Source organism: Ursus americanus, chromosome 8 (genome assembly GCF_024610735.1).
Source record: "Ursus americanus isolate L20-20 chromosome 8, mUrsAme1.1.p, whole genome shotgun sequence".
NCBI lineage: Eukaryota > Metazoa > Chordata > Mammalia > Carnivora > Ursidae > Ursus > Ursus americanus.
Window position 1 is genome coordinate 51,682,225 of NC_142134.1, and position 143,587 is coordinate 51,825,811.

General features: G+C 36.6%; 1 protein-coding gene across 17 annotated transcripts; it reads right to left on the reverse strand.

The window, feature by feature from the left end:
* Positions 1–24,288: 24,288 nt before the first annotated feature.
* N4BP2 (NEDD4 binding protein 2) lies at positions 24,289–110,613 on the reverse strand. Of its 17 annotated transcripts, none has more exons than XM_087864185.1 (19): positions 110,459–110,612; positions 97,350–97,446; positions 95,569–95,667; positions 81,743–82,085; positions 76,932–78,081; positions 76,227–76,351; positions 71,203–71,291; positions 65,812–65,888; positions 61,355–61,510; positions 57,034–59,414; positions 56,347–56,432; positions 55,796–55,841; positions 54,330–54,526; positions 51,295–51,413; positions 47,217–47,355; positions 40,991–41,179; positions 39,853–40,021; positions 32,797–32,920; positions 24,289–27,301 (listed from the first exon to the last, which is right to left on the reverse strand). In XM_087864185.1, the coding sequence occupies exons 4-19, from the start codon at positions 81,969–81,971 to the stop codon at positions 26,914–26,916; spliced, it is 5,664 nt and encodes a 1,887-aa protein (XP_087720311.1). In that variant the 5' UTR covers positions 81,972–82,085; positions 95,569–95,667; positions 97,350–97,446; positions 110,459–110,612; the 3' UTR covers positions 24,289–26,913. The 17 variants fall into 17 exon arrangements, 15 of the variants coding, with proteins under 15 accessions (XP_087720311.1, XP_087720310.1, XP_045671792.2 ...); XM_087864186.1 differs by lacking the exon at positions 95,569–95,667 and having other exon boundaries at positions 24,291–24,567; positions 27,179–27,301; XM_087864191.1 differs by lacking the exon at positions 95,569–95,667 and adding an exon at positions 31,488–31,563 and having other exon boundaries at positions 24,291–24,567.
* Between the last annotated feature and the right edge of the window lie 32,974 nt (positions 110,614–143,587).

The following is a 143,587-nucleotide window of genomic DNA, read 5'->3' on the forward strand; positions in this document are numbered from 1 at the left end:
TCTCATCCAAAAAACCAGAAATATTTTCCTCTGCCCTCTCCCTATTCCTTAGGTTTTTAAAGAATGGTTCTTTGCTGCTTTTGTCTTTTTCTAAGATGCCTCTCATTTCCTGCTTCTATGGATAGTCATGAATTTTAGACACATCCATTTTTAGATACTGGTTTTATTAGCTATTGCCACTATACAAATAGGCCAGAGGAATTTCAGCCACTACTGAATAGTGGCTCTGACAATGTGAAGGATGAGTGTAAAAATGGCTTCACATGCACTCCTCAATAAAGTTCTGGAAGCTGTTACAGATACACACTGATTTATAGAAGGGGCATGGTACTGTCTTCTGAAAATCACACAAACTAGAATTGATATGGTTTGTCAGTTCATAATTTGAACAGGTGGTTCTCTTAAATGAATAAAATGCATCTTAAAGGAACAAATAAAGAACACAAGGAAGTCAGGATATGTTATAGGTTGAAAATAAAATGACCACTGGTGTTTTAATTACATATAGCAGTTAAAAAATTTTTTTGCACAAATACCCAGTTTGTATGTAGATTTTTGGCTTTGGATGAATGTAGTTTCATGTTTTTGTTTTTGTTTTAAGATTCCATTCTCTCATTAAAAATGGTTGAGGGGCGCATGGGTGGCTCAGTCGGTTAAGTGTCTGCCTTTGGCTCAGGTCATGATCCGGGGTCCTGGGACGGAGCCCCACGTAGGGCTCCCTGCTCAGCGGGGAGTCTGCTTCCCCCTCTCCTCGGAACTTCCCCCTGCTTGTGCTCTTTCTCTCAAATGAATAAAGAATCTTAAAAAAAAAAAAGTTGAAAAAATCAGTTGGGACCTCTTTAACCTCATCAGACAGTAGCATGTCCCTCGAGCTGGTGTTTACTTCAATAAAAAATTTTATACTTGATCTTTTAGCAAATATGGAATAATTTCGCCAGAGCTTTGGGAAGCCAAATTCAGATTAACATATTCCTAGATTAACATATTCCTTCTTCCTTACCAATTAACTTCTTGTCTTAGAAATAGCCACTGCTCAAATGATAAATGTTGAGTCAACTAAGCAAAAACATGAATTCCATTCACTTTATTACTGATGCAACATTCAGGGAGAGAACTAGCTTGAAACATCTGTGTGAAAGTTTATACTCATTTATAAAGCACAATTAGGTCCATAGATTACAAAAAAAAAAAAAAGGAGAAGAAGAAGGAGGAGGAGGAGGAGAAGGAGAAGGAGAAGAAGAAGGAGAAGAAGGAGAAGAAGAAGAAATCATGTCATCCAGCCAAGACTTGACGCCAGCTGGCATTGCTTATCAGGAAAAACAGTCGTGGGCAGAATATGAGAGTCAGGTGTGGGCAGTAGAGGCAATAACTTTCTTCTGGAAGGTACTGATTTCATTTCTTTGCTACTAGTGGCTCAGTCTGAAGGAGCAGGCAATTTCAGGTCATTATAAATCAAAAAGTATTTAATCACATGGGAAGGTGCTCACAATATGCGGATCAATGAAAGAAACACAATACAAAACTTGAATTTGAATTCAACTTATTATATGCACATATGCAAGTGTTAATTAGAGGTAACCTCTGGGTGACAAGACACAAGTGATTTTTATGTTTTCCTTTTTCCTTTTCTGTATATCCCAAATTTTCTATAATAAGCATTTATCATTAATGTAAACCAGATAGAAAAATCATTGTCGATTTTATCTGCTTTGAGCAAGTCTACCTAAGTTTTCTCCATAAACCCTTCTCACTGCTTCAGCCACAATGTATTTTGCATAATAACCAGTGATTTTATAGCAGTTGATTCTCAGAGGACAACTACCCCCGAACCACAGCGGAACCTTGCAAAGTCATCTTCCTCATCACTCCGACTTTACAGGGTTATTTTCAGATGATTCCAACCAGATGCAAATTCCACTCCCATGCAGCCTCCAAAAACAAGTGATTCCAGAGGTTTCTGCACTAAACCTCTCAGAAGTCCTGTCTTAAACTTCCTTTAAAATGCAAATTATGGCTGGGAAGGATATCCTAAGCTACCTAGGAGCTTTATCTTCTCATGGGAAAGATAAAGGACTACTCAGAAATAAAAGAGTGAGGTTTCCGGGAAACTTCTGCAGTGTCTGAGCTCAAAAAGAAAGAGGTAGTGGGAAATGCTTGATGCTTTATTAGAGGAAAACATGTTTGTGACAAGTGCAGTCAACGATTGCAACATTTGGTTTCAAACTAAACCTACTACTTTCTTCTTATTAGTAGTATTATGACCTAAATTATTATAGCTGTGCAGTGTTTTAATCATTTAGGAGAAAAGGAAGTATTTTTGTAAATTCTCCTTAATGAGCACTTCTGTTTAAATGATATCGAAAATTATACATAAAATTTCAAAATTAATCATAAATATCTGTTCTTTTTGCTTTAACCACAGAAAGCTTTTAAAAAGCAAAACTTCTATTAAAACATTTTCAAAGTAAAAATTTATTAAAACATTTTCAAAGTAAAAATTTTAAGTTTTCGTATGTTCATCAAAAACAAAAAAAATTTTTTTTAAAAGATTTATTTATTTATTTTAGAGAGAGGGAGTGCATGGCGGGGGGGGGGGGATGGGCAGAGTGAGAGGGAGGGAAGCAGACTCCCCACCAAACAGGCGCCCAACTCTGGGCTCAGTCTCACGACCCTGAGACCAGGACCTGAGCCAAAATCAAGAGTTGGTCGCCCTATCGACTAAGCCACCCAGGTGCCCCCAAAACAAAATGGTTGATGCTAAAATGTTAACGTAATTTCTTCTGGATGATTAGATTATAAGGGATTTTCTTCTCTCCTTTTTTACTTACCTATCTACGTATTTTTAAAATTTTATCATAAGAATACTTATTGATTTTATTATAAGAAGATTCAAATAATATTATAAAAGTAAAAAAAACGGCAACTGGGTGACTCAGTCAGTCATGACCTCAGGGTCCTAGGATGGAGTCTGGCATGGGACTCTGCACTCAGTGGAGTCTGGTCTCCCTCTCCCTGTGCCCCTCCCCTTGCTAGTGTACACGTGCTCTCTCTCTCTTTCATATAAATAAATAAAATCTTTTTTTAAAAAGATTAAAAATGGTTTTTATAATTGTGAGCAAACCTATCTCTATGGTATTTATATTTTTCCTATGGTGTTTATTATTCGATATATAAAATAAGATTGTTTTTGTTCTCTGTATTTCCTTTCTTTTAAATTAATCTTCTAAATATAAAATATGAGTTTTTTAATGCTTTGGAAGGAAAACATTAAGTTACTAAGTTCTCTTTTAACTTTGAATTTTTGTCCTTCAGATTAATTTACAAAATACTTTATGTATATTATATTTGATCCTCGCAAGAATACTGTAAAATAGCAAAAACCAGTATTATTATTATTCTCAGCCACCTCATTTTATAAATAAGAAAACTGAAGTTCAGAAAGGTTAAGCAACTTACATAAGACCACACAGCCAGTGAATGAGAGAACTCTTTAGATCAATTAAATTTAGAGCATTTCCCTACAAGAAAACATACATTTCCCAACTGATTCATAAACACAGAAAAAGGTACATATTGGAGAGAGACAAAAAATCAAGAAAATCTGTTATTTTAAAAGGACCATAGATTTATTAATATAAAAAAATACAAAACTAAAGTATCTGTACAATAAAATCCTAATTTTATATGAAAAGATGTATTTATATGTCTAAGAGGATCAAAAATAATTAGATCAAATAATAATAGTGATTGTCTCTGAATGGTGAAATTAAAGATAATTTTTTCACTTATTTTTCTTTAATCTTTTGTACTCTGTAAATTTTTAACAGGATTAATTCTTTAATCAGAAAAATAAACATTACAAGCTGTTGTTGATAAAATACTATAAACATACAGTTTATTCTCTTTAGTGATTCTATACTGTAATTGGTTTCACTTCCGTTTCTTGGTTTGCTGCAAATTTTTTATTTAAAAAAAAGGCAGATGTGGTTTCAATGTGAAAAAAAAAAAGTAATGAGAAATCACAGCCCTATATTTTGAGGACTTGGCTCTCTATCATAGCCTGTTTAGCAATACAGAGCTAGTTTTGAGAATATGACCAAAAAATCGTTTCTGTGGTTTAAAGAAATAAGTCCCAATGTTAACTGTTAATTTGGATGACTACCTGACCCATAGCCATTTCCTCTTCCTTGCTAAAAGAACCTGTATTTCGGGATGGGCAGAGAATCCCAAATCAGGGTGAACCATGATGTCCAGTCTAGGACAGTGAAAGAGAATCTTCTGGTTCCTGGCAGCTCTGGGTAGCCAAGTGACTCAGTCTACTTAATAAAACATTTGGAAAACTCTTCTTGAGTGTTCCTTCCTTTCATGCTTTGTGTGTTGTCACAGGGGAATGCTATGCTCTGAGAGCTACGGCAGCCATCTTAGGACAAGTGGGAAAGCCAAGAAAACTACAGAGACACACAACCAGAACATCGTTGACTCACTCACCACCTCTTAATTATTATTATGTGAGAAAATATCTGCCTGCATTATCTAATGCTTGCAACTGAATGTCCTCTAACAATGTAGTAACAAATAACAAGAACTTGAGGTTGAAGCTATCAACATGTTACAAAATGAAAAAAAAAATATAGCCAATACCCAATCTAAATGGCCAACAGTGTGGAGTGTCATATAGAAATGGTTAGGTATACACAATATTATATGTCAAACATATCTCAATAAAGCTGGAAAATATAAAGAAATGGTTAGATTACTTAACTGGGGTGTTATACAGCCATTTTTAAATAATATTTAGGACCACATGAGGAGATGCTCATAGTATAAGATTATGTGAAAATAAAAGGAACAAGAAAAACAACTTGGGATTATAAATGCACTATGATTACAACAACGTTTTCAAAGACTGTGAGGAACAAACCCAAATCGTTAAGAGGAATTGTCTTAGGGGGGATAGGATTGACAATAAATTGTGTTTATCCATTCCTCTATTTTGTAAATATTGGACTTCACAGGTTACAATTTTTACATTAGGAAATATTAAATAAAGTAACTCGTATAGACAGGCAATAAAAATCCCTGGAAGAATTAATATCAAATATAAGACTACGGTTTGCTCCCTACGGGCAGACTCAAACTCCCCAGTTTGATTGTCAAAGCCCTCTTAACACCGCTCCTGCCTATCCTTCTAGCCCTGCCTCCCACCACACGTCCCGTTCCGGCCACAGCGAACACTCCTGAGTCCTCTGTGTGTGTTCTTGCCTCTGCCTGAAAAGCCTTTCCTTGTGTGCAAGACAAGCATCACTAGTCGTGCCAAGACTGATGGTTACTCTCCAAAATCCCTTTCCTCGGTAATAGAAAATAATTTGAAAATAATTTTCAACTGAGCCCACTGCAGCCCAGGATTAAGGCTATATAGCCCAGCCTTTCTTTCGGCCGGATGTGCTCATATGGGTTTGTTCTGGGGACCACGGTGTGAACGACGTTCAGGCAATCTCCAGGAATGTCCTTAGTCCTTTCCTTCTCTTTGTCCTTTCCTTCTCAGATGCTCAAGTTTGAAGAGCCAACTTGGACCATGAGATGAAGGCCATGAGTTGAGCTTGGAGGAACGAGATAGAAGGAGGCTGGGTCCCTGGTGATTGCATTGCTGCCACACCAGCCCTGGAACACCTATCTCTGGGTTTCGTCCGCACAGAACAGAGAGATGGATAACTATCTTGGCCACCCCGCTATTGTTTTGGGGGTTTTCTGTCATACACAATTAAACCGAATGCAAACTAACGTATTAATTTATGAGCCAAGCTAATAGCAAAAATAGCTTTTAGAAAACGAATGACCACAGTATTACTGAATTGCTATCCAGAAGAAATGGACAGAAAGTTGGCAGTTTGGGGCTGACATGCAAAGGGAAACAGAAAGGCTGAAGAAGAGAAAGGGCTAGCAATGTGGTGAGAGGCCAGGGCCACCAATGACTATTTGGGGAGGAGATGGGAGCTAAGATTTGACCAAAGAAGTTTTAAGAATAAAGATGACTAGTGTGAAATATTAAATCACCTATTATACTCTGCTACAATGTAGTCCCCCGATGTTACCAAATTCTCGGTAAAAATCTAATAGACACAACAGCCTGTCATGAGCAGGTTTTTTTGGAAAATCAAGAAAAAAGAGTCAAGACAGAGTAAAACAACAGCATAAGTGAAACATCAAACGGGTGTACATTCAGGGGAAGCTGAACACAGAGCTTATAATAAGCAAAAGCTTCCCCCAATCCCCAGAAAAGTGGATGGAAATGCAGTACCTCCAAAATGCAACAATTTTTAGAACCAATATTGTACATATATTAGCATGTTTTAATGCTATTTACATATATATGTATGTTTTACATATCATTGTTCTTTATACCAGAAACAGACTCATGTTAGACATATTCTTTTGCAACTTACTTTTGTTTTGTTTTAACCGATCAATATGCCCAAGACATCTTTCCAAATAAATTAACCTCATTCGTTAAGAACAGTATAGTATTCCATCATATGGAACCAGAGTAATTAATTTGATGTAAATTATTGATGTAAATTTGCTTTTTTTGCTATTGCAAACAGTTCATGTGCAAATAGTGTAACACCTGAATGCAACTGGGCATTAACAACGATTGAATATGCCTGGAATAAATGACAGGAAGAGACTTTCCAAGATTTCAGAGCAGGTATATTTTTTACTGTAGTAGCTATTACCAACTTATACTCCAGAGAAGTCTACCAGCGGTGTACTAGAATGCCTGTTCACCTGCGCTTTCACCACTCTAGATGCTATAAACCTTTCACTTTTGTCAGCTGTAAAGTGGTCTCATGCTAATTAATTAGTGCAGTTTAACATCTTTTCACATATTTACTGGTCATTCACATTTTTTCTCTCAAATGCATATTTATATCTTGTGCCTGATTTTTTTCTATTAAATTGTTTCTTTTTGGGGGACCCCTGGGTGGCTTAGTCAGTTAAGCATCTGCCTTCAGCTCAGGCCATGATCCCAGGGTTCTGGGATCGAGTCCTGCATCGGGCTCCTTGCTCAGCGAGGAGCCTGCTTCTCCTTCTGCCTGCTACTCCCCCTGCTTGTGCTCTCTCTCTCTCTGACAAATAAATAAATAAATAGATAAATATTTTTTTTCATACTGATACAGAAAAAATGTATCTAAAAGATATTAATAATTGGTCTATATATATTTAACAAAAATATCTCTTGGGCTCTCATTTGTCTCTTAATTTTGTCTATGGTGTCTTTTGCCATGCCCAAGATCTTAATTTTAGAAATGACTTAGAAAGATTTTGCCACTCCAAAATGTAAACAAGATTTTCCTTTATTTTATGATGTATGATTCTACCAAAATTACATGGCAATGACGTAATAATTAAGAGTACAGTCTCTAGCCCCAAACTGCCCGAGTTCACATCTTAATGATGCTGTCTATCCTCAGGAAAGTGATATAACTTCTCATGGCCTTGGTTTCCCCATAAGGCACTTGTGAGCATTAAATGAGTCAGTACCTATTAGGTGCTCAGAACACGCTTGGCAACACGGGAAGTTTCAGGAAACATCAGCTACTATTATTTTGCCCTGTCTTAATGACAGTAGTTTTCCTACAGGTTTTAATATCTGAAATGGCCCACAAATAAACACTCCAGAAATGCATCCAATCCTTATAATGGTCTTAACCTTCCTGCCACCTGCCTCCATCAGAAAAATGAAACTCCGCTACTGCAGACGGACAGAAAACTAAAGACAGCAAAAAGGAAGGGCAAGGCGCCACACAGCAAACCAAAGAGAAGCACGAGCGACAACACTCAACCAGCTCTAAGGAGATAGGAGGACGTGAGGCGGGAATTGTTTCAACTGTGAGTCTTGCCCTGACGGGTCTCTCAAGCAGCGGCGCAAACCGGTCTCATCCTATCTGGGGCAAATGTGCCCTTCACATTCAAGGGAAGCCCATTTCCTACACATTTTTTTTTTTTAAGATTTTATTTATTTATGTGACAGAGAGACAGCCAGCGAGAGAGGGAACACAAGCAGGGGGAGTGGGAGAGGAAGAAGCAGGCTCATAATGGAGGAGCCTGATGTGGGGCTCGATCCCAGAACGCCGGGATCACGCCCTGAGCCGAAGGCAGACTGCGTCCCCCAGGCACTCCCCATTTCCTACATATTTAGCAAGTCTCCGGGACTACCTTGTATTCAAACATTTCCAAAGCTTTATTTAGTCCCGGGCAACCTTAGGTTGTTTATTTAAGAGACCCTGATCACTGTGGCTGGAAGACCAAGACGCGTCATCGTTTTTACGATGACAAAGTGTGCCCGTGTCTTGTTAATAATCCCGGAATCGCCACAAAGTCACATGCTGCCCACATACCGCTAGTTCATCTTTTGATTCTTGAATCTCTTCCGTCCCTGTGAGTACCTTTTTTGTGCCTAAAGCTGAACGGTTTTTTTCTTTTCTTTTTCTTAATAAGTCAGCAAGAATCTTCTCTATAACATTTATGTATCATGAGGAACAGATTTGGTTTTATTCACCAACTCTGGTTATATTTTTATTTTCTAATTGATTTCTGATTTTATCTGTTTCATTTGTATTGACACGGACAGGCAACAAAAAGGCAAAGACTGCTTTTTTTTTTTTTTTTTTTGAGAGAGAGAGAGAGAGTGCATGCGCGGGTCAAGGGCAGTGGGGAGGGGCAGAGGGAGAGGGAGAGAGAGAATCTCAAGCTGACTTCATGCCCAGCACAGAGCCCCGCATGGGGCTGCATCTCACAGCCCTGAGATCATGACTTGAGCCTAAATCAAAAGTCGGTCACCTAACCAACTGAGCCACCCAGGCGCCCCAAGACTGCTTTTGAATTGTGCGCATTTCTGAGCAAGCAATTCATCCCCCTGTTACTTTCTTTGATTTATTCTGTTGTTTGTTTTCTGGTTGCTCAAGTGAAACGTTTGGTCTTTTTCTTTTCAGTCACTCTCGTTTCCTAATAAAAGCATTTGGTTGTGGCAATTTTATTTGAATTTCGAAGGACAGAGTGACCCCAGCAGACATCTAGGCTACAAATGATTTATAAAAATAGGGTTGTTCTCTCAAAAAAAAAAGCCTGTGCACCAGGTGAGTAAGGAGAAAATGGTAGGACGTTAGAACTGGGAGCAGCCTCCAGAAGCGCTAAAGTCCTATGCCCTACAAATGGGGGCTCTGATCACACGCAATGAGATAATTTGTCTGATATTTCAAAAGTTGGATATTCTCACACTGAATCTGTGGTCTCCTTGAGCAAGAAGTCTTAAAAATCAAAGCACAGCAACCTCTTTCCCTCCCTTCTTTCCTTCTGCATGACACCAGATCACTTTTTATCCCACAAAGAACCTAGTTAACTCTTTCCTTTCATAATCAACCCATGTCCAAAATACTGTGCAGATGCTGTTTTCAACGTTGAGCTTCAGCCAGGCACTGCCCCAGGCTTCTCCTCCCCTCCAGATTGCAAACTGAAAGAGAATTCTGGAAGGCAGAAGAATAAGTCTGGTTCTCCGTGACACCTGCTTTGACCGTGAGTTTTAGAAGCAAGCACTGGGAGCTTAAATAATTAAAAGTTAACTCAGTGAAAAAAGATGTGTCACAATTATTTGGGCCTTTATTATGGTTCCTGTCCTCATATTTTCTTCCAGTCACCAGATCGACTTCATTGCCTTAATCCTGCAGTTCTTAACCAAAGTTGGGGGATACAGGGGGTATGTCTATCGGAATCATCTTGGGAGCTTTTTTGTTAAAATTATACACTCTCCGCTCCTAGAATCATAAACAATGATCTAATCAAAGAAGAGAGGAGATAACAAAAGATTAAAAGGAATCTAAGAATCCAGTTTGGAAGTAATTAGAGATGAGGACAGACGTTCATCACGTTATTAGTGATGAAAACTGATCAGCATGAATGTCCAACAACAGGAAAATAAATTACATTACAGTAATTCACATTATGGAGTATATCTACAACTAATACTTTTAATAGCACGAGAAAGGTGCATGGTTTAACTTTCATTACAAAATGCAAGATACAAAAATATATATAAAATATAATCTCAACTATTTAAATGTTTCATGTACATACGCAGCAAAAAGGTTAGGACAATCACCAAAATGCTAGCAGATTTTTGTTTTGCATGGGATTAATGGAGAGTTTTAAAATTCTTTTCTCTATACAGTTTTTGTGTTTTCAGTGTTTTTCACACCAACATTATTGCTTTAATATTCAGAAATAAATCATGAGATGTTTATAGGTAAAAACTTCCAATCTCTACTTTCTATTTCTTATAATCCGTTCTGGAGAGAGAAAATAAATAAGAAAAAGAAGATGCTGAGGGGAGGAGAAAGTTATAACTCAGAGAAAAGGAAGTATTGGTTTACCAGTCCTGCTAATACTCAACATACTTAATGAGAGTTGCCCTGGCTCCACACAATGAGAACACAGGATGGCTAACTGGTCCACCCACACCGCTGTATTCTCACTGAATGTCAGCCAGTTTTCAGGCTCACTTTATAAGGGAAGGTGTTGGGAATATCCTGACCACCACTTTGAGCCTTTAAATACATTGTCTCCTTGCACAGAACATGTTTCCCTCCAGCTCCCTCTGTCAAAACCCTGCATAGGTACTTCTCTTCCATGAAGCCTTTCCTGGCTGTCCCAGTCAAAATAAAGCTCCTTTATCTGTCTTCTGATAGCCTTTTCCCCATACCTCTAATGTAGTATTTATCATAAATGTCGCTCGTAGTAGAGCAATCATGTGTCCTATTGTCTTCCTGCTGTTCCACAAATGCTTGAGGGCAGGGGCCATTTCCCCAGAGTACCTAACATGGTAAAAGTCACGTTTGAGTCCTCATACGACTATATAAAAAGCAAAGCTCCTTGTCATTGTGCGGTACCTTACAGAAAGTCCATGGGATTAGGGCAGCCAGTAGCCTTTTGCAACTTTGGGCGCAGATTTGCTCATATCCGGGATCTGAGCTATTCACTGAGGTGGGAAAACAGACAGGTTTCCAAAACCAGCCCCTGGGAGATGAGGGGAGTTGGCCGGATTATAAGAGAAGCCTCTACTGATGGTGAAAGTAGAACGAGATATATAGGTCAAGTCCTTCCTTTGTTCTGGCGGGGGGGGGGAGGGGATTAGGGGAGCAAATGGGCAGTATCAGAGAGGTGTCACAGGACATACTCTCAGAGATACCCACAGGGAATACTGGGTGGTGCTTTTGCAAAAGGGCAAAACGTTCTTAGCTTTGGAACATCATGGAGTCAATATAATCATTCACTCATTTAGTCAACAAACATTAGTAGTACTGTGGTTGGGTCACGTGCTGCATATTGGGAGGTTATAACAGATGATAAATACATGCTGTTGGGAAGGGTACATGAAATGACACTCACATACTTAAATACACACAGCTGAGTTGAACCGATTCAAACCCACTGTACTGGTTTGCTAGGGCGGCCATAACGAAATACCACAGACTGGGTGGTTTAAACAACAGAAATGTATCGTCTCAGTTCTGGAGACTGGAAGCCTTGAGATCAAGGTGCTACGGGGTTGGTTCCTTCCGCAGCCTGTGAGGGAGGGATCTGTTCCGGGCCCCTCTCTTCTTAGCTTGTGGATGGCCATCTTCGTCCTGTGTCTCTTCATATTGTTTCCCTCTATGCATATCCCTGTGTCCAAATTCCCCTTTTTTGATGAGGACACCAGTGTATTGGGTCAGAGCCCACCCCTATGATCCCATTTTAACCTAATTACCTCTGCAAAGACTGTATCTCCAAATAAGATCACGTTCTGAGGTACTGGGGATTAGGTCTTCAACATATGAATGAATTTTGAGGTGATACAACCCAACCCATAATACCCACCCACATCTAACAGATAATCCAAAGCTAAACCTAAATGTCATCAGACAGCCTTGAACTGCCTCTCTGGCCTCGCTGCATGGGGACTATCATCCAGCATTACCCTGGGAGCAAGGGAGCAGAGACACCAATCACAGCAGCAATAGGTAAAGTACAAGATGGCACTCTCATCCTTCTAAGGGGGTTGGCAGCCTTCTCCTGGAGCTGGGCTCCTGTTTTCCTGTCTGGTTCCTGGCAGCAGGGAAAGGCCCACAGCAAACAATGTTCATGATAGCACGTCCTGGCACTTCACTTTGGAGGGCTTTGCCAAGGGCAGAAGACAGGCTGAGAGAAGTTGAAGCCCAGTGCTTTCAATATGCAACCCAGCCAGATAGGCTAAACATATATAAATGCCTCTCCCCCACCCCAACCTGATAAAGTCATTAAGCTGGACGCCACTAATAAAGTACGCCAATCTGCTTTATTAAAACGTTAAAACTGAATTCTCAAATTCCAAAAAACATTTGAATCTCTCAATTGTAAACATGTAAAAAACATATTTTATATCACTTATTCCCTAGTTTCAATAACTTTCCAGTCCACCAAGGAGGAACTAAAGTAGAAAAGACATCATTGAACAACATGAGGATACTTTAAATACAGTTGCACTGTCTTCAATGGCTGATGACACCTTAACTCAATCATTTAAGTCAATGCATTACTTGACATAGCTATTGAACAGGAAATTATCTCATTTGGTAGCATCTGGCCAAAATATACAGCTGAAAAAATATATAGAATCAACAATTTCCAATAGAACACAAAAACAGATAAGGTCTGCTGAGCTCATGCATGTATCCTTACTAGAAGTCTACCATGTTAATTTTCCATTTTATTTGTAACCTTTACATCTATTACCACAATGAACACTTAACGTTGGTGTGGTGTGTGCGTTCAGTGACTACGTAGGCAAAAAAATAAAAATAAAAATAAAAATTTAAGGTTAATGATTGAGGGTGTATTAAAGACTCCAAGTAATCCAGTTATTATAATTTGGTGTAAAAAAGATACAGGAGCTCCCTTTAATCCTCAAAGGTATCTGGTTAGTATTCTGAACCTCATCAGAAGTAGGAACCAAATGAAAAATACATAAAGCATTAACTACCAGCACTCCCTTGATGAAGTTATAAAGGATTCGCGGGCTAATTTCTGACCTCTAGTGGTAAAGTTGTAATAAGGTCCTCAAATATATTCTCCATCCTGAATTACTGCTACCATTCGAGAGAGAATCCATCTACAAAGAATTAAAAGGAAGACAGTCAACCACACTTTCAGAGGGCACCGATCTCTCTGGCCCTGGGAGGCTCTAGGGTATTAATGAACTCCTTGGCTGACTTCCATTTAAACGCTGATTTCAAGCAAGCCTATCCGTGAACACCAGACACAGCAATAGTTCTTCAGCTTGTGTTCAGACTCTTTTCTCTTCCTCTTCCCAACCTCTTCAGAGTACTAGTGATTAGGAAAACTCCCAAAAAAGCAAGCATGGAGAGAAAATAAAGATGTGGGTAACTGGCACCCAGATGAGTGCTAGTAAGTGCAGATACAGGACTAAATCATATACAATAAAGTGTTCTCAGAAACATAAAGTAATACTGATACACCAAGAGGAATATAAATTTAGACGTTAGAAAACATTCCTTCCACTATCATTTATAACTAGTAAGACTTAAAATTTTGAACCATAAAGTGATTGTAACCATTCAGACATCGACCAGACTTTATACCCCTAAAGAGAAAGATCGCCAACGTGATACTCTTTTTGAAATAATAGCAGAACAAATATCAAACTTGGACGGAAAACATCTTTGTCAAGAAAAACAAAACTACTTTCCCTGATGATAATAGGGTCATCATTTTGACTCAAGTCTATTTCTGCTAATATAGCTGTTGAAACTGGAAATTCCCCAATATCACTTACAAAAGCTCTATAGAAATGCTGCGGCTTTCTAGATCGACCCCGAATCACAGCCCTTCCCGTTGTTCCACATTTTGTCCTTCAGAATCTACATACACATGCAACATTGCCACACACACTCCCCATTTTTTTATCCCTACTATTAGCACTTTCTTGTATTTGTACATAGGTAGGTAGGTAGGTAGGTAGGTAGGTAGGTAGGTAGGTATGTGTGTACTTTCATCTTCTTGTTCACCTCCGCCCTCCATCTAGGCCCTCAACCAAAGTTAACCACCTGCTGTTTATCTCTACATGGCTTCCCTCCACTCATATAATCATAATATACACATATATCAGAGTTGCCATTAACTGTTACAAAAATAGAATTATAGATAGATAGATGATAGATTATCTCTCTCTCTCTCTATATATATATATATGTATATATATATATATATATATAGATTTTATTATCTGTTTAACAATAACAAATCATGGAATACCCTCAGGTTAACTGGTATACATCTATGGCAAATTCTATTTTCCAAAAATAGCCACAACAATATATCCTGTCCCACACGTTGTTCCAGAAACTGCCCACTCACCTATAAAAAATGTGGAGTCAAAAAACCAAATAAAAATAAAATAAAAACTTGGAGTCTATTTCCCTCCTCTTGAACCTTGGTGGGCCTGAGACTGTTGACAATCTATTGACAAATAGATTGTGGCGGAGTGATGCTGTGTGATAGAATTCTAAGACTAGGTTAGAAAAGATGATAGAGCCTCAACCTGTTTCTATCTCTTTCTTCTTCTCCTCCCTCTCCCCTTCCCCCTCCCCTTTCTTTTTCCTCTTTCTCTCTTCCTCCTCCTCCTCCTTCTTGCCCACTCCCTCCCCCTCTGCCTCCTCCCTCTCTCGGCTACCGTGTTGTGCAGAAGTCCAGGCTCCTCTGGGAGCCCATGTGTAGAACTTCTAGTAGACAGCTCTAGTTAAGGTTTCAGCCAACAAGCCAGACGGCCAGACATGGAAGTGAAGGAGCCTTCGGATAATTCCAGATCCCTTTCGTGACGCCCCTGTCTGCTTTCCACATGAGGCCTCAGACACCACAGAGAAGAGACAAACCATCTCCGCTGTGCTTGGAGACTCTATGTGCCTCCTCCAAATCCCCGACGCACAGAATCCATGAGCGTAATAAAATTGTGGTTTTAGGTCAGTAAATTTTGAGGGAACTTTGTTACAATATATTGCGGGAAGAGAACTGACTTGTCCATTCTAGTGGCTGTGTAGTGTTTCACAGCTTGCTATAATATGGCTGCTTTAATAATTACATTTGCAAAGGTGTTCACTTTGTTTCCAGTTTTTGTCACTACAAATATCCTTGCAATAAATATCCTTGAATATATATCTTGAGATTTACGTTTTTATTTCCGTGACAATTGTAGAGTAGAATTGCTGTGTATTTTGATTTTTACTAGTTCTTTTCTTACCCTCTGGTTCATAACGGGTTTATGGGGGGGGACACTTTTGATTTATTTATCTTTCTTTTCTAATGTCTTTTATGGTTCTTTTTCTAATTTATTAAGATGAACACTGAATTCCTGTATTTTTAATCTTTGCGTACAACTTTTTTTTTTTTTTTAAAGTAGGCTCCACACCCAGTGCGGAGCCCAACGCAGGGCTTGAAGTCACGACCCTGAGATCAAGACCTGAGCTGAGATCAAGAGTCAGATGCTTACTCGAAGAGCCATCCAGGTGCCCCCGCATAACGCTTTCTTTGGGTCTTGAAGGTTTGGTTATGCTGGGTTTTCCTTTTTTACTTTAGAGTTTACAATTTCAATTTTAGTTTCTAATTTGATCTAAGAAATTATTTACAAGGGTAGTCTTAAGTTTCAAATAACTGGTTAAACTGTCTTTTTAAAATTTATTTCTGATTTCATTAATTTTCTTCTAATTTCATAGGAATGTGACCTGTAAAATCTCTACTTTTAAATTTCTTTCTTTTTTTTTTTTTTTGTGGAAAAGTTTATGATCAGTTTTGTAAGTAGTGAATGGCTATTTGGAAATATATATGTAATCTTTATTTAAAGAATGTAAGATTCTGAAAAAAATAAATAATGTAAGATTCTATATATATTTATTAAAGTATATGTGTTGATTATATGCCTTGGTATGATGTTACTTTTTTTCTTTTTGTCTACTAGGTCCATCTATTTCTGAAAACAGTATAGTACAAATCCACTCTAAGTTCATGTTTATGAAATTATCTTTACATTACTAATAATATTTTTGTTTACATATATTTAGCTGTTATGTTGTTTGGTGCATATCTTCACTATGTTATGCCCTTCATAGGAAATGTTCTTCTTCCTGTTCATTAATAGTTCCACCTGGCTGGTGTTAATACTGCCTCTCCTAGTTTTGTTTGTTTGTTTGTTTGTTTGTGTGGTATTGCTTTTCCAATCTCTATATTTTAGAATATTTCTTTATTATGGTAAGTGTTTCCTATGGACAACGTATAGCTGGGGCTTGCTTTTAATCTAATGTGACATATCTTTGGATAGGAAAACTGAGTTCATTTACATTTAATATAATCTCTGTTTTTCTTGATTTTATTTCTTCTCTCTTGTTTTTGCTTACTATTGAACATACTTTATGTATTCCCCTATTTCCTTTCATTTATATTTACTAGTATGATCAAGTTATAATTTATTCCCTTTTTCCCCTTATTAATTTCAAAATTATATACCTTCCCATTCCATTAGTGGTTATCTTCCTTTTTATTTTCTGAAAAGATATGATTTCCCTACCATGTTATTCTATTTCCTGGTACTTTCCCTCCACCTCAGCAAGATAATACTTCTAGAATGCTTTTACTTTCCACTCCCTTCTCCCAACCCCACTTTTTGGGTTTTGCTGAGAAATTGTGCAACTTTTACTTCCAGGCTGTCATTAGTAGAATCACATTTATCTTAAGAGTCTTTATTTAACACATATAGTACATATTCCCAGTCATTCCATTATTATCCACATATATTACAAGGCTCACTATTCACTCACCACTTTTTCCTTTCTACATCATGTTCTCCTTTCTTGAGATCTCTATTCTTATTAATTTGTTGTTTAGTTACAGCCCTCTTTTCATAGTTTTCTTGGACGGTGTATGAGTGATATATTCTTGGAATCCTTACATTTCTGCATTCCTTCCCCCCCGGCAGGTGAATGATGCTAGGCTGGAAAGAGACCTACCTCTTTGGTTACATTCCTTTTCTCTTAATAGGGATAGACATTATTCCACTGTCTGATGCCAGTCTGATTCTTCTCCCTGTGTAAATTATTTCTTCTTTCATTCTAGAAGCTTACAAGGTTTTGCTCTTCAACCTTGGGGTTCAGGAATTCTGTCAGTGTATGTTTAAAGTGTGTGTCTTTTCTCATCAACTCTGCCTGAAACTTACAGACACTTTCAACTGCAAATACAAGTTTTCATTCAGCTTAGGAAATTTTTCATCTATTACATTTGGTTTTTCCCTTGTAATTCACTCTGGAACTCCTCTGACCCACACATTAGATCTCTGGATTTGTCCTCTTTCTTCCAGCAGTTAGAGTATTCATTTAAGAATTTGAAAAGGGGGACACCTGGGTGGCTCAGTCGGTTAGGCATCTCCCTTTGGCTCCCATCATAATCCCAGCGTCCTGGGATCAAGCCCCGCATCGGGCTCCTTGCTCAGCGAGGAGCCTGCTTCTCCCTCTGCCTGCCCCTCCCCCTGCTTGTGCTCTCTCTCTCTCTCTGACAATAAAAATCTTTAAAATTTTTTTAAAAATGAAATAAAATAAAAAAGAATTTGAGAAGGTATATTAATGCTTTCCTGATAATACTGGATCATCACCAACATAAGCTAAATTATCTGATTATAACATTTGGTACTACACTGTAGCCTAAAGTGAAATATAATAATATGCATATCATTTGCATACTAGATAACTCACTCTATCAAGGTTGGCTTTTTTCACTCTATTTTAAAATATGCATCTATTAATTTAGTTATGTCTATTTTTTTAAAAATATTTTTGAAGCACTATACACACAGTCTTTTTAAGAATCTGTTCAGATAATAGAAGTAAAGTCTCCCTCTCCTACCTCTGACACCACAGGCCCACCCCTAAGGCAACCTGCTCCTCACAGTTTCTTACAAAACCTTTCAGAAATTCTTCATGTATAACAGGGACAACAATTATTACTATAGAAAAATCCATATCTTCTTTCCATTCTCCTACCTACTAACAAAACATTTTGACGTTTGCACCCTGATCCCTTCCCACTTCCTACGTTCATACCTCCCACTGCCTTATTATGCAGATGGGACAAACAGGAGTGGGGGACTTACAAATGAAGAAGCAAAGAAGTTGAGGTAGGAGATTTATATCCAACAAGCCCAAGCCTACTCACTGCAGGGAGAAGAAAAAAAAGGAAGAAAGAAAAGAAATGGAAAGAAGGGTAGAGGGGTGATAGACGAGGACTAGCACTGGTAGAAATATCAGGGGGGCTTTTGGCAAAAGGGGGGAGACAGAGGCTTTGGGGTGTGTGCGTATAGGATTACGAGAGAGTGGGAGACAGACTAGATGGATATGCAGACTTAAAGAGGTGTTCATGCAAGTTATGTTTTATATACCTTGTGTTGTATAAAATACAAGTGTTTCATATAAACTTTTCGAGGAATACGAAGATTAGAATTACTTTCACTGTCTTATAAGTAAGCATAAGACCCTCTGAGGTTGTCATTTGAGGTCTCAAATCTATTCTGTTCATTTTATGTGTGAGTTTGCATTCATGTATGTGTGTGTATACGTATGTGTGTGTTTAGAAAGAGACGTATAGTATATAGATTTATCTATATGTATCTTTTTTAAAAAAATTTTATCACTACTTTTTAAGGAAGCTCTACATCCAATGTGGGTCTTGAACTCACAACTCCGAGATCAAGAGTCACATGCTTCACTGATGGAGCCAGCCAGCCGCCCCTACATATACGCTTAAAAAAAAAAAAAAAACACAAAAGTGTAAATACCTTGCTTCTTTTCCCTTTAAATATATAGATTGATTGATTTCTATCCTGCCTATGTCCTAAAAAGATTTGAGTTAGTTTACAATAAAATCATAGGCAAATTTTTAACACGACTCCAAGGACAAGAAGCAAAAAGTAAAACGGCGAAGGGAGAAAATATATTCAGAAATTCTAGCGAATAGTTTCGTTTCGTGAATGTAGTAAAAAATTAATAAGGTACTTTAAAAATAGATTCCTAAGTAACCAAATCCAAATATTATTTTTGAAGAGAAGAAATTAATTTTACCTAAGAAAGAACAATGAGAAGAAAAATTCAGCCCAGAGCTTAAAAAGACACTGAGAGCTTCTTACTCTGCAGTTTCGTCCACATCCGAATCTTAGCAAAGAGATTCAGGAGACTGCCATCGATTCTCAGTTGTTTATACAAGCAGAGAAACTAAGATCAACCAAACTAGTGGGTAATTTTTAAAGTATATTTTATTGGGGTTTTTTTGTTGTTGTTTTTTGTTTTTATCCTGAGGGATAAATGATCAGGAAAGAAGTGTGCAAACAAAACAATGAAGTCCTGCTGCAAAGAACTGTTTCGGAAAGGCCTGGGAAATTGTTCATTTCCCACAATCCTCTCAGCTCCTCCCGATGACCCCATCCATCTCAACCCTCCAGTGTGTGCAAAACAGTAGATTAAAGCAGAATAATCCTTATAAATCTTTCCTCAAAGCGGAGTTGTGTTGAGTCAGATCCTATCAGTGTGAAGGATGGGGACCATGCAAATAAAGAAAACATGCTTTAATCCATCCATACTTTAGGCGGATGGCTTTCAATCTTCCCCTCCACTTCATTGCCTGTCACCTTCCTGTGCGGTACGTACCTTAAATGGATGATCCAGAAATTTGATATCACTTCCATGACCTTCTCCACTCTGATAACCATCAACTCCATGCTCAGCCACAAATCAAACTATGTTGGGAACAAATATCCGCAGTCCTAATATCTTGAATTCTGATATTCTCTCCCTTCCTACAACCTCCTGCCACCTTCCCTCTCCCCAGTCTGTTCTTCACCTCCACAGCACCTTCACTATTCACCTCCACCTCCCCCACTCCATCGGCCCCTCTAGATTCCACTTGACTCCTTACCCAGTCTGTACCTCACAATCAACCATTTCACTTTATACATACAGCATCCTGAATTCCTTCTCCCTTCCTTTCCACACTGACTCCCTGCCATACCTGTTTGGCAATCACTAACCTTGCTTAACCCAAATGATGTCTATTTCTCCTCCCTTCTGAAAATCGGAGAAAAACCACTTAATTGATATAAAAAGCAAGTACCAGGTGTTGAGGATATACAGCTCTCAATCCAAAACCTGGTTCTGCTATTTATTAGCTGGGAAAGTTTGGGCAAGCAACATCATCTCTCTGAACATCTGTTTCCTTACCTGTAAAATGGGGTATTATCTGTTAGGACACTTGCAGCCGTAACAGAAAATCCAAGCAAAAGGAGCTTATTGTCTTCCGTAATAAAGTGGTTAAAAATCAGTCCCAGGGTTAATTCAGTGGCTCTGTGATGTCATCAAGAACAAAGATTCCTTCCTCTTCTGCTCCACCGTCCTCAGCACATTGACTTGGGCCTTAGGCCTATCTCTTTATGTCATTAAATTGGTGACTGCAATTCCAGGCATTACATACAGACACAGTCTTGCTGAAGAAGAGTGCACTTCCTCCCATGTGCCTCTCTGTATTAGTGAAGGAAACCTTTCCTAGAACCCTCCTAGAATTCTCCTTGGGTCCCTTGGGCTTCGTCAAATATCCACCCTTTAGCCAATCACTGGCAAAAGGAAATGGGATCACGATTTTCTTCTCAACCAATCAGAATGCACTTTCTGGGGCTAGAGAGGGGTGGAGCTTTTCTAAGCATATTGCCATCAGATACCTAAACAAAAAAAGCTGTGATAATAAGAATATCTGTGTGTAGGCCAACAACCTCTGCCATTTGGGCAATAATACCTGTTCCACAGGATGGTTATAAAGATTATACTGGAAACATTTGCGAAGTACTAGGGATACCTGGCACATGGTAGACATGATGGTTTTTAAAGACGTTCACAAATTCTTTCACATTCTTTCCTTCAAAAAGTAGAGCTAATTCCCCTATCCTTGAATGTGGACTATACCTAGTGACTGGGTTCTAACAAATAGAATCTGGCAAAAGCAACAGTGTAAGATTGCCAACACTAGGTCATAAAAGGCACTGCAGCTTCTGTTTTGCTCTCCTGGGTTGCCCACTCTGGAAAAAGCTGCCCTGTTGTAAGGACACTCAAGCAGCCTGTGGAGAAGCCCACACAGGGAGAAATTAAAGATTACCACCAACAACCAGCACCAATTTACAAGCCATGTGAAAAGCCATCACCACGGAAGTGAATTTCTCAGCCCCAGTCAAGCCTTCAATGGACAGATGCACCAAGGCACAGCTTGGCTGCAACCTCATGAAAGCCTCCAACCCAGAACGACCCCAGCTAGGCCACTCCAAGAATCCTGGGAAACTGAGAATCATAATTTTCGTTGTTTTAAGCCACTAAGTTTGAGAAGAGTCATTTTTGTTGTTCTAAGCCACTAAGTTTTGAAATGATTTTTTTACACAGCAATATATAACTAATACAGATTCTGGTAGCAAACAGGGGTTCTGCTATAATGAAAACTTTAAAATGCAAGAGTAGCTTTGTAACTTGGCAGTGGACAGAAGCTGGAAGAACTTGGACGAGAGAATTAGTGAAGACTTAAAGGGCCCTGAAGAGACAGCCAGTGAGGGTGGTAAGGTTCATGAGTTTACTATGACAGACCAGGTAAAATGTATCTTGATTTTCTCCATAAATTTTAAGTCTGACCATTGCTGAGAGGTAATATGAATCCTGGTTAAATGCACAGGCTTTGAAGACTGACTGCCTTGATTTGAATCCTGGTTCCATCACCTCTTCTCTATATTAGGCAAGTTGCTTAACCACTTTATGCCTCAATTTCCCCCAGTAGATTTTTATGAGGATTAAATAAGTTGCTGCATGTAAACTATAAATGAATGAATGAATGAAAGATACAGGGTTTCTTTCTGTGTCCCATGGCAGAGTTGATTATGGTTGAGGACCTGCAAACCAGGATTGGGGTAGAAGCCAAGGAACATTACCTTGAGTAGCCAAAAAAAGAAAAAAGTCTTTGTGATCGGCTATCCCACTACAGTAGCATTTCTTTAGGTGTGGCCCACCTGCATTAGAATCATTGGGGTATTTATTTAAAATTTGGGGCCCTACCTTCAGAGATTGATTCAGGAAATCTAAAGGAGGGCAGAAACCTGTATTTTAACTGAGCCTTTTGTGGATGATTCTTGTGTTCACTGAAGTTTGAAAACCACTGTCCTGGGGAAAGGGAGTCCAGGTAAATAGCCCAAAGATTAATCTCTTTGAACCCTACTGTTTTATCTTTAAAATGAAGGCAAAATTGCCCATTCTTCTCCACAATTTATCCATTTGTGTTTTACTATACAAATAAGGTACATTAAATAATAATGTGCATTATTTGCCATTGAGTGAAATTAATGCTCCTGAAAGATCCGCTATGTTTATCCTGGACTCGTGGCAGCCCCTGGCATACAATTTACATACCCCAGTTGACATACAAGCTTTTGTGATAACTATATCAACCCATTTTTAGTGTCTGATTTGACAAGTACCATCAGTATTGTAAATATGGACATTTAATTCATCCTCTGCTCCGCTTTCTTCTAATGAGCCTTTTTGTACTATAGAGACGGAGAAATTTAAAACTACATTTCCCAGACCCCTCTGGCAGGTAAAAACCTGGATATAAAATAGTGTCCACCCGTTAGATGTACTCTTATGAATAAACGTGGGTGGCAGAAGTTGAAGGCCCTCTATATACTGCTATGTCTCAATTCTGATAAAACATCGAGTCATGGAGAGGTGACGGTTTTCAGCAACGGTTTTCTGGTGTCTGGTCACCAATTCTGGGAACCCTGAGAGCCACGTGAAGCAACGGTGCCATGGCGGACTTTTAGTTAGGGCAGAGGAACAGGAGGTTAATTCTGCAGTGTTCTGGAAGCCATTCTGTGAGCCAAGTCTAGGGTTTACTTCTCTAGCTCTTCTACTGACTTTAAAAAAACTTATTATAGTTTTGAATACATTCAGAAGTAGAACCAGAGACTAATAAAACCCCAGTTTCAACATTTACCAACTTAGGTCAATCTTATAAGAATCCCCCACACCCACTTCATCTTATTTTCAAGTATACTACCCCAGACATTGTATCATTTTAGGTATTTCACCATGAGTCTCTTTTTCAAAAAGTTAAGACTCTAAAAAATATATCACTCTGAGATGACAGAACATATTGGTTTCTGCCCCCAATTCCTGGCACAGCGCTCCTGAAACCCTTGTAGTAATTTCCTAAGTGATAAAAATAGTAGGAGCATCTCTTCACTCTGTCTTTGACCCCATCCCTGACACAGGGCTCCTAAAACCCCTGAGTTTTCTAAGTGATAAAAGCACTAGGAGCATCTTTTCTTCTATTGAGGTGACTCTGGGGTGGGCTCCTGGTTGGAGACTGGTCCCCAGAAAGACCAAACCATGATCAGAAGCTTGGAATTTTCAGTCCCAGCCCTCATCCTGAGATGGGAAAGGGGCTGGAAATGGGAGTTAATAATTGATCTTGCCTATGTGAGGAAGTCTCCATAAATTCCAATACTATGGGGTTTGGAGAGCTTTCCAGATGGATGAACACATCCAAATAGGAAGGGAGACACACCCCAACTCCATAGAGACAGAAGCCCCTGCACTCGGGACCCTCCCAGACCTCACCCAGTATCTCTTCATCTGGCTGTTCATCTGTGTCCTTTATCACATCCTTTAATAATCTGGTATGCATAAGGAAGTGTTACCCTGAGTTCTGTGAGCAACTCTAGCAAATGTATCAAACCATGAGAAGGGGGTTGTGGGAACCCCCCATTTATAGCCAAGTTGGACAGAAGTTGTGGGTCACCTGGGGACCTACTACTCGCAACTGGCGTCTGAGGTGGCAGGACAGTCTTGTGGGACTGAACCCTTAACTTGGGGATGTCATCTCCAGGTAGACAGTGTAAGAACTGAGCTGAATTGTAGACACCCAACTTAGATCAAGAGAATTGCTTGGTGTGGGGGAAAAACCCCACAAATTTGGTGACCTGAGGAAGGTGATTTGTGTGAGTAGTAAAAAGACACAGAAAAGAAACACACAGGGGGAAGAACTGGGTTTTCCCTATACAAGAAAGAGATGGGGGGGGAAATGTATTTTTACCCTAAAATGACTACAATATCATCATCCCTAAAATAAATAAAGAGATAAATGGATAAAGAAATAGATCTTTAATATAATTAAGTGTCCAGTCAATGTTCACATTGCCAATCGTCTTGCTATTGTCATTAAAAAAATTTTTTGCTGAACAAATGAAGTCCACAAATTGCAACTGGTTGATATGCCTCTTCCATCTTAATGTATAGGTTCCCTTTCCATCTGTGTGGGTTTTTTCCTTTGTAACTTATTCGAAGAAACTGTGCTGTTACAGCATCCCACAGTCTGTATTTTGGTGGTTACATCCATGGTGTTGACATACTCCTCTGTCCTCTGTAATTCATATAAATTGGCTGTTAGATCTACAGGCTTGATCAGATTTAGGTTCAATTTGGTTTTGTTTCCACTGATTTTTGAGTCCCCAATTCTATATATTAGATACCTTTTTGGGAGAGTAGAAGCTACCAAACAAAACAAAACAAAAAGCATAATATTGTGTATTCGATCAGATGGACAACTACAAGGCCTACCTCACATCATTGCTTTTGCTTTACTGCCCTTCACAGATCCTGCGATTTTACAAAATGAAGGTTTGTGGCAACCCTCCATCAAGCAAGTCTATTGGTGCCATTTTTCCAACAGCATTTGCTCATTTTTATCTGTCATATTTTGGTAATTCTCACAATATTTCAAGCTTTTTCATTATTATTATATTTGTTATGGTGATCTGTGATCAGTATCTTTATGTTACTACTGTAATTGTTGGGGGGGCACGAACCGTGTTCACAGAAGATGGCAAGCTTAACTGGTAAATGTTGTATGTGTTCTGACTGTCCCCATTGGCTGCTCCCCCATCTGTCTCCCTCTCCTTAGGCCTCCCTATTCCCTGAGACACAGTAATAATGAAACTAGGCCAATTAATAACCCTACAATTGCCTCTAAGTGTTCAAGTGAAAGGACGAGTCACACGTCACTCCTTTTAAATCAAAAACTAAAAATGATTCAGCTTAGTGAGGAAGACCTGTCGAAAGCCAAGACAGGCCAAAAGCGAGACCTCTTGTCCCAGTTAGCCAAGCTGCAAATGCAAAGGGAAAGTTCTTGAAAGGAAATGAGAAGTGCTACTTCAGTGAACACATGAATAGGAGAGTGAAACAGCCTTACTGCTGATACGGAGAAAGTCTGAGTGGTCTGGAGAGAAGATCAAACCAGCCACATAATTCCCTTAGGCCAAAGCCCAATCCAGAGCAAGATCCTAACTCTCTTCAATTCTGTGAAAGCTGAGAGGGGAGGAAGCTGCAAGAAAAGCAGCAGAGGGTGGTTCATGAGGTCTGGGGAAAGAAGCTGCCTCCAAAACATCGAAGTGCCGGTAAAGCAGCAAGTGCTGATGTAGCAGCTGCAGCAAGTTACCCGGAGGATCCAGTTAAGACCACGAACAAGGTGGTTACACTGAACAACAGGGTTTTGATGTAGACAAAACAGCCTTCCAACAGCTACTGCAGCTGGTGTCTTCAAGTTGAGGCTTTCTTTCATTTACCATTCCAAAAACCTAGGGCCCTTAACAATTACGCGAAGTCTACTCTCCCTATGCTCTACCAATAGGACAACAAAGCCTGGATGACAGCACATCTGTTATAACATGGTTTACTGAATATTTTACGCCCACAGTTGAGACCCACTGCTCAGAAAAAAAAAAAAGATTCCTTTCAAAATATGACTACTCATCAACAATGCACCTGGTCACCCAAGAGCTCTGATGGAGATGCACGAGATTATTGTTGTGTTCATGCCTGCTAACACAGTATCCATTCTGCAGCCCATGGATCAAGGAGTCATTCTGACCTTCAGGTCTTATTATTTTTAAGAAATGTATTTCATAAGGCTATAGCTGCCATAGACAGTAATTGCTCTGATGGCCCCGAAGAGAAAGGATTGGAGAAAGGATTCACCATTCTCAATGCCATTAAGAACACTCCTGATTCATGGGAAGAGGTCAAAATATCAACATCAACGGGAGTTTGGGAGAAGCTGATTCCAACTCACATGGATGTAGAGGGATTCAAGACCTCAGTGGAAAAAACAACTGTAGGTACAGTGCAAACAGCAAAAGAACTAGAATGAGAAGTGGAGCCTGCAGATGGGACTATAATCTCATAAAACCTGAAGAGATGAGAAGTTGCTTCTTATGGATGAGCAAAGAAAGTGGTTTCTTGAAATGGAATCTACTCCTGGTGAAGAAGCTATGAAGATTGCTGAAATGACAATAAAGGATTTACACTATCAAAAAAACTTTGTTGATAAAGCAGTGGCAGGGTTTGAGAGGACTGACTCCAATTCTGAAAGGTCAGCAGGGGGTAAAATGCTATCCAACACCACATGACACAAGGAATTCATCATAAAAGGAAGAGTCAATCAATGCAGCAAACTTTTTGTCTTATTTTAAGAAATTGCTACAACCACCTCAAACCTTCAGGAACCACCACCCTAATCAGCCATGTTTGGTTAGTGATATCTTTTGAATATTTAAGTTAAAATACATAGAACTGTGATTTCCTTTTTATTATCCCTAGCACAGGGTAATCATCAACAAAGATATGTTGAAGGAAAGCATCAAGAACTGATTTTCACATTATTTGCATCCAACGATCAAAAATGATGTGGCAGAAACTGCTACGAATTTCCCTAATACACATTCTCTTTCCTCCAACAGAATGCCCTAATTTTAGCTGAACATATAGACTGAAATAAAGACAATTTCTCAGCCTCTCTTACAGCTAGATGTGACCACATGACTAAGTTCCAGCCAGTAAGATGTAAATGGAAGTGTTGTATGGCAACTTCCAAAAATCTTCTACAAAAGATCCCTGGCATTTGCCCATTGCTCCTTTCTTCTTTGTCCTTCCTCGAACAGAATGCAGATGTGATTATTAAAGCTCTCGCTACCCACCCTGGTTTAGGAATCGAGGACCACACGCTGGGTATGATGAGTGGTGAGCTAAAATAAAAGGATCCTCGATCTCCAAAAACTTCATGGAAAAGAGTACAGCCATCGGTCCTGCAGTCTCTATCTCTGGAATTTTATACGAAGAGAGAAATAAGCTTTTAGCTTTGTCATTGGGGAAAACCCCATGATACCACCGTTTCCTTTGTATAAAGGAGAAAGGCAGATTTATAAATGGCAGTTTTTCAAAGACATATACTGTGGAGCCACATCTCTCTTAGTTGGGGATAATAGGATATTATTTCATTTCACGTAACTATTCTTATTTTTATGAAAAATATAATTGCTCTATAGTGGGAGTCAGAGAACCCAGGTTCAAGTCTTACCTCTGCCCTTAATGAGCAAATGAGTCAACTTCTCTAAGGCTTTGTACACTGGGTAATAGGATTCTCTTGAGCCTTAAAATATAACATATATGGAAATGTTTCATCATATAAACTACACACAGATAGTTGATGAGAATTATAAGATACCTGTGGATATAAACTCTGTCTCAGATTGTATCCCCAGTAACAAGTGTTCAATAAGTACTTGTTGAATAGATACTTTGAAGTCCTTGCTAAATGAGCGAATTGTTCTGCTTTGGAGTGAAAGTTCAACGGTCTTTAATATTAATTAAAGTATTAACTTGAGTTTCTTGGAGCCACAATTCTTAATTTTGCCATCAATCAAAAGATACAAAGGTATGAAAAAAATAAACCTAGCTAATCCATTTATCTAGTTCAAAACTGGACCCCGGTTTGCTATAGCAAAATAACTTAAGAATACAAGTTGTGGTACAGAAATAAAATTCTTATGACGAAATTACGATGTTACTCATAAAGACATATTTTAACATTTAAACCACTAGCCCTACCACATCAAATGAAGGACTTCCTCACACTGGACTGTGGCTAAAGTATTTTATTAAATTAAGTATGTAATTTGCAAATGGTTTCATAAGAAATTTTTAAAGCAAAGTTATAAAACATTTTCAATAAAAAAGTACAGAGTTAACAGCAAAATTACATATTCTTTATAGTACAAATAAAAACATTTCATTTCTGATATACTGTCTGAAAATCTTGTAATAGACTCTCCAACTGATAGCTGCAATATTACATTTTAATGAGAAGTTTCACGGTTAATTCAATCATTTGTTAATAACAGGTTCATCATTTGGACCGTAAAAGTCAACTGCTCAACTCTAAAGAAAATAATAAAATTTGTCATTATATAATGTTACAAAAGGCTCTTCGGGATTCCAGCCTCATTTCTCTACTAAATTCCATAGAGGCATTAAGTAATATGTAAACTTGAATTACATTTTAAAAATAAGCACCATTGACATACATTCTACATAAATTTACTTTACCTTTTAAATGACACTTTTCTGGCCACACAAACATTTAAATCTGTTTTCTTTACCATGTAAATAAAAATAAGCAATAACCACTACACAGAAAATTACCAAACTTCACCTCATTGCACAATGGAAAAGCACTTAGAAAAAGCACTTGGAATAAACAGCACACATTTTTGTGTCTTTTTTATACATTTTGTCATTTTCTTAAATTGAGAGCAGTTAAAACATTGTCAGAGCAATTTCCTGAGTCTCAAAGTTTCCAATTTCCAGCTCAGAAATAACCAATCTTTCTATTATACATGTCCTTTTTCTAAGCACACAAAACACTTGAATTTAAAAAGAGAAAGACCAAAATAAGGACTGGGAGCAATCTAACAGAAGAACTGCTTAGCTTTTCTTCTCAACATGTGTTACAATATACAAGACACTTTAAAGTATAAGTCAGAATTTCTACTATATAATAAGTCCTATATCTAAAGGCCATAGAACTGCAAATAGTATGGAAACACTAATAAATTGATAAAACCTCAACTTGAAAATAATATAGAGATATATGAAGAGCCAATAAATCCAAGACAACATGCTTCCAAGTCTCATGTTGAAGTAACGAAGTGGATGAATTGAAAATACTGTTAAAGTGTCTCAAGTCCAACCCACTTCCCCTGTGGTTTCCACATTAGTTCTCTTTTTTCTCCTAGTCGATACAGGTGAGACTACTGAAAAGATCTAACTGGTACTAAAACCTTCCAAACTACAGAAGTGTTGCACTTTTAGAAGATCGATACACTTGCAAAGAGCCATTCTAATGAGTCACAAACATACCAATACCTGAAAACTTCAAAAATCCCCACGCTGTCTTTACTTTTGACACACAGGTTTGGAAAGGAGCAAGAAAAGAATTTGATAATCCCCGAACCTTTGGCATATAGGATTTAGAAATGGACAAAACAAGAAAGGAGCAACTATACAATTTTCTTTCATAATTATGTGTTGTTTAAACTATGCTAGACAGTGGGGTGGGAGGCAGTTTAGAATTAAACAACTTCATAAAAACACGAGATGCTCAAAATTTGCCTACTTATAAATGATGATTTATAAAAATACCCTAGATTTACAAAAAAAAAAAAGCCTAAAATTAAGGTTGGTACAGCAGAAAACAGCTTCTTTCATTTGTTTCTGCCCACAAAATACCTCACTTCTTGTTCTTTTTGATTGCTCCCACGTTAATCATAACAACACTGAAATAAATCTAGCTGAAGTGCACAAAAGCGACACTTTTTTAAACAGGGTAAAGAAATAGAAAAACATGGAAAGTAAGGATGCAGCTGCACACACTCAAATAACTACAGGTTTTAGCATTGCTATTCACATTTCTTAAATCATATTAATTTATACGTAGAAATATTTTACTTCAATAACAACTTTAGTTTTATAATAAGTTCTTGAATTGCTTTATTTTTAATGTATACAACTCTTCTAGACATTGCAAAAAACATATGCTAAACTGTTGGCACTTTTTTTAACAAATTATTATCAAATATAAGAATAATATTTCAATACCACTCACTAAATAATAACCATATTTTTATTTTTGTGGAAATAAATTTAATGATACAGCTCTTTTAAAAGCATGCTTTCATGATATATAAAAACGAGTTTTTGAGTTTTATTTTCATAAAAATGTCTGTTCTTTCGGGAAACCATTCTGTAATTCAGGATTCTTTCAGTAACAACTCAACCCTGTAATTTCTGATCCAAATGATTTTTAAGCTTATCAAAAAGCAACACAACCATTTGTTAAATTACATGTGTTGGAAGTATTCTCCATATCCAAAGTCAAATTTATTTAAGCCATTGTTTCATGTTGGAAAATTATACTTTACCACACTAAACTTGTGTAAACGAAATTAAAATTTACATACTAACAGGACTTTTTAGCTCGCACACAAAAAAGGAAGTCAATGAAAGTTTCCCTTCAGAAAGTTGGTTCATTTTAAAAACAAAGGTAAAAAATTTGTAAATTGTAAAGATTCCTTTTAAGATTATATCAAAAATGTCTTATTTGCTTTAAATTAATAGAGGGCTCTGACCTACTGCAGTTTAGAAATCATATGCTTCAAATATAAAATATAGCTTTTCAGTACCGTCTTAAATACCATTTACACAGACAGCTCTAGAAGCAGTTCTATATGACACCAATACTTGGTAGATTATCAAACCATTTCTCCTTCTCTAAAAACTTTTCTGCCTACAGAAGGTATAAAACTGTAATATAATCTCAGGCTCCAACTTTCCTCCTAGAAAATGCACACACACAGAACAAAAGGTAAGAGATCAAGATCATATACAAAATAGAAGAAAGTGCAAACGGCATGTCTTCCTTCCTGTAGGATATGGCAAAGTGAAACGATTTTTTGTATTTAGTTTTGAAATCAAAAAGTATCCAAGTGTTTTTGTTAAATTTCTTTTCTTTTATTACTACTACTACTACTACTACTACTACTACTTCTACTACTTCTCCTTCTTTTAATACAAGGCTTTGATGCGTATGAACCAGGTCTCAAAGCACTTTAAAATACCTTTCAAAAATGCCTTTAGGATTTTACTAAATGTTAAACAACAATTAATACAAAGGTAACATTTTCTCTCTGAGAAAGAATCAGAGTACTTCAAACTTTAAAACTGCAGCTGATACTTTTCTTAGACAATTTATAATCAATAAAAATTCTCATTAATATTTTTAACAGACAACATATTTGCCATTTGATTCAGTAAAAAATTAAATTTCTCTTGAATTCTGAAAAACATCATCATAATGTTTTTATTATAACTGGACATTTCTAATAAACACATGTTTACAGTAAAATTGACTAAATTTACCACAAATAAAACTAACTTTAACCTACAAACCTTCACACTTCTAAGTCAAAGACGTTTATTTTACTTTAGCATGACTTTCAAGCACCCTGGTTTAATTTCAGAGAACCTACAGAAATGAGAAAAGAGTTATTTTAGGTAAAATTTCAAACTGGTTAAGGAATATATCATGCATGTAATCAATTCCAAGTGTCTACGCTAAATATTTACTATCAAAGTATTCTCCTTTATTAAGACAATCACCCAGGACCAATATCTATGCTTATGTACCTTTTAATCCATTGTAAAAATAAACAATCCTAAGGCTAGGGGTTACTACTCCTAACTTAGTAGTTATTTAAGATTTTTCAAAACTCTCCAGCCTGAATTTGACCTTCATGAAGAAGAGCACGCTGTATGAAGGATAAGATGATGTCTGCATTACATTGTTTCTATGCATTGAGTACTAAAAAGAAATCTCTAACATAATCCGTAAGTCTGATTCATCAGGCCATGAAATGCTTCCCAAGTCCTTCGGTGTGAAATTTAAAAAACACTAGCCTCTACAATAGACCATTAATCCCAACATGATAATGTTCTAGTCCAACTACTCCTTTTGTAACAGAAACTCTAAAATGTCATCTGTTTTCATGGTCAGAATTAATGCTACCATTTTCTATAATGTAGCCAAACAACATTTTATTACATGGCATAAAATATGCTACGCTAACTAAAAGTAGAAGTAGGGGGAGGTTGGTACCTAATGATAAACATCCTCAGGGAATCTATCCATCAACAGATCTTTATTCTTGGACTTTTCTTGTCATTTCCTGTTATTGAATAATAATCACTTAATGAAAAAGGGCATTTCATGTTTGTCAGTTAAGATCATTAACGGCACTTGACTTATGAAGATGTATAAATTCATATTGACTGGAGTGCTTCTGCTCAAGTTTAAAAAATCCAAATTATAATCATATTTTAGCAGAAACCCCCAATTCCTTCCAAAATCCACAAATAAATAAATAGTAACTTTATGATACATATAATCTAATTATCTTAGATAATACATTATCAAAGAAACACAAATTATACTACTTTCTGTTAGATTTTAAATTTATAATGGAAATAGTTTTGTCAGGTGATTACTTCAACAAGAAACATATTTGTCTTTCCTTTCAGGTTTTCTGAACATCATAAATCCAGCAGGGAATGTTGTATCATAATTTAAGCATGAATTTGTGGCTAATATCAGATGGTTAAATTTAGTTAACTATTTTAATAAATCATCTGAGCATACTATTAGTGTTTACTATCTGTATATGGGCAACTGCCATTATCAATAACAGAAGCCTATACTCACCTGAAGCTATGGCTTGTGAGGTATTTAATGACGGCTGGTTTAATGCGAGCAACTCCTCCTTGGCTGTGGTTTCCTCTCCCCGTTATCACAGAGAGATAGGACTTACCACCATTCTGCTTAAATTCTGTTACAACAGGAATTGGAACAGTTAAAATTCATTTATCTTATATTCTCAATAGAAAACAAACCTGAACTACTCAAACACACACGAAATTACTTTGATGGGGATTTAGAGATTTATAAATTCAAAAAGCCCCCAAATTAAGGTTTTTAAATCTATGTTTCATCTCTACTGTTTCAGTATGGACGCCTCAAAGCAACTCATCCACCTAAAACAAGTGAGACTTCCTCCCCGTGGGAAACTGTGGGAAAGGAGATTTCGTGTGCGCCCGAGTTTCTCTCTGAAATAATGGTAATGACAACAATATTAATGGTATCCAACAGTTATTACATACTTGGAGTCAGGCATTGCTTTAAGCAACTTAATTTACTAAGAATCTTCACAATGACCCTTGTAATTTAATACTCTGAAGCCAGCCAGCTTTGGTCTGATTAGCAGCTCTGCTAATGAGCGTGGACAAGTTACTTAGCCTATGGGATACAGTCTTACTGTTAAAGATAATTGCTAAGAAACTCTTCCAAGAGCACCCAGCTGGCTGAGTCAGAAGAGCACGAGACTCTTGATCTCAGGGTTGTGAGTTCAAGCCCTATGTTGGGTATAGAGATCACTAAAAAAATAAAAAAAAAGAAAAAGAAAAGAAAAAAAAAAAAAAAACACTTCCAGAGAGATGATTTTTAAATATTAAATGAGCCTAGGCCTCTTATAAGAATACAACTCCTGCTCTGGATATGACTGTGTGAAAATCAAGTGTAGAAACCCAAAAAGTTAGTAACAGCGGCAATAAAATAACAAAAACAGTGTTAAATAGGAGTTGATTTAATGAATTTAATAAATATTCGTTCCTCAGTCATAAATAGCACAAATTTTGCATAATATACATATACACATAATATATTCTATATTCTGCTCATTAAGTTGCCCTGAGACTCCAGTAGATCCACAAAGTTTTTCAAGTCTCCTATCTCCAAAGCAATCTTTAGCCTCAAATTTAAAGAGGATATGTTGCTCTTGCATTTCTAATTTCTTCTTTGCTTAAGATCTCCATTTCTTTCTTTCTTTTTTTCAAGATTTTATTTATTTATATGAGAGACTATGAACAAGGCAGGGAGGGAGGGGCAGAGGGAGACAGAGAGGGAGAAGCCGACTCCCCGCTAAGCAGGGAGTCCAACACAGGGCTTGATCCCAGGACCCTGGGATCATGACCTGAGCCAAAGGCAGATGCTTAACCAACTGAGCCACCCAGGCACTCCAAGATCTCCATTTCTACTCTAGTCCATACCCATTACTTCAAGCAATATTTTGTTCAAAATTCAACTTTTCCTGGGTGCTGCCTACACAGGGTATTCACTTAGTAAAAAGTTTTTATGCTATACAATTATTACTTGTACACTGTTCTTCATGGATGTGCTATTACAGAGTTTACTTTTTAAAAAGAAATCACATCTCTCAACTATCCATAATTCACTCTCATCACTCCTTCACTGCTGCTCCCCTTATCAGTTAGGGCAGCCATTTATACCACCTCATTTCTAAATTCACTGCTCTGAAAATGTTCCACAGTTGAACTGCATGCCTCAGATAAAAATAGGCATTCAAAGGATGTTTGTCGAATGAATTAGTGTGTATGTTTAAAGATTCCCAAATTTCAGGCTGTTCCTAACATTTTATCACCTTTAAAAAAATATTTAACTCATTTTTAAGCATAACTCAGATTTCTTATCATTTATAAATATTTCAGTGCATATTTCAAAAAGGACTAAAAAAAATCACAATATCACCATCATATCTTAAAAATAGTTCCTTAATATCATGTTTCTAAAAATGGCTAAAAGTTTCCCTCAAAAAAATGTTTTTACAGTGGTTGCTTAAATCACAGTTGAAACAGGTCCACACATTGCATTTGGTTGGTATATTTCTGAAGTAACTTTTAATCTAAATGTTCTCCCTCCTCCTTTTTCTTTACAATTTGTTGAAAAACTTGGATCATTTATCCTAGATTTTCACAGTCTGAATATTGTTGATTGCATCCCCATGGTACCATTTAACCTGTTCCTCTGTTCCCTATAAAACCCTACAAAGTAGTAAAAACTTCGTAGGTGCTGGTGATGCATACTCCAATCAGAAGGCACATAAAGGCCAAATATCTTTTTTGTTGTTCACTCCCAAGTTTGACAATCATCTTTTACAACTAAAAGCAATGGAGGGCAGAGCCACAGATTGTCTCCTGGATGTATTTCTATTCACAATACTACCATCTGGTGGTGACTGACAGCGACTACAGACTACCACAGGTGGCAATACTCACAAGGATGAGCCTGGTTTCACAAAGGGTTTGTATCTTGGGTCTGACCAAGTATCACCTTACACAAGTTATTTAACTCTTAAAAAAAAGATTTTTTAAATTGAGATACAATTATTATAACATAAAGTTCAGGATTTTAAAATGTACAATTCAGTGGTTTTTAGTATAGTACCATATCATGCAACCATAAACACTAAAGCCAGAACATTCAATCATCTCAGAAAGAAATTCTGTACGTGTTAGCAGTCACTCCCCAGTCTATACTTTCTAGCCCCAGCAACCACTAATGTACTTTCTGTTTTATTGGTTTGTCTATTCTGAACATTTTATATGAATGGTAATCATATAAAAAGTGGCCCTTTTGTACCTGACTTCTTTCACAAAGCATGTTTACAAGGGTCATCCATGTTGCAGCATGTATCGCTACTTGGTTTCTTTTTGTGGCTGAATAATATTCCATTGTTTAGACACACCAAATTTTGTTTGTCCTCTCATCAGTTGATGGACATTTGGTTGTTTCCACTTTCTGGCTATTGTGAACATTCATGCACAAGTTTGTGTGTGGATGAATTGTGTTTTCAATTTTCTTGTGCACATAACTAAAAGTAGAACTGCTGGGTTATACGGTAACTCTATGTTTAACCTTTTGAGGAATGCCAACCTTTTCCACCATGGCTGCACCATTTAACATTCCCACTAGTAACATAAAGGGTTCAGGGACACCTGGGTGGCTCAGTTGGTTAAGTGTCTGCCTTCGGCTCAGGTCATGATTCCAGTGTCCTGGGATTAAGTCCCATATCGGGCTCCTTGCTCAGCAGGGAGCCTGCTTCTCCCTCTGCCTGCTGCTCCCTCCTGCTTGTGCTCTCTGGCAAATAATAAATAAAATTTAAAAAAAGGGGGAGGTGGGGTTCCAATTCTCCACATCCTTACCAACACTTAACCATTTCCATTTTATTAAACTTTTTAAATCATCAGTTTCCTCATCTATAAAATGAAAGGAATACCTATGCTTTATTCAGTCATTTATTTAAAAGTTTTTCTGGGATTTTGAATGAAATTCAACAATGATAGTTCAATAATCATTACTGACTCAATTCCTGGCCATGAAGACAGAGTTTAATAATCAACTATACAATAAGCTTTTTATATAAATACTGTGATGCAAGAGTCCTGCAAGAGGCTTTTAATAGGGAGCCTGGACGTCAAGAAATGACAGTGTAGATAAACAGAAAAGGAGGAAGAGCAAACGCAATATGAGAATGGGGATGCAGGCAAAGAACAGATTACACAGGGTTTGGGGAGTTTATGCTAAATGTAACACGGCTACTTGTACTTTTGTATCACGATGCTAATTATTATGTAACTATCTGCTCACTGTCACCCACCCTACTAGACAGCAAACTCCATAAAAATAGGGACCATGTGTCTAACTGCTCTATCCTTGATGCCTAGAATATGTAAGATAATCAAAATTTTTGTTGAGTAAATTATTTATTCATCCTTTACAGAATATTCTAACACTTCTCTAACAGTTTTTCTTTTCTCCATGTTAAATAATGTATTTAAATTTCTCTTAAATTTTTTCTTTTCTAATCTTTATTATTACTGTTTTCTAGATTTTCTCAAAGATTTCCAAAATTCTATTTAAAAAAACAACTGGGGGAGGGGGATCCTTTGCTTTATCAAAAAATATCTGCTAATAGGGGTGCCTGGTTGGCTCAGTCAGTTAAGCGTCTGTCTTTGGCTCAGGTCATGATCTCCGGGTCCTGGGATCAAGCCCCGAGCTGGGCTCTCTGCTCAGCAGGGTGTTTGCTTCTCTCTCTCTCTCTCGCTCTGCCCCAGCTTCCTGCTCATTCTTTCTCTCTTTCTCAAAATTTTAAAAACCTTTAAAAAAATGTCTGCTGATAAACACAGAATGAACACAAATTATAAAACACAGAATGAACACAAATTATAAAACACCATTATGCAACTACCAATATAATAATTGATTCAGTCAGTCAAGGATCGTCAATGGATGCTGAAATTACTAGGTGAAATACTACAAGAGAACAGTTAGTTATTCACACAGTTGCAAAGTTATCAATTGCCAAAAACTACTAGTTAATTACAAAGAAAAGGTACATTTACATAGAGAAATCTAACAGAGTCCCACCTTAGCTAAGAAATCAAATTTAACATCACCAATAATGGGGCAAACTGACCATATTATGTCTTTTGATGTGTTCATCAAGGACGACTCAACATCACCTATGTAGTATTTTTGCCAAAAAAATTAACTGAATCTAATCATGAGGAAAGAATCAGACAAAACTGTAGGTCAATCTACCAAAAGCTGGGAGTCTTCAAAATGTCAACAACATAGAAGACAAAATATAGGCAGAGAACTATTACTATTTTTTCTTAAGTAATAATCTCTACACCCAATGTGGAACTTGAACTCACGACCCTGAGATAAGAGTCATATGCTCCACTGACTGAGCCAGCCAGGTGCCCCAAACTATTTCTATATTACTGGAGGCTACAGACATGGGGCAACCAACTGGAACATATATATGATGTTTGACTGGATCCTCGCTTGAGGGGGGAAAAATGGCACAGTCATTTCCATACAGCTGGAGAAATGTGAATGTGCCCCGTATGTTAGACAATATTATTATAACAATGTTAAATACCTTAAAAGTAACAATGGTACTGTGATTATGTAGAAGAATGGATTTGTTCTCAAGAGATAAACATGCTGAGGTATTTAGAGGTAAGTACCACGATATTTAACAACTTATTTTCAAATGGTTCAGCAAAAAGCAATTTTAAACAGATTAAGCAAATGAGGCCAAAGGTTAACAACTGGTCAATCTAGGTAAAAGATATAGGGATGTTTATTATATGATTATTTCAACTTCTCTACGGGTTCTTAATTTTTCAATATAAAAAGCCAGGAAAAAAGATAGCAATAAGAGTATACATGTTGATATGCAAAGTAAAGCTCACTGTGACATTAGAACTAAACGTCTCTGAGTAGAGGAATGGATACATTATGATGCACTCACAGAATACCGTACAGCAGTCACAATAAAAACACAATACCATCAACATGAGTATATCTTGAAAACTATATTGGGTGAAAATAAACAGTTTGGTTGAAGGTATATTGTGAAACCTTGTACATTCATTTTTTAAAATTCACAAAAGAAATACTACAGACTGATAATTGATGAATGTACATATAGTAAAGGTATTTTAAAAACTAGACAGGAACCAAAGTGAAAGATGTTGATTTCCACTAGAAAAAGAAGGAAGAAAGAGAAAATGATTGGGAAGAATAGGGGCACCTGGCTGGCTCAGTCAGTAGAGCATGCCGACTCTTGACCTCAGAGCTGTGGGTTTAAGCCTCACACTGGATGTAAAGATTACTTAAAAAAAAAAAATCTCAAAAATAACTTGAAAGACTACAAAGGGAAGAGTAAAAATAAAATATAAAGCATACATGGTAAGATGTTATCACTTGTTACTTGGATTCATGAGTACACAGGTATTTTATTAGATTACTGTGAGCTTTTCAACATGGTTTTTAAGGTAAACAGATGAATTTCCAACCTTTAATTAATCATATTTAATCAAATATTTAATTGATTGCAAATGATACATGTTGAATTGGTAAACCTGTATAAAGTATAGTACAAAGCCTCCCTACACACATATTACATATATAATTTATATATGTATAAATTAACCAGAACACTATAGCTATCAGTGACAGGGCAGGGTTATGGAACTACGAGGTCACAGCTGAGGCATGGGACTCCATGTCTCCACAATAAAATGGCAGATAAAGAAAAAGCCAAATTGAGAATTCAAAAATACTCTAGTAGTGGTAAAAGAAGATGACTTCTAGTATTGGAGTCTGAAGTAACTAAAACAGATCGAATTTTTCTAAATGCTAACATCTGATAATGAAAAAGAAACAAGATACTTTAATGCATATGAAGTACATGATATTGGATGGGAAAAGATCCTCATCCAAAGCCCCTGGAAGAGGTAGAACTTAGAGAAGAGACAGGTAGTGGCCCTTCCTTGACCTGCAAAGACAAAATACAAGCAGAAAGGGAGAAAAGGAGCACCGCCATAATGCAAACACTCAGAAAGCCTGCCTTCTGTGATAATTCTGTAAAAATCCTATCACCTTATTTACTTCTGCATTTTATTGAACACCTATTGAACGGACATCCAATAAACATCTATTAGCTTTAATAAATGTCTACTGAACAAAGAAGTGTGATATTCCTGAAAGGAGCCATTTATAAGTCACAGAGGATTCACAGATTATACCATGCCCTCCCTTTAACAAATATGGCAAAGGAATACAAATATAACTGAAATAGGGAGTCACCTAACGAGAATTTAAATAAAAACTTGAAACAAACAAATACGAAATAGGGAAATAAGAAGAAAATGTTAATGACCATGCCAGTGAGAACTGTTTTCCCTTGAAGAATGAACCTAATACAAACATCTATAAATGTGACATAGATATCCTCAGCCTGCAAATTCAGATTCTCCTGAATTGGCACGTTTACCAATATAAGCAAGAACTTATTTTCTATTAAAAATCTGTCATTACCACAAGTCCTACCTTCAGTTTTCTGCTGTAAAACTGTCATCAAATGTTCTATAGCTTCATCCACATGCAGCCCATGGAGATCTAAAACATTCTGTGGCAGCAGGGAGGCATTGACTTTCTCAAAAATCTCCACGGCAGCAAGGTGATTGGCTTCTTTCATCTTCTGCTCATGGAGACTACCCTTTTATTATAAACAGATCACCAGTAAACACTTTTGCAATTTGCTACTTAGAAGGCAAATGAGGAAACAAACAGTGCCCCAAATAAAAGGTAGAACAAAAAAAGGAACAACAAATCAAAAATTTTAAATAATGCAACGTACTAATATGCAAGAATGCACCAAAATTTAGGTGAATTTTGGTGAATTAATAACATAGTTCTTAAAACACTAAATCATCATTTCTAACATATTTCCTGATCCAAAAATCATAGAAGAGGAAGACTTAAATAAACATCACCTATTTCAAGAAGGAATCCATTAGTTCATCCTTCGATAATCCTGATCTCATTCAACACCTTGTGGTTACCCCTAAAGCCATCCCTCAAGGTATGTTATTGGGGCTCACAGGGTTATAACAGTTTGGGACCTTTCTCCACTCAATTACAAAAAGCAAGCCATATGGAACCACAAAGCTAAAAAGGAAATCAGACAGGTTTCTTGTCATACCATGTCCAATAAGCCCGAGTCAAAATTTTACTTCCCTGAAAGATATTAATGCAACTTTCTTTTTCTGACCATAAAAGTGATACAGTACTAAAAATTCAAACATGATAGAAAGCACGAGTCCCCTGTAATTCCACCCTGAGATGGTCAATATTAACATTCTGTTGTCTTTCCTTCAGAAAACCTGTATCTGTTTACAAGTAGTACTAAATAACAGAATTTATCCTAAAAGAAAATATGGACTGTCAGAATAAACTGTAATTCATGTAAGCCATAAATGCAAAAGCAACCATAGAAAAAGAGCATTTCAAAGAAGAGGTAATTCTCAGAACCACACATTTCTTATATATTAGATAGCTTATGTCATTTATATAATCTACATTCTCCAGAATAACTTAATCTAGTCACAATAAGGGTATTACCTGCTTTAAGATTATTCGGACATCGTAAGTGACAAAGAAAGATATAATCAGTTTTCCTCTTTACCTGTTGGGCATAAAACGTGGCAACGTGTTTTTTCCCCATCCGATAAGCTTCTTTTGCTTTGCTGTAGCATTCCATCCTCTTCTGTTGGTGCAGGAAAGCCTCTGCCCTGTAGTCATTATACTCTGGGTACTCAAAATCCTGGAAAGATGGTTCGCTTGGTATATCTTCAGTCTCTTTTGATTTCTTTGCCTGTAAGATATTATACAATAAATAAAATACAAAAAGAGTAGAAAAATATGGGCTTTTCCTTCAGAAGATGTATATGAAAATTGGGCTGCACTATTTTTGACTTTTTTTTTCTTTTTTTTTTGAGATTTTATTTGACAGAGAGAGAAAGCAAGAGAGCACAAGCAGGGGGAGTGGCAGAGGGAGAGGGAGAAGCAGGCTCCCCACTGAGCAGAGAGCCCAATGTGGGGCTAAATCCCGGGACCGTGGGATCATGACCTGAGCCAAAGACAGACACTTAACCCACTGAGCCACCCAGGCGTCCCTATTTTTTACCTTTCTTCTCAGGAAAGAAGACTCTCCCCAGAGTCTACATAGTAAGTCATGCATTTAGCGACTACATTAACTTTTTCATGGTACGAGGTACCTCTTCTTTAACCACTCTTATCTTAAAAGATGTTGAAAGTTTCTCTAAAATTATCAAAATATAACTAGGTCACAAAATCAAACCAAAAAAGAAAACACAAGATATTCAAAGAATAAAACTCATTTAACTAATGCAAAATTTTCCAAATTTTAGTTTGTAAACCCAAAGAGTCCAGTCATTGAAGGTTAATAATGGCATATTTCAATTTATATGTTTTAAAAAACAATCAGTAAAATAATTAAATAATATTACTTTTAAAACAGAAAGGCAGGGACGCCTGGGTGGCTCAGTCAGTTACACATCTGCCTTCGGCTCAGGTCACAATCCCAGGGTCCTGAGATAGAGTCCCACGTCAGGCTCCTTGCTCAATGGCGAGCCTGCTTCTCCCTCTACCTGCCATTCCCCCTGCTTGTGCATGCACGCACACTCTCTCTGACCAATAAATAAAATCTTTTAAGAAATAAAAAAATAATAAAATAGAAGGGCATATGCAATGTCCATAGCTCATAGTAAAAAATCATAAGTAGGTTTATGGGGCAGTTTTCAATCAGCTGACTACTACCAACTAGCCACTATGGAAGTGTTGACTTTTGAGCTTTTTGAAAAATCATCAATCAAGTAACTGCTATCCAAAATGGACCCTTAAAGAAGCAAAAGTAACTCTAAAACACAAAGTAAGGAAAATAATTATGCCTCAATACTCCCCACCAAATAGAAAATTGCACGTTTCTGAAGATGTCTCTAAAATATCAAAAGTTGGTGTTTTAAAAACAGCAAAATATAGTGACTTCTATATCCAATTTGTTTTTTCATTTATCCCACTCCTAAAGTGCCATTTGCAGAAAACTGCTTGCAAACAGCAGTCTGATATATTTCTTAGCATGTCACTGGGGGGTGGGAGTGGGGATTAATCATTAGGATTTAAGTGGATTTTCTTAAAAGTTCAAAAGAATTCCAAATATCAGGTGCCATACCAAGTAACTTAATGAACGTTTTATGAAACCTCAATCTCAAAATTCCTCCAAAAATAAAATCTTCAATTTCTTAAACAAATCATGCTTTTCTGATAAAATTAATTGAAAGTAAATTAAATAGTGTAGGCTGTTAAATTCCTAAAAGCTGAAAATTGTCATTAACTTAGAAATATTACCAAAGATTATAATTATAATGTACTCTAACAATACAATCTTTAATAAAATGCCACTTTAATTTTTTTAAGGTAATATCATTTGATATATATTAAATATTACATTAGAATTATACTTATGTATTATATAACACATATATCACTAATTGGCCATTTCTTCAAATTTCCTGCCTGTGAGTTGAGTCCCGAAGTCACATAAGGCTGGGGGAAAAAACTGGTCTAATATATGATAGTTGATTGTATAATCTTTCTACTCATTACATTTGTTTATTCAACCCCTAGAATTCTAGAAGTTTAAAACGAGTTAAAGAATAAAATAAAGGTATCACCATACTCCTAACTCATTACCAAAGTCAAAAATTTGTAAATAGGAGCACCTGGGTGGCTCAGTCAGTTAAGTGGCTGACTTCGGCTCTGGTCATAATCTCACAGTTCTGGAATTGAGCCCCAAGTTGGGCTCTGCACTCAGTGGGGAGTCTGCTTCTCCCTCCCCCTCTGCCCCTCCACCTGCTCATGATCTCTCTCAAATAAATAAATCTTTAAAAAAAGAATCTGTAAATATATACAGTTGATTTACTTTTGCAACAAATACCCAACCTATTTTATGAAAGAATACAAGCCTCTTTCACGTAAGAATATTCATAGACCTACATCCTTCTGTCACTCTCACCAGTACTTAATCACAAGCTTGTTTCATATTAATGTTTAAATATTCTATGAGTATACGGTTTGTATCTCATAAAAATCAAATATTTTGCAAGGAGGGGATAATAAAAATGCTTTCTATGACTTTTGAAAAGCCACAGTGCTTAACAGTATGAACATAAATATTTCATAGCATTAGAGTCTCTGTTGATGCTCATACTAAAAAATGCAAATCACATTTGGTTCTCTGGGAAGAGACCCTTCATTACTGATTCTTAAAAAAGAAAAAAACAGTATATAATGAGAAATGCTTTCTCAAATAGCTACTCTCTTTCAAAATAAAACCATGATTTATTTTTATATCCATTTCATAGTGATGTGGTTTATTATTATAACCCCATTAATGAGGGCCAAGTGAAATATATGCTTCCTAAGAATTCACCTAATTAGTGTCACTTATTCTCTTGAAAGTATGATGTACTATAATACCAAAGCTATTCCCATGGTAACAAACTTGTAAATTTTATTAAAGGCTAAAGGAAAAAATAGTAGTAACTAACAAAACACAGTTTTAAAATGCAAGTTTCTCAAAAATAGGTAAATCAAAATATTACTGGTACCATGATACCCCCCTTTAATATCTGTGTTCCCTTAGGGTCAATATCAAAGACAGAATATTCGACTCACAAATCTTAAAATATTTTTTTACCAGTGTTATGATATCTGCCTATGTTTTGTGAAAAAGGCTAAGAATAATTTCCAGAATAACTTAAGTCTACATTTTGGCCAAGGTTTACATAACTCATAAAAATCTCCTTTTCTTATCTGAACATGTTCCAATCATCTCCCATTTTGAGCAAGCACACCTTCTCCCCATTACCTCCTCTATCACCATAATGATCCCATTGCCTTGCTCTATTATCAGGAGATAATAGGCCTGTACAGCACTAACAGATCATACGAATACAAGAATTAACTGAGTCCTATATGTGAACAAAGTGATGGTGAAATAGTCAAAGAAAAAAGGGAGGATACAAGTTATCCCTGGTGGTCTTAATTAATAAGCAAGAAGAGCAGGATAATGAAGGTTTGTAAAAAAAAAAGCCTAAAGTTAATACAAAATTGATATATAAAATCAATTGTATTTCTATGCATTTGCAATGTTCAATCCAAAAATAAAACAATTTCATTTATAATAGCATCAAAAAGAATAAAGTAACTCAGAAACAAATTTAACAAAAGACATGCTTAACACTCAAAACTACAAAGTACTCTTGAAGAAATTAAGACCTAACTAAATTGACATTCATGAACTGGAAGGCAATACTGTTAAGATGCCAATACATCTCAAGTTGGTCTACAGACTCAATACACTCCACATAAAAATTCCAGCTGGCTTTGAGGCACTTGGCTGGCTCAGTCAGAAGAGCATGTGACTCTTGATCCTGGAGTTGTGGCTGTGAGTTCGAGTACCAGGTTAGTTGTAGAGATTATTAAAATAAATAAATAAATAAACTTAAAAAAAATTTCCAGTGAGCTTCTCTACAGAAATTGGCAAGCTGATCCCAAATTCACATGGAACTGCAAAGGGACCAGAAGAAGCAAAACAATCATAGTTGGAAACTCACACTTCCCAATTTCAAAACTTACTACAAAGCTACAATAATCAAGGCAGTGTGGTACTGGTATAATGACAGACATATAGATCAATGGAACAGAACTGACAGTCTAGCAATAAACTTACAGTCAACTCATTTTCGACAAGGGTGCTAAGAAAATTCAGTGGGGCAAGAACAGTCTTTCCAATAAGTGGTTCTGTGACAACTGGATATGACCTTGGACCCCTATCTCATACCATATACATGAATTAACTCAAAATGGATCAAAGATCTAAATGTAAGCACTAAAATTATAAAATTTTAGAAGAAAACATAAAAACAAAAACCAAAAAAATAACAAAATATAGAACATAAAAAACAAAAAAACCTCATGACCTTGGATTAAGCAACAGTTTCTTAAATAGGACACCAAAAGTACAAGCCACCAAAGAGAAAAGATAAATTGTACATCAGCAAAATTAAAACTTCTGTGCTTCAAATGAAAGGCACCATCAAAAAAAAATAAAAAGACAACTCTCAGAATGGGAGAAAATTTTGCAAATCACATGTCTGATAAGTGACATGTATCTAGAATATAAAAAGAACCCCTATAACTCAAGAACAAACATTTTTAAGGGGCATCTGAGTGGCTCAGTCAGTTGAACACCAGACTCTTGATTTAGGCTTGCGTCATGATCTCAAGGTCATGAGATGGAGCCCATGTAGGACTCCCCACTCAGCAGGGAGTACTTTCCCTCTGCCCCTCCCTTGCTCCCCGCTCACACACATGCATACTCTCTTTCAAATAAATAAATAAATCCTTAAAAAAAAAAAAGAATAAAGAAAACATTTTTAATGGGCAAAGAATGCAAATAGACATTTCTTCAAAGAAGATATACAAATGACCAATAAGCACATGAAAAAGTGCTCAACATCACCACTCATCAGGGAAATGCAGATCAAAATAACAATGAGATAACCACGTCTTTATTAACCATTTATTTCCTGTCTCCTGATGCTTTGACATCTGGGTCTTTGTTAACCCTTGGGGAGACAGTACCCCCAACCCTGGGGCTGGCTAATTCCTAGAGAGAGCAAACAACTCATCTGCTACCATACCTTACAGATGTAAACCAATCTCAAGCCCTATTCTCAACCACTTTCTTCATGGGGTTCTCCCCTCAGGGCCACCATCCACATTGCCTAATCACCCACACCAGACAGCAGAAAACCAGGGATAGTTCCTAGGCTCCAGAGCCTGCTGCAACTGTTCGAACTAGCCAATCCTAAACCTGCTTGCCCTGCCTTACCCATTCCCCTCTCCACAGAAACCGCAAAAAAGGCTCTTGCCCACATTCCCCTCTGCTCTGTCTCCTGACTGACTCTGGTGCCTCTCCATGTGGCCCTGGGTGGCAAGGCATGCCTCCCGGTTCTAGAGATCTGTTGAGTATAATAAATTTCTTCCTTCATGACATTTCCATGTCTCAGTATCTTACCATACCTGATTAAAACAAATCTCGGCTACCCTTAAGACAACTTCACACCCACTAGGATGGCTATAATCAAAAAGGCAGATACTGGGGCGCCTGGGTGGCACAGCGGTTGAGCGTCTGCCTTCGGCTCAGGGCGTGATCCCGGCGTTCTGGGATCGAGCCCCACATCAGGCTCTTCCGTTATGAGCCTGCTTCTTCCTCTCCCACTCCCCCTGCTTGTGTTCCCTCTCTCGCTGGCTGTCTCTATCTCTGTCGAATAAATAAATAAAATCTTTATAAAAAAAAAAAGGCAGATACTAACAAGTGTCAGAAACGATGTGGATAAATTATAATCCTCATACATAGTGGTGGGAACATAAAGTGGTACAGCCACTTTGGCAAAAAAGTTTGGCAGTTTCTCAAATGGAAAAATTTCTGCCCACATATTTAACATATTTACACCTAAACCCCACCATATTACCACCCCACTGCTATTCGATTAAGCCTCATACTCTACTGTAAAGAGCCTATACAGAAAAAGTTACAGAAATTCAAATGCTTGCCATATACAATGACATTGAAGAAAAAAACATAATCAGCTATAAATTCATTATTTTGAGCAAACAGATATCCTAAACCAAATATACTATTGGTGGTTAAATTTCCAATCTAGTTAAAATAATGAGAAATAATCATAAAATTGTATCAACAAACCAATTACAGTTTCATATACAATTATTTACCATTATAGCAAAAATAAATAACTCTATACCTTTTTCTCCTTAGATTTCTGTGTAGTATGAGAAGTGACATTCTCATTTGGGTGAACAAACTCTTGTGCTACAACTGTTTTTACAGGGTCTCCTTCAAGGACACAGTTTAGAAACTGAACTGTGTGTTCTAATGAATAGCTGTAGAAAGTTACAAATATATATAATGTTACTTAAAAAAATAAAAGTTATAGGAAAACAGTAACATAAGCAATCCTTCAAACATTTCAGAAGAATATGAAAAACTGGTTTACTTCGAAGCTTTAAACACTGACATTATATGCTCTTTATGCATCTCAAAGACTCAAGAATGACCAGAAGGAAACTATTAAATAATAAGCTCTCAAAAACTAATTTCTGTAAATGAAGACCAAAAGGTAACATATTGACAATGAATTCATTTCCTGATCTTTTATTCCAGGTAGATTATCCACAACAAATCTTACTTTCATCTCATCACCTATATACTTCTTAGGTCCCTTGTTGGGTTAACACATGGTCTCAGTTTCCTTCAAACATCAAACACAGACGATGTATCTTTAAACCAACATTTTTATTGTGTCAAATTTCACTTTTTAGTTAAACCATAAGGTTCTAGACAAAGAAATTCTAAGCAGGGATATAGAAAGGAAAAAGTAAACCACTATCTTACCTCTCACCCCTAATTATTCAGGCATATTTTCATGGTGATTTTATATGTAATATCAAATTCTACAAACTGATAAAGACTTGAAACACTCATGATCCAATTTCTAAAGAAACTCATTCCAAAGCAAATTATATATGACTTTATACTGCTATTATTTCAAGGCTATGTATGCTTCTGATCTCTTCCAATGACTACATAAAGAAGAGCTGACCACAAAGGAGTATGTGTGAAATGTGATAAACAGTGACTGAAAGTACTGTGATATTTTACTGTTCTTCAATTTAGTAGACAACCCTTGATGGAGAACTATTTTGGACTACCATGTCAGCCCTCTGATATTGCTGCCTCAGATATGCTCAACAAAGAGAGGTTCCTAGGGGCCGGAAGCTACCAGCAAATCCCATCCTAAATAGCCCTTAAAATCACAGGCTTGCTTACTCATGGGGCTGGAAGACAGTATCCACCATTGATGGTGTTAGAGGAGGATGGCCCTGGAAGATTACACCACAGGCATATATATAATCAGTAACTGAACCCACCTACCCTTCTGAAAGGTAAAGGTGAAGCTACTGCTAACTGAAAAAATTATCCAGCTGCTGGCGAACAAACGGAGACAACTGACCACCTACCCTGAAGGGCCTGACTGACCCCATCACTCTGGGCATCCCCAGGAAGGACTCACTCAGTCCCCCTTACCTTGCCTGGGGAACCACAACTCTGAGTTGTTTACCATCAGGCCAGATTCATAAAAGGGAGTTGCCATATGCCATTGCTACACCCCTAATCTCCATACCCTTGGGAGATTTTAACACATAGCTCTAACAAAACAGCCGGTTAGGCAGCAAAAATAAATAGGGAAATTGTTTATTGGAATAATACCCTTAAAAACTTGATTTAAGTGACATGTTTAGAACTCCACATACTTAGAGAATATTCTTTTTCAAAAGTACTTTCATATAATATCTGTAAAAACTGATCATGTATAAACCACGAAGAAAATTCAATTCTAAAAAGAACTCTTCAGGCCACATTCTTGTACCTCTATACAACAAAACAAAATAAACAATAATCCTAACTCCACCTACCACCAAAGCCATCAAACCATTTAGAAAATTAAACACTCTTAAAAAAAAATATTAAAAACTTTTGGGTAAATGAGAAAATCAACCTGAATTAGAGATTATTTTTTAAATAATGAAAATGAGGGACGCCTGGGTGGTTCAGTCAGTCTAATGACTGTCTTCAGCTCAGGTTATGATCCCAGGGTCCTGGGATCAAGTCCTGCATCAAGCTCCTTGCTCAGTATGGAGCCTGCTTCTCCCTCTGCCTGCCATACCCCTGCTTGTGCTCGCTCTCTCTCTGACAAATAAATAAAATCTTAAAAAAAAAAAGGAAAAAAGAAAAAAATAATGAAATAAAATGAAAATACTACATATCAAAATCAAAATATTATATACACTATACAAAGAAAAATTCGTGCCTTTAAATGTATTTACTAAAGACTAAAAGGAAATAAACTAACCAAACAGCTGAAAATACATCAACAAATTTTAAGAGAAAGGAACTATCAAAAACAGAAAAGAATCACCAAAATTAAAAACAAAAGTAAATGACTAGAGAACACAGATCAATAAACCAAGAGCTTATTCTTTAAAAAGGGCCAGTCTGATAAAGAGCAAAAATAGAACCCAGAGAAAAAAACATCAGGACAGGAAAAAGGGATACAACCAAATACAAAATAATGTTTTTAATTATCGAAGAATATTATATATAACTTAACAATAATAAACTTGAAAATTAAGGTAAAACTGATTTTCTAGCAGACAAACTACCAGAAAAGATTCATGAAAAAAGCAATCTGAATAAAGCAATAACCTTAAAAGGATAGTGAAAGATTCTAAAGACCTTCTCTCTGAAAAGGCACAACTCCAGAACTTTCAAGGTACTAATTTACTTAAACTTTCCAGAGTAGAGAAAAATGGCAGTCTTTCCAAATTATTTTATTAAGCCTAATGCCAAATAAAACCCTGAAACCAAAATCTGACAAAGGTAGCACAAGAACAGAAAATCACAGACCAAACTCATTTAATTACTGTTGCAAAAATCTTGAAATCAATTCCTACACTGCATTTAAAGAAAAAAAAAAAATGCGCGGTGCCTGGCTGGCACAGTGAGTAGAGCATGTGATTCTTGATTTTGGTGTCGTGAGTTCGAGGCCCACACTGGGTGTAAAGATTACTTAAAATAAATTAATAAATAAACTTTTTTAAAAAAGGAAAAAATGAAAAACAAAAATCTGAAGATAAAGTAGGTTTTATTCTAGAAATCCAGTATTGTGATTAAAATACACTAATAAACTAAAGAAAAAAATCTATTAGATTCTGAAACGATTATAAAAAGCCATCTATTTAAAACATCTCTTGGGGCGCCTGGGTGGCTTAGTCGGTTAAGCATCTGCCGTCAGCTCAGGTCATGATCTTCAGGGTCCTGGAATCAAGTCCTGCACTGGGCTCCCTGCTCAGCGGGGAGTCCGCTTCTCCTTCCACCCCTCCCCCTGCTTGTGCTAGCTCTCTTAATTTTAAAAAAAGAAAACTAAAATTTAAACAACAATGAACTATTTTACCCATTGGGATAGCAAAAATTTTAAAGATTCTTAATATCCAGGGAGGGTTACACTATCAGTACATATAACTAATACAGAAAGCCTCTATAAAAAATAATTGGCATTAGCTGTAAAACTTTTCAATGCGCACACTCTGAACCAGCAACTTCATTTAGGAACTAGCGTACAATAGCATTCATCCATGTGTGCAAAAATGTATGTTCAAGGAGGCTTAGTGCGCAACATGGTTTCCAATTTTTCTCACAGTCAAAAAGCCCATAAAGAGGAGTGTGTTCAAATTATAGTACTTTTGGGGGGAAAACATCTATCTATGGGAACGACAACAGGCAAGGTTTTTTATGTGCCTTTTTTGTTTTTGTAAAAAAAGAAAAGTTGAAAAGACTGAAAGAATACATTTTACATCTGGATTTTTATAATAAAGATGGCCATTAGAATCGAAAATAAATAAATACATAAATCCTTAAAAAACACTTTAAGATTACTATGGAATACTCTACGGACTTAAAAAAAGTGAATTACTAAGAACTGATTAAAAAGATAAATACGAACAAAACTACAAAACAGTATATGAAACAACCTATTTTTGGTGAAATATATATTTATATATAGACACAAAAGCAAACAGATACATGTAAGCACATACACGTCAGTGGACCATGAACCAATTGCCAAGACCTGCTCACTTTCTATATTATGTACATTTCACTTAAACGGTATATTATGCCTGTATGATTTGTTATCAGAAAAGTTAAAATGATATGCTTTCAATGACATCATAATAGAACCTACAGATAATCCTATCACTCACTTGTGGTCCTTGAAAATGTCCACCAGAAAATTTTGGTTAAGGGCTGGAAATATCTTAAAGAGCTGCTTCTCCTTTAGTTTAGTGGCACAATCTTTTTCAAACATAAGTGCCTCCCTTTTCTAAAACAAACAAACAAAAGAGACAAAAATCATCCTTCAGACGGAATTTATAAAACTAATTATGCTGATCCAAAAGCATGGTTATTTTGTTGCAAAAAGATTAGTCATTTAAAAGCAATCACAGACTTTCTTCACTGATTAAAGACTGAAATTAGTAATATAAGTATTCTTGCACTATTTATTTATATCCCATTTTCTGCAAAGTATTTGAAGCTGTTCATTTATATACGTACACAATCACACATATACATATGTGTGCAAATGTATATAAATATATACTTTCACATATACACACCCAGCACATTCAGTCATATTATGTAAAAAAGGTGAAGATATATATAGAGATATATATAGATATAGATATATATTTTTGTATAAAAACAGGATATAAATAAATGAAGAAGTCAGAGTAAATAAAAGTAAGAACATAGGATAAAGCTAGCAAGTAAAATTAGTACATAAATGCATGCCATAAAATCCTGTACAATTGCTAAAGGTAGGCCACAAATTCAGTTCTGAGCTTCTTAGTGGCCAAAGCAAAGGGGGAGACAAAGATTCTCAGTGTCCATAAAATAAAAACAAACCAGTTGCTCAGGAGAAGTACAGCTTTTTCTGGTACTGAGACCTGAGAGAAATTTCTCCCATGGGTCCTCATAAAAGGGACACTGTGTGATGCTGTGAACAACGTCCTCAAAAACATATTCTCCTCAATGGGCAGAAACTACAATGTACAAATAAGTTGCAAATTCAGGTTGACAGAAAATCTTAAAATTCACAATTTAAAAAATTTTCACAAACATATTTACTCCAAAATAACTATGAGAACTGTCAGATTATTATTTTTTCACAAGTCATAATTGGATCTATTTAAATTGCCAAACTAACCAACCTTCCTAAAATGTGCTTTTTAAATTCTAACCTAGGATTATGACAAACATTCTTAAAGTTGATTTCGAACTCTAATTTGTTGACACTGTGATGTAAGTACATAATACTTTTGTTTGCTACGAAGCTGCTAACATTTGAAAAATAACTTCCTAAAATATTTCAAAGGTGACTCAAAAATATAAAAATTACAATAATCTAGGACAACCCTAGAACAGTTATTGTTTTTGAAGCCTCACATATTTAGGTCATTTATAACACCAAACAACTAAAAAACAAATAAAAGAGGATCCATAATGGGTGACAATCTGACCAGTAACAGGGACTGGTAAAGCTGAACACATCACACATCACAAGAGTAATGGAAACGAGCCACCTCAAGAATTTAAAATATTTCATGTTTTATTTAAGATACACATTATAATATGAACTTACTAAAAAATTCAGTGATCAGATTTACTAGCACTCTACCAGGTCATAGAGTTTCTAAACTACAAATTCTAAGGTCTCATGACTGAAAACTCATGACCTTAATCGTAATTATTCTACTCACATATTATGCCTAATGTTTATTTTATATTCTTTGCTTAAAAAAATACAAAGTGTATTTCTCCTTTGGAGACAAAGAGTGAAAAGAAAGTATCAAGAAATTCTCTTACTGAGGTTCTACCTAAGGAGAAGTATCCTTGGGACAAATTAAGGTTCTATTACCCAACCCGTAGAAAGATAAGCAAAAATCACTGATAGAAAAAAAAAAAACACATTAAGTTGGGAAGTCAAAGATACTCATCTGTCCACTATTATACTGAGAGACTAAAAGGCAGATTAGAACCACAAAGATAAGTTTCAGTAGTAAAAAATGGCATTCCAACAAAAGGTTTCAAACCATTTGGGCAAAAATTCTAAGATTTCCTTATTTTTTTAAGAAAATGCATTTCTCCAATAATTACACATATATTTCAAACAACACTTACATTATAAGACCCTACCAAAGAGATTGTTCCTTAGGTTATGTAAACATGCAAAAAACAGTAGCATATTTCCCATTACTTAACAAGACAAATGGGGAAAATAAATATGAAGGTGGAGGAATCCCATCATTCTTCCTATGCCCCAATTCTATGTATTTCAGCCAAATGTAAAGGTGCTCCTTTGAGTAGTCAAATGAGTACGAGAGAAAGTGAAATGTTTTAAGATCACCATCTAAGAATTATTTCTTTTCTTTGAGAATTGGACTAAATAACCTCTAAGGTCTTTCCCTTTTTAATTTCTGAAATTCTCTAATACTAATTTTCAGAATTCCAAGAAAGGCTAAGAAGAAATACAAAAGAAACCAAATTCATTTATGGCTTCATAAAATTTGATATGGTGAATAAGGAACAAAAATAAAATTCAAAATAAAGTTTCTATTTGAACCTGTTTGATTAAAAAGTTAGAAAAAGAAGAGTACTTAATTTTAAGTTTCTAAATTTTTCTCTAAAAAACTATTTTGTGGCGCCTGGGTGGCTCAATTGGTTAAGCATTCAACTCTTGGTCTCAGCTCAGGTCTTGATCTCAGGGCCATGAGTTCAAGACCCACACTGGGTTCCACGCTGTGCATGGAGCCTACTTTAAAAAAAATTGTTTTGAGGTTGGATAGTTCTTTAATAGCAAGATAGACATTTCTTTTTATTAATTTATGAGTAAAATTATCTTTAAATGAAAAATTTCTTTCATGTTTTTCAAGAATTAAAAAATTATAGAAATAAATGCTAAAAGTCAAAAAAATATGCAGCTCAATCACATGCAAAATTAAATCTAAAATAATGATTTAACACCGACTGGCTTACTGCTATAGAATATCAACTAATCTCCCAGAAGCAAAAAATCCCAGCTTCAAACTTCAAGACAGTTTCAATGTTAACGTTAACTCCAATCAGGTTAAATACAGATTCCAGACTAGGAAATACAGAATCAAATGAAAGTCACAAAGTAAACATACAATCAACCTAGAGTCAGAGATAAAGGCTTAATAGTTGTACTAACTCATACCAAATCGTGTTTTTCCTGTAAAGCAATTTCTTCTGACATTATTTCTCTGAGTGATACTTTTTTAGTTTGAGTGTTCCAATGATCCAAAAAGGGTAGCATTTCAGGTGCTGCTAAAGTCTTCAGTAATTTTTTGCCTGTTCTCTGAGATGATTTTTGTTCAGAGTTATCAAGACCAACATGCCCAACCACGGAAGGATCTACAAAAGCAGTATAAATAGTATCAGGCCCTCAACAATAAACACACAAATTAAGCATTACTCATTCCGTTACAACTACCTCAGAAAGACCAAAGAAACATGATTTTTTATTTCTACCTTACAAATATAACTCTGCAGTTTCAAAATATGCCTTTGTATAATTGCAAGCAAGAAATATATATAAATTTAGGAATATTTCAAATGAGCAACGATTTGGGTATTATTGTAAATCAACTCAATGGTTCCCACTCTTTTTTACATCGCACTGACACAGAAACACCGACACACATACACTGGTAAACAAACAGAGTTGCAGCCAGGTGGAAGCGACCAGCTAAGAGCAGCTCTGGTTAGCTCTGCTCAGCTACTCCGAGGACTGAAAGGATCAATATTTTGGCAAACCCATAAACCCTCTACAGGCACACAACAAATATTGAACAAATGATATTCAACATAAGGAAGAACCTGAACATTCTAAGAAGTTCACAGTAACAAGATTTAATGTATAATATTTCAGCATCTCTAAGGGATATCAGCACATTCTGATATACTCCTCTGCTTTCCCAGAGAGTGAAGACAGCAGATACTGCCACCCACATAACTAACTCTGATACCCTGTCGTACCTCTAGCTCTCAAATAGCTTTAGTTCTTGAAGCTATAACTAAAGCATACCCAAAGAAACTTCCACCTGGAGTCCTGGTATGGAGTGGACAAAAGAGGCATCTGAAGGAAACATGCACAATAGGAGGCCCCTGTTAACAGCTCTGCTACCCTGCACTAATCGTTGAGGACAACGCTACCTAAAAAGTCTTCTAGAATCAAATATTTCAATTTGGCAGATGTTCCAAAAGCAGGCTGACTTTTGTGCTCTAAAAAATTAACATCAATAAAAATTTCAAATAACCAAGTAATAAGTGAATGATGCTCTCTATCAGACACATGAGCATTTTATTGCTCTCAAACCAGAACAGTTTTCTTTCCTTCAGAGCAAAATCTTAAACAGGAAACACCGTGACTCTATGTATTAGAGCACACCTAAGGTGTTCCACTGTACTCATGAAAGTTAATCATAGGCACTTTTTAGTTCTAGTTTTATTTTATGTCAATATTAAATGTTAAATATTTTTAAAGAATTTTTATTTGCAAATCAAAATTCTTGGGTACCATATTTTGTAGAAGTACACTTAATAATGAGTTAAAATTCATACACATACACCAAGTTTTAACACCATTACAAGAACACCAGAAGTAAAAAATATGTACTTTACCTTGTATAAACTTGCCACAGGATACCTCTTCTTGTCTTTGTCGCTCCTAAACACAAATGCCGGACAGGGGATTTGCAAAGGAGGGTGCATTAGAAAGATTATATTATTTTTTTCTAGAAATCACTTCTCCTTGTAAAACTATCAATCATTCTTGCTAAATCCAAGTAAAACAATAAAATTAGATAAGATTATGAAGTATGACTATATAAACATATTTTTCCACTTATGGAGCTCTTAAGCTTTTTTTTTAGACTGTTTTTGAAATTTAATCAATCAGCACTGCAAGTCTTTAGAGAGTAAAAAACTATTTATGATTTTTCTCTTTAAAAAAAGTCAACAATTATACTGAGCTCCATTGTTAGTTATATAATTTGGCCAGTCTGGAAATAATCTAAAATACTGGAAAGAGAACAAATATCACTAATCTGTTTACTGGAAAAATTTCACTCTCTCTCAAAGTCAAAATTCAATAGAATTCTTTCATACAACAGATTTTATTAAGAGCAAAGGTGAACACAAAAGGAGCTCTTCATAAAAAAAAGCCTACCAACCATTATAGATTCTTTCCATTTCTCATGAATCACTTTAGCCAGATTCAGATCTATATGAACCACACAATCCTCAACAGTCAGAGACCCTTGTGAGGGGGAAAAAAGAAAAGAAAATATAATCATTACTCATACATTTTCAGAAAATATACTTAACCACCTTATGTATCATAAAACTAATTTGTATTATTAGTTACTAATCTATATTTCTAGTTCTAAATCTCTCGGAATATTTTTGTTTATGTACTATGTCACTGTTTTCACACTTCTTGGCAGGTGCAATACTTCATATATTTAAGTTATTCATGTCCATGAGTTTAAATGTATATATTCATTTCCATTAGTCAAGACTTCTCAAGAAGTGTGTCCTAAGAAATTAATCTTGCCTTAAGTATATCTGGAGTAGCACCACAGATTCAAAAATGTTCACCTGTGCAAATAAGAGGTAAATACCACAGAAAACTTTCAATATATGCATGGGATGAACACAAACTCCATATAAGTACTATTTCTTTAAATTATGTTTTTTAAAATCCTCTACAAACAAATGTGTCAAAATTAAGGTAGGCAACACAAATTACTTTTACATTTCAGTTAACATATAACATAATTCTAAAATTAAGACAGAACCCTGAATCTGTATTCTATTCACACAAAGACACACACACATGTAATCTATTTTTTCTTTACCTGAATCAATACCAACAGGGCCAAATAATTCATTGAGCTGAAAAGCCAGCTCAGGCGGTAATGCCAATTCCAGACAGTCTATGGTCAGAGATTTGGCCATCACTGGCATGGGACTCGACATCTCAGTTTTATCTTCCTCACTAACTCCAGCTGACAAAGTACTCTCAGCCATTAGAATTTTTTCCATTTCCTGTTCATCTTCATTCATAAATTCTTCAGTGTTTAGAAATTTCACATAATCCTTTGGAAGATTTTCATTTTTCTTCATTTCAAGAGAGTCAGTAAAATCAACTTCTTCATTTAATTCAAGATTTGAAGTGCTCGAGTATAAAATATCAGACAAATTCAAAGAAGAATGTATACTGTCTCCGATCTCTGTGACTTCTAGATTCTTCTCCATTTCATTCACATCTTTAGCAATAGTAGCTTTCAGAGTACCTGGGAAAGACTGCTTAATGTTATATAGACCTGGAAGTTGTGCCTGACTACTGGGAAGTACTTCATTAGTATTCTTTAGATCTAGAGTGGCATGAGGAAATAAACCTGTTATTAATCCAGATTTTTCAGTAGTGATAGCTCTTATTTCTGCCTGCTCTGAGTTTCCCTCTTCTGAATCACAGGTGGACAGTATATTAGTGTTACTAACAGCAGTGCCATGGCTAAATTCTGACACAGAAGTATTAGAATGCTCCAAGGTTCCTCTTTGGCTAATAATTTCCTTCAAATTTAATCCCAGAGAAAATGGCCCAATTTGTGCTTCATCATATGATTTTTGGATATTCTCAAATTCGGTATCCTCACATAATTTAGTTTCAGAATCCAACAAAAGGCTTGTGGCCCAAATAATATCTTTGTTACACCTCTCATATAAGTCTTTTAGGGCTTCTAATGAAAAGGATCCAAAGAGTTTACAGAGAATGTTAAGATTTTCAGATTCATCAGCACTGGTAAGCTCACTTTCTTCAACATACGTGCTTTTGTCATACATTACCCTATATGGAATTGTTTCTTGAACATCTAATTTTGTGTTAATATTGAAAGCTTTTGGTTTAAATCCATCTAATCGTCCTGTTAATACTCTCACAGAATCTGAAACACTAATTTTATTCTTTTCTATTTTCCATAAGAGAGCAAAATCCCGTGGTTCAGTCTGGGTATACATGCCTTCTTCTATTCCAGGGACTTTTTTAGATTTTCCTTCTGGAAATTCAGCTAAAGTTTGTGGTCCTACTACTCCAGGAATAGTTGGATCACTATTGGTAAAAGTAAGAGACAATGTGTGCTGTCTATGAATCTTTTTACTTGGACAAGTCTTATTCTCACAGGTCATTTCACTGGGTAGTGTTTCGGAATTTCCTAGAGTGGAACTACCCAGGGTTTTTAGTTCTTCAGGGTTTGTGCCCCAACAATGAGTCTCATGTGCTGTGTAGAAGGGTATTTCATTCATACTACCTCTAGTTCCAAATTCTAGGTTGGGTTCCTTTAAACCATCCTTTGGCATTCTTGATCTGTGCTCTCTCTGAGCTAAGGAATCAGATGAAGGCCAGTCACCCACAATGCTGAAGGACTGTTTTTCAGTATTTTTATACATATCATATTGAGAGCTATTGAAAGATTCTGAAGCATCATCATACTGTGACTTCTTGTCATCCTCTGTACTTTCATGAGGAGATTCTCGTTGCTGGTTATGATCTATACTCGCAGACAGAGTATTATCTAATCCTCTGCGTGACTGAAGGCGATTATATTTTTTGTCACCTTGTACAGATGAAGCTTTTTCAGTTTTTCGGTTCCTTTTTGTCCTCTGACCAATAGTCTTATCAACTGGCCAGTCACCAACAAAATTTGATAGCTCATGTCTCGGGAACTTTTCCAAAGTTGACTTGCTTTTTGGTTTTCCAAAGGCTTTTTTCTTTACTGTGGCTCTTTCTTCCAATGCTTCACCAGGCGAAGATTTTTCATTATGAAATGGTATAGTATTTGAAAGATCATAGTCTTCTTGATTATTTTCACCGTAGCAAATACTCGGTGACACTCTCTCTACAACACTATCTGCATCAGTTTTACCATACTCTCTCTCAGAAGCCAGTTCCGCCTGTTCTTTTTTACTTTTTTCTGTTGCTTGTTCTTTGCTTTCAGAATCAGAAAAATACATGTCTGAAACTTCCTGAATGAAAGCACTCTGAATGGTAGGATTCATAACACTTATTTCATTTCTTCCTTTGTTTAAATCTGCATTAGAGAGATATGTAACATTCTCAGGTAATACAGTTTCTTTGGTCACTTCAAGGTTCTTCTCTTCAGTTAATTCTAGATGCTTCAAAGATGAGGATAAAACATTTTCTTCTTTTTCAGAGGTAATATCTTCATTGTCTCTTGGGCTGTAAGATTTTTTTTAAAGTATTATAAGGAAGTCTCAACGTTGCCATTAACATTATGATTTAAATTAAAGAAGCATTCAACTGAAAAACAAGACACTTAACAGTTATTCTAAAACTTCTACAAATAAACTACATTAAAATTATAAAAGCTCCTCTTGATCTTTCCCTAGTACATTATGAATACATCCCTTTACTGTAACCCCAACACCTAACACAATGCTTGGCATATAGGAAACACTCAAACTTTTTTCAAATTAAATAGCAAACATGAGATTTTCAGTTAAGGTGTTCACAGCATTAAATATTAAAGTGACGATTCTAAATTTGTTCCCAGAAGAGGACACCACCTCCCTGGTTTCTTTCAGAACTATTTTAGCTTAATATATGTGAAAAGAGGTCTGCCTCTATAACACCTGTCATATGCTACAGGATAATGCTTAAGCTTCATTTACAAAGTCACAAGGAGTCAACATGATTTGCACAACTAAAAGAAATGAGAGAAAGGGAGAAGAGCTGTCATTTGAAATGTCACCTGTTAAATTTTTTAAAACCATCCTCAATGTTAGTTTCAGACTTAGAGCACTTTTGCCTAATCATTACACTTTCAACTTCAGTGCTTTTTCCTTAGTCATAATTTATCAACTCATCTTCCTTCCTTTCTTTCTTTTTAGAAGGGGAAGGAAGGGAGAAGGGAGAGGAAGAGAATACTCAAGCAGACTCCCTGCTGAGCACAGAGCCTGAGGCTCCATCTCACAACCTGGGATCAGGACCTGAGTGGAAATGAAGAGTCAGAAGCTTAACCAACTGAGCTACCCAGGTGCCCCTTCCTCCCTCCCTCCCTCCCTCCCTCCCTCCCTCCCTCCCTCCCTCCCTTCCTTCCTTCCTTCCTCCCTCCCTCTCTTCTTTCCTTCCTTCCTTCCTTCCTTTCTTCCTTCCTTCCTTTCTCTTTTTCTTTCTTCCTTCCTTCCTTCCTTCCTTCCTTCCTTCCTTCCTTCCTTCCTTCCTTTCTTTCTTTACTTCCAGGAGCTCTCAAAGTCCCCACTCTCCCATGAAGCCTTCCTAAATGAAATCAAATCTAACACTGAGTTTTCTATATGCCAGATGCTATTTTAAGTCTTTTAAAAGTATTAATTCATAATCCTTATGAGATTTTTTTGAGCAAAGTGTTATTATTGCCATTTTAGAAATGAATAGCCGAAGTACAGAGAGATTCTATAAATTGTCAAAGATTACAAAGCCTTGGGATTTGAAGCTAGGAAACACAGCTCAGGGGCCCATGCTCTAAAACACTTTGCAACACAGCTCCTCAATAAGAGAGCATTTATGAATTTCCTCTTCCCAACTCCTTTTTAACAGAGCCTCACCATTCCTTATCACCAAAAAGTGTGGGCAACTTAGAGCTCTATTTATATTTAAGGTTATTCTTTGACTCACCTATCTATTCAATTGCTTATATGTCCTAAATGTTTAATAGAATCAGTACTATGCTGGACTACAAACTTTGAAAAGGCTGTGACTTGTATTACTTAGTCAAAGTATCCATTAATAATTAATTTTTATAATACTAACTAGAAAGGGTATTTTTACAAAAACCTAAGGAAATTAAGAAGTGATGTGACTAGATACAAAATAATGACAGGCAATAACAGATAAACACTGGAATAGCGGGCAGTAAATAAAGAAGGCAGGAGTATTCAGTATAAAGGTGGAGCCACAAAACCCTGAGGACAATGAAAACTCTCCCATCTCATTGCATATGTAACCACACTTCTCTTGCTAACCATATACATCTTGCTTCAGGTAAGACTATATTCAAACCCTACAAATAATAAACGTCTACTTTTATTTTTAAAGTTATTTGGCAGTGATTTCACAAGCTCCAACCTTCTTTTTTAATTACATTTCGAACTGAATTTGTATATACAGGGACTTTAACCTACCTAGTACTTCTGTCCTCGCAAGAATAGGCACACAACTCAATACGTTCCGTTTTCTCTGGAACTGAAGAACTCATGATTATTGGCACTGAAACAAAACGCTGATAATGTTCCAACATTCTTGTTATTTTTTCTTTGCTTACCCCATGAATATTACGCCTAAAATTCCAGGGGAGAAAAGGGTAGAAGGAACATTGGTAATTGTTTTAAAAACTGGAATATAAAATGTCAAGAAAAACAATATTATTTCTAATATGTAAAAATATCTAAGCTGGTTTATTATAACACAATATATAGTGTTAGATTCTAATTTCATCTTATTCAGGATGTCTTAAATTACCATTTTTTTAATCATTCCATACAATCTTTTCCAAACATCATTTGTCAACTTGGAAAAAACCAGCAGATCCTAATAACTGTAAAAGAAGTTATTCTCAAGCTCTGAAAAAAAAATTTCATAAGAATATGACCATAACTTCAAGACTAATTATTAACTAGTAAGTACAAAAAATCCCACTACAATCTTCTCCTTATGCCATTATGGCCGATTAGATGTCCAAAGGGCCTTCCTATTACAATAAAACTGGATCCCAAGTCAATTAAAGCAAACATATGTTTTAATACATTTTAAGTTCAAGCAAAGAAAAAAAATTCCTGCTATATGAAGTCTCCGGATGTCCAAATATGAAATTTGTCATATTTGTGCTTTCACTCATGGGAGCTTATTCGCGTGTTTTTATGAACTCATATTTAGTTAAACCTAATATATGAGAATCCTTAGGCCTTAAACTGCCGTGCTTTCCTTCATACAACATCTGGATTTGCATCTGCCAGGAGGCCAGATGATATGCTTTAGTCCCTCAAGGATTTTGTCTTAATGAAAACATCTCAGTTGCAATATTCCTATCTTGGGTTGGATCCAAGGCTTAGTGTCTGGATCCCAGAGATAATATTAGTATTTGCCACTTGGGCAAATCTCACTTTCATATTTACCTACCTCAATCTTGTCTGGTTTCAGATCACAGAGAAGCAAAGAGATAGAAAATATGAAAGAGAAGTTAAGAGACATAGACATAGAGGACAGAGCAAAAAGATAGTATACATCTAATCCAAGTCCCAGAAAGAAAGTATATGGGACAGAAGCAATTTAAGAAAAATGGCTGAGGATTTTCCAGAACTGATCAAAGACATCACTGATATCCCCTGATCTCAGAAGCCCAATAAATCCCAAACAAGATACATATTAAGAAATCTACTAGAAACATGGTACTGAAATTTCATTCACCAAAGATAAAGAGATGATATTAAAAGAAACCAGAAATTAAAGGGGAAAAAAAAAAAAACTAGTTATCTACAAAGAAACCAAGTATTAGAATTACAGCTGACTTAACAACAATAATGGAAGTCAAAAGAGAATTAAATGTTATCTTCAATAACAGAAACTGTCAATCTAGAATATATACACCCAATGAAAGTATCTTACAAGAATGAAGGCAATAAAAGAATTTTCAGATTAAAAAAAAAAAGAGTTTGACATGAAGCAGAACTACACTGTAAAGAAAATCCTAAAAGATGAATGTCAGACAGAAGGAAATTCCCAGATGAAATATCTATGATGAAAGAAAAATTAAGCACAACAATCACTATATGAGTGAAAACACACACTGTCTGTACATTCTGGACAATCACAGCATGTAAGTCAGAAGGGAGGTAAATAGTTAAAATGTTTGAAAAAAGTCCTTTACATTTGTGAGAAAAAGACTAAGAAAATGGTTTGACTTTAAATTTAAGGTTTACGTGATCAAAGTTTTAATATAACCACTAAAAGGATAAAAATAGTGTATATAATTTCCAAATTAAAAGAGAAGGAAAAAATAAATAAGAAAATCTGCATTCAGTGAAAAAAAATCCAAAATAAGGCATGATAAAAAGGGGGAAAAAATCAAATATATAATTTTCTGTAATAGAAGAAAAACAATCACAGGAAAGGTAAAATAAAGACAAAGTGTACAGAGTGAGACAGTAAGAAACAAGACTAATTATATGAATAACCAAAATAACCATAAAAGAATTAAGCTTAAGAATGAAAAGCCAAAGATGGACAGAGAGGATTTTTCAAACTCCAGTCATACTGGTTATAAGAGATACACTTAAATGTAAAGACACAGAAATGTCAAAAGTAAAAGTATGGAAAAAGAAATAACACTCAAATCCTAAAAGGAAGCTGGTGTAGTTCTATTAATATTAGACAGATTAGACTTAATAACAAAAATTAATATTAAGGATCAAAGAAAATCACTTGACAAGGATAAAAGGTTCAATTAGACAGATACAAAAACATCAAAAAATATCCTCAGAATACATAAAGTGAAAATAGGCAGATCTATAAGAAGAAAGGTAGACATACTCAACATAATAAAGGGAGATTTCAACACATCCCTCTCACATAAGTTTCCTCATTCCTCTCTTAAACATTAACCCGTCAAACAAATTTTTCTAAAAAGTAAAGCTACAGAAGATGTGAGCAACAGAATAAGCATGATTTAATAATATATTAATATACTATAACCAGTATACATTTTTGTCAAGCAAACAGGAAACATTTATAAAAACAATGAACTAGGCCATAAAATGCACCTTTTAAAATATCAGAGTATTAGTGTCACACAAATGGCACAATCTTACCTACTACAGTTAAGTTGAAAATGAATTTCTTAAAAAAGAAATTTAAAAACCATCTGTTCACAAACTTAAATACATAGTTTTAAATAACCCAAGGGTTAAAAAGTAAAATTAATCATAATGCAAACTACAGAATAAATGATAAAAAGAAAGTATTATATAGTAATATCATATATTAAAATTCTAGGACCATCTAATTTCCTAGGAAAACTTATAGCATCAAATGCTCATATAAGAAAATAACCTAAACCTTCAGGTGAAACCTTATAAAAACAACAGAATAAACAAAGCAAAATAGATTATTTTAAAAAGCAAAGAAAGTAGAATAAAAGAGAAGCAGAAATGAAGTGAACATAAAACAAACTTATAATAGATCAAACGAGCAAAGAGATGTTTATTTGAAAAGGCTAATAAAAAATCTGATCTCTGGTGAGAATAATCAAGAAAAAAAGAAGATACATATAACATATTCAGATTGAAAAGAGGAACTTAAGTATGTATGCAACAGAGATGTAAATGGTAAGAGAATACTATAATGTTTTAATAAAGTCTTAATAAATTTGGAAACTTTGGTGTAATGGACATATTCCAACGGAAACTTCTCACAAAGAAAGCACCAGGTCCAGAAGTTTCATAAGTAAATTCTATCAAACATCCAAACTTACATAACTCAGAAAAGAGAAAAAGAAGAAATACTTTCCAATTAATTTTATCAACCTAAAACCACGATATCAAAGCCAGGTAAGAAAGGGCAAGGAAGAAAAAATTATTGATCAACCTCACTCATTTATACAGATGCAAAAATCCTAAGCAAAATATTAGAAAACCAAATCTAGTAATGTACCAAAAACATATAAGAAGGAATGAAGTACTGATACATGCTACAACATGGATGAATCTTGAAACATTATGCTAAGTGAAAGGTACCAGACACAAAGGGCACAAAATTGTATGATTCCATTTATATGCAATGTCTAGAATAGGCAAATTCATAGAGACAGAGAAGCAAATTGGCAGTTGTCAAAGGAAAGGGAGAATTGGGAGTGACCAATAGCAGGTATGGGTTTCTTTTGAGGTGATGGAAATGTGCGCTAACTAGATAGTGGTGATGGTTGCACAACATTATGAATATACTAAAATCAGGTTGTCCTTTAGTTAGTATTGAAATTAGTTAAAATGACCAAGAAGAAAATACCCTGACCAAAATCAAGTTAGGGTTATCTCTAAGGGAATATAGAGCACAAAGCAAAATACATTGTGTGTCCATGTACTAAGTAACATTTTTATTTAAGTCAAACAATCAAGTAAACCAGTAAAACCTTTGGGAGAAGGGCAAGGAGGGGGGAGAGTAGTGCAATAACTGGATAGCTAGACATCTGCTATCTTCTCTACCTGTTCCTCCCTCACTTCCTTTCAGTATTCTAAGTTACTAGACAGCCACAATGATTTGTTCCTCCCAGTAGCACATGGTTCAAGTATGCCAAACCCCAGGATCTGTTCTCATTTCAGATACTGACATTATACTACTAAGTAATAAAGTACTGACTATATAATACAACTGGAATGTTTCTGTTAATTAACTCAATATTAGGAACAAAAAGATACAAACTCTTCATAAACTGAAAAAAGGTCTACAGGAAATACAAAATTTGTTGTCAAAGCTGCAATCTAATCCATTTTCTTTCATTCATTATTTACAGGGAGAAAAAAACCTAGATAGACTGTCTATTCACTGCCATAAATTAAAAACATGTATTTAAATAGTCGCTAAATTTTACCTTGCAAGTTCCTTTGGTTTGAACTTCCACCATGTGTCCGGTTCCCGGAAAAGGACTTTATATTTATGTTTTTGAGACTACATACAAAAAAGACAAATGTATTTAAAAATACTACTTCCATGAAATTAAATGCATCGTTTCCAAATTCATAGCATGTTAAAACTGAAACCTAAAAGATTATCTAAATTGTGATGAGTTTGTTAAACTGGCAAAAGGTACAATCTCTTTGACCCAGCAATTACCTTCCAGAAAGTTATGCTACTAATAAATAATTACGTAAGACTGCAAATACACACACACACACACACACACACACACGCACACACAAGCTATCCAGTTGACCATTATTTGTAATAACAAAAGAAGACAACATACTGACTATTAATATGCAACTGGCTAAATAAATGAAGGTACAGCTGTAGAATGCAAACACAGCAGTTTTATTTTTTTCTTTAAGATTTTATTTATTTATTTGACACAGGGGGAGGGGGGGTAAGCAAGCACAAGCAGAGGAAGCAGCAGGCAGAGGGAGAAGGAGAAGCAGGCTCCCCGCTGAGCAAGGAGCCTGACATGTGGCTCGATCCCAGGACCCTGGGATCATGACCTGAGCTGAAGGCAGATGCTTAACTGACTGAGCCACCCAGGTGCCCCCAAATATAGCAATTTTAAAAATGCTGCGTGTGTTAATGAGAAAAGGTCCCAATATAAACTGTCAAGAAAGTAAGATACAGAATTTTCACTTGGGTAAAAAAGAATTATTCACACATTTTTCATGTATAGAAAACTTCTAGAAAGATTCTCAAAAATATTATTAAAAGCATCTACTTTGGGTGTCTGAGTGGCTCAGTTATTGGGCGTCTGCCTTCCACTCCAGTCATAATCCTGGAGTTCCAGGATCGAGTTCCACGTCACGTCGGGCTCCCTGCTCAGCAAGGAGTCTGCTTCTCCCTCTGACCCTCACCCCACTTGTGTGCTCACTCTCTCTCTCAAATAAAAAGATTAATACATACATACATACATAAATCAATCTTTAAAAAAAAAAGCATCTACTTCAAGGGAGTAGGATTTTTCAGTATTCCTTCTTATAATTGGAATATTTATCATACATGTATTACTTTTATAATTTTAAAAGTATTTTAAATAATGCCTCATTCTATTTTTCAAAATTCTAATATGGCTATAATCTAAAAGCCATGCCCTACACTTGTACACTAGATCCATCTCCTCTCTCCACCTCAAGGATAACTGAGTTTAGCAATTCACCCCTCTCTTTGAGGTAGCATTAATTCCCCCCACCTCCCACCCCCACTCCCCCTTGAATCAGTCCCATCACATTCAGTTATTTCTCCCATCTTACTCTTAATCCCCTTTCCCCTGCCAGCAATTGCCCCATCTTCCTGCTTCCCTTTGCAAGAAAATGCCTCAAATAATTACTACACTCTGTCTCCAATTTCTCTCCTCACCTCTCTTAAACCCACTCCAACCGGCTACCCCACTGAAACTGCCCATCAACACCACAAATTACTTCCACACTGGTAAAACGCTACAGTTAATTCTCAGTCCTCTCTTACTTGACTCTTAGCAGCATTTGTCACAGTTCATCACTCCCTAGCCCTAACACTTTCTTCCTGCACTCTTGGTTTTCCTCCTGCCCCACTGGAAGGGTGTTCTCATTCTTTTTTGCTAGTCCTTTTTTGCCCAGACCTCTTCCCACTTAAGTCCTTCACTTAGTCCTTGGTCCTCTATTCTTTTTTTTTTTTTTTTTTTTTAAGATTTCATTTATTTATTTGACAGAGAGAGAGAGACAGCCAGCAAAAGAGGGAACGCAGGCAGGAGGAGTGGGAGAGGAAGAAGCAGGCTCCCAGCAGAGGAACCCGATGTGGGGCTCGATCCCAGGACCCTGGGATCACGCCCTGAGCCGAAGGTAGACACTTAACAACTGAGCCACCCAGGCACCCTTGGTCCTCTATTCTTGATCTATACTCACTTCTTTGGTAATATCATTCCATTCCTTGGCTTTGAGTATCACCCATATGGTAATGACTCTCAGATACGTATCTTTAGCTCAGAATTCACTCTTGAATCCAAACTCATAGATACAACTACCTGTTCAACAAATTTAACAGGGGCGCCTGGGTGGCACAGCGATTAAGCGCCTGCCTTCGGCTCAGGGCGTGATCCCAGCGTTATGGGATCGAGCCCCACATCAGGCTCCTCCGCTATGAGCCTGCTTCTTCCTCTCCCACTCCCCCTGCTTGTGTTCCCTCTCTCGCTGGCTGTCTCTATCTCTGTCGAATAAATAAATAAAATCTTTAAAAAAAAAAAATTTAACATATTCAAACCTAAACTTTTGAAATCCATTACCCCACACCCACCACAAAACTATTTTATCTGAACCCTTCTCCATCATTATGCGGGCCAAAAACCAACCCTATGTCACTGAATTCCTCTCTCTCTTTCACATCCATCAATCTAATGAGAAATTCAGTTGGCTCTACTTTCAAAATATATCCAGAATCTAATCAGTACTCACTGTCACCTTCAGTGCCACCACATTGGTCTAAGCCATATGATCTCTTACTTTAATTACCACTATTGTCCTCTAATTAATCTCCCTGCTTCCACCCTTGCCATCCCCGCCTCCACCCTTACCCCAAGTCTATTCTCAACACTGCACTACATCAATCCTGTTAATAGTCAGATCATGTCACTACTCTGCTCAAAACCCTGTTATGGACTGAATGTCTGTGTCCCTTCAAACCCCATTATGTTGAAACCCACTCCCACCACGTGACTGTGTTTGGAGATTGGCCTTTATGGAGATAATTAGGGTTAAATGAGAACATAAGGGTAAGGCTCCAATCTGACAGAATTAGTATGCAAGAAAGAAGAGACACGAGAGAACTCATGTATACACCATAGGAGAACATGGCAAGAGGCAGCCATCTGCAAGCCAGGAAAACAACTCTCACCCAGAAACCAACCCTGCCAGACCTTGACCTGGGACTCCAAGCCTCCAGAACTGTGAGAAAATAAATTTGTTGTTTAAGACACCCAGTCTGTGCTATCTTATGGCAGGCTGAGCAGATTAATACATCTTCCATGTCACTCAAGGTAAAATCTGAAATTCTTACAGTGATCTATGAGCCCCTATATAATCTGCCCTACCATCTCCCCAACCACCATTACATCTCTGACCTCATCTCCCACTACTAATCCCCTCAATTTTATGATAAGATGCAAAGTACTCATTGCTATTTTCTATCATTCTGACAGAAAAGCTCCAAAAATCAACCTAGGTAAGAAGTGATAGAACACCCTGTAATGAGTCTACTCACTTCCATCTCCTCATCTCAGTACCAAATTTTATACACTTTATTCAGGGGCTAGCAACAGCCCCAGTCTCTAATTACCTAAAGGAGTGTCCTATAGCTCTTAGGATCAATTAATTTTAAATGAATATATACACACAGAGGGAAAAAAAGAGCCTATGAATTTAAAGACTTTTTCAACTCCCATATCAACAGGCAAATCTTAATAATGTCATATTACTTGGGAGGATTCTAATTTATGTTAAGTTATGTGATAGCTCACAAGGGGAACTATATATATATATATTTAAAGTAATAAGTTTTGCCAGATGCCACTAAGCATACCTTACTGCTTAACTACTTCTGTAAATGACAGTCATAATAGTAATAGACTGTTATCTCCAACCTATTCCACTCCCCCACAGCTCTCATTATCTTGCTACCAAAAGGAGCAAAAAGTGATCCTTTTCTCTCCAGTAACTGCTATTTCTACTTCTTTTTGAAGAAAAAATGAATTTGGCATTCCGTGATAAGCAGTAGTCCTTTATACCTCTAAGTAGAGTTGGGAAGAGCCAAAGAATCAACACTGGAAAAAGAACTTCATAATTTCAATTATTATATAAGAAAAAAAGGGAAAGAAAAATACAATGGAAGCCTGAAGGCTAAATGAAAATCAGTAACACAGTAATGCAGAGACTTTTTTATTTTCTATATAGGAAATGAGTGTTAAAGAACTTCCTAATATGACAGCAGGAAGTTAAGGAAAACAGAGAAGTCAACTAAGGTTAAGGGGGAAAGCATTCCCCATGATAAATATGTTAGGCTAGAAATTAGGAAGTCCTCAGGCCAGAAAGCACACTGAATTTTAGTTCCCAATGTACTAAAATTGAGTCTTTGTTCCCTCTACTGCCCCTGCACAGAAGTAAAATCTCATTTGCTCTCAAAGGACATTAATTTTCTTCAGAAAAAGAGTCACACCTTCAAAATAGTACAAATGCACAAAACACAACAAAGAGGTACAGGCTGCATATGCTGAGTACATTAAAGAAGTACAACATTCATTAACTGAGAAACATAAATTGAGCTTTAATGTGCTAGACATGTGTGTGCTAATACTGGAGGAATAAACAATACTCCATAATCACAAAAGCTTCATTCATTCACCATTTTAACCCAACAAATCTATATTTACTGTATGCCAAGCACAGTGCTATACCCTGAAGATTCAATAATGAATAAAACAACAGACCTAGCCTCATGAATATATAGATGGCTTAGAGCCAAATTTAGACCATCAGCCAGTATTTGTACAGCCTAGGAGCTAAGGATAGTTTTTATATCTTTAAAGGGTCATTTAAAAAGAAAAGAAAAAAAAGATAACAGAAAAGAGACTGTATGTGGCCCACAAAAACCTAAAATATCTACTATCTGGCACTTTATAGAAAACAGTTAGTCAACCCATGGCCTACTGATAAAAGCAGTGTGCTTAATGCTATCACAGAAGTAAGTCAGGGTACCCTGAAAACAGAAAGAGTACTCCACTCAGCTTTTTAATAAGTTAAAGAATGCTAACTTCCTGAAAAGGTGACATCAAGCTGGGCAAAAAAAAAAAAAAGAATCTGGAAAATCTGGAGAACTGGGAAGAATTGAATTTATAAAAGTCTAAATTTATCAGAAAAGCAAAATCAAAAGAAATTTGGTCACTAACAAAGGACCACCAATTTTGATTCTGCCAAGTAACAGGAATAAGGAAAAATATTTTGTGTGTATACACATATATACACACATACACGCATATACATATATATATATATCCATATAAACATAAAATTATAATACCACTTTTTCATAAAAGACATCAAAAATGAAAATAATCACAGGATTTAAAAACTAAATCTCAGAATCTGAAAACTGATTAAATTTAGCTTTATGCAAAAACTATTCCTATTTTTCTCATTTCACTTAAGACTCAGTTACAGACAGCTCAAGGACTGTTTGCTTGAGATTTGGTTTAATAATTAACATCCCCCAACAATTTCAAACTTACTACTATAGACTTATGACAATTAATGGTACAAACCAAAGAAACATATGGCTTCATTTCCCATGCCTGTAGGTTTGTATTGTCTATTATTATAGGAGACACCTTCTTCTCAAATGCTTCTTTCGCTGAAAAAAAAAAAAAACAACACAGAAAATGACAAATCATTTTTCTAATAGTATTAAGTATTCTCTTGAAATTTTAAAAATCTGATCTTGTTTCTATAATTTGAAAATCATAGATATGTACTAATTTTACTCACAACTCTACTTTTTTTTTTTTTAGGGGTGAGGGGCAGTGGGAGAGGGAGAGAGAGAATCCCAGGTAGGCTCCACACCCAGCTCAGAGCCCAATGCATGGCTTGATCCCACAACCCTGAGATCACAACCTGAGCCAAATCAAGAATTGGATGCTTAACTGATGAGGCACCCAGGCCCCTCACAACTCTACTTCTAAATATCACTTTTGAGTGCATAAAAAAGTACAGATAAATGTTGGATAATAAATAATAAATAAATACTAAAGTTATAATCAGAGAAAATTATAAAATAAAAACTGCCTAAGTTTTATGTGCATTACATGTATAAAAGGTATAAGTGGGGAGAAAAACTATCATTAAAAACAGTATCATGCTAAAAGCAACATGGTATCCTGGATAAGATTCTAGAAGAGAAAAGAACTTTAGTAGAAAACTAATATCAGGGATGCCTGGCTGGCTCAGTCAATAGAACATGCAACTCCTGATCCCAGGGTTGTGAATTCAAGCCCCGCATTGGGCAATGGAGCCTAATTAAAAACAAAAATTGTAAAAAAAAATAATAATAATAAATTAAATAAATTAAAAATTAAAAGAAAAGAAAAACTAATATCCAAATAAAGTCTGGAGTTTAGTTAACAATAATATATCAGTGTTAATCTCTTAGTCTTGACAAATGTACCACGGTTATATAAGATGTTAACATTAGAAGGAAATGGGTGAGGGGTATACAGAAATTCTACATTGCCTTTGCAACGTTTCCATAAATCAAAAACTATTCCAAAATAAAGTTTTAAAACAAGCACAAATTATAAACACACACAAAAAGATGTAATGATTTACAATAAAGAAAACATTATTATATACTGTTGTGCAAGAGATTTTCTTTAAAAACTACCTTTTTTCCCAAGGAATTGGACCATTCAGGAAATTAATGATGAAGCACAATAAATAAACCTTACAAGGAAATTATGTGGAAGTTTTAAAAGTACTCTCTTACAACTCAATAATAAAAAGGCAAATAATCCAATATAAAAATAGCAAACGATTAAGGAGCTAAAAAAAGAAGACAAACAAAACTCAAACCCAGCAAAAAGAAGGAAATAATAAAGATTAGAACAGAAATAAATGATACAGAAACAAAATAAATAAATAAATAATAGAATAGATCAATGAAACCAGAAGCTGGTTCTTCGAAAAGATAACAAAATTGATAAACCTCTAGCCAGACTCACCAAAGAAGAGAGAGAGAGGACCCAAATAAACAAAATCACTAAAGAAAGAGGAGAAATAACAACATCACAGAAATACAATTTTTACAGAATATTATGAAAACCTGTATGTCAACAAACTGCACAACTTAGAGGAAATGAATAAATTCCTAGAAACATATAACCTACCAAAACTAAAGCAGGAAGAAATAGAAATTTTGAACACACCAATTACCAGCATGAAATTGAATCACTAATCAAAAAACTGCCAAAAACAAAAGTCCAGGACCAGATAGCTTCACAAGCAAATTCTACCAAACTTTTAAAGAAGAGTTAATACCTATTTTTCTCAAACTATTCCAAAAAACAGAAGAGGAAGGAAAACTTCCAAATTCATTCTATGAGGCCAGAATTATCCTGATAATAAAAACAAGATAAACACCACAAAAAAGAGAACTACAGGCCCGTATCTCCCATGAATACCATGCAAAAACCCTCAACAAAATATTAGCAAACCAAATCCAACAATACATTAAGAAAAGCATACACCATAATCAAGTGGGATCTATTCGTGGGTTGCCAGGGTAGTTCAATATTTGCAAAACAATCAACATGATACAGCACATCAACATGAGAAAGGATAAAAACCACAGGATCATTTCAATAGATGCAGAAATAGCATTCGACAAAGTACAACATCCATTCATGAGAAAAACCATCTGCAAAGTAGGTCTAGAGGTAATATACCTCAACATAAATTTCTGAATGACATACCAATAAAGGGTTAGTATCCAAAATATATAAAGAATTTATACAAGTCAACATCCAAAAAACAAAAAAGCCATTTAAAAAATGGGCAGAAGAGACAAAGAGACATTTCTCCAAAGAAGACATACGGATGGCCAATAGACACATGAAAGATGTTCAACATCACTCATCACCAGGGTAACGCAAATCAAAACTACAATGAGATATCACCTCACACCTGTCAGAATGGCTGAAATCAAAAGTACAAGAAACAACAAGTGTTGATGAGGATGTGAAGAAAAAGGAATCCTCCTGCACTGTTGGTGGGAATGCAAACTGGTGCAGCCACTGTGGAAAACAGTATGGAGCTTCCTCAAAAAAAACTAAAAATGGAACTACTCTATGATCCAGGAATCGCCCTACTGAGTATTTACCCAAAAAGTACAAAAACACTAATTCAAAGGGATACATACACTCCTAGCTTCATCGCAGTATTATTACCATAGCAAATCTATGGAAACAGTCCCAGTGTCCAGTGACAGCCGAATGGATAAAGAAGAGGTGGTGTATACACACACACACAATGGACTATTATTCAGCCATAAAAAAAATGAAATCTTGCCATTTCCAACAACATGGATAGAGCTAGGGAGTATATTGCTAAGCAAAATAAATCAGTCAGAGAAAGACAAATAACATAAGATCTCATTTATATGTGGAATTTAAGAAACAAAACAAGCAAAGGAAAAAAGAGAGAGAGAGACAAACCAAGAAACAGACTCTTCACTATACACAACAAACTAATGGTTAGGAGAGGGGAGGTGGATGGGGGGAATGGGTAAAATAGGTGATGGGGATTAAAGAGTATACTCATCATGATGAAAAAAATAATTTTTAAAAAAACATAAGATACTTAAGAAAAAAGTACAATTTTTTCAAGAAAATATTATTTTCCCATTTAAATACTTTTTTAAGGGAAAGACTGTACCCGAATATATTAAAAATTTTTAAATCACATCTTGAAAAAAAAAACTTAAACAGACAATTCTCCAAAGAAGATAAACTAATGGCTGAAAGTACACACCAAAGAATGCTGAACATCATTACCCACCAGGAAAATACAACCAAAACCACAATGAAATACCACTTCACATCCACCAGGATACGTATAATCAAATATACAGATAATAACAAATATTGGTGACAATGTGGAGAAGATGGAACCCTCATAAACTCCTAGTAGGAATGTAAAATGGTGTAGTTGCTTTGGAAAAACAGGTTGGTAGTTCCAAAAAAGTTTAGACATAGACATGTATGTTCATACCAACATTATTCATAATAGCCAAAAAATGGATACAACCCAAATGCCCACCAACTGATGAATGAATAAATCAAATGTAGCATATCCATACAATGGAATATTATTCATCCATAAAAAGGAATGGATTACTGATACATGCTACAACATGAACCTTGAAAATGTTACACTAAGTGAAAGAAAGCCATTCACAAAAGACCACATATGATATGATTCCATTTATATGAAATGCCCACAACAGGCAAATCTATAGAGACAGAAAGTAACTTAGTGGTTGCCTAGAACTGGGAGAGGTTGGGGAGAAATAAGGAGTGACTGTTAATGGGTAAAGGACCTTTTTGGGGTGATAAAATGTTCTAAAATTGTAGTGATGAAAGAAATAATAATAAAAAAATAAAATTGTAGTGATGGTTGTAGAACTCTGAATATGCTTAAAACCATGTGATTCTTATCTCAATAAAGCTGTTTAAAAGAGTTCTGCCTATTAACTTAATATTATTATTGCTATGGCTATTGCAGTAGTGAGGGCATGCTGAACCCCTGCTAAACACTTCTTTCTCAACCCTAACAACAATCATGGGCATTAAGTATTATTAAGCCCTTTTACAGATGAACACAATGGGCTTTGAAGAGTATAAATAACTTGTACAAGATTACATAGCTAGTAACTGCCAAATTCAAGACTATTCTTCACCACATCATACTGTTATCATTTTTTGTTGTGCATTTTCATATTCCTGAGTTCTCACTTTAATATTCAGTTCAAGAAAAAATACAGAAAAATTTAATAATGTCTGAAGATGGCAAATCCAAGAATCACAATCACAGTGCCACTATCATAAAATAAAGGCTAAAATATTGTCTATGTGTATTAAGAATTCCTCATGGGACACCTGGGCGGCTTAGTTAGTTAAGCTGCTGACTGTTGATCTCGGCCCAGAGTCCTGAGTTCAAGCCCCATGTTGAGCTCCACGCTGGCTGTGGAGCCTATTAAAAAAAAGAAAAGGAAAAAAAGAATTCCTCATATGAAATTCAAACTATTTATAACTAAACATTTCATGATAATATCATCTTCAGTGAACAGATCGTTGCACTAATAAAAACAGTAAGGTTTTATCTCTGACCTCCCTACAGATTCAGTTTGAGGAGAGCCATTTTTACTCTCACACTGTCAACCCCCATAACAATAAAATCAATCTAGGAAAGAGTAGCAGTTAACAATACAAATTCCATTTTAGGGGGTGCCTGGGTGGCTCAGTCGGTTGAGTGTCTGCCTTCAGCTCAGGTCATGATCCTGGGGTCCTGGGATCAAGCTTAAGATCCCTGTTTAGCAGGGAGTCTGCTTCTCCCTCTGCCACTCACTCCACTCGTGCTCTTTCTCACTCCCTCTCTCTCTCTCAAGTAAATAAAATCTTAAAAAGGAAAAATTAACTAAAGGGAATTGTAACTTTCTAAAAATTATCTACCTCTCAAAATACAAATATTTTATATTGCTCTTAATATTACCCAAAAATCTAATGTCTATTCTTACCACGATTCTGGTTCCATTCATGTGCTTCTCCTAAGTATTTTACATCAAACTGGTATTGACCATTTATGTAAAAATAATCATCAGTACTAAGAATAACTCCACTTGGATTATCCTCTTGCAAAGTCCTGTGAATGATAAATGGAATTATTTTCATTAATTTTTCTCCTAAATTCTCTCTCCTAATTTTCACAAGGTCATAATCCAAATAAAGAATTCAAGTATTATTATTTAAAAGTGAGAATACAATAATATCCAGACAAGTCATTTTGGAAATCCTCTTAGCAGAAGTTTGACTCCCAAGAAAACTGACCTAAACAAGTCTATTTTATTCCTTGAATTAAAAATCAATTATGGCTTTGTAACTCTATAATCAAAGTTGAACTTATTTTTTTCCCATTCAAATTAGTTCTCTCTCACATAAAACCATTTCTACTGATTTCAGAAGCTCACAGTCTTGGAATTATTTTTAAATTTTTCTTCTATCTCCCAAAATGAGAATAAGATAGAAGAATTCAGTAAAAACTTCTGGAGAAAAGAGTGCTGCTATTAGCTACAAAGTAAGAAAAAAGTTATTAAAAAGAAAAGATTTTAGGGGTTACTAAACATCTGTATTAAGCAACAACAGCATTTCACATATTCATACTCTGTCATAAATGTTCAGGTTCAAGCATTATACTTTTTTTAAAACTCAATTAAACCTCATACCTTGCCAAGAACGATTTTCCTGATCCTGGAAGCCCTCTGAGAAGAACAAGAACTAGTCCAACATAAGATGAGGTCTTCTTTCTTACAACCTGAGAAACTGGGGTTTCTTGTACTTGATAAGCACTTGTTCCCTCTTTATTTCTCCATACCTTTGTTGGGGAAGTGTGAGAAATAACTGGAGGGGGAAACGTGTAGTTGACCGGTCTCCAGTGTGTGGTGCTGGTTACAACAGGAGCTACAAAGCCATGATTTCCTTGAAAGAGGTCAAAAGCAGGAATCATTGGATTCCACATTGGTGGAGGCGGAGGAGGCGGCAGCAGTAGAGGGAGAGGGGTAAGTACAGGGCAGTAATTCACATCTTTCCCCTTTGATGGCAGTTCAGTATGTTTGTGTGGCTTGAAACCGAATTCTTCAGAAGGTACAAACGCATCAGGGACAGAAGTAGATTTCTGATCCCCACTTGTACCTAGTAAATCAAGCCCCAGATTTTGCACAGTAAGGCTTAAAGGAGCCTGAGGTTCGCTGGCATCCAAATCTACAGGGGCTGGAGAGAACGGAGTCTCAACACACTCAGATTCTAAAAGCTCTTTCTGTCTTTGACTGAGATTGCTACCACCCACCATAGTGTCATTTGCTGCTACATTTAAAGAACTACTGAGAAGAGAATCTTCCAATGCCAATGTGTCATCCTTTATTAAACTTCTGGACTCATCAGAAACAGAATGTGAAATTAAGGTGTTTGAATTTAACGCAGAGGCAGAATTCTCTAAATTTTCACTGTTCAAATCCATATTTTGTGTAGAAAGAATGGGAGTCATACTACTTGAATCGGAATTTATAAATGCACTCGGGTCACTAAAACTATTTACACCTTGCAAAGGCAAAAATGAGTATACTTGGTCATCAGGAGAAGAGTTCAGTTTCTCAAAAGCGTTCTGTATTAAAGAATCCAAGTCTTCGGTTAGCTGCATGTCCAAAAATGAATCCATTTTTGAATCTTCACTCTCTTCCTCAGGAGGATACTTTTCCATTATTTCACGTCCCACAGAACTTACTTGGTTCTCAGAAGCAGCAAAGCTTTTTGAAGACGATTCTTCTACCTTGGCATCAGTGGCAGATAATTCTAATAGACAATCCATTGCATTTTCAACTGTACAAGAAGAGCAATATACATGTGTATTGAAAACAGTAAAATATCATTTGGTTAAAATCCATGCAAAATTATACTTTTTGCACTGAATGGAATATAGAAATTTATAAATATTCAAGTCATTTTTTAATTAATATTTTACAAATATACCAGTCTGGAGTAGTGAAAGGTTTGAATGATGGAGTCATGCAATGGTGTTACTATCAGACAAACTGTAATAAGCTAGGATAATAAACTGCCAACAAGTAGATAATCTCTGATAAATATGAATAAACCTAAATATCTATAAATTTTATCTAAAAATACCTATAACCGCATATATTACGGTTATTTATAAACACCCAAAAACCAGTTAATTTATTCAACAAACACTTAGCTACTGCCTATCCTTTTAAATATTAAGATTTTAAGTACTCTCCTGTAAATCTAATTTGTTTATATGGTTTATACTATGAATTTCACTTAATACAAAAAATAGGTATCAGCATGTACTACATATCAGACATACTCTCTTCAAAGTAAATAAGACATAGTTCTTACTACACTAAAGGGATTTTTGCAGTCTAATGGAGGCAATTAAAGATAATTAAAAGACAATTACATTATAATATAATATAGATTAAATAATACACACTTTTAGTAAAACACAAATGCCATAGCAGCCTTATAGGAGAATAAGGAAAGATTTCACATAAGGTAATATGTGAACTGGGACTTGAAGATTAAAAACAAACTTGTCAGACACAAAAGGGAAAGGCAAAGCCAGTCTTGAAAACATAAAGCATGTTTAAGGTATTTAGAGAAGTTGGCTGGAGTGTGGGTACACAGTAGTATGGTAGATAAAGGAGACAAAACTGGAAAAGATTAAGTAGAATTGGAAAAAGTGCTATACGTCATGGTAGGACATATCAATTTTACTTTCTAGGGAAACTATCAGTCACCATATTTGAGCCAGGAGCTTTATATGTATCTCCTCAATGAACCATCAAATAATACTAGGGGGTATAGTATTTCTAGCAAATAGATGAAGAAAATGAAGTTCAAAAAGTATATTAACTTGGCCCAAGTCACACAGATCCTAAGTGACAGAGCCAGGACTGGTATGTCTGACTCCAATGCTGAGCTCTTTCTGTTATAATACAAATACAGAATTAGAATTGTTAGGCATTTAAAATTTGGAGTTTTGCTTATTTTTGTGCTTTGTTTTATGGAAAATAAACACGAAAAGGAAGCACAGCACAGGAGGTACAGCTCTGGTCTGGAGTCAGAAAACCAACACTTAAAACTCTACTTGCTGGCTATGACCCTTTGAACAAGTTACTTAATTTTCCTATGCCTTGATTTTCTCATTTGCAATATGGGGCTAATCAAAGTACCTACCTCATAGGGTTGTTGTGAGGATTAAATGAGATAATCCATGAAAATGTGCTGTGCACAAGGACTGGCACCTAGTAAGCACCCAATTAATGTTCCCTTAAGAAGAAAAACAAAGAGGGATTGGAGGGGCAAGCCTGGCAGAGAGACAAGTTAGGATATTATAGCAATAGTACAGAAGTTAGAAGCCCTAAACACGGGAAAAAAAAGAAAGGAAGAAAAAAAGAACGAACGCATGCACGCAAGCAAACATAGATATTTCTACAAAGAAAATCTACATAATAGAAAATCCATGAGGTCAACCAAAAAAATTAACGTGTATATAATAAAAAACGGTACTAAGTAAAAATAAGTAAAAGATCAGGATATATGTATCACACAAAAGAAAAGTCCTTACACAGAGTGTTGGAAAAAATTAAAACAATGGTATAAAACAACGAAAAACACATGAATAAACAATTCACACAAGAATACAAAAATTAATACACAATCATGTACAAAAATGCTCAATAATCCTATTTATTTAAAGAAAAAAACAAATTAAGAAAAAGCAAAATTTTATTCCTATTAAAATCCTGAAGTAACACTACACAATGCCGAAAAGGCTGTGATGAAACCACTATACTTTAACAGTGTTAGCAGTACAACCAATCAGCACTCCTGTTTGGTAGGCAATTTAGTGGTATGTTTCCAAGAACTAAAAACTGCTCTTACCTCGTGACATATGAAAATAAAACGCTGGGACTAAGGAAAAAACCAAAAGAAGGGAAAAGCGATTTATACCAAGATGTCCACTGCTGTATTAATTAGTCATGAAAAACTTAGATATAATTAAAAAAATTAGAACACAACAATTCAGGGGAATATTAGAAAGCTATTAAAAATAAAGATCACAGCAACACTGAAAAAATGCTTATATTAAGTTTAAAAAGCAGAATACATAATTAAATCAATACGATTATGCAAAATACTCAAAATATCAGTATTTATGAACAAGGTATAGAGAAGATCCTGGAAAAGAGAAATGTTTTTTGTTAGGATATAAAGGTAAATTTTTTTTTTTTGTAATTCCTCATTACTATGTTAGTGTATGTGAAACAAATTTTAAACACCTCAACATTAGGAAATAAATGTTGAAGTCACACATAAAATTCTATATACTATCATTTCTGAGCATCATGTGGACTGCTGAAAACTTTTTTAGCATATGTATCATAACAAGATAGTTAAGATATGCTCACATCACAGTCCATGTAATGAATAAAAATGGAAGTTCTCATGCATTAGCAAAACTTCCCCAATCTAAAATAATTTTATCTTATACTAATCATGGTCAATAGCAACACTAAGCATCAACATTTAATTTATTCATTCAGTCAACTTTGATAGCTTGTCTATCTGCCAAAATACTTCTAAACAATTTATTACAAGTTATTAATAACACTATACTGAAAACTTTACAAAAAAAAAAAAAAAAACACCACAACTCAATTCTCACCAAAAAAGTCCTATGAGGTACATACTACTATTTTTCTCATTAACAGATAAGAAAACAGACCCAGAGAGCTTAAGTGGCAGAACTGGAAATATAACCCAGGTTTCTTGACTCCAAAGCCAGTATTGTGAAACACTGTTCTCTCAGCATCAACTCCTAATCAGTTCTCATTCCCACAATTACAATTATCTTTTCACTCAATAAATATTTACTGAGGTTCTATCTGAATCATTGCTATTTTAGGGGCTGGGGATACAGCAGTAAAAACAGTTTATAAAATCTGTCTTTATGGAGCTTACATCCTAAGACAGTGGTTCTCAACTGGGGATGATTCTGGTCCCCAAGGGACATATGACAATAGATGGAGGCATTTTTAATTGTCACAATAGGCTGCTGATGGTTGTTACTGGACTCTACAGAGGATAGGCCACGGATGCTGCTAAACATCCTATGATTCCCAGGAAAGCCCCTCACAACAAAGAATAATCCGGTCCAAAATGTTAATAGTGCCAACCTGTTCTAGAGGGAAGATAAAAAGAAATAAAACATAAAATACGGTATCTATATGTACATCTTATATCTAGAACTGTATATTTCTTGAAAGCAGAAAAAGCTATGCTTTCTTCTTCATATCACTCGCAATACCAACTTAGTATCTTGCCCAGAGCAGGTGCTCAATAAATTAACAAAACAGAAATAAGGCAGTTATTTTTCTATATTACTACTGGTCACAACACAGTACATGAAGTCTTCTTATACGATGCAATGGGTTCAAACTAAACTTTTTCTCACCTTTGAAATCACATTCAGAAAGCATCAAATACACTACATCGGGATCCAGATCAGAAAACATCTCTGAGATACTGGTGAAGAGTTCCTCCTGATCAACTTTTGTCTCACACATGGAAGGAAGAGTAGTAGTTGGCTCCTCATGACTAGCAACACCGGATACGACAACTTCCTTAGAGCTTGCAGTCTTCTGAAAAGGATTTCCCCCAAGATTTTTCCTTCTCCTTGGCATTCTGACTTCCAAAACTAAAATGTTTCCCTTTTCTTATTTAAGATGTTTGATATTTAAGTCATACCTCAAAGAAAACATGGTTAAATATCTTGCACAATCCAGCAGTAATAGGACCTAAAATAGAAAGCAAGTAAAAACACTCAGACTATATAGTTATATTTCCATTTCTAAAATCGGAATGACATCTTTATTTAACTCTAAGAAAGTACCACCAACTCTGGTAGCAAAGCCAAAAAGCAGTCAGACAACTTCTCTCTCTGCAAAATATTCAAGTTTTGCCAGGATTGAACATGTTAAAAATCAAGATATTAACAAATATAATGAATTTTCACAACAGTGATACACTGCTTTAATGTCATTATTTCATTTTTGAAAACCATAAAACAGTATTCACAATGACAATGCCTACTGAACACCTACATTTGGATGTCTAATAGGCATTATAAACTTAACATGTCCAAAACTGAGCTCCTGATCACCGCCTTCAAAACTTCAAAACTTAACATGTCCGAAACTGAGCTCCTGATCATCCGCTCTTCTCAGTATTTTCCGTCTCAATTGATACAACTCTATTCTTCCAAATGCTCAGGTCAAAAATCTTGGAATAATCCCTAACTCCTCTCATCCCACATCCAACCAGTAAGCCAATTCTGTCAATGCAACCCTCAAAATGCATCCAGAATATGACCCTTCCTCACTATCTCACTGCCACCACAGCCTGTTGCCTAGATTATTGTAAGTCTCCAAACCAATCTTCTTGTCCCTTCAGTCTATCTTTCTGTAGTAATCAGTGTGACTCAGTTAAACTACAGGTCAGATCACACATATCTTCTGCTTAACTATCTACTGGCTTCCCATCTCACTCAGAGTAAAAGCCAGAACCCTTTAAAGGGCCCATAACTCAGACATGTGTTACTTCAGTACTGTCATCCCTAAACCTGTTTGCCTTGCTCAGTGTTGCTCCAGCCACACTTCGCCTCCTTGCTCTTCTTCAAACACACCAGCCATGCTCCCTGCTGGGAACCTTTACATTTGGCTCCCTCTACCTACTACTCTCTCAGATATCTATAAAAGTTTATTTCCTCAACACCTTCCTACCATTACTCAAATGTTATCCACTCAAGAAGTCAGTCCCCCAACACCATTCATCCTACTTTCCTTACTTGAATTTTCTCATAAGACTTATCATCTTCTAACGGAGTATGTTTCACTCATTTTTTTATTGTATTTACTACCCATGTTCAAGTAAAGTGTAAGTAAGCTCCACAAGGGCAGGGACTCATTGTTCCAGAGAACCCCAGACAGTTTACTTGCTTTCTCCACTTGGATCTATCTAATAAACATTTCAAATTTAACATATCCAAAACTAAATGCCTGATATTTTCCCCAAAATCTGCTCTAACCATTTGGTCTGGCTACTGTCATCATTCACTCATATTCTGGGGTCCTAAATGCTCTCTCTGCTTCCAACCCTTGTCTCTTACAGTCTATTTTCAAGCCAGAATGATCAGCCAGAATGATCTTTGTACAACATACAACATACATACATAAAGCAACACACAACAAGTCAGAATGAATCAAGGTCTGCTCTAAATCCTTAAGTGGTTCTCCACGTCACTCAGTAAAAGCTAAAGTTCTTACAGTAGCCCATCTCCCTGCTAGCCTTTGATATACTCTTCCCCAGGATATTTGCACTCCCACTCCTTCAAATCTTTATTCAAGTATCACAATGATTTCTTCCTTGATTACCCAATTTAAAATCATGTCCCCCCACTCCCTCTGCCCCCATCTCCCTTTCCTCTAACCACCCATTGTCCCTTAACACCCATTCTATAAAATTTACCTTTTAATTAAATTTACTGTATCATAGCTCTCTCCATCTTCCAGAACAGCATTGTCAATACGGCAGCCACTGGCCACACAACAATTAAGTTAAATTACACCTTTCTATATTAATAGCACAGAAAGTAGAATTCAGAGGGGGAAAAAATTACCAGAGACAGAGAAGGACATTATATAATCATAAAGGATCAGTACACCAAGAAGGCACAGCAACCCTAACTGTGTATGCACCAAACAAAAGAGCCACTAAATAAGTGAAGCAGAAGCTGACAGAACTGAAATAAGAAATGGACAGATCCACAATTACAGAAGCTTCAAATCCCTCTCTCAACAACTGATAGAATAACTAGACAGAGTATGAACAAGGACAGAGAGCACAATAACACCATCAATTAAGGATAATCAACCCTTATAGAACACTCCACCCAACGAGAGCAGAATACATTATTTTCAAGTGCCCACCAAATATGTACCAAGAAAGACCATATCCTAGGCTTTAAAACAAAACCCAGCAAATTTAAAAGAACTGAAATCATACAAAGTGTACTCTCTGACCACAATGCAATCAAACTAGAAATCAATTAACAGAGAGATAACCGATAAATTTCCAAACACTTGGAACTTAAGCAATATACCAAATAATCCATGTGTCAAAGAGAAAGTCTCAAAAAAAATTTAAAAATACATTGAAATGAATGAAAATGAAAACATACTGTATCAAAATTTGTAGGACACAGCTAAAGCAGCAATGCCGGAAATTTATAGCAAATTTATAACCAAATGCATACAACATTACAAAAGAGGAAAAGTCTCAAATCAATAATCTAAGCCCCCACCACAATTACCTAGAAAAAGAAGATCAAAACAAACCCAAAGCTAGCAGAAGGGAAGAATAAAGATAAGAGCAGAAATGAATAAAACTGAAAACAGAAAAGCAAAAAAGAAAAATCAATGAAACAAACTGATAGTTCTTTAAAAATAAAAATGACAAACCTCTAACATGACTGACAAAGAAAAAAAGAGAGAAGACACATACTACCAATATCAGGAACGAAAAAAAGGATATCACTACAGAACTTTGTGTGATGAAAACTATAAAACACTGACGAAAGAAATCAAAGATCTAAATAAATGGAAAGACACAGCATGTTCACGGACTAGAGGATGGAACATAATAAAGATGTCAATTCTTCCCAAATTGATACACAGAATTCCTATCAAAACCCCAGGAAGAGTTTTTGTGGATATGGACAAGATTATTCTCAGATTTTTTTATGGATATGGACAAGATTATTCTCAAATTAAATGGAAAGACAAAGGAACTAGAATAGCTAATACATTTTTGAAAGAGAGAAATCAGTCAACTCAATTTCACAATTTGTTATATCATTACACTAACCAAGGCTGTATGGTGTCAGTAGAGGGACAGACATATAGATCTGAAAACAGATTATAGATTTGGAAACAGAAGTGAGAACCTAGAAATACACCAACATAAATATACCCAACTGGCTTTTGACAAAAGCATAAAAGCAATTTAATGGAAAAAAAGATAGTCTTTTCAACTAATGAAACGGCAGCAAGTGGACATCCACAGATTAAAAAAAATAAACTTTGACCTCAGTCTCACACTTTATAGAAAAATTAACTCAAAATGGATCAAGAACTTAAATCCATAAAACTATAAACATCTCAGGAAAAAAAAAAAAAAAACAGGAGAACATCTCCAGGACCTAGAACTAAACAAAACACTACAAGTATGATCAATAAAAGGAAAAACGGATAAAATATACTTCATCAAAATTAAAAACTTTTGCTCTGTGAAAGACCTTTTTAAGAAAATGAAAAGTTACAGATTAGAGGAAATATTTGCATACCATATATCCAACAAAGGACTACTATCTGAAATATATAAAAAACTTACCAAAACTCCACAGTAAAAGCCAAACAATTCAATTAGAAAATGGGCAAAAAGCGTAACACCAAAAGAATATACGAATGGCAAACAGGCGCACAAGAGATGCGCAACATTATTAAGCATTAAGTAAATGCAAATTAAAACTACGCCCAATGAGATATAACTTCACATCTATCAAACTGGCTAACATAAAAACTAATGACAACACAAAATGTTGGCAAGGATACAGAGAAACTGGATGGCTCATACACTCTGCTAGGAATGAAAACAGTACAGCCACTTTGGGAAAGAGTTTGGAGGTTTCTTTAAAAACTAAACACGCAACATTATATAACAATTCAGCAACTGCATTTATAGGCATTTATCTAAGAGAAATGAAACACTACGTTCACCCAAAGTTTATAGCAGCTTTATTCATTATAACTAAAAACTAGAGAACAATTCAGATGTCCTTCAATGGGTGAACAGTTGAACAAATTACTTCCATTCCATGAAATACAAGTTAGCAATAAAAAGGAACAAACTAATGATACACAAAAACAACCTGGATGAAATTCCAGAGTTATGCTGAGTGGAAAAAAGCCAATCCCAAAAGGCTATATATGGAATGATCCCATTAACATACCATTTTTGAAATGACAAAATTACAGAGAGAACAGATTAATGATTTGCCAAGAGTTAAGGAAGCGATGGGAGAGGAGGGCAAGTGGGTGTGGCTATACAAGGGTAAGTTGGGGAACTCTTGTAGTGATGGAAATGTTCTATATTAATGACAATATCCTGGTTGTGATACCATAGTATAGTTGTGCAAAGATGTTTCTGGGAACTGGGTAAAGAGCACAGGAGATTTCCCTGTATTCGTGAATTAGAACCACATGTTAATCTATAATCTCAAAATGAAAAGTTTAATTCTGAAAAAAAAATTCTGAGTAGACATACTACTCACATTTCAAATGCTCAATTTTTTTTTTAAAGATTTTATTTATTTTATTTGACAGAGACAGAGACAGCCAGCGAGAGAGGGAACACAAGCAGGGGGAGTGGGAGAGGAAGAAGCAGGCTCACAGCGGAGGAGCCTGATGTGGGGCTCGATCCCATAACGCCGGGATCACGCCCTGAGCCGAAGGCAGACGCTCAACCGCTGTGCCACCCAGGCGCCCCTCAAATGCTCAATTTCTACATGTGATTAATGATTACCATATTGGAGAGCAGAAATAGTAAACTATTCCATCAGTGCATAAACTTCTATTGGACAGCACTGTTCAGGAATATAAGTTCCATGGAGCAAGGAAAATAAACTATAGAAGCAAAAAGTACAAAGAGGAAGTTATAAAGAAAAAACTATTAACACATCTAGACACATTTAAATGTAAAAGACCTATGTATCAGAAACAAAATTAGGGGAAAATATGTACAACATACAGCAACTGTCTCCAATTTTTCTTCCTCCACTCTTTCATAAAGAGGTCTTTGCTTCCACCATTTCTTTTTTTTTTTTTTAAAGATTTTATTTATTTATTTGACAGAGATAGAAACAGCCAGCGAGAGAGGGAACACAGCAGGTGGAGTGGGAGAAGAAGTAGCAGGCTCATAGTGGAGGAGCCTGATGTGGGGCTCGATCCCATAACGCCGGGATCACGCCCTGAGCCGAAGGCAGACGCTTAACCGCTGTGCCACCCAGGCGCCCCTGCTTCCACCATTTCTACAACTACCCTAAAATTATCTTATCTATCAACAGTGCACGAGGGTTCCTTTTTGTCCAAATCCTCATCAACACTTATTATTTTTTTGATTTCAGCAATCCTGACAGGTGTAAAGTGGTATCTCATTGTGGTTTTAATTTGCATTTCCCCAATGATTAGTGATGTTGAGCATCTTTTCATTTGTCTGTTGCCTATCTGTATGTCTTCTTTAGAAAAATGTCTATTCTTCTGCCCATTTTTAATCAGATTATTTGTTTTTTTGGAGGTTCCTCAAAAAATTAAAAATAGAATTACCATATGATCCAGTAATCCCACTACTGGGTATTTACCCAAAGAAAATGAAAACACTGATTCAAAAAGATACATGAACCCCTATATTTATTGAAGCTTTATTTACAATAGCCAAGACATAAGGGCGCCTGGATGGCTTAGTCCATTAAACGTCCAACTCTTGATCTCAGCTCAGGTCTTGATGTCAAGGTCATGAATTCAAGCCTCCATGCCCAAGTATCCATGAATAGATGATTAGATAAAGATGTGGGATGTGTACATACACACATACACAGTGGAATATTACTCAGCCACAAAAAAGAATGAAATTTTGCCACTTGCAACAACACGGACGGACCTAGAAGGTATAATGCTAAGTGAAATAGCCAGTCAGAGAAAGACAAATATCATATGATTTCACTCTATGTGGAATTGAAGAAACAAAACAAATGAACCAAGGGGGAAAAAAAAAAGCCAGACTCTTAAATGCAGAGAACAAAATGGTGGTTGCCAGAGGGGAGGTAAGTCAGGCGATGGGTGAAATAAAGGGGATTAAGAGTATGCTTATATTGATGAGCACTAAGAAATGCATAGAATTATTGAATCATTATATTGTACACCTGAAACTAATATAACACTGTATGTTAATTACACTTGAATTAAAAACTTAAAAAATTTTTTAAAAGGGAAAAAAAGAGTGCTAGAGATCTTACACAACCAAAAGGTTCTGGTACCTTCTCCTATATTCATTTCAAAATACACGCCATTCTAAACAAAAATAGTGAAAAAGAAGCCAAGAAAGGCTCTGATTTTCCCTGTGATTTATGTTGTTCTTTTTATGTCAAATATTAAACTGTTTTCCAAAAAAGATAAAAATTGCCCTTATCTAAATCACTATTGATGTTACATGTCAATGATAAAAGTCAATGAATAAATTCACCAGGAAGATGTAACAATTCTACAATTCTAAGTTTGTATTCAACTTGTAAAACTGCTCCCTCTGTAACTATTAGAAAAAGGAGCACCCCCAACAAAATAGGAAAAAAAGAAGGGATGAACAATAAGGACACAGAAGATCAACAAATAGTTTGACTTAATAGATCTATACAACACTGGACCAAATAACCACAGAATATACTTTATTTTCAAGTACACATGGAATTATACTAGAAATTAGTAACTAAAATATAACTAGAAAACACAGTTGTTTGAAAATTAAGAAATACACTCCTATACTTGAGTCAAAGAAGAATTCCACTATGTTAGTGAAATGGTAACATCAATTTAAGATAATAGTTAAAGGACGTCTGGGTGGCTCAGTGGGTTAAGCATCCAACTCTTGATTTCAGCTCAGTTCATGATTTCAGGGATGGGAGATCAAGCCCCGGGTCCAGCTCTGCACTCAGCTCAGAGTCTGCTTGTCCCTCTCCCTCCCACTCTGTCCCTCTCCCTTCTCCTGTCCCCCCCCAGCACTTTTTTTTTTTTTAAAGATTTTATTTATTTGACAGACAGAGACAGCCAGCGAGAGAGGGAACACAAGCAGGGGGAGTGGGAGAGGAAGAAGCAGGCTCCCAGCAGAGGAGCCCGATGTGGGGCTCGATCCCAGAACACCGGGATCACGCCCTGAGCTGAAGGCAGACGCTTAACGACTGAGCCACCCAGGTGCCCCCCCCCAGCACTTTCTAAATAAATATTTTTTAAAAATAAATAAATGAAAATTTTAAAAATAATTAGATTAATATTAATAGAAAATATTTTAACCAAATAAATATATCCAAACTTGTGAGATAAACCTAAGTCATGCACAGAAAAAGATGCATACATGCCGGGTGCCTGGGTGGCTCAGTTGGTTAAGCATTTGCCTTTGGCTCAGGGTCATGATCCCAGCGTCCTGGGATCAAGTCCCAGCATCAGGCTCCCTGCTGAGCAGGGACTCTGTTTCTCCCTCTCCCATTCCTATCCCCTCTGTTCATTCTCTCTCTCTCAAATAAATAAATAAAATCTTTATTTAAAAAAAATACACACAAATGCATATATTAGGAAAAAACAAAGGATGAAAAATCAACTGTCCAAACATTCGATAAGCAGTTGGCGGCAAGGGGCAACAAATCAAACCCAAAGAAACTAGAAAGGAAATAACAAACAGCAAATACAAAATAGAAAACAAATACACAATAATAGGGATCAAAAATATCAAAAGATGGTTCTCTGAAATCTAAACTAGTTAAAAAAAAAAAAAAACCGTTATTAAGAATAACAAATCCCTGGCAAGAGTGATCAGAAAAGGGAGAGAGAGGGGCGCCTGGGTGGCACAGCGGTTGGGCATCTGCCTTCGGCTCAGGGCGTGATCCCGGCGTTGTGGGATCGAGCCCCACATCAGGCTCTTCCGCTATGAGCCTGCTTCTTCCTCTCCTACTCCCCCTGCTTGTGTTCCCTCTCTCGCTGGCTGTCTCTATCTCTGTTGAATAAATAAATAAAATCTTTATTAAAAAAAAAAAAAAGAAAGAAAAGGGAGAGAGAAGGTACAAATTACCAGTATCAGACATGAAAGAGGGGACATCATTATCCAGTCCACAGACATATTCAAAAAAGAGAGAGATCATAAACAATTTTATGCAAATAAATTTTAAGCTTTAAATGGAATGCACATTTCTAAAAAACACACATCATACCATTTCTGAAATAGATCTGATAGTCCTGTATCTATTAAAGAGATGGATCTATAACTTAAAACCTTCCCACAAAGAAAACCGTAGGGTCTAGGTAGCTTCGTCAGTAAATTCCACTAAGTAACCTGTAATACCAATCTTACACAAACTCTTCTAGAGACTAGTCAAAGAGAAACACTTCCCAACTCATTTTATGAGGTCAACCTAACCCTGGTATCAAAACCTTACAAGGATATTAAAAGAAAAAAATTACAGGCCTATTTCACTTATGAAAATAGATGCAAAATTCCTAAGCAAAATATTACAGTAGTAATACATAAATTGTGAGTGATATGTTATAAAAAATATAAAAATTAGTTATTTATAAAAATGTATCACAACTAACCTGAATTTAGATTATAAAGTTCTTTTAATATTTGAAAATTAATCAATGCAATACCTGGCATTACCAAAATAAAGCAGAAAAATCACATAATCAACTCAATATATGTAGAAAAACAATTTGAAAAAAGTCAACATCCTCTCAAACTACAAATAGAAGGGAATAAAGGCATTTACAAAACACACACACACACACACCCCTCATACATAATTATGAAATGCTACAAGTTTACCCTCTGTAATCAGAAATAAGATGACTGCTATCACCATTTCTATTCTACAGTACTACATTGTACCAGAGATCACAGCCAGTGCATTAAGACTTGAAAAGGAAATAAAAGTTGTAAGGATTGGAAAAAAAGTAATAGAACTATCACTATTCACAGGCAATACTACTGAGTACCTATTACCCAGATAATTTAGCAAAATTGCTAAACTATATTTCTCTACACCAGCAATCGGAAAATAAAAATTAAATTTAATGGTGTAAACCTACCAGCAGCATTTACACAGCTGATAAACCCCTCCCTCAAAGAATGTCCTAAGGACATTACCTTCTTTTAAGAACAGAGCCATTATCAGAATTTTCTCATCATTCCACTTAGAAAAATGACCTGTTCCAGGGCTTAGCCCCAGGTTCTCTTCTTTTCTGTGATTTACCCACTTCTTTGGTGACCTCACCTAGTCTCATGGCTTTAAACATTAACAAAAATGCTAATAATTTATATCTCCAAGCTGCACCTCTTTCCTGACCCCAGACACTTATCAAACCACCTACTAAATATATCCACTTTGTATATCTAATAGACATCTCAAACCAGGCATGTCTACTAAAAGTGATCTCAATCTTCCAATGCAGATCTGTCCTATCTACAATCCTCCAGTTTCAGCTAATGGCAATTTCTAGTTGCTGAGGCCAAAAAACTAAGAGTCATTTTTGCCTCCTCTTTCCTTTACACTTCATCTGATCATTCAGCAAATCTTGGCAGTTCTAAATTCAAAATATAGTCAAGTCATATGACAACGCTTATGTTTAATCATCTGAAGAAGTGCCAGACTGTTATCCAAAGTGGCTGCACCATTTTCAATTTCCACCAACAATGTATGGGGATTCCCATTTCCTTATATCCTCACCAACACCTGTTATTATCCACCTTTCTGATTATGACCCTAATGGTATCTCATTGTAGTTTTTTAGTTGGTTTTTTCTTCCCTCATTGTACTTTTGACCTGCATTTCCCTAATGATTAATGCTGTTGACCATTGTTACATGTGCTTATTAGCATTTGTATATTTTATCTAAAGAAATGTCTATTCAGATCCTTTACCCATTTTTAAAGTTAAGGGTTACTTGTCGGTATTATTCAGCTGTAAGAATGCTTTATGCATTCTGGATATGAGTCCTTTATCAAATATCTTCTCCCATTCTGTGGGTTATCCTTTCACTTTCTTGATGGTGTCCTTTGAAGCACAAACACTTTTTATCTTAATGAATTTACCTATATTTTTCTTTTGTCACTTACACTTTTGGTGTCCTATCTAAGAAACCACTGCTTAGGGGCGCCTGGGTGGCTCAGTCGTTAAGCGTCTGCTTTGGGCTCAGGGTCCTGGGATCGAACCCCACATCAGGCTCCTCCGCTGGGAGCCTGCTTCTTCCTCTCCCACTCCCCCTGCCTGTGTTCCCTCTCTCGCTGGCTGTCTCTCTGTCAAATAAATAAATAAAATCTTTTTCTTAAAAAAAAAAAAAAAGAAAGAAACCACTGCTTAAACAAAAGCACAAAGATTTATGCCTATGTTTTCTTCAAAGAGTTGTACAGTTTTAGCTTTTATGTTTAGGTCTTTAATCCATTTTTACTTAATTTTTGTATGTGGTATGAGATAGTGGTCTAAGTTAATTCTTTTTCATGTGGATATCCAGTTGCCCCAGTGCCATCTGTTGAAAAGACTATTCTTTCTCCAATGAATGGTCTTGGTACCCATGTCAAAAATCAATTGACCATAACTGTAAGGGTTTATTGCTGTATTCTCAATTCTATTTCACTGGTCTATACATCTACTCTTATGCCAGTATCACATCATCTTGATTTGTAGTTAAGTTTTAAAAACAGGGGACACCTAGGTGGTTAAGCATCTGCCTTTCGGCTCAGGTCATGATCTCAGGGTCCTGGGATTGAGTCCCACATCGGGCTCCTTGCTCAGTGGGGATCCTGCTTCTCCCTCTGCTTGTACTCTGTCTCTCTGTCTCTCTGACAAATAAATAAAATATTTTAAAAAGTAAAATAAAATCAGGAAAAGTGAGTCTTTGAGCTTTGCTCTTCCTTTCCAAGACTTTTGACTATTCTGAGCCCCTTGGATTTACATGCGAAATTTAGAATTAGTTCACTAATTTCTGCAAAGAAGCCAGATTGAATATTGACAGGGACCCTGTTGAAACAGTAGATCCTAAGTCAAAGGTTTGCTTTAAAGCCTCCAATACCTCTGCATTTCACATAGAGTAAAAGCCCAAGTTCTTAAAATGGCCTACTTACAATACTAAACAGTCTAGTTCCCTAATAACTCTTTCAAATCATTTCTTGCTACTCTCCCTCTTGTTCTTTCTTAAATTCACCCAGTATTCTCCTATTTCATGCCCTTATACTTAATTCATAGCCTGAAATGCACTTCCCCCAGATACCTACCTGACTCACTCCTTACAAGACTTTACTTATGGCACCTTTGTAGCGAGGTTTCCCCTAAGCATCCTATGCAAAACCGTACACACGCACATTCTCTCCATCTCCCTTTATTTTTTTTCTCCAAGGAAATTACTACTCTAGAATCTCGATGTTTATTTTGTTTAATGTCTGTATATACCCTTACACTAGAAAGTCAGCTCTTTGAAGACAAAAGATTTTGGTAATTCTGTTCACTCCTGCCCTGCGATCACTAAACTAAATAATGAGTACCAAAACTATATACCAATACCAAAACGATGTCTAACACATAGTAAGCACTCAATAAATTTCCGCTAAATGAAGGATTAAGGTAAGGAAAAAGAACTAAGAACAGGTATAGAATTCTAAAAAGAAAGAGTAATACTCAATAAAAATTTAAAAGTTTAACCCCATTAATAAAATGAAGTTAAAAAAATATTACTTGAGGTGCCTGGGTGGCTCAGTCAGTTACACGTCTGACTCTTGATCTCTCAACTCAGGTCTTAATCTCAGGATCCTCACATTAGGCTCCACACCCATCCTCTCTCTTTTTTTTTAAGAGAGAATATTACTGTAATGTCAAATATTATTGTTATGTTGCCTAATAGATAAAAAATAATTTTTGAAATAATAATAGCCATTGTTGGCAGGGCTATAATGAAATAGGAATTCTCATACACTGTAATGAGAATAAACTAGTATAACCTTTCTAGAAAGCAAACTGGCACTATGTATCAAGAAATCTGAAATTACAGTTGACGTTTGAACAATGTTGGAGAGGTGTTAAGAACACAGACCACCCAGTCAAAAATTCACTGAAAGCTTCTGATTTAACTATTAATAGTCTATTGTTGACTGGAAGCCTTTCATAGAATATAAATATAAAGTCAATTAATACAAATTTTGTAAATGTATTACATACTGTTTGGTTAAAGTAAGCTAGAAAAAAGAAAATGTTATTAAGAAAAATATAAAGAGAAGAAAATATATTTACAGTACTGTACTATAAGGAATTTGCATGTGAGTGGATCCGGGCAGTTTAAACCTGTGTTGTTCAAGGGTCAACTGTACTTATATTCTTTGATCCAACAATTCCACTTTTAGGAATTCAACACAAAAAATAATCAGATTTACATATATAAATAGATATTTACGCAGAAATGTTCAAACTACAGTAACTTTTTACAAAGAAAACCTAAAAAACAACTAAGCAGTGAGAAAGGAATGATAAAATAATTTCTGGTGATAGTAAGTATAATTTATTAAATACTAACACACACCAGCTAGAATGTTAAGATCATGATTTTACTTAACTCTTAAAATAGTAAGTAATATTATGCCTATTTTGCAAATAAGAAAACTAAACACTAGAAAGGATAAGTATCAAGCTAAGGCTCTTAAGTAGCAAAACTGGGACTGAACCCAGATTTGTTAGACTCTACTAAGCCCAATATCCCTTTATATTCCTAAAATGGAATCTTATACAGTCATTGAAGACTATATTTTGGATAATATTTAATTGACAGGTTTTTTTTTAAGACAATGTTAGAAAAGAAAGCAAGACACAAAACCAAATATAATTTATACAGATACCCAAATGGGACTAGATTAGATTGTAATATTAGACTGGTAAAGAAATCTCTGGGTAATGGGATTACAAGTAACTTTATTTTTAGCATACTACTCTTTTTATATACTACTTTCACATTTTCCAAATAATCTATAATATATACATACTTTAATAATCGGGGGGGGGGGGGACCAATCACTATTATCAAAGCTAAATCTTAGACTTCCCCTATACTTCCTCCAGCTGGCAAACCATACATCCCTTCCACCTCTTTTTCCATTGTGTCTATTTATATGGAAAAAGATATAAACATGTAAGCAGCTTAAGTGTCCAAACAATATTTAGTATAGTGAGGAATCTCTATAAAAACATACACTACCACCCAAGTACCAGTTTTACTTTATATATCCAGATTATTTCAATAGCATTTATTCACTTGATAATGTTCAACTCTTTTATTAACTGATCTTATCCATCTTCCTTTTTCCATAAAGAGAGCCTTATTAATACACTAGTTCAAACAAGATTATGTAGCTTCTTCACATACATACCTGACCTAGAGAGTGTATTCTAAAAGGATATGGGAAATAAGGATGGGTAAGGTTTGATATATTATGAGAAATGTGAAAAAACTGGCTCAAATGAAGAACCTAAAAACAAATAATATAAATTTTTGTTAATAATGAGACCATGAATATTTAAATTTCATATACACATTTTCCAAGCTCTTCTACCTCTATTATTTAATTTATTACTTAATTAATCTTCTACCTCTATTATTTAATTTTAACTGAGTATCATCAAAATATTTCAGCATGGTAAGCAGAAGTCTTATCAATTCGAGTTGTTTTTTTTTTAAACAGATAAATATATATTTTTTTTAAACATCAAAAAAAAATTCTGGGTTAACATGACATTTATAAAAGTTGTAGAGTGAACATGAACTCTAACAGTGGTACAGCAATAGTCAATACTGCCAATAAAGTGAATATACCACTAAACACCACTTCAAAGAAATCCTTCCTATTGAAAGCTATATCATCAACACAACACTAAAAAAATTTCCCATGTCATTTTATGAATAAATCTGCTATATTTATATAAGGACTACTAATTTTAGATAACTTACCTTTACAGAAAAATACCAGAAAATAACAAATTTCTATAACAATCAAGAAAGATATTCTATTTAATATATGCAATATCAACCATCTAGAAAGAACAGGCCTAAGAAAATTGATACTAACAATCAAATTTATTAATAATACTTTGGCTCCTTAAAACCAACAAAAAAGAAAGAAAAACAAAAAGCATCTCTTTATAAGGAATATATATGGAAGTCATAGGACTCAAAACACTGTATCATCTCAAACAAGATCAAGAAACATCTCTTTCAGAAACGAATGCTACCAAAACCAATCTATCTTTACTGGGGATTAAGTTACCTACAAAATTATTTTAAGTGTACCACTGTGATATGGGCAAGATAAATACTAAATCTCATCAAGGTACCAAAGGATGTGTCACACACACAAAAAAAAAAAAAACCAACCAGCATTTACAGAAAATGTAATCAAATTAAGGTAACCAGTAATCTTAAAATGTATCTACCTGACATAAGAACTATTATAATTGATCACTGAAGACATCCTCAATATCAATGGATAAGAGTATGGCTAAATAAATTATGATAAAAATCACCCTTTAGAATACTAGGCAACTATTAAACAGTTTAAGATAGAATGAAGAAACCAAATGTGTGTAGAAACCCAGAAAGACCTCTGAGACATATTCTTAAGGGAAAATGCCAGTTGCTAAATAACATACAGCTTTTGGCCAAAGAATCCAGGAAGATGTAATTCTCTAGAGTTCTTCAATGCTTTCTGTAATCCTTCATTACTTACTGCCAGGACTAGTCTTGCTTGGTTATTTTGGAGCCTCACACTGTTGGCTTTACCAACATATTTTCATCTATATGTGTTTATTTCCCCATTAGCCATGTTCCTTGATAACACAGATTATGATATATACTCCAATCTCACAGTTAGCCATAGTTCCATACATAAAATAGGTGCACAAATAATATTTGCACATGAAGAATAGATAAAATATGAAGAACCATTTTAGAAGCAGAGAAACTAAAACATTAAAGGGGAAAAGCAGGACTACAATACAGTTGTTTTATACAACCACAAGCTCTTTGAGAAATTCTAGTAACAAAATCCGTGATTACATTTTCCTCCTGAGAGATTTTTATTTTAATCACTCAAATAAAAATGCTTGAGAACCTATGTGTAAAATATTCATACTATATGACTTTAATGACACTTACCATCTGTCTCACATTGATGCTAAGAACATGCTTATTAAGGCCACAGTTGATATCTGCAAACTCTACAGCTCTTCCTGTTATCCAACATGTCTTCTTACTACAAAAATGTATATTATACATTTTATATATAATAAAGGCAAATTTATATCAAACTATAAACCTAAATGAAATCAAAGTTCAAAACATGTAATACTTAGAATATAAATACATATGATATTGTACAGAGAAAGCCGCAAAAGTAAAAAAAAAAAAAAAAAGAAGAAGAAGAAGAAAAAAAGACAAAAAGACCAGCCTCATTTGCCACCTCTGGAGGTAACTATAACTAACCCTCTGGAAATGGTTATATTAAAGGAAGAAACTAAGTATTTATTCTCCAAGTAGAACATTATTTCAAAATAACAAAATAGCCATAATTGATGAGGGAAACTTCTTCATAGAAGATGACTATGCAAAAGGAATGTAGAATCTTAATATTTATAATGAGCAGCTGAACAAGAATCAGCAAGCATCAATGAAGGCTAAAATCATTAGGTGAAACAGGTTAATAGAGATTTACCTATTGCCAAAGTGCCATCCACAGATGACTTATAGATGCAAAAAGAAAAAGATAACTTTTCAATAAAATGATCTGGTTGTCACCCCCTCAGCCTGGTGATGAAGCGCAGCATCAGAATGATGGGACAACTAAACATTATGTGCTCTTAGTATGAAACAATATGAATACACAGCATTACTAAATAAAGTACTCTTCCAAAAATCTTTAACCTGAATCTGAAACACCTTTAGATCTAACTCCCAGTTTAAATATGGGGGGGTGGGGGGGGAAGAGTACAGGGACAGAGGAGAGGGAGAGAGAATTCTAAGCAGGCTCCATGCTCAGCACAAAGCCCAATGCGGGGCTTGATCTCATAACCCTGAGATCATGTCCTGAGCCCAAGTCAAGAGTCCGACGCTTAACCAACTTAGTCAGGCAGCCCCTAACTCCCAGTTCATAGAAAATACAGGGGATAGAGGAAAAAGTTATACTACACCATGAACGAATGGTCAGCAATAAAAAAATGTCAGACATTTTCAACAGAGTTAACAAATCTGTATCACGGAGTAAGAAAGGGAGAGTGGTGGAGAGATAGGTAAGAGAGGCAGTTCTATAATTTAAAAAAAAAAATCAAGAGACAACTAAATGCAATAGGTAGCTCTTGATTTGAATTTGGTATTTAAAAAAAACAATGAAAGAGGTGCCTCGGTGGCTGAGTCAGTTAAGCATCCAACTCTTGATTTTAGTTCAGGTCATGATCTCAAGGTTGTGAGATCAAGCCTCCCGTCAACCTTCGCCTTGGGCATGGAACCTGCTTAAGATTCTTTCTCTCCCTCTCCCTTTGCCCCTCTCTCCCTAAAAAAATTTAATTAAAAAAAAAAAAAAACAATAGGGGCGCCTGGGTGGCACAGCGGTTAAGCGTCTGCCTTCGGCTCAGGGCGTGATCCTGGCGTTATGGGATTGAGCCCCACATCAGGCTCCTCCGCTGTGAGCCTGCTTCTTCCTCTCCCACTCCCCCTGCTTGTGTTCCCTCTCTCGCTGGCTGTCTCTATCTCTGTCAAATAAATAAATAAAATCTTAAAAAAAAATTAAAATAAATAAATAAATCCTTTAAAAAAAAACAATAAAAGAGGTTTTGGGAACAGTTGGAGAAATATGACTATGGTATGAGTATTATATATTAGGGAATTACTGATAATTATGCTAGGAATAATCATAGCTGCATAGCTATATCGGAGAATATCCTTTTTCTGGGATATATGCTAAAGATAATATGTCTTCTTATAATTTTTTTAAAAGAGTAAATTTCAAACTAAACCCTTAAACAAAACTGAGCAACATCCAGAATATATACTTATAAATGTATAATACTCAAAAAGGAAAAACCATTGGGCGCCTGGGTGGTTCAGTCGGTTAAGCATCTGCCTTCAGCTCAGGTCATGATACCAGGGTCCCAGGATTGAGCCCCACGTCAGGCTCCCTGCTCAGCAGGGGGTCTGCTTCTCACTCTCCCTCTCTCTCTGCCTCTCCCCCTGGCTTGTGCTCTCTCTCGCTCACTCTCTCTCTCAAATAAATAAAATCTTAAAAAAAAAAAAAAGGAAAAACCAAAAAATAAATTTCACTCACCACCATTAATTTACTTTTAAATGGTGAAAGAAATTTATATGTACATAACAGATATGTAAAGTAAATGTGACAAAATTTTTAACAATTACTGAATCTAGAAGGTGGGTATAAATGAGTTCAATGTACTATTCTACTTTTCTGTATGCTTAAGTATTTTCCATTTATAAAAGTTTCTAAAACGTACCACGCTTCAAGTAAACTAGTTTGTCTAGTCTACAAAGTAAAAAATCCTTTTTTAATCCAAATACCAACACTTAATTTGAAACTTCTAATTCAAATATGCAAGTTTTCATAAAGCAGAGTAAAGGTTATATCTGGTTATCTAACCATATGTGTTCTGAGAAGAAAAATTCAATCACGCTGTAAGTAAAGGGAAGGAAGAAAATGAAAGAAGAAATCTTTTCTTTTTTTAAGATTTTATTTGAGAGAAAGAGAGCACAAGAGCGAGGTGAGGGGCAGAGGGAGAAGCAGACTCCTCACTGAGCAGGGAGCCCCCTGGGATTCTGGAATCATGACCTAAGCTGGAGGAAGACACTTAACCGACTGAGCCACCCAGGTGCCCCTGAAAGAAGAAATCTTAAAGGATAAAACTGAAGGAGAGGCTCCTGGCTAGCTCAGTCAGGAGACCAGATGACTCTTGATCTCAGGGTTGTAAATTAAAGCCCCATATTCGGCATGGACCCTACTTTAAGAAAATTAATTTTTTTAAATGAAGAAAAGGACCCTGAACTGGGGCAATGGGCTATCTGCTCAGCGGCAAGTCTGCTTCTTCCTCTCCCTCTATGATCGCTTTCGTTCTCTCTCAAATAAATAAATAAAATCTTAAAAAAAAAAAAATGAAGGAAAGGACCCTGAATAGCCAACCTTGAGAAATTAAAACAAAGCTAGAGGCTTTATCTCCTGATTTGTTTCCTGATTTCAAAACATTTTAACAAAACTACAGTAATCAAAACAGTATGGTAATGGCATAAAGAAACAGAAGAAGAGCTGGAATAGAATACAGAACCCAGAAATAAATCCTCACATATATAGTCAAACAGTCTTTATTTATTTGAGAGAGAGAGACAGAGAGAGAGCAAGCGAGCATGAGTAGGGGAAAGGGCAAAAGGGGAGGGAGAGAAAGACAGAAAGGATCCCAAGCAGACTCCAAACTGAGCATGGAGCCTGACCCGGGACTCGATCTTATGACTCTGAGATCATGACCTAAGCTGAAACCAAGAGTCAGTCACTCAACCAACTGCACCACCCAGGCACCCCTACAAGTCAAGTAATCTTTGACAAGGATGCGAAGGCTACACAATGGGAAGAGGATAGTCTTTTCAGCAAATGGTACTTGGAAAACTGGATATCCACATGCAAAAGAATGAACTTGGACCCTTACCTGACATCATATACAAAAATTAACTCAAAATGGGTTAAAGACCTAAACTATAAGACCTGAAACCATAAAACTCTTAGAAGAAAACATGGGAGGAAGCTTCGTAACTTTGGACTGGCAATGACTTCTTACATATGACACCAAAGCACAGGAAACAAAAGCAAAAATAAACAGGACTACGTCAAACTTAAAAAAAACTTCTGCACAGCAAAGGAAAATAATCAACAGCGCAAAAAGGAAATCTACAGAATAGGAGAAATATCTGCAAACCATATATCTGGTAAGGTGTTAATATCCAAAATATATAAATAACTCCTACAAGTCAACAAAAACCCAAAAAACCCTCCATTTTCAAAATGGGCAAAGGACTTGAATAGACATTTATCCACAGGTGATTGATACGCAAATGATCTACAAGCATATAAAAAGATGTTGAACATCACTAATCATCAGGAAATGTTAATCAAAATCATAATGAGATATCACCTCACACCTGTTAGGATGACCACTATCAAAAAAGGGGGAGGGGGGCAGGGACAAGTGTTGGTAAGGATGGGAAGAAAGTGAAACCCTTGCGTACTGCTGGTGGGAATGTAAAATGTGCAGCTGCTGAGTAATATACAGAACTGCTGAATCACTATATTGTATACCTGAAACTAATTTCACACTGAATGTTAATTATACTGGAATTAAAATTTTAAAAAGAAAAAGAAACAAAATGTGTAACTGCTATGGAAAACAATATGGAGTTTCCTCCAAAATTAAAAACAGATTATGATCTATCAATCCCACTTTCTGGGTATATATCAAAAAGAAATGAAAACAAGATCCCAAAGAAATATTTGCACAATCATGTTCATCATAGCCTTATTCGCAATAGCCAAGAAGTGGAAGCAACCAAAAATGACCATGCAACGTAAATGTTCCTTAACAGATAAATGGATAAAGAATACACGGTGTACACACAAACACACATGTTGGAATATTACGCAACCACAAAAAGGGAAGGCAATCTTGTCATATGCTACAACATGGATAAGCCTTGGAGACATTATGCTAAGTAAAATAACCCAGTCACAAAAATACAAATATTGTACAATTCCACTTATAGTAAGTATCAAAAGAAGCCAAATTCTTAGAAACAGCAAGTAGCATGACAGTTGCAAGGAGCTGGAGAAGAGGGAGAAGAGGAGAATTGTTTGATGGGATTAGAGTTTCCGTTCTATAAGATGAAAAAGTTCTAGAGATCTACTGTATTAACAATGCTCATATAGTTAACACTACTATACTGTTCATCTAAAAATGGTTAAGATAGTAAATTCTATGGTATATGTTCACCAATTTTTTAAATAAAATTATAAGGGGTTTAACTACAAAGGGAAAAAAATAAGAGAAGGTGATTTAGCAGGGAAAGAAAATGTTCACTGAAGAGAGTTGGAGTCAGAAACAGAACGGAAAAGAAAATCACAAATAGAAATCCTGAGAAGTGAACTACATTAGTTACAACTACATAATCAATTATCAACTCTGGGTCCTGTGATAGAATAGGATCTCCTGGATCTTTATAGCTCCAGAAACTATACGCGAAGTACTCTACTACCTACTAGGATTGTACATATACTATATCCATCCCCTGCTCAACCACTTCTTTCCTATGAACCATCACCTATCAAAAAGCCTCCATCCTCTCCTTTCTGTCTTTAAAAAGTCTAATTCTAAAAAGTTCAAATTCCTGCATTGGAAAAACTTGTTTGAAATTTTGATTTTCTTGGGGCACCTGGCTAGCTCAGTCAGTAGAGCATGTGACTCTTGATCTCGGGGTTGTGAGTTCAAGACCCACTTTGGGTGTAGAGATTACTCAAATATAAAATCTTTAAAAAAAGAAAAGAAGGAAGAAAGGAAGAAATTTTATTTTCTCAATGCAACCAGAATTGATAAGCATCAAATTTCTTAACTGAGACTAACCAAATTCCTACTATTCCCTACAAAGTTTGTTTTGTAAAATAACAATTTACATTTGTTGTTTCAAATTCCCACTTCCTGTTGACATCTTAATCCAAAGCAATCTTCCCCCTACAGATTTTTCTCTGATTTTTCTCTGGCTATCCCTTCTCAGTTTCCATTGATTCCTTCCCTTTTGCTCAGTCTTTCAGTGTCACTGCTCCCCTGGATTCTGTCCCCAATTTACTGCTCCACCAGCTTTTTCTAGGCTCATCTAAACCCATGATATCAACCTATAACTATGACTCCAGCCCAGATTTCTCTCCAAAACTCCAACATACTTAACTGCCTGACAGACACAACCACTTGGATATTACACAGGCGCTTCAAGCCTGAGAGGTCCAGCTTAAAATCCTTCAAAGACTCTACAGCTTTCAAAATTAAGTTCTAACTCCTAGGGAAAGCACTTAAGGACTTCCATGATCTGGTCTCTTATGTACCCCTAGCTCCCTCTTCTTCTACTCCTCCTCAGGTACTCTCTATTATTTCTGTATCTAATTATTTGTTTCTCCACACAAAGTAGGACATTTCACATCTCTGTGCTTCACAAATGTTCCGCCCAAAAGTCCCTCTACACCATTCCACCCAACCCATATTTCTTGGCTTAACTAACTTTCCTTCAGAATAGTTTTCTGCCATCCCAAAGGCTGACGTGGACACACAGCCTCCACTGCATCCCAGATATACCTCTATCTTAGCACCTCTGTATTTACTTGCTTAGACTACTAGTTGATAAGCATCTCCCAGGTAATGTGTTATTTAGCAAACAAGAGCTCAATGAATATTTGTTACATGCCAGCACAAATCAAAAAGCCAAACTGATTCTTTAAAATATCAGACTTTCTGGGGCGCCTGGGTGGCTCAGTTGGTTAAGCATCTGCCTTCGGCTCCCGTCATGATGGCTCCCTGCTCCATGGGGAGCCTGCCCTCCCTCTACCTCTATTTCTCATGAATAAATAAAAAAAATATTTTTAAAACATAATAAAAATATTAGACTTTCCAACTGAGAACCTGGAATACTAAAGCACATAATACTGAGTATTTCTTTCTGATAAATAAAGTACCTAGGAAAATAAATTTGTAATCAGAAGAATGGTTAAGAATGATAATGAATACTCTTTGTGTCCGCCCAGAACTCCTTCTCCTCCCCTACTCCACCAGGGGTCTGTTTTCTGCTAACAGACCCCTGACACATAAATGAGCACATCACATGATCTAAAGTAAACGAAGCATAGCACCTCATCTCCTCAGCTGCAGGAATTGGTCAAAGGAGGGACATGTGACCAAGTCTACCTAAAACTATTGTACGTAGGCTCTAAATAAATACGCCTGTGCTGGCATGAACCAGGTCCCACCCACCATGTGAAGCATATTCACAATAGGAGAAATGGCACCAGTATGCACAGACTTTTAAGTATAGGAAGGACCTACCCATGGGTAAGTTCCTACCTTAGCTCTTATAGCCATCTCTATCCATACAATTTCTGTTATATGGTTTTTAACCAGTAACGTTTCCCTTGAAATAGGCTATTTCAAACCGTATCTGTTACCTGCAATCCAAAAAGTCCTAACAGAAAAACTAAATAAATGGAAATTTGTTGTAAAGATGTATTTCACTGACGCTATAAAAGGGCATACCTAGTATGCCTTTCCTAACTTAGAAAACTTTCATCCTGGGCACCTGGGTGGCTCAGTCGGCTAGGCATCTTCCTTCAGCTCAGGTCATGATCCCAGGGTCCTGCGATGGAGTCCCGCATCAGGCTCCCAACTCAGCAGGGAGTCTACTTCACCCTCTACACACGTGCGTTCTCTCTCTCTCTCTCAAAAATAAATAAATAAAATCTTCAAAAAAAGAAAAGAAAGAAGGAAAACTTTCATCTATCAGATATAGTGTCTCCTTCCCTTCCCTACTAGGTAAACCCCAAAATAACTACTTAATTCCCTCCATGCAAATCACATCATTTTTTAAGATAGTCAATTCACCTCCTTCCTTTCCTATACCCTAACCACTACATGGTGAGATGACAGATAAGCGAACTATAACAATGTGATAATATAGAGTTGGCTAGGGAAATAAACAGAAGACATGGAACAAACATGAATCCAAGCCTTGAGATACCAAAAAAAAGCTTCCCCATAGAGGTGTCATCTTGACTGAGACCTGAAGACAAGTATGAGATAACAAAACCAAAGGGGAAGGACGCGGGGGACCAGAGAAGGCATTCCAGAGGGAAGCTCCTGTACTCAGGCTTAGATTTAACAAACCTGGCATCTTAAGGAAGAAATGCCAGTAACTGAATATGACTAGCACACTGAAGGCAAAGGGAAAAAGTGAGAAAGGATGAAGAGATGAACAGAAACCAGATCATGAGGATCCAGAAAGCCAAATTAAGAAGTTCAGACTTTATCCTAAAGATGATGAAAAGCCAAAAAAAGGTTTTTTAGCAGGGAAGTTATATGTGCAGCTGTATCAGATAAATTACTCTGGTTACAATGGCGGGGGGGGGAGGATTGGCAGGCAATACTGGAAGCAGGGCTAACCAGTTAGGAGGGGATTGTAGCAATTCAGATGAGAGATGATGCTAACCTTGAGCAGGATGGTAGCCTTGGGGATGGGGAAAAGGCACTGAGTCAAGAAATATTAAGAAGAAAGAATCCAACAAGGCTCAGTGATCAATCAGAATGTGAAAGCAAAAAGAGAGGACAAGGAATAGCCCATGTTTCTGCCAAGAAGCAAAAAGAGAGGACAAGGAATAGCCCATGTTTCTGCCAAGATATTATTAGCAATGTCTACTATTTACTGAATTCTTACCACACATGCATTATCTCATTTAATCTTCCCCTAGAAAGAAGACCGAAATGAAACAGGCTATTCTGTACTTTTGGTTGAGGATGGAAGAGAGAAAGTTTTTAATGACTGCAGTTTGGGATATGCTTAGTACAGACGGTAGCATACAAATGGACAGGTCATGAAGATAGATGATACATGGGTCTACTTATCAGGAAAAGAGCTTTGGGTTGGAGACAAGAGAATTATCAGAATACAGATGGTAAGAGAGAGAAATATTTTTAAAAGTAAAATAGCTCCTCTATTCATGCCAATATTTATTTAATACCTACATACCTGAAGTAATTAGGTTGGGACCAGTGTTAGCAGGAAAAAAAAAAAAGGAAGATTCAGGGAAGCTCAATTACTAGAAGGAGGGAAGAAGGAGCTCAGCATAGCAATAAGTGTATATTGGACATATACCAAAAGTTCAAAGGTTAGGGGGAGGAGGACAGAGAAAACAGTAAAACACTCCAGGCAGAAGAAATAAAATTCAAACACAGAATTTTTTTTAAAAAAGATGGCCTGCTTTGGGGCACCTGGGTGGCTCAAGTGGTTAGGCAACTGACTTGGTATCAGCACAGGTCTCAATCTCTGGGTTGTGAGTTCAAGCCCTATGTTGGGGTCCACTTCAAAAAATTAATTAATTAAAAAGACACCCTGCTTCAGAACAAAAAAAAGCAAGTATTATTCATGTCAGTTTCCCAAAGTAATTCTTAAATTTAATGAATAGAAGATGTGTAAAAATGTTTTTCTTTAAAAAAGTAACATGGGGAAATTCCCTCTACTAAATACTAATGCATATTATGAAGGGGTGCCTGCGTGGCTCAGTTGGTTAAGCAACCAACTCTTCATCTCAGCTCAGGTCTTGATCTCAGGATTGTGAGGTCAAGCCCCACACTGAGCTCCGCGCTGGGCATGAAGCCCACTAAAAAACAAAACAATAAAATTAGATGGTGTAGTCACAAAAAACCAATAAAAGATTGAGGAGCTATTATAAGAAATCAAGAGTCCAGAAAAAGCCCTACTATATCTCAAAATTTATATGTAGTAATAAGATAGGCCTTCCAAAACAAGAAGATTAAAATTTTTAACAGTGGTAAAATGGTTTAATAGCAATTTGTAAAACAACTAAGGTGGTATCGCCTTGGAATTATGAATTTATGCTTAGAATTTATCCTAAATTCTGATTACAAAGTTAATTTTAGAAATATTAGAAAAAACTGATTATCACATCTGTGGAACACTGAAATTTAATTTAGAAATATGAGCAATGACAAAGGAAAAGAACGACAGATTCATGTATGAACATTTTAAACTTCTGACAAATAAAAATAACCAAAAAAACAGCAAGCTAGAGAAAAATATTTTCAAGAAAAAAGACACTAATAACCATATATCTGGACCATTCTCAAAATTTTAAGAGAAACAGATGTAATAGATGATCAAAGGATATGAGCAATCCATGTTTAGAAAAATAGTGTCCACCATTAGTCTAATGAGGTTTAGAAAATTGGTTCACCCAGAGCCAGTGCTCAGCCAAGTGCAACATGTGGGTTCTTCCTACTACTAATTCCACTAATAGTCATAAAAACCTAGCTGGCATAGCTAGTTTCTTTCCCCATGGAAATTAATGAAATGATTTTTTCAATTTTCAAAATTATGTGAGTTTGGAAGCACAACCTGAATCCGGATGTACTACTAAAATAATTTCTGGAGAACAAGGGTGAGATTCTTCCAGTCTGCCCACCTAGACATATTTTAAAACTTTAGCACAGTGGGCAGGAAGGTACTTAAAAGTACATTCAATAAACCAAAATTCAGAGTAATGTTAAAATCTGTATATGATTTCATGTAAATAAATTGAACTGTAATGTAGAGGGAAAAAATGTTTATGTGACAAACCAATATACCTTATTTCATCAATTTTAAGACATTTTTTACATTTCTGCAATAAGGACCATTCTAAAATCAATGGCATATCACAGTTACTTGGAGTTTTTTGGTTTTTTGTTGTTTTGGAGGTTTTTTTGTAGAGGTATATAAAATAATCCATCTTACAACTAATAGGAGGAATGGTAGATATTTGGAAGTGTCGTGATTTACTTGATAACTAAAGTTTTGTTTCAGACAGCCACAAGAATATGTTAAAAGTAAGGCTTGGGGTCACAAAGATCCAGAATTGACTGAATCCTGGCTCTGCCAAATACAGTTGGCTGATGTTGGGACAACTTTCTTCACATTTCTCATATTGTCTGTTTCCTCATTTGTTAAATAGTACCAATAATAGTGCAAATCTCATAAAACTGTGAAAATTAATTAATTACAATTAATTACAGCAAATGTACAGTGCTTAAAACAGTGCCTGGCATACATGCATATATACACGCACAAATACATAATATATATATACACACGCACATATACAAACAGATATGTGGTAGTCACTTTTATTACTATAATGATGAGGCCGATAATGACTTTTGTCTTATTCACTGCCTGGCATGGTAAATATTTTTTAAAAACGTTCAATTTCAGGGGCACCTGGGTGGCTCAGTCATTAAGCATATGCCTTCGGCTCAGTTAATGCACCTGGGATGCTGGGATCGAGCCCTGCACCGGGCTAAGCCTGCTTCTCCCTCTCCCTCTGCCTGCTGCTTCCCCTATTTGTGCATCTCTGTCAAATAAGCAAATCTTTAAAATAATAATAATAAAATAAAAACGTCCATCTCTTCTTTAATTCCTAAAGCTACTTCTAAAGGCACTTAATAGGGATCTATTAAGATTCAACATTTGGCCTGACATATTCTTCACAAGACTTACAACATGAGTTTGCATATAAAAGCTGAAGGGAAGGAAGGCAAAGATGATAGCTGTTTCCTAAAATTCACATTGACTAAAAAATGGTTACTGTTTTGCTTATCAATAACCAGGGATAATCCTGAAGACAGAAAAGGAGATTTCAAAAGAAGGAAAACCCTCAGATACTGTTAAAAAAAATATGCACGTACACTGATACTCATTTAGCCTCTACTGTGTACTAGATCCTATACGTACTTCAATAAAGAAAAAATATTCTGTAATAACTTAATCCCACTTTTTCTATTCAGTCCAATACTTGGTCCTCTTTACTCTTCCCTTCAAAGCTATTAAAGCTTCAACAGGTACACAAACTGACATTCATCAGTACTGTATGCTGGGTTTCTGCACTGGGATTTTGTACCTTTTTTTTTTTTTAAATATATTAGTCTTTTTTCATGAACTAAATTGTAGGCTCCTCGTACAAAAGCAGCCATTTCTTCCTTATTCTTCCCACCATCTCCACCACTGCAGCCCCCCTATCCTGGCACAACCACTTAAGGGATAAAGGTTCTAACTAGCATAGGAACTAAAAATTGATTTAATTTCTGACCTTTAAACGAACGTTAGAAAACTGAATCACACCGAGTATCAAAACACATGACGTTTACATTTCTTAAAGCGTGTAAGGAGTCTTTCATTGAAAACTGAAGGATGGTTAAAACGAGTTACAAAAAAGAGCTGGGTGTTTGAAAGAAAAACCATAAAAATAATAAAAACGGAACGAAAAAGCTGATGCTGGGATGAAAAGATAACGTTAAAAAAAAAAAGTGAGAGAAGAGAAGCCTCTGCAAATCAGTCATTTTTTTCCCAGAGACCAGGTTTATCACCAGCATTTTCTTCTCTGCGTTCAACCAATCCCCACCTTTCCTGAGTTAACCAGTCTCCAGGCAAGCAGCGCTTCCTGATTGGCTTAAAGATGTTGAGTAGAAAAACCAGCCAATCCTGCCTTCAAGTCGCAACTGTGCTATGGAGACATTACAACCACTGCATGGCGAGAATGTGTACAAACCTGTCCCTGCCACGAATATCAGATTCCTAGTTCTAAAGGCTGTTGCGAAAGAAGATGCTTTAAAGCCACACCAAGCGTGATCTGGCATCTACACTTTATTACTCTAGCTCTCTGAGGCGGGGAGCGGGAGTGGGAAACTGTTTACTGTTTTAATCAAAAGAGCGTAAGGAATAAACTGTGCCCCCGGTCAGATGACTCACTCTATCGAAGATGGATTTCCAAACGCACATCTCGGAGAGGGTCCGGACGACAGAGGGTTCAAGCAAGGTCCCAGAGAGGATCAAAGTTGCGGTGGGGGAGGGGGTGCGGACGAGGGTCAAAGAGACACAATACCAGGGACCCGGGATGTCTCCCCACAGTATCCAAAATCGGAACGTGTGGAGTGAGAGGCTGTGTTTGCATATGAAGAAGTGAGTAAATAAACGGCTTTGCTAGGATTACGTGCTGGGTGGCCCGAAGTTCCGAGGAGGCTCCGCCTGGGGAACGCCGAAGGTGCTCGGAGGGGCACGAGGTCAAGTCCCGGCGGGAACCGACAGGGAAGAAGCCCCGGGGGGTCGAGAGGGGGTGTGTCTGGGGCCTGGAGGCCCGCCCGGGACTGGGAGCCCGGAGAAGAGGCCGGGGCCCCCGCCTTCGCCCGGTTTCGGGCGGCACGCCAGGGCCCGCCTCCCGCCGACGCCTCACTTCCCGTCCGTCCAGGCGGCCAGGCCCGCGGGCCGGGCTAGAAGCGGCCCCCGCCGGCCCCCACGTTCGGGGATTTGGGCTTCGGTCGCAGCGCCGCCCGCCGCTGCCTCAGGCCCTCCGCTTCGGCTCGGGGCCCCGGGATCCCTTCCCTCCCGGACCCGCCGCCCCGCCTACCACCCGCCGGCTTTACCTGCTCCGAGAGCGGGTGGAGGGCGTCGAGGCCGGGGCCGCGTCGTCGAGTGCGCGACGCGGCGCAGCGGGTCCGCAGCCCTTTTCCCGCCGCCGCCACTGCGCTCTCCGGCGGCGCGCTAGGCTGGCGAGCCGCGGCGGCCGCAGGGGTGGGAGGGGGGATTGCTGGGGGGGGGGGGGGAGACGCGCGGCGAGTGCCGGGCGGGGAGACACTGCCGCTCTCTGTCAGGCCCGGGAAGAGCAGCCTCGCAGCAGCCAGCCGCGAGAGGGCGGGTGGGCGGCCGAATGGGGAGGGGTCTCGGGAAGTAGGGAACGGCTGCCACGTCGTTCAGGTGGCTCGCCGCCCTCCGCCTCCCCCACACCCGCCGGCTCCCCGCCGCGACCTCTGGTTCGTCCCCGAGCTCCGCCATGGCGCCGGCCCGCCCCGCGGGGCCGGCTCGGGAGACCGGGCCCGCGGGCGCTCCCGCCTCTCCCGCTCCTTCAGGAGAGCGAGTCCGGGCCTGGCCGATTCTGCCGCATCGGACCTGTACTTCCACCACTACCACCAAAAACTCCCCCGAAATCCTGTGTTTCCCCCTCCCCTCGTGGAACGGCCACAGGGAGGAGCAAGCCCTTTTCAATGTGTGGAGTTTTCGGGGAAGGCGGGAGCTGTTTTGAGCCCGTGAACGTTATCAATAAGGGGCCTCAAATGTTTGCCGAAGTAAACGGCGCGGGAAACCACAGCTGTTTTCAGCCCTCTGCACTCTCCCAACCCAAAAGCAAAACAGAAACACAAGGTCGTACTCGGTACTGGCCGAAGTGGGGGAGGAAATGAGAGCCGGGGCGGGCCCGCCAGCGCACGGGTCCCGGCGGCAAGTTGGGAGGGACCGCGGGGCGAGCCAGACCGCCTCAGCGTTGCCTAACTGGGCTGTTGACTCGGGGCGTGTAGGGCCGCGGCGGCGGCGGCGGCGGGCGCGCGAACTCCGTCGTTGCGCGCGCGGCACTGCCCGCGGAGGTTTCCGGGCGCGCCGGCCGCCTTGCCGCCGGGAGACAAAGGGGTCGACGGTGGCCGTGGCCGGGACGAAGGCTGCCGGCTCCCAACATGAGCTGCCCACGTCGGTCCGAACACGCTGGCGGAAGCACCAAAACGTGGGCTTGTTTGCGAGGCGGCACTGTAGGCACTGACCTTTGCCCTCCAGTTAGAGCTTCGGTTTTCAGTGCCAAGGAAAAGCAACGAGGTTTTCTTCCCTTTTGCGATCACTGTACTATTAGTTCGTCTCCTACGCCTGCTCCGTTTCTTCCCCTAAACTCTGCTTTCTTTGGTTTGTTTCATCTATATTCTGATGTGAAATCAATGTTTTCAGGTACACGAATTTTTCACCCTTGTTTTCTGCTGGTGGTGGCGGTGGTGGTGGTTTAACTGATCCATTTTTTTCTCCCTCTGTTCGACTCCCTTTGCAATTGCTTTTTACTCCACCTTCATTGTTTTTCATAGAGAAACAAAATAGCCTCCTGACAAAGTATTTGCGTCGAAGAGACAGACTGTCCACGTTGTAGTAATTGCTTTAAACTGAGTGGAAATTTGGAAAAAATTCCAAGTGGATTTTTATCTTCATCTGGGTCTAATTGGAATACCTACTCACACTCAATGAAAACATTCTAGTGGAGTTTTTTTTAGAATCAGAAATACTTAAGCAGAGACCTCGGGATTGTAAATTTTCTAATGAAACCAACTACACACAAAAATACAAAGGGAAAAAAAGGGCTTTTTTTCCCCTTTTGTAGGATTTTTTTTTTTTTGGTATTATTAAAGATCCTCGAGTCCCAATATTAAATTACAATACAAAAACCTTTATTAATGCTTTTATTAAATTTCAAAACAGCAAAAATTTTAATAAAGTACCCAGAATCTCAAGATACAAATAGCTATTGCTGAAAACCTAATATTAACTCTGCCTCTGAACAGCCATTAAGAGACTAATAACAGTGATATACACCACTTTAGAAATGAAAGAACCCTAGTAATTATGACTTCAAACAAATCCAGCAAATTAGTATCAATTTTGTTCGAATGAAATATGTTCACCATGATAATAAAAACACATTTAAATTCTTGATTTTCCTTTGAACATTGTTAAAGATTCATCACTTCTTGTCTGAACAATAAGAAATAAAGTGTTCTTAACACTGGAAAATATATTTGAAGCCAAGACATCATCCAGCCTGAATTTTTTTAAAAACGAGTGCTTACTACACCAATAAAAGAAAAACATCGATATTACAAAATTCTGAAAGTCAGACTCAAATGAAGAACAAAGCAGTCTTCACTCAACATTCACAATGCCAGCCTTCCTTTGTGAATATTTATAAAAATGTTCTCCTTCCTTATTGGTTTAAATTCTAAGCCAATAGGAAAAGTACAACACATCTTTCAAAGGGCGAGACATCGACATTAGGTTAAAACATTGGATAAATAGATTGTTTATCATGGTCATTCTCATTCAAGATCATGTATCTTTCAATTTCAAAGAAGAAATTTAAGAATCTTTGAATGGTTATCTTGATGCTACTCTTAATCACACTCTGCTCTCTGTAATCTTCCAATTGGTTACAATTAATTAAAATATTTAATTCTCTAAAATGCCAGATGAATCTGAAGAATGACAAAATACCTACAACCTAATACTTTAAATAAGATGAACACTGCCATTTCTTTACATGAAAGATGGCCTTTAAGGAAATAATAGTTTCTGTTTTAGAAAATGTCTTGGATTTTTATAAATAAAATGGCCAATGCATTATAAATAAATCTTTTATATTTGTCTAAAGCCATCTTTGGTCTATTTAATGGCTAAATACTAAACCTTCTTGTTGATGTTTATATTTATGTTTAGAACATAAGTATGATTTCCTCCCAATCAAAAATAAACTCTGCTTTCACATTCCTATACTTTGCTTTTGACTCAGAGCATTCTGCTTAATTATAATATTTACATATTTATAATTTCCCTTAGCAGTTCATCAATTCCTTGAAGATAGGTTCTATTTCCCATTCAATCTTTTATTCTTCACTGCCAAACTCAGAGCCTTGTACAAAATAAACGCTCCATGGATATTTGCTGAATGAAAGAATGAGTGAGCATTACTCTATAATGCAGCATATGGCAAATCAAAGAAAATCTGTCTCAAGATTTTTTCCTCCTCTACAAAATAGCTGATAAACTTGTTTTCATTTCCAATTAAACTTAGAATAGCATTGTTTTGTTGTTGTTGTTGTTGTTAAGTAGGCTCCACATCCAGCGTGGAGCCCAACAGGGGCAGAACTCACAACCCCAATATCAAGACCCTGAGATCAAGACCTGAGCTAAGATCAAGAGTCAGACTTTCAACCACTGATCCACCCAAGCCCCTCTAGAATAGCATTGTTGCAAGAACTCTGTTAAAAGAAAGTAGGACCAACGTATGCTGGAACTCCTGTGTTTTTCAACTTTAAATCTGGTGGAAACTGGATAGTGGGTAATACTGCTGTTATCCAAAGTAAATAAGTATCAATGGACTTATCCTTATCAAGGATTGCTTTACCACACTCAACAAGAGCTGCAAGCTCTGTGACTTGGGGGAAATTACTTTAAGCTCTCTACAACTCATTTCTCTCATCTCTCAGATGCATTCATTATATTCACTTTCTGATTAATTAAAATAATGAAACCACGTAAAAGTAAAGACTCAATAGAAGGTAGTTATTATTACTTGCAGATATTATGGACTCAATCATGAAGAAAAATTATTTTTTGTGCAATTATTTATAAAATATAAAAGGCAGACATAAAGCGGTGTTTAAAAAAGTTTTAAATGAGGAAACAACCTGAGGGAAGCAATAGAATACTAACAATATCTACCAAGAGGAGATAACGTTTGAGAATTGAAATTTGCTAAGAAAATAGATCTTAAGTATTCTACACATACATGCACCTACAAGGTAACCATGTGAGTTGATGGACATGTTAATCATTTCACAATATATGTTAAATCACGTTGTACATACATAAGTATATACAATTTTATCAATTGTACCTCAGTAAAGCTGAGTGGGGGGCAGAATGAGGAGAAAAAAAGTCAACCTACTATTGAGAAACCAAAGAACAATAGTAAAAAATAAGAAAGCAAAAAAATAAGCAAACAAGAAAAAAATAAGGAGAATGAGGGCATTGCAGGCTGAGCGAAAACTTCATAAAAAACCAAATCTGCGTCTCAGAAACTTCACAGCTCCCCACTATTTATTTTAGCTTTTCTCAAAATTGTAAGAAACATTGTGTGAGAAAATATGTAAATGAAGGGTAAATAAATTATACATTTCTTCTAAACTGGAGGGCTTCTCATTGCATTCTGTCCTTTGCATAAATTCTCAGAGATTAATATGACATTGTACATTATAAAAGAGGGGACTAGTATTACATATTTCCAAACTTACTTGACCAAAAATCGTTATCCATGGAGAGTATCTCAGGGCATAAAATTTTATATCATGCTTTGGGAAGAAACCCTCATCTATATGTTTGAAGATAAAATCCCAGCCCCTCAGCCCATACGTCCAAATCCTGCCACTAATCCTACAGAAATGGACTTCAAAGAGACCCTCAAGCCTAGAAACACTGAGGAATGCTCTCGAGAAATGTATCCTTGTTTTACCCAATTTCTCCATAAGTGGGAGGCAGGCATGAGGCAGTCTCCAAAGGTGACAGGGAAGGGTCGAGATGGGATTGGCAAAGAGAGTATTAAACACACACACACACACACACACACACACACACACACACACACACAAAACCCTAAGAGAACCAGAACTGCAGAATGGCAAGGAAATTTTTCTCGTTCCCAGGAGAACCCTGTGGGTATGACAGCAACCACAGTTCTGTCTTGGGGGGGGGGGGGGATTTTTACAGGAAGCCACACTTCAGTCCAGAAGCATATTGTGGTAGCTCCAACTTTATGTAAGTGTTAAGATTTCGTATCATTTACCAGTAAGGAAATATTACATCCTGTAACCATTCCTGGTAACATCTTTCTGTCAGTCACATTACTCTTCCATTTATGACAATCATACACTTCCCAATATAACCTACTTCCAATGATCTTACGCCCTTGGCCAGCAATCACTCATTTTCACTTACTTCTGTCTTTACAAATCCAGCTCAAATTCCTTTTCTCCCTTACAGTTCTCCCACATACCCCAAACATAATGAACTGCTTCTTCCTCTATGCCCACAGTGATTTGTATATCCTCTCTTACCTGATTCCAATGGTGACTGTTCGTGGTTGTGTAACTTCTCCAAGCTGTAAGCTCTCTTCCCCTAGGCAAGAAACCATATCCCCAGTTACCAGAAAAGGTTCTTTACACATTGAAATGTAGTAGACATTTTAGGGTACCTTCCTTGTGCACAATTTCGCCTTAGTTTTACTTACCCCCATTCCATAAAGTACACGCCAGGATTTTTTTTAAAATGACTCTACCTCCCCAGCCACAGTGAATTAACCAAGAGTAGGTGTTTTATCCAATTAGCCCTACCTGGGAAATTTTAGAATTAGGACAAAGACAAAAAGCATCATTAAAATCAAATGATAAACAAAGAAAAAGTGGCTGGGGCGCCTGGGTGGCACAGCGGTTAAGCGTCTGCCTTCGGCTCAGGGCGTGATCCTGGCGTTATGGGATTGAGCCCCACATCAGGCTCCTCCCCTATGAGCCTGCTTCTTCCTCTCCCACTCCCCCTGCTTGTGTTCCCTCTCTCGCTGGCTGTCTCTCTCTCTGTCAAATAAATAAATAAAATCTTAAAAAAAAAAAGAAAAAGAAAAAATGAGATTCAAATCAGAGACAAATGACTGATTTCTCTAATATATAAATACCTAGAAATCAATAAGAAAAAGACCAATAATCCAATAGAAAAAAAACAGACAAAGCATAAAAAAGATTGCTCACAGAAAAAGAAAAATTACTCTCAAATGTGTGTGTGTTCCAGTTTTTATTGCAGCATTATTTGTAATAGCAAAAAAGGGGGGAAACCTAGATGTTTATCAATAGAGAACTGGTGAAATATGCTACATCACAACGTCAAATCCTATGGCATTCTCTAAATGCTGATACTGTACAGTTTCCAGAATAAATTGCTCAGTGAAAATGTGTATATGTTATACTGCCATTAGTGGAAAAAAATGGAGAGAGAATACCTAGATAGACAGACAGATAGATAGATAAATGTGTTTTATCACATATGCATAAAATAGGTCTGGAAGGAGCTGGAACAAACCGGTACCGTTGGTTGCCTTGGAGAAACAGAAATAGGTAACTAAAGGGAAAAGGCTGGGAAGACTTTTCACTGTACCTTTTTGAAACAAAAGAATCTATTTAGTATTTTTAAAAAATATTTAAGAAGGAATAAGATATTCTAGAGAGATTCCGTTTCTTTGTGCAGCTAAGCCTGTTCCGGGGTTAACTCAGGAGTTGGGGCCAGATATATTCTGCAAGAAGCCTGGGGAGCAAAGGAATCAGTCCCCGCAAGAATGAAGGAGACGAAGCAGAGAAGACAGATTGAGAGATGGAAAGAAAATACTATCTGGGCTCTCAAAGATTTGCTTGCTGTCTTTCTCAGGGCTAGCTGCATCCCTCTCCTTGGTTTCTTTAAAACATTCCTTTTATTATAATAAACCTTCCCTTTTTGGGCCTAGGTTAACTTGAGGTGTTTTCTAATAGTGGTGTCCAACAAAGTTTAACTATTTAGTAGGTTTTTTGTAAATTCTTTTTAAAATTAAATGTGACAATCTCTATAATGAAATCCAATTGGGTTCTCAAAATTTGATTGTACTATTTAAAAATTTTAAAAATAAAAAGAAACACAGACACACACACACACACAAACCTCACCTCTTTCAAGTTGAGAGAGGGCAAGCTCAACAGGCATTCTAAAAGAAATTCACCCTAAGCAAAAGCAGTGTTTGCTGATGGAAAATATAAACTGGGCCTGGGGCCAAGTAGCACATTCCACCTAATAGACCTTCCCCTCCGATCCTGCCTAAGAACTGAGACTTCTAAGTGAATGTTTGGTGATAGCATTTCTGAAAGACAAAGTCTTGAATTTTGCTAATTAGAATGGAGTTTGAGGATTGTTAAAACAAGTTTGTTGGTTTGGTTTAAACTGATTTGTATTTTGAAAGGAAAAGCATTAGGGAACAGAGCAAGAAGAGCACCAATCCCAGTGCAATTATTTGAGCATATTCAAATATAAATTTCCAAGACCCAGGACTACTTAACACTTTGAGGGTAAACTTTTCTGGAGGTGGTATCCATTTCCTTTAACATGTTTTCAAATCTATGGGTAGTACTATTTATTTTATATCATCCTTCCCAGTATTGAAAAGATGAGAAGTACTTGGGAAATTCCTAGAAGGACCAGAATGATATTTGTAAAGCAACTCCTAGAGTTAAAACAGCCTACAAATGAGGTTAAATACATTTTGTATGAGCCTGTATTGTAATGCACACTCCAAGAATTGTAGCATAGAAGCTTCATTTGTGTTTATACACCTTTTTTTTTTGAAAGAGAGAGAGCGCGAGGGAGAGAGAGCAAGCGCACGCGCCCATGGAGGGGGGCGGGAGGGGGGTACGCAAAGTGAGAGGAAGAAGCAGACTCTCCGCTGAGCAGGGAACCCTACACAGGGACTCCATCCAGGACCCTGGGATCTTGATCTGAGCTGAAGGCAGACACTTAACCACCTAAGCCACCCAGTTGGCCCTATACACCTTTTAATTAAGGTGAATTTAAATGGGATGATGAAATTATATCTGCTGTAAAGTCAGAATAATTACATATATACACTAAGGGGTAGAAGAGCACAATTTATTTGTATCATTGAAATCCCATTGAAAAATTAAATAACAAAATAAATATCAGGAGCTATTCTTTTTTCAACCAATATTTCTTGAGAATTTAGGGATATTGTAAAAGTAGAAGACACAACCCCCCGACTTTAAGGAGACTGTGACAATTTTTCTGAGATAAGACATACACATACAAAGCATCATCACTGTCATTTTTACTAAGGAGAGTAGTAGCATGGTGAAATGGAAAATAATATCGGCTTTTAAATAGGTGTAGCGCTCACATTTTTAGTTCTGCCATGCCATACAGATACTCCATACAGGGTTTTAATCAAGTAAACTAGGCAAGGAAAAAAGACTACGAACGTGATTTTTTTTCCTAGAAAAATGTTATTTGTAATTCCAACTTGCTTTTCAAATATAATAGTATCACCTAACATAAGTGCTTTTTTTTTTAAGATTATTTATTTATTTATTTGAGAGAAAGCATGAGAGACAGTGCACAAGTGGGGGGAGGCACAGAGAGGGAGGGAGAAGCAGGCTCCCCACTGAGCAGGGAACTGGATGTGGGGATCAGGACCTCAGCTGAAGGCTGCAGATGCTTAACCAACTGTGCCATTCAGGCAGTCCATAAGTGCTTTTTAAATATGTAAAACAGTTCCAGATTTTGCTTGGGGTCCCCTGTAGATGTAGGTGTTTCAAAATATATCCTACATTGAACATTTGTTCATGACAGAGCATAGAGAATTCTCAGTTTTGATGGGTTGCTGCAAAAAAACCTGTTGAAAGAGGTGAAAGACCTGTACTCTGAAAACTGTAAAACACTGACGAAAGAAATTCAAGACAACACAAAGAAATGGAGAGATGTTCCATGCTCATGGATTGGAAGAAAAAAATATTGTTAAAATGTCTATACTACCCTCCCTAAGCAATCTATACATTTAATGCAATCCATATCAAAATACCAATAGCATTTTTCACATAACTAGAACAAACAATCCTAAAATTTGTATGGAATTACAATAGATCCCAAATAGTCAAAGAAATCTTGAAAAAGAAAAGCAAAGCTGGAGGCATCATGATTCCGGACTTCAAGCTATATTAGCTGTAGTAATCAAAGCAGTATGGTACTGGCTCAAAAACAGACACATAGATCAATGAAACAGAATGGAAAATCCAGAAATAAACCCATAATTATATGGTCAATTAATCTTCGAGAAAGCAAGAAAGAATATCCAATGGGAAAAAGATGATCTCTTCAACAAATGGTATTGGGAAAACTGGACAGCAACATGCAGAAGAATGAAACTGGACCACTTTCTTATACCATATACAAAAAAAAATTCAAAATGGATTAGAGACCTAAATGTAAGACCTGAAACCATAAAAATCCTGGAAGAGACCACAGGCAGTAACTTCTTTGGCATCAATCATAGCAACTTCTTTCAAGATACGTCTCCTGGGGCAAGGGAAACAAAAGCAAAAATAAACTATTTGGATTATGTCAAAATAAAATAAAATAAAATAAAATAAAATAAAATAAAATAAAATAAAATAAAATAAAATGCTTCTACCCAGTGAAGGAACAATCAATCAAAAAGAATAGGAGAAGATACTTGCAATGACATTATCTGATAAAGGGCTAGTATCCAAAATACATAAACAACTTTTAAAACTCAACACCCAAAAACCAAATAATCCAATTTAAAAATGGGCAGAAGACATGAACAGACATTCTCCAAAGAAGACATCCAGATGGCCAACAGACACATGAAAAGATGCTCATCATCACTTATCATCAGAGAAATGTAAATCAAAATTACAATGAAATACCACCTCACACCTGTCAGAATGGCTAAAATCAACAACACAAGAAACAACAGGTATTGGCAAGGCTGTGGAGAAAAAGGAACACTTGCGCACTGTTGGTAGGAATGCAAATTGTGGAAAACAGTATGGAGGTTCCTCAAAAAGTTAAAAATAGAAATACCTTATGATCTAGCAATCTCACTACTGGGTATTTACTCAAAGAATACAAGAACACTAATTCAAAGGGCTACATGCACCCCTATGTTTACTGCAGCATTATTTACAATAGCCAAACTATGGAAACAGCCCAAGTGTCCATTGACTGGTGAATGGATAATGAAGATGTTGAAATAATATATATAAATATATATGTTATATATGTTAATATATATATTAAACAATTTCCCTTTAACCATTTTCTTTGAGTGGGACACCTGCATGGCTCGGTCAGTGAAGCGTCTGCCTTCAGCTCAGGTCATGATCCCAGAGTCCTGGGATAGAGACCTGCCTTGGGCTCCCTGCTCAGTGGGGAGTCTGCTTCTCCCTCTCCTTCTGCCTCTCCCCACTGCTTTGCTCTCTCTTTCTCTCTCTCAAATAAATATTTTAAAAAATCTTTTTCTTTGACCTACAAGTTCATTTTTTTCCTTCTGATTTTAAACTAAAACAAAACATTTTAGGGGCCTCTGAAAGTATGCTAGACTCTAGACATTGGTCCTACTGTGCCCAGTGGAGAAGTTGGCCCTGGGCAACACACTGAACCAAAGAAGTCTTAAATCTTGAAAAAAGTGTGTGCTCCCTGTGTGCAACCTTGCTCAAGAAAAAGAGAGGGAATGAGGCAAGATGCCTAGGTCATTCTTCCCAAATTTACCAATCAGATATCACTCTCTCTTCCCTGGGATGGGTAAAGGGATAGTGAGAAGCGAGGAGTTACACCATCCTAGCTCAAGCCACATAAAAGAAAGTATCAGTAGAGAAAAAGCAACCCTCCCTTAGCAAGTCTGTCCTTACCATTGAAATGATTGTATTCAGTTATCATAATGCGATAATCCTGGCCTTTAAGATTACACATCTAACTCTTCTTGCTCCAGATTCCTGTTTATCAGAAAACTTTCTGATATAAATTTCCATATAGATTTTCCTACAAAGAAAGTGCATCAAGCAGCTGATAAAACATACATCTGCTCTTTGATTTCATTTATCATCGTGAATTAGTAAATTAGCATTCTGATTTATATATTATTCTCACAAGAAATTGGTTGGCAGGAGAATCTGTGGATTCATTTAATTCATCTAAGTGATGCGACCATGTTAACCGAACCAGAAAAATCGAGATTCAACATCTAAACCATTGATGATTTAATCTAAGGTACTACAACCCCAGAAGACTCCACCTCAGTGATCAGCAAGTTTTTGTTAGCTGCAAATCATTTTTCTCATTCTTTAACCACAACATACCCCTCTGCCCTCACACTGTTTCTAATAATAGTGTGTCCTCAAATTAGATGAGTGGTGAGGAAAAAAAGAAATACCCTGTAAATTTTTTCTACAACTATTATTTCTTTCCAGTTCTAGCCTATGTTGGAGGATTAAGTATACATGGCTTTTTTCCATGGCTCATAATTAGGGAAGAATTAATCATTATCACTTAGATCTGTGTAAAAAAGCATATTCTTTACAACAAGTTATCCATTGGAAATTTTCATTTGGTCTTAACCACCTCTGTGGCCAGACAAGATATCATCTTGGGGGGCGCCTGGGTGGCTCAGTCGTTAAGCGTCTGCCTTCGGCTCAGGGCATGGTCCCGGAGTCCTGGGATCGAGCCCCACATCAGGCTCCTCCGCTGGGAGCCTGCTTCTTTCTCTCCCACTCCCCCTGCCTGTGTTCCCTCTCTCACTGGCTGTCTCTCTCTCTGTCAAGTAAATAAATAAAATCTTAAAAAAAAGAAAGAAAAGAAAAGAAATTTTAAAAAAAGATATCATCTTGGATCAAGATAAATAGTAACTGGTAACACAACAAAGTTTTGGTTTTGGTTTTTTTTTTTTTTTAAGGTTTTATTTATCTTTCTGAGAAAGAAAGAGAGAGTCAGCGAGAAAGAACACAAGCAGGGAGGAGAGGGAGAAGCAGTTTCCTTGCGAGCAGGGAGCCTGACACGGGGCTTGATCCCAGGACCTTGAGATCATGACCTGAGCTAAAGGCAGCCGCTTAACCAGCTGAGCCACCCAGGTGCCCCCACAACAAAGTTTATAATGGAACATTTCAGTAGTTACAATCTTTCCTTAAATATATATTGAGAGCTAGTGGTGTGTGAGTCAGTAGGCATCTAACATAACTGGAGGCTGAAGCATTATCTAGCTGTGTGCCCAGGAAGCGAAGGAAATAGACTTTGATAAATATATATTAATTTCCATCTCAACAACTGGGATTATGATCTCCATTTTCAGAGAAAATGGAGGCACAGAGAGTAAAGAACTTGTTTAAGGTCATATCTAGAAATCATATAATCATGACTCAAATCCAGGCCTGTTCAGTTCAATAAACATTTGTTGTGTCCCTACTATATGGCAAACCCTGTGGTGGACGTTAAGGGGACAGCCCTGGTCTTCCCTTGAAGAACTCCACCAGTTTCCTTACATCAATTCAGTAAATCTACCTCCATGACCACTCATGCTTTCCGCCAGCCCTCTTGGTTCCATGGGAGAGACATACCTCCTCCTAACCCGGAGTACTTTTTACCCTACACTCTAGATCCCACCCCTCACCTTTATTCTTTTTTTTTTTTTAACTTTTTGTTCTGAAACGTTTTACACCTACAGAAAAATTACAAAAATAGTGCAGAATTCATGTATACTCTTCACCCAAGTTTTTTCTGATATTAACAATTTGCATAACAATAGTATGCTGATCAAAAACAGAAAGTGAACATATAATACCATTAACTAAGCTATAGACATTATTGCAATTTTACTGGTTTTTGCCTTAATGTCTTTTTTTCCTGTCCCAGGATCCAATCCAGGATCCCACACTGTATTAAGTTATTGGGTTTCCTCCGTCTCCTCTAGACTATGACAGTTACTCAATTTTTTCTTGTCTTTCATGACATGACACTTTTGATGAGTATTGGCAGTCGTTTTGTAGAATGTCTCTCAATTTGGTTTCTCTGATATATTCTAATAATTAGATTGAAATTCTGCATTTTTGGCAAAAATACCATAGAAGTGATACTGTGTTCTCGATGCATCATATCAGAGGCTACATGATGTCAATACATCTTACTACTGGTGTTATTAATCTTGATCACTTAGATAAGCTGATATCTACCAGGTAGTAAAATTATTATTTTTTCCTTTGTATTGATAAAAATCTTGAGTAACTTTGAGACTTTGCAAAAATCCTGTTTCTTCTCAAATAGTCACTCACTGATTCTACCATGCATCAGTGGATCTTGCCTGCAACAATTATTACTGTTGTGTTTGCCTAAGAGAGATTTATATTTCCCTTTTTCAGTCTACACTTACTAATAGGAATTCTCCTGTGAGAAATAGTTATGCCTTCTCCCTAATTTATTTGTTTAATTATATCTACGTCAGTATGGACTTTTATTTATTTATTTTATTCTATGGGTTATAATTCAATATTACCATTGTTTTGTTTCTCAAATTGTTTAACTTTGGCCATTGGGAGCTCCTTCAGGCTAGTTTCTGTATCCTTTTGACCTGTTCACTTCCTTTTTTAAGCACTTCCTTGTTTTCTTGTGCCAGAAGCTATTCCAGGCTCCTTGAAATCAACAACTTCTCCAAGGAGCCCCCCTGGTTCCCTTTATTAAAGAATGGCATTTAGGAACCAATCTGGGTGCTAGATGTGCTCATTGCCACTAGGGTATCTTAATGAACAGAAGCCCTCTTAGTGAACAGAGCTAAGGAATTACGTGTATGTATATTAATGCACATATGCATATGTATATTTGCATATATATATATATGCATATATATCCATGAATTTTTGTTGACATCATTGATTCCCGATCACAAAGTTTATTCTAGCCTTTCCTCTTCCTTTATTTGTAACTTTTTCTTTCTCCAACAATGATAAACCTGGCTCTCATTATCTACAATATATTTACTCATATGTTCAATCCTAGTATACACATAAAGGAATTAGAGAATTTTAACCCATACCAATGTGAGAAACAGATTTACTCAGCACAGTATTTGTGTAGGTTTTTTGTCTCTAGTCTTACAGTATGTGGTCCATATACTGTTCACTTGTATTTTTAATATCTTTTTTCAACTAACATCTTCGTTTATTAAAGTAGATTTCATCTTTTTTAAAGTTTTTATTTAAATTCCAGTTAGTTAACATATTACCTAGTAATATTAGTTTCCAGTGTATGCTATCATTCAAAATAGGAGAGATAAAGGTTTTCCCAGACAAACAAAAACTAAAGGAGTTCGTGATCACTAAATCAGCCCTGCAAGAAATAGTAAAGGTGAGGGACTCTTTGAGTGGAAAGGAAAGACCAAAAGTGACAAAGACAAGAAAGGAACAGAGAAAATCTCCAGAAACAACAACAAAACAAGTAATAAAATGGCACTAAAAATATTTTTAAGTACCTTTTTAATGCTTTCTTCTTATCAGCATTTAAAGACCTAAGCCCTCTCTTAAATGAAAAACATTGTTTTCTCATCTCTCATTTTCATTCCACTACAGTACTTAGGACTGAAGGCAGCTGAATAGTTCTATATTCACTATCTCCATTCTCTCCACTTAAATTCATTCTTGAACTCATTGCACAGACTTCCATCTTTACTACTCCCCCCAAACTACACTTATTAAGATCACTTCTAATCTCTGAATCCTACAGCAGACAAATTTTTGCTTAACCTCTCGAAAAAATATTTCACACTGTCCAGCTCTCTCTTCCCTTGACACCAGGGTAGAGACTCTCCCCATTTTCCTGCTACCTCTCTGGGTAATCCTCTTGTTCTTTCCAAGTTCCTCTTTTTATGCCTCAGATAGTGATGCTTCCCTGATTCTTTTCAGCACCTTCTTCCATTCTTACTGTCCCGTTCTCTGAATTATCTCAATGTATCCAATGTTTTTTAGTTACCATCTGTATGAAAAGGATTCCAAAATCTTGAACTACAATTTAGATATTTCCAGCAGGCACCAGAATCATATACCCAAAGGCCTTTGAGCCAATCTTTACTTGAATATCTCAGAGAAACTTCAGATATAACAGGTTCCGTTACTAACCTGTCAGCAGACCTGATTCTCCTCAATAAACCTATTTTCTTTTTTTAATAAGCCTATTTTCAAACACTTCTTAATTTTTATTTATTTTTTTTTTTTTTAAAGATCTTATTTATTTATTTATTTGTCTCAGGGAGAGAGAGAGAGAGTACAAGCAGGGGGAGCAGCAGGCAGAGGCAGAGGGAGAAGCGAGCTCCATGCTGAGCAAGGAGCCCTCCGCAGAACTCGATCCCAGGACCCTGAGATCATGACCTGAGCCGAAGGCAGACGCTTCACCGACTGAGCCACCCAGGCGTCCCTTCAAACACTTTTTAAAACTCAATTTCCCTTCACTTAGTTTAAGACTTCAGATAGAAATGAATTAATCATTTTTCATATTGAGTTTCATATTTTGTTCAGTAGTAATTCTGAAATACGATACTTACTGCTGAAAACAACACACCTTCTAGTATTTAAATCATATTTGTCTAAAATCAAATAGAAATTTACTTTATATCACTTTCAGAGCAGGAAAACACTTAACTTTTCTTGTAGCAATGAACTCCTTACATCTAAACATCACCCTCTGGTTTCTCTCAATAAAAAATAATTAACTCTTTTTATGTTCCATTTAGATTGCATTTCTTTCCGTTCCAGAAGTTAGAAATGTGTATATTTAAATTTTGTTTAAAGTACCAACTAATGAGGAAAATCCATCTCTAGTGTTCCTTTAATTACACTTGCAATGTGTCCTGAAGTTTTCAAGCCAAAGATTCCTGGGCTTCCTTCATGAATTTTCTGTATTACACCCTTTGCTCACCCACACACAATTAGCTGTACTGCAGAGTATTCTTTCTAAAATGTAAATCTGCTTAGGTCACTTTCCTATTAAAACTCTCCCTTTTGTGCTTCAAAAGACAACATCAAGAAAATGAAAAAAAAAATCCACAGAATAGAATTTTTTTGCAAATCATATATCTGATAATGGACCTGTAGCTAGTATGTATAAAGAACTATTGCAACTCAATAATAAAAAGACAAATAACCTAATTTAAAAATGGTCAAAGGATCTGAGCAGACACTTCCCCAAAGAAGATATACAAATGGGCAGTAAGCACATGAAAAGATACTCGACATCATTAGCCATCAGTGGAACTTTGTTAACCACGGGTTTCTGAGGCTTTGACATTTGGGGGTCTTGCTGATGTTGAAGCACCTGTCTCTCCCAGGGTTATCCAACCCTTAGATAGTAAGGGACTTGCCTGCATATTCTTTTCATATGCAAACCAACCAATCCAGAGCCCATATCCCCCAACCACTCCGTATCAGGCTGTTACAGTCCAGGCTAGTATTTCCCTACCCTAATTACCCCAAGGCCAGGTACCAGGCAACTAGGAGTAGCCCCTTCACCACTGCAGACTCTGTGGAAATTATTCAGCATAGCCAATTCTAACCCTGCTTACCCGCGTCGCCTGTTTCCTTCCCATAGAAACCACAATAAAACTCTTGCCCACATTCCACCCCACTCCTGGCCTAACTCGGTGCCTCTCCTTTTGGCTTCCTCAGGCAGGGCTTGGTGTAACCCCTTCTCTTGTGATCTGTGAGTATGACAGCTATCTTTTCAATGGCAATCTGATCTGTTGACCTTGCCATACTTGAATAATAGCAAAAACCACATTTTAAAACAGAAATGCAAATTAAAAATATAATGAGATGCCACATCACACCCACTAGGACGGCTGTCATCAAAAAGAGGAACGATAACAACTGTTAGCAAGGATGTGAATTCACGAAATTGGAAACCCTCATACATTGCTAGCAGGGATGTAAAATGGTGCACCTAATTGGAAAACAGTCTACAGGTTCTCAGCAAATTAAATATATGATTTAATTCATATGAAGCAGCAATTCCACTCCTGGGTATATACACAAGAGAAATGAAAAAACGTCCACACAAAATTTTGAATGTGAATGTTTATAGCAACATTATTCAAAATAGCCCCAAAGTGGAAACAACCCTATTGTCTATCAACTGATAGACAAAATGTGATATATCCATGCAATCGAATATTATTCAGCCATTCGTTACAGGATCGAGCCCCACATCAGGCTCCTCTGCTATGAGCCTGCTTCTTCCTCTCCCACTCCCCCTGCTTGTGTTCCCTCTCTCGCTGGCTGTCTCTCTCTCTGTCAAATAAATAAATAAAATCTTAAAAAAAAAAAAAAGAATATTATTCAGCCATAAAAAGGAATGAAGTATTGACACATGGTGCAACAGGGATGAGACTTGAAATCATGGTAAGTGAAAGAAGCCAGTCACAAAGGAGCACAAATTATATGATTCCCAGAAGAGACAAATCTATAGAGACAAAAAGTAGATTAGCGGTTGCCTAGGGACAGGTGAGATGAGGAATAAAAATGAAGGGGTACAGGTTTCTTTTGGGAGCAATAAAAATGTCCCAAATTGATTGTGGTGATAGATGCACGATTCTATGAATATACTAAAAGCCACTGAGTTGAACATTTTCAATGGATGAGTCAAATGGTTTATGAATTATATCTCAATAAAGCTATTTAAATAAACAAACAAAAATTCTTCACTGGCTTCCCACCGCCCTTAATAAAACTAAATCACTAAGATATAAAGGCAATAAGAAACTTGGGCCCAGCTCACTTTTCCAATGTTATCGGTCACTGGTCTTCTCTTCAACCATCATTACTCTCCTTTTACTCTAATTCTAGCCATGCCTAACTTTTTTTTGTCATTTCCCCAAACATGTGTGGAGGTTTTAAAATATGTTTATGTAATCTTTGATAGTCCTCCTTTCAAAAAGTTGTAGCCTAATTTTCTTTTCCTTAAATATGGGGTAGACTTAGTGACTCACTTCTAATGAATAGAATGTTTGTAGAAGTGATGTTGCATGACTTCTGAGACTAGGTCATGAAAGACATTGTGGCCTCCTTGCTCTCTTTTGGATCCCATGCTCTTGGGAAAGTTGTCATATTTCAAAAATATTCAAGCAGCTGCTGGGGAAAGACCCTTGTTGTGAGGAACTGAGGCTCTTGCCCACAGCCATGTGGAAGTTCTCACAGATCTTCCAGTCAAGAGCTTTGCTAAATATCCAGATGACTGCAGCCCCAGTCAATATCTTGATGACAACTTTGTGAAAGACCCTGAGCCACAACCACCTAATTAAGTCACTTCCAAATTCCTGACCATAGAAACTATGAAGAGATAATAGTTTAATTTGTTTCTTAAGCCACTAAATTTGGGGGATTAAAAAATAAATAATATAGTATGACCTGCTACCCATTATCTCCAAGCCAAACATCATTAAGATATTTACCTCACTAACTTTCCATGATCTTTATCCTTCTCAGTTCAAAATAATTTTTCCAGTCTTCCTTAACTACTGGTTATGTCTCCCTGCTACTTGCTACCATAGCACACATCCATTTAATCAAATTATTTGTATACCCCACTACATCCTAAGTTCACAAAAAGCCATCCTAGGGACGCCTGGGTGGCACAGTGGTTAAGCGTCTGCCTTCGGCTCAGGGCGTGATCCTGGCGTTGTGGGATCGAGTCCCACATCAGGGTCCTCTGCTATGAGCCTGCTTCTTCCTCTCCCACTCCTCCTGCCTCTGTTCCCTCTCTCGCTGGCTGTCTCTATCTCTGTCAAATAAATAAATAAAATCTTTAAAAAAAAAAAAGCCATCCTAAGTTCAGTGAGGTCCCATATAGAATCTAACTTGCCAACACTGTGTTCCTAGCACCTGCCATAGTGCCTGACATATGTTAAACTATAAATAAATATTTAGAGAATGAATAGTTGAATGAATGAATGATTGAATTAGGGGCATATTAAGGAGATAATATAAATGTAATGAGATAAAGAACCCCTGTGTACAAAGCTGCTATGAGAGCACAGAAGAATGACATTTAATTTGATCTGTGTTGTTCCCTTACTGTGTAACTTTTGGCAAGTTACTTAACATCTCTGTTTCTCATTCCTTCTAATGGACAGTTTCCTTATGTATAAAATCGGGATAAAATACTTCCTGTGTCATAGGATAGTTGTATTAATAAGTTAATACCTAGTAGAAAAAAATAATAACTTCTGGGAATTTAGAAAAGAGCTCATGAGAAAGGAAAACCTGAGTCTCAAAGCATGTGTATACATTGGGCAAAGAAAAGTTGGGGGTGGGGGAGGAAATCGAGGCAGAGAGAAATGCAGAAACAAAGTTTCAGAGGTTAGAGGTAACAAAGTGCATGCAGAAAACATCAAGCAATTCAGTACCACCAGAGTATAAAATGCAAGGAAGGGGAGTGGCCAAACAGGAGGCTAAAGAGATAGGGAGGTAGGGATAGCAACATGGAAAGGCCACCTATGTTATATTACAAATTTGTAATTTATTCTGAAAAAAAAAAATGGGACCATTGAATGGGAGTGAGTTGGTCGTATTTGCATTTTGGACATATTGTTTAAACAAACAAGAGTCTACCGACTGAGCCACACAGGTGCCCTGGACGTATTATTCTGATTGACTTAAAAGCTATTAATCTCCATACCCACTAACGTGGCTACAATAAAAAATATGGACAATAAAAAGTGTTGGAAAGCATGTAGGGAAATTGGAATCCTCACACATTGCTATTGCAAATGTCAAATAGTGCAGTTCTTCAGAAAATAATCTGGCAGTTCCTCAAAAAGTTAAACATAGAGTTACCATATGAGCCAGCAATTTCATTCCCAGGTATATACCCAAGAGAAATGAAAACACAATTTGTCCTCTCAAAAATGTGTGCATGAACATTCATAGCAGCATTATTAATAATAGACAAAAAATGGAAACAAGCCAATGTCCTTCAAGTGATGAATGCATAGATGAAATCTGGTAAATCTGTCCAATGGAACCACGAAACCTGGCCATAAAAGGGAATGAAATATTGATTCATGCTACAACATAGATGAACCTTGAGAACATTATGCTAAATCAAAGAAGATAGACACAAAAAGGAGTTTCTTTTTTAGGGGCACCAGTCAGAAGAGCATGTGACTCTTAATCTTGGGGTCAGCAGTTTGAGCCTCATGTTGGGTATAGAGATTACTTAAATAAATAAAACTTTAAAAAAAAAAAAAAAGGAGTTTCTTTTTCAGAGCGTGAAAATGTTCCAAACTTAGATTATGGTGATGGTTGCGCACTCTGAATATACTAAAACCACTATATACTTGAAATAGGTGAATTTTATGGTGTGTGAATGATATTTCAAAAAAAAACATGGTTTCTCTTAAAAAGCCAATACTCTTCCCAATAGAATATTTTGTTGCATGGTTATTACTATTATTATTACTTTATACGTTTCTCTTAAATATATGCGACATAACGTGTCATGAAAGGGTTACACTTTTTTTTTTTTTAAGATTTTATTTATTTATTCGACAGAGATAGAGACAGCCAGCGAGAGAGGGAACACAAGCAGGGGGAGTGGGAGAGGAAGAAGCAGGCTCATAGCGGAGGAGCCTGGTGTGGGGCTCGATCCCATAACGCCGGGATCACGCCCTGAGCCGAAGGCAGATGCTTAACCGCTGTGCCACCCAGGTGCCCCAAGGGTTATACATTTTGATTTGCAATATTGCATTTTGTGGCATTAAATTTTTATCCATTTTAATATAAAATTTCTGAAACAAAATGGTTTTAAAAGTTCTCAATCTAGTCACATCTTTATTTTAGTATTTTTTCCATCACATTGAAATAGTAACATTTTGCAGGACACATTGCAACTGTAGAATAAGAAACATTAGAGATGGATTTTCCTCATACAGCTGGTACTTTAAACAAAACTTAAAACGTATAAATTTCTGACTTCTGGAAAAAGAAGAATATTTCTAAAAAGAATATATCTGAAAAGGATATAAACTGTTTTGAGTACCAATTTTTATTTGTTAAAAATATGGTTTAAATACTAAAAAGAATATTTTAGCAATGTGTCATATTTCAGAAATATCATTAACTAAATACGGAGAAAGATATAGTTTATCTATATCTGAAATCATAAACTAATCCAACAAAAAAAATTTTTTTAAGTTTAAAAAGTGTTTCCTTGTTTATAGGAAACATTTACAAATACATGTAATGCTTGAAATGAGACCAAATAAATAACATAACATTTACTTAATTTTTAAGTGGGCCAAACCAACATATTTTATTTCTCTCCCAGCAAAACTTGAATAAACTACCTTATTCTCATTATGTCCAATTAAAAAGATAAACATCATCACACAATTTTTTTCTCTCCAAGGTTATTTTATGCCACAAGTCCTGCTAGGTATTTAATGACTTCCAAAAAAAGAAGAAGTTTCAGTGAGAATTCTAAGATTGTCCCAAAGATTCCTGACCTGTGATGTATATGCCTTGCATATGTTAGCCCAGCGAATATGATGGATATCATTCCCATGATTAGATAACCAAATTGGACTTTGAATTAATAAATAAGGAGATTATCTTGGATGGGACTGCCCTAAACAGGTGAGCCCCTTAAAAGAAGGTGAACTGTCAGAGGGATGTTTTCCTGATCCCTTGAAGAAAAAGCAAACTGTCATTTTATGATAGGGAGCCATGTGGTAAGGACCTGAGAGCATCCTCTAGGAACTAAGAACAGTCCTAAGCTAACAGCAAGCAAGAAACAGGAACTTTAATCACAAACCACAAGGTATTAATTTCTACGGACATCCACAGTGAGCTTGAAAGAAGACCCTAAGTCTCAGATGAGATCACAGCCATGACCAACACATTGATTTCTGCCTGGTGAGACCCTGAGCAGAGGACCTAGTGAACCCAAGCCAGACTCCTGACTGATGTAAACTGTGAGATAATAAATGTGTGTTGTTTTAAACTATAAGTTTGTGATAATTTTTTATGCAGCAAAAATAACTAATATAAAGGAGATAAGAGACGATCCAGGTTCCCTTAGACTCTAGGGTGTAGTTCAGTAGTGTTAAGTTTATCCACATTGTTTGAAACACATCTCCAGAACTTTTTCATCTTGCAGATCTAAAACTTCATACCTATTGAACAAAACTCTCCTATCCCCTCCCCTCAGCCCTAGTAACTGCCTTCTACCTTCTGTTTCTATGAATTTGGCTACTTTAGATATCTTGCATAAGAATCATACAGTATGTGATGCCTGGGTGGCTCACTTAGGAAAGTGTCTGCCTTTGGCTCAGGTCATGATCCCAGGGCCCTGGGATGGAACCCCAGCATTGGGCTCCCTGCTTAGCGGGGAGCCTGCTTCTCCCTCTCCCTCTACTTCTCCCCCTGCTCGTGCTCTCTCGCTCTCTGTCAAATAATAAATAAAATCTTTTTTTTTTTTTTTTTTTTTTTTAAGAATCATACAGGGACGTCTGGGTGGCTCAGTCGGTTAAGCATCTGCCTTTGGCTAGGTCATGATCCCAGGGTCCTGGGATCGAGTTCCTCATTGGGCTCCTTGCTCAGTGGGGTGCCTACTGCTCCCCCTGCTTGTGCTCTCTTTCTCTCTCTGTCTGACAAATAAAATCTTAAAAAAAAAAATCATACAATATTTGTCTTTTTGTGACTAGCTCATTTCACTTAGCATAATGTCTTCAAGGTTCATCCATGTTCCATCATGTGACAGCATTTCCTTCCTTTTTAAGACTGAATAATATTTCACTGTGTATATATTTATACCACATTTTCTTTATACATTCATCTATTGATGTACATTTAGGTTCCTTCTACTTCCTGGTTATTGTGAATAATGTTGCAATGAACATGGGTGTGAAAAATATCTCTTTGAGATCCTGTTTTCAATTCTTTTGGATATATACCCAGAAGTGGGATTGCTGGATTATATGGTAGTTCTATTTTTAATTTTTTGAGAAAGTGTCATAACTGTTTTCCATAGTGGTTGCACTATTTTTATACTCCCATCAACAGGGTTCCATTTTCTCCACATCCTTGCCAACACTTGTTATTTCCTGGGTTTTTGTTTTTGGTTTTTTTGATAGTAGCCATCCTAGTGGTGTGAGGTAATATCTCGATGTGGTTTTGATTTTCTTTTCCATAATGATTAGTGATGCCAACAAACTTTTCATATGTGTATTGACCATTTGTATACATCTTGAAGAAATGTCTAGTCAAATCCTTTGCCCATTTTTTAAATTGGGTTATTTGATATTTTTATTGTTAAGTTGTAAGAGTTCTTTATATATTCAGGATATTAATCCCTTATCAGATATATCAGATATATGATTTGCAAATATTATTTCCCATTTGGTAGGTTGCCTTTTCACTCTTTTGACTATCTCCTTTGATGCACAACAGTTTTTGTTTGAAGTAGTCCCATTTGTCTATTTTTGCCATTTTGTCTGTGCTTTTGATATCATATCCAAGACCACTGGAAATTCAGTGTCATGAAGACTTTGACTCTTTTTTAAATCTTAATAATGCTCTCCAGGGGCACCTGGGTGGCTCAGTCGGTTAAGCATCCGCCTTCAGCTCAGGTCATGATCCTGGGGTCCTGGGATCAAGCCCCTCATCAGGCTCCTTGCTCAGCAGGTAGTCTCCTTCTCCCTCTCCCTCTGCCCCTCACCACTTCCCTTCCCCTCCCCCTCCTTGCATACACACACACACACACACACTCTCTCTGTCTCTCAAATAGATAAATAAAATCTTAAAAAAACACATCAAAATACAAACTGACATTTTTATTACTAAATTCAACAGACATATTATTCGGTCAAACTGCTATAGAAGTTTCTAAATGCTTGTTCTCAATTCCCATGATTATCTGGACACAGGTAATATTAGCTCAAGAACTAACTCTGAGGAAGGCAAACCATAGGAGACTCTTAAATATAGAGAACAAACAGGGTTGCTGGAGGGGAGGTGGGTGGAGGGATGGGCTAAATGGGTAAGGGGCATCAAGGGGGGGCACTTGTTGGGATGAGCACTGGGTGTTATGTGTAAGTGATGAATCACTAAATTCGACTCCTAGAACCAATACTACACTACCTGTTAAGTAACTTGAATTTAAATTAAAAAAAAAAAAAAAAGAACTAACTGTAGCCCACATTGCACACTGTACTCTGAGTAGCACTTCTCTAGATCTTCCTTAAGGGTATAACATGGCAAGTAAGGTGAGGTAACCACTGCCTCAACCATGGTGCCTCTATGGCTTATAGACACAGCACCCCAAAATGGTTATAATTTCCTATAAGCACACAAGAACAGAGAATGCCTTTGAAGGAGAGCAGAACATGCCACCCCAGAATGTGCCGCTTTGGCATGTGGATTATTTTGAGCTGAAGTCAATCAAGACCCAACAGACCCAAGGCAAACTTCTACCTCTCCCTTAACTACCTAAAAGAATTTCAATAGGGACCTGGCCCAGAAAGAGAGCTATGACCAGAGACAACGTTTTATCTGGAAGACTTAACTGTGTGCCAGGACAACAGCTAATTATCAAACAGGCTTTTCTTATGGTCCTGGGAATTACCCTCGTCCCTTTGAGGCCCCAGGCCACTATCCCCTCCCTCAGCTGCGGATGGCATATAAGCCTCAGCTACCCAACATGCCCTTGAGTCTCAGATCTTTGGGGCTCTGGCACAGCGGAAATTTAACTTGTTTTTGTCCTGTTAATCTGTCTTATGTCAATTATCATCAGACCAGCTGAAGAACCTAAAAGAGAAGAAGGAGAAATTTTTCCACTCTTACAGTTGGTAGCCGTGAAGGGACTTCCACTGGCTGAACGTTGCTCACTCTGGGACTGCTGCAACTGAGAAATCCTAGGATCCCTGAAAATAGCCGGCAGAGGTAAGAATTCTTACCTTCTTGTCAGTCTCCCAAATCTCTGCCTGCGGGATCTGTTGGAAGCAAGAGTGGTGAGAGTCCTTTTCTTTTTTTCTTTTTTTTTTTTTTTTAAATTTTATTTTAAGTAATCTCTACACCCAAGGTGGGGCTCAAACTCACAACCCTGAGATCAAGAGTCGCAGGCTCCTCTGACTGAGCCAGCCAGGTGCCCCTCCTTTTCTTTTTCTAAACATAGAGTAGCAGAAGATACTTGTCAACTAAGCTACCTGGGTGTAGCGACTCTGGTAAAGATTTGGTATGAGTATTCTTGATTTCTACTGATCCCTTTCCTCCCAGAGATGGTCATTATTTTCTTTTGTTTCTGTCATCATGTTCCATGGTCTGAGAACTTGGTTTTATGGGACGAATGAGAATATTCTGTCTGGTCTCCATCAATTACAGGACGCTTGTATCAGTATGTATCTGGCAGACAGTCAAATAGGCTGTGGATCCAATATGAAAAACCATACTGGGTCTCACTTGAGCTGGACTAGGTCCGGTGAGAGGCAGCATTCCCTTTGACTATGCCAGCTCTCAGAAGACTGTGTCATAAAGAGTCTAATCCATAAGGCGCCTTTGTTGTCTCAAGCTTCATTGCCTTGGTAGTGCTAGAAAAGTCCCATTCCAGTAGCATCTGCCTGGTGTCACAGATAGCAAGTCTGTGTCCACGGGCATCTCATGTTCTTGTATTCACTATACCATTCTTATCACCAGTGACAATGAATGCCTCTGCTTTCTTAGGCTAACTCTGGGAGTGAACTTTCTGGATCCTGTGAGGGCCACAACAAACCAGACAACTCCCTGAGGAAACACCACCACCACTGCCACCCCCATTAACAGAGGAAACAGATGACCAGAATTTCTCTTAGGCCTTCCTACAAGCGATCAGCTGAAGGTCGATGTCCAGGGGCTGATAGAAGCAATAGTAGAGGCTTTTCCCCCCTAAGGTAAAGTGTTCCAAGGTCGAATTGTGAGGCAAATCAAAGATGACTAGTTGGACAGGTGGTGAATCAACCTAGGATGTCATTTAGGCTGCAACCTAATTCTATGAAGAACTGAGAGCAACTGTCCTTATCTTACAAATCTTTGGGAAACTACAAATACAGCTGTAGAAGCGGTTCAAAGTTCACCTGTTCCTTTTTACAAACTTCCAAATCCTCCCAATTTATGTCAGAAGGCTTATAAATATTGGCCTCAGAAAACCAAAGTTCTTCTTGTGGAAGCCTGTACTCTTTCTCTATGCCTTCGTGATGTAAATGTTAACTTATCTAGGCCATTTCTATAAAGTACAAACTTCAGGGAAGTAATTCTTATCAGAAGAAGAATGAAAGAGGGAAAGCTCATTTGAAACCTAGACAAGCATAAAAGCCCTTAAGTGTCTTCTCCAGAAATATTGGTTTTAAAAAAGCTTTAACCGTCCGAGCAGGTAGCATAAATTTATTCCGTCTACCAGAAATATGACTTACACCCAACTCTTCTTATAACTAGTGAGGTTTATATTATTGTACCTGATTCATGGCAGTAATTTTAAAACGGAAGCTATAACATCTCTGTGTCTATTTGTATGTCTATATATACATGTGTTATAAATATGTGGCATTTTCCTACCTCCAGATGGTATACTAAAATTAATCTGTAAAAGAGCTCATTTAATTGGCTTAAAGAAATTTGTTTATATAAATTAAGCATTCCTAAAAATTTTCAGAAATAGAATAGAAATTAACCCAAATGCTTTTCAGGTTCATATGATCTGGGAAAATATACTGAAGCCAGTTTAAGTTGCTTGATTCAGTCCATAAATACATCTTTAGGGTTACCAGTATTAAATATAATACTTTTATTCTATCTAGTGTTACTAAAGATCAAATGGGTTCATGTTATCTCTTACAAAATTGTCAGCAAGGAAAAGAGGTTGGTATGATGGCCAACTTTGTCTAATATCTCAAGAAGTTTATGTGGGTAGCCTAAGCATAATTGTTAAGAACAAGTAAATTAAATAGATAAAAGTACGATAAAAATTTTTAGATGAACATCTTTTTTTAAAAAAGATTTTATTTATTTTTTTATTTGAAAGAAAAAGAGAGCAGTGCCTGCCCTTGTGAGCAGAGGGAGGAGCAGAGATGGAGGGAGAGAATCTCAAGCAGACTCCATGCTCAGTGCAGAGCCAACACAGGGTTCAATGCCAAGACCCTGAGATCATGACCTGAACCAAAACCAAGAGCTGGACACTCAACCAACTGAGCCATCCATGTGCCCCTTAGGTGAACTTTTTAAATAGTTTCCCCAAATCTTTTTGCTAACCTGAAGCCCTTAAATTTGCTAAGGTAAATTAAGAAATGAGGCGCCTTTTCCAGATCATTTATTAAATATCCAGATCATTTCCAACTAAGATAAAATACTGAAAGATTAATTACTGAACATAGATTTACCCACTTTTTGCTTCCTTTTATAGAGGAACTAAAGATATTTGGATGTATTCATAAACATGTTTTGTGCCATGCTAAGAAATTTACTATGAGAAAGCATATGTTTCCTAAAATTATAAAAAGTATTCAAAAATTTGCCAGGCCACAGAATGCTAATACAAAAGGCAGTTCATAATTGTTCAGGTCTTTATTTTCACTAAAAATGAAGGTTTTTAAGGATTAAAAAAAATTCTAATATACGTATTCTACCCAACATTTAAATAGTAAGAGTTAATACCTATTTTCAAATTATTTCATAAAATAGAAGAGGAAGGAAAGCTTCCAAATTCATTCTAAGAAGCCAACATTACCCTGATACCAAAACAAGATAAAGATACTGCAAAAATAAGAGAAAAACAGACCAATATCTCTAATGAACATAGATGCAAATATCCTTAACAAAATATTAGCAAACTGTTTCAATAATACATTTAAAAAAATCATTCACCACGATCGAATGGGATTTATCCCTGGGATGCAAGTGTGGTTCAATATTTGCAATCAATGTGACTCAACACATCAACAAGAGAAAGGATAAAAAATATATCATCATTTCAATATATGCAGAAAAAGCATTTTACAAATTACCTCATCCACTCATGATAAAAACCCTCAACAAAGTGGTTTAGAAGGAACATACTTCAACATAATAAAGGCCGTATATGAAAAACCCACAGCTAACATCATACTCAAACGTGAAAAACTGAGAGCTTTTGCCCTAAGATCAGGAACAAGATAAGGAAGTCCACTCTCACCACTTTTATTCAACATAGTACTAGAAGTCCTAGCCACAGCAATCAGACAAGAAAATAAATAAATAAAAGGCATCCAAATTGATAGGAAGAAGTAAAACTTTCACTATTTGCAGATGACGTGACAGTATATATAGAAAACCCTGAAGACTCACCCAAAAACTACTAGAACTGATAAAGAAATTCAGTAAGGTTGCAAGATAAAAAAAATCAATGTACAGAAGTCTGTTGCATTTCTATGTATTAATAATGAAGCAGCAGAAAGAGAAATTAAGAAAACAATCCCATTTACAATTGTATCTAAAAATAATAAAATACCTATGAATAAATTTAAACAAAGAGGTGAAAGACCTGTACTCTGAAAACTACAAAACACTGAAGAAAGAAATTCAAAATGACACAAATAGAAAGATATTCCGTGCTGATGGATTGAGCAATCTACAGGCTTAATGTAATCCCTATCAAAATACCAACAGCATTTTTCACAGAACTAGAACAAACAAACTTAAAATTTGTATGGAACCACAAAAGACACTGAATAGACAAATCAATCTTGAAAAAGAAAAACAAAACTGGAGGTATCAGAATCCCAGATTTCAAGATATATTACAAAGCTATAGTAATCAAAACAGTATGGTACTGGCACAAAAGCAGACACATATACAAAATAGAGAGCCCAGAAATAACCCATGAATATATGGTCAATTAATCTTTAACAAAGAAGGCAAAAATATGCATTAGGAAAAAAAGACAGTCTCTTTAACAAATGGTGTTGAGAAAAATGGACAGCTGCATGTGAAAGAATGAAACTGGACTACTTTCTTAACACCATACACAAAAAATAAACTTAAAATGGATTAAGGACCTTGATGTGAGACCTGAAACCATAAAAATCCTAGAAGACAGCACAGTAATTTCTCTGACATTGGCCACAGCAATATTTTTCTAGATATGTCTCCTGAGGCAAGAAAAATAAAAATAAACTATTGGGATTACATCAAAATAAAAAGTTCTGCACAACAAAAAGAAACAATCAAAAAAACTAAAGGACAACCTACTGAATGGGAAAAGATATTTGCAAATGATATATCTCATTAAGGGTCAGTATCCAAAATAAATAAAGAATTTATACAACTCAACAACCAAAAAACAAATAATCCAATTAAAAAATCAGCAGAAGACATGAGCAGATATTTCTCTAAAGAACACATACAGATAGCCAACGGATAAATGAAAAGATGCTCAACATCACTCATCATCAGGGAAATGCAAATCAAAGCTACAATGAGGTATCACCTCACACCTGTCAGAATGGCTGAAATCAAAAACACAAGAAGTAACAAGTGTTGACATGGATGTGGAGAAAAAGGAACCTTCATGTACTGTTGGTGGGAATGCAAACTGGTGCAGCCATTGGGGAAAACAGAATGGTGGTTTCTCAGAAAATTAAAAATATAACTACCATATCATCCAGTAATTCCACTACTAGGTATTTACCCAAAGAATATGAAAACACTAATTCAAAAAGATATATGCACCCATATGTTTATAGCAGCATTATTTACAATAGCCAGGATATGGAAGCAGCCCAAGTGTCCATCGATAGATGAACGGATAAAAAAGAGGTGGGATATATATATATATATATATATACACACATATATATATGGTACACATATACAAAGACTTGTGTGTGTATATATATATACATACACACACAGTGGAATATTAGTCAGCCATAGAAAAGAATGAAATCTTGCCATTTGCAATGACATGGATGGATCTAGAGAGTATAATGCTAAGCAAAATAAGTCAGTCAGAGACAAATACTTTGATTTCACTCATATGTAGAATTTAAGAAATGAAACAAATGAACAAAGAAAAAAAGAGGCATGCTAAAAAACCAGATTCTTTTTTAAAAGATGTATTTATTTATTTTAGAGAGACAGAGAGCAAGTGAGGTGAGAGGCAGAGGGAAAGGGGGGGAGAAATTTTAGCAGACTGTATTGAGTGTGGAGCCCAACATGGGGCCCAATCTCATGACCCTGAGATCATGACCCGAGCGGAAACCAAGAGTTGGACACTTAACCAACTGCTCCACCCAGGGACCCCCAAAACAGACTCTTAAATATAGAGAACAAACTATTGGTTACCAGAGGGGGAGGCAGGTGGGGGGAATGGGTGAAATAGGTGATTGGATTGAAGAGTACACTTATTGTGATAAGCACTGAGTAATACATGGAATTATTGAATCACTACATTGTACACCTGAAACTAATATAACACTGTATGTTAACTATACTGGAATTAAAACATTTTTTAAATGTTATCTCCTTGTAAAAAATTCTAATATATGCAATTAAACCTACTAGAAATAATAGGGCAAGTATCTACGGATGCAAGTAAAGTAGAATGTGTGTTTTCTTGTGTGTGTGTATGTGAGTGTATGTGAGTGTGTGCTTTCAATAAAAGAGGTATGAGGAAGAGAAAAGAAGGTAATTTTGTTCTAAAGAGAGACTATTTCAAAATGGAAAAGAGCAAAAAACATAAGACAAAATCTGAAAATTGTGGAAGGTTTGTGGAAAAGAAATCTTTAGAAAGAAATGTTATGCATGGTCAGGACTGGATAAGATTGACATGAATTTAATTAAGTGAATGAATTTTAATATGAAAAGTAAGCTGGTGCAATATTAGAATTTAGTTTTCTTTCTGTTAAAAGGACAAAGTTTTCTTAGACTATTGGTCTGCTCTTAATAGGAAATTATAAAATGTTTTTCTTTACCTATTAAAGTAATCTGCCTAGAAAACATTCTTGTTGTCAAAATAATTTCTCATGTTGTCTTTATCCAATCTTTGCTTAAGAAAGCTGAATCTTGGGGTGCCGGCTGGCTCAGTCAGTAGAGCATGCAACTCTTGATCTTGGGGTTATAAATTCAAGCCCCACACTGGGTGTAGAGATTACTTAAAATCTTTTTTTTTTAAGATTTTATTTATTTATTTGTCAGAGAGAGAGAGAAAGAGCACGTGCACAAGCAAGGGGAGTGGCAGGCAGAGGGAGAAGCAGGCTCCATGTCCTGATGCAGGACTCCATCCCTGGGATCATGACCTGAGCTGAAGGCAGACGCTTAACTGATTGAGCCACCCAGACATCCTAAAAATAGAATCTTATTGAAAGTAAGAAAGAAAAGAAAAGAAAAGAAAGGAAAAGAAAAGAAAAGAAAAGAAAAGAAAAGAAAAGAAAAGAAAGCAAGCTGAATCTTCTCTATTAAAAGAGTTAAGCTTTTTTTTTTAACAGCTATTTAACTTTCTTTTGTATTTGCCTGCAGAATCTTTGTCACTATGGTTAAATGGGTAACTAGGTATTGTTTCATAGTAATCTATGATCCTATTTGAAAAAATGTTTTAAAACTTTTTGATATTTTTGACAAACTTCAGAAAATCAAATTCTAAATGAAGTCTTTTTGACCTTGAACTAACTTTAGGATTTTCCAAAAGGTTCCTGGAACATCTCAAAGATTTGTCCTCTCTTGTTACAGAAAGAGAGATGTAACACTAATTAGGCTTATTTGGTATATTAAATTTAATGGGACGCACCATCAAATAACTGATGCTAAATCTTCTTAGATTATATTTGTGTGGATGTATGTTATTAATATAAGCGTTCCTGATCTTGTATGAAATGCCTAGAAATCTGATATGTCCTGGTATATGTCATCATCATAATTCCAGTTATTATTTTAAAATGTATGTCACAGAAATAAACAGATTTCCTTGTCAACTGCATTATAATGAAATCTCACCAGATCTTTAACCATGGCCATTTTTAGGTCTTTTGTCATTTATAAGAATGTTTTACTCTGATGCCTTTGTAGTCTTGTTCCTGCAAGTGCTTCATCATCAAGGAGATTCAGTGAAAGAACTTTGACAAGTACAGGTTTCTGAACTTTTTGATCATAAACTGAATTGGATAAGAATTTCCAAAACTAATAAAAAACCTGGACTCAAGCAGAACAAATATTAATTATACGGGACGGAATGAACAGAGGAGAATGATGATTATAACTTTTTATGACTTTTTGTTTGAAACATTGCTGGTTCCTTAATGTTTTGTTTTTCCAGATTTAAGGAAACCTTTTCTTTTAAGCTATCTATGACTTACAGCAGTTTGGTAAAATATACCTTTGTAAAAAAGATGAAACATTTACCTTTTCTCCCTAACTGATCCCCCAGAATTCAGAAACTCTTGAGTCCTCTTTTCAAGGCAATATAGTTAGTTATTTGCATAAATTCAGTAAGAGTCTGTTGTCCTTCTTACAGGACACAATTGGAAATATTGCTTATATTACCAAGGCTTTGGCTGGAATGTCTATTTTGGGAATGTGCATGGAATCAGATATGACCAGACAGCTTTAAGGGACTAGGGTTGACTTTATGGAGCCAACAAAGCTCCTTGGAAAACTTGGCCTGGTACCTTGCTTACAGACTTCCTGACAGCCTTACCAGGTGAGTAAGGAAGGCTACTTCCTGGCAGTCTCAGAAACCTCAAAATATTTGGGGGACCTTGAAAAGGAAATAATTTACTCAAATCTATAGGTATTACAGGTGAAGTCAGATGGTGAGTACGTGGCTTGGCATCCTAACCTTAAGAGGTTTTACAAAGTCCAATCTGAGATTCCTTATGAAAAGTTCCAGCAAAGCAGATTTAAAAGAGCCTATATGATAAATCACTATTCCTCCTGCACTTATATAAATAATCAGGCCAAGTTTATTGAAACTAGACTTAATTTGCAAACAAATTAGTGTTACTGTGGTTATCTTTGATAAAAGTGAGAGTGATTATAGAGAGAAAAATTGTGTTTCAGTAAAACACCTTTGTGGATATAAAATTCTAGTGCTATTAATTGTCTTTGAGGTTTTGTTTTCTACCTACACAGCGGACTAGATCCTGAATTCTTCTAGTTTCCTCCAATATATGGCCACAACTCTCCAAATTAACATTTTCAATTTTCTCTCGCTCTTCTGATTGGGAGTCATTGAAAACTGAAACCACTCTTTCCCCAAAGCCATGTAAGCTAAAGGTGAGCAACTTATAAACTTCAGAGAAATCACCATAACAGTTCTTGTATGGACAGTCTTCATGCCTGTTGCTGTGT

Bases quoted from the DNA above. Each gene is read 5' to 3' on its own strand.
- N4BP2 (XM_045815837.2), bottom strand. From the start codon at position 81,971: ATGCCAAGGAGAAGGAAAAATCTTGGGGGAAATCCTTTTCAGAAGACT. The intron at 65,889-71,202 runs GTTTGTACCATT...TTTTGTATGTAG, and splicing joins TGAAGCCATATGTTTCTTTG to TCTCAAAAACATAAATATAA. The intron at 47,356-51,294 runs GTGAGTGATAGG...AACTTTCTACAG, and splicing joins GACATTTTCAAGGACCACAA to CTATTCATTAGAACACACAG.